The sequence below is a fragment of the Adiantum capillus-veneris genome, chromosome 29, assembly GCF_014529385.1.
Source record: "Adiantum capillus-veneris isolate H3 chromosome 29, ASM1452938v2, whole genome shotgun sequence".
In the NCBI taxonomy this organism is placed as follows: domain Eukaryota; kingdom Viridiplantae; phylum Streptophyta; class Polypodiopsida; order Polypodiales; family Pteridaceae; genus Adiantum; species Adiantum capillus-veneris.
In genome coordinates, this window is record NC_140959.1 from 112,935,172 (window position 1) to 113,079,350 (window position 144,179).

General features: G+C 42.8%; 1 protein-coding gene across 2 annotated transcripts; it reads right to left on the reverse strand.

Annotated features, from left to right (window-relative positions):
* Positions 1-24,857: 24,857 nt before the first annotated feature.
* LOC147419779 (putative sodium/metabolite cotransporter BASS1, chloroplastic) lies at positions 24,858-67,800 on the reverse strand. Of its 2 annotated transcripts, none has more exons than XM_086506193.1 (7): positions 67,249-67,800; positions 28,295-28,435; positions 27,925-28,080; positions 27,722-27,843; positions 27,517-27,630; positions 27,387-27,447; positions 24,858-25,206 (listed from the first exon to the last, which is right to left on the reverse strand). In XM_086506193.1, the coding sequence occupies exons 1-7, from the start codon at positions 67,699-67,701 to the stop codon at positions 25,027-25,029; spliced, it is 1,227 nt and encodes a 408-aa protein (XP_086362319.1). In that variant the 5' UTR covers positions 67,702-67,800; the 3' UTR covers positions 24,858-25,026. The 2 variants fall into 2 exon arrangements, with proteins under 2 accessions (XP_086362319.1, XP_086362320.1); XM_086506194.1 differs by lacking the exon at positions 67,249-67,800 and adding an exon at positions 67,196-67,219.
* Positions 67,801-144,179: the final 76,379 nt, after the last annotated feature.

Consider the following 144,179-nt stretch of genomic DNA (forward strand, 5'->3'; position numbering starts at 1 on the left):
ATTTAAAATGTTCAGGAGCCGTATGTAAGTCAGCAGGCTCTTGTCCTGACGGAGACCTTTCTTTTAGTTCGGCCTCCTTTTGTTGTTGTGCTAACTCTCGGTTTTGACGTCTTCTTATAGTTCGACTCAATTTCGGCTCTATAACCTCCAATTGAGCGAGGTCAATGGGTCGCGGGCTGCACCACATGACACTCTGGAGATGTTCACCCCAATTGTCTACTAGCTTTCGATGAGCATCACATGCCCCTAGATAGCTAAGCCATTCTGCATTAGATCTTTCCTTGTTTATCCTAGCTCTCACATTTGCTCGATATCGTCGTCTCTTATATTACCTTTGTTTCTTGTTAAGGTTTTGATTTTGGTAAATGTTTGAACTCGGTCTTCGCTTGTATCTTCTTCACTCTCATATAAATTACCATAGATGGTCGTACTAGGCCTTGAGTGTTCATTTTCTATACTTGGTTCACTCGATGTTTCTTCAGGTTCTGAATCCATTTCTCCCTGAGATTCCGTTTCTGATGTGTATTGACCTAAAGCCTTTGAGGAATCATCGGTTTCACTCTCAGGTAGGTGTGCCTCTTTCTTATCATCGGATGTTACATGCGCTACACCTAACATGTTTATTGGTGCAATGTGTGGTATCTCTTCCCCATCTGGTGTTACCCAAGTTGTTCCTCTAGCTCCCCATGTATCTATAGTTGCCGCTAGGTGTACCCAATCGACATTGTCTGACTCAGCCATTCCGGGTAGGATATCCATAAAAGGAGAGTTCTCCCCAATATCCGTGTCTTCGTTACACGTGTAACAATACTGTAATGGAGCTGAGTGAATTGTTGTGTCTGATCGATTATCAATGATGAATTTATTTCCTAGAGGATGCGTTCGACCACTTAAAAGATCAACTCGAATGACAGAGTCTTGGAACTGTAAGTAGACGTGGGTTTTGGACCAGTCATGCACCATTTTTGCTTCCCTCATGAATGGACGCCCTAAGATCATCTCAAATGACATAGGATGCTTGGAAAAATCCATAACAATGAAAGTCTGCCTTACCTTGTGTCCCAAGACCTTGATTCTGAGATCCTTTAGCATTCCAATAGGCGTAACAATAGATCCATTAGCCATTTTTACCACTACGCTTGTGGCTTCAAGGTGAGGTCGCCCCATAGACTCCCAAAAACTCTTTGTCACCATGCTGACTCCCGCACCACCGTCAAGGACCCCCTTTACAGTTAATCCTTTAGTAGTGATCGGTAGAGTAGCATTAGATTCATCACCTTCAAAGTATTGCCCCAACTTGTTAACGGGTACTTCAATTACAGATTCATGTCCCGCTAGGTCAGATGGTGGTGCTAAATGTTCCTCATCATTCATTACCGAGTTAGGTTTGTTCATATGTGCAAACTGTGGTAATCCGGCCTGTAATTCTCCATTGAGGAAGGCTCGAAGAGCTTCGGGGTCTTTACATAGTTTGGACATGATGGTGGTTCTAACTTCTGAAGACATGAAATCCATGAATTTGGCAACATTTAATGGCATCTTGTGGGACGTAGGACCCTGACAAGAGAATGGTGAAGATGGAATCTCCACTTCCTCAAGGGGGTCGGGCATTCCCTCACCAAACATTCTCTCTAGTAGGAAAGGTGTGTGTCCACTTTCAGATGTCCTACCCTCACTCTCTTCCCGAATGATACTGGGTATAGCTAACGGCCTGTAGTTCTTGTGAGGTTGAACTTGTGTGGGAAACACTGTGTTCGACATCTGGATATGTTTGGGTTCAAGTTCTAATGTTCGTTGAGTTTCTTCCACCAAACCCCTCAGTTGTTGGACTCGTTCAATTTCCACTGTTGGGTTTGGATAGGTTCCAATTTTTCTCTTGCAATCCTCATTTTTTGTCTCTCGTGGCTTATCTTGGGGGTTCGCAACTAGGTGGTTTAACTTTGAATACTCTTTTGGTGTTCGTCGTAATTCCCTCTCGTGATTCTCCTCACTGGCTTTTTCCTTTGTAGTAACAGTTTTGGTCTCCGTGGTCTCTATCGAATCTGAGTCATCCTCAGGGTCATTCATATACACGGGATCCTCTCTTGTCCCTATGTTAGTGCATTCACCGGTGCTATGTTTATAGTTGGTGGTGTCCCATCAACAATCTCTATTAAGTTCAATGGTGTGATTTTCAGTGCGTTTGGATTGTTAGGACACTGTGCGATCAAATGATCTATGCCACAACGATTACAAGTGAGTATTGGCATTGCCAATGCACTCCCTTGACTTGTTTGCATTAGTGCAGCATTCTTTTGCATTCTAATGGGGCACTCAGCTACTCGATGTGGTCCACCACATTCGTAGCACTGAAGAGGTGGTCTCCTGGCAAAACTATTAATGTTTTGGCCTCTTGCTGCTAGCGCAGTAGGTTGATATACCGGTTTGATTTGTCCCCAATGGTCTTCCATATAGTACATGGGACACTCCTCAAGCATGTCGACTCCATAGGTGATACTAGAGTCTATGTCCTCTTCGCAATCTACATAAGTACTAGATGACTCGCAACCTATTTGGTTCATAGGTGTAACTCTTGGATGAGGGGGTTGCGGTCCTAGCACTGGAGGTGGCAACGGTGTGGTTTGGACCACATTTTGGGTTCTAGGGACCATGTGCTGTAATGGCAACTGTTGCTCCATGGGGGGGGGGGGGTAGGCATCAATGCAGGAACTCGAGGTGAGTCTGCCCAAGCTATAGGCGGTCTATTTTCCATGATGCGTTTAAGCATTTGGCAATCCTTCGCTTGATGGCCATACCTACCACACGTGTTACAAGTCCCGTTAAACTTTACTCTGAAAGTAGGGCATTCACTCGTAGTATGTGGACCCAAGCAGATTGAGCACCATTGCTGCTCCCTTCTTGGATACATATGAGTGTTTTGTGGAGCACGATTACCCCTAAGGCTTTCTTGGATGGCCTTGGTGAGATTTGCCAAAGTCATCTCAGATATCGTTTTCTCTTTCACGATTGGCTTTATCTTCATTGGCTCATGCCTTGATGCTTGCGAGCTACTAGACTTCGGCTCGGCAGACACTCTTTCTCCTGCAATCATTAAATTATCCTCCAATTGGATTGCATTCATGGTGACTGCTTCCCAAGTAGTGATACCTCTAATGACTAGGCCATTATAAATACTTTCATGTCGTAGTCTCCCAATGAATCTATCGAGCAATTGGTTGTTGTTGAATCGCTCGTTTGGATTGCATCGAGAATTCAAATTCTTTAGGCGACTAATGAAGTCTCTCACGGATTCACCTTCTTCTCATTGGGCTTTCTGGAGCTGAGAGGCTACACCCCAAAGTACTCCCTCTCGTATGTATTCTTTTAAGAACAGTCTCCTAAGAGTAGAGTAGATCATTTTCTCTTCTACTCTTAAGGTTCTATACCAATCTCCAGCCTTTCCGCTTAGGGTCAAACTCAAAGCCTTACACTTATGTAGCTCATTGTGCTCTTCCAAGGAATCGCACACATGTTCAAAGACTTCCATATGCTTTCTATCATCTCCGTCTCCACTGAATTTTTGTGTGAGCTTAGCTACTTGAACTGCCTTGCTCCTAGGCTCTCTATCAGGCGCACTACACATGTTTTCCGCAATAGAGCGACCGATAGTTTGAGAAAATGCTGCCAAATCTCCTATTTGAGCAGGTATAATGGGTGGATGTGCTCCTGGAATCACATGTGAGATGGGAGTTGGCCTTGGCCTTGGCATACGTGCGGCTCTTGGGTCCCATATTTCGTATGGTGGTGTACCAGACAGTGGTCCAAAGTTTACAGGCGTGGCCCTAGGCATAGGGGGTGCCTGATATGGCATGTTATTATTAAATGGCACGGCTCCACTTGTATAAGAGCTTGGATAATGCCATTGTGGATTGTAAGCTCTTGGAATAATCGAAGGTGTAGGAGCTACATGAGGCTGAGGTACGACAGGTGCACATGATTGATACATACATGTAGGTATAGTTGGGGGCACTGTGCTACTAGGCATTGGCGCAGTGTTAACAAATGAACTCCATGGTGTACTTCTTGTCATGCTCACCACTGGGATATGCATGGTAGCCGTAGTGTCATTAAGAGAAAGATGAGCTAGATCTGGGAAGGTAAAGCTGCCACTTGTGGGCTCAGATTGTACTGAGGCTCCTGGCGAAACAACATATGGAGGATCAATGGGGCTCACTGAGGGAGTCTCCATTTGTGATAGGGTTGGTTGGTTGGCCTTTCCCGTATCCAAGAATCTCATTAGGACTTTTGAAGGCATGTTGATCCCTGTGTTCTGTCTTTCTAACTCGACAATCCTATGGAGGACATCACAGACTTTCTGTTGTTGCTCATCTATGCTAGTAGCACCCGATGTGGATTGTAGAACATCTAACCAACCCACATGATAGGTGTATCCTGTGTACCGATCAGTTAAAGCTTCTGCTTGTAGGTCATACTCCCAATTTTCGTTTAGGAATATCCCATCTAGGCCTGGCGTGCTGGAGGTTTCCATCGAAGTGGAAGCATTATTGCTCCCCATCGCTTGCCCCTCCGTGACTGCTACCTTGGGAGCACTTGGTTGCTCGGCTGGCATGATTGTTGTCATAGGAGCCTTTGCTTTCAGGGCTCGACTTTGTTCTAGCCTTCGTAGGTTCTCAATTTCTCTCTCCCTTGTTGCTTGCATATAGCGTTCGATCTCTTGTACTTCGGCAAGACTCCTACCATCGGGTAGAAAAACCTCAGAGGGAGATAGTCCTAAAGGATCAGGAGGTGCAGTGGATGGAACATTCACATGCACACTCTCAAGAAGCATAGGGTCTATTTTAGGCATGAATGACGAATTTGCTTCCCCACTCTCTTCATTTATTTCATTAACCGCATGTTCGGAGCGAGTAGCTCTACTAAGGGTCTCTTGTAAGCGGCTAAACACGCTGGACTCGGGCCGTGGGCCCATGGCATGCATTTCTTGACTTGAACTATCAGGGTTTGGTGTAGGATACCCCTCCATGACTTCGTAGTCAGAGGAAGAATCACTAGACGCGATATGAGGATCTTGGGTCGCGCTACCTTGAGTCCCGGCCGAAGGTCCAGAACCTAGGGTGGAGGAATAATGGGTGCCCGCGTAAATGGAGACACTACCAATATGCTTGTGCTCTAACACTCGTCCAGAGCGTAGGTTCATATGACTTGGATCCCCTAGAAGTGTCAATGAGTGCCCGTGAAGACTGCTCACCTAGTAATTTTGGGTGTTTTGCAACCCAAGTCTTTTCTTTTTTTTTTTTTTTTGATTTTTTGGTCCTTTTTTTCTGACCCAGCTATAGAATAGAACGTATGATAGCTCAAAACGAGCGTCTTGGTCAGAGGGACGTGCCGTGCTTTACAGCCCTCCGTTTGGTCACTTTATGCCCTCAGAATCCCTAAAATCGTCAATTTCTAGTAGGGAACTAGGCCCAAATTAGAAAGTCTAAGGGTGCAAGTGGGAAGAGAAGGGAGGAGAGTGGAGGACTTGCCCCACATGCTCTCATTCCCTCTTGAGGGGGTAGGATATATATATAAGAGTGAGTCTAGTATATATCATAAGACTGAGGATTGAGGCTTGGGCTTGGCTTGGGCTTGGGCAAATGATCCCGATCCCGATCAAAATTTTAGTGTGGCCCCCCAGTCACTCACGCTTAAATATTTTCGATGGCTTGGGGAAATGATCCCGATCCCGATCAAAATTTTAGTGTAGCCCCCCAGTCACTCACGCTTAAATATTTTTGGTTTTTTTTTAATTATTATTATTATTATTTTTTTAAAGGCGACGACCGCGCGCGGTTTAGGTGACCCTTTCTTGGCCACACACACTGTCAACACCTACCTAACCTCTCTGTCAACAGCTCACAGACAACTCACTACCTTATCTACTTACTAACAGTGCTGCTAACCACTAACTAATCTGTTAACCACTCTGCTAACTGCTTACTGACAGTGGGCTAACTGTCCACCTACTTTCTCTCTCACTACCTTACTGTGCAAGGACTGTGTGCACGCAAATCTTGACAGAAAACTGTGTACAGACTGTGTGCAAACAAAAATTGCTAACTGTCTACCTACTTATTCATTCACTGCGAACAAGCTAACAACTACTAATTGTGCAAAGACTGTGTGCAAACAGAAAACACAACATTATGCAGAAATCACAGCACTTGCAGACAATACACAAATTAACAACTTGCAGAAAAATAACTCATTCCTCTTCCTCTTCCTCTTCTTTCCTACTACAAACAACTCATAGGAGAAGCACAAAGTGCCTCTTGGGCTTAGTGCAGGGCGGTTCCCTGGCAGCGGCACAAAAAATGTGCGCGTATGTCACAAGTGTCAATGCAAGGAACTTGCCGATACATCGTGTGCGAGCCACAAATGGCTCCAAGCACACAACAAGCCTAAACTAGTAAGCTCAAAGAAGGCGATGGTGTGTCACTCACCGCTCTACGCTTGCTTCGTGGAGGATTCCTCGCCGCGAAGAAGAAGGAGACGCCGTTACGCCACGCTCAACCGCTTCACCGCCGTCGTGCCTTCGTAATGCTCGATCGCCCACACACTCCCTCTCTCTCCCTCTCTCACTCTCTCTCTCTCTCTCACACACAAAGAGATGAAGAAGAAGAAGAAGGAGATGGAGCAAGAGCGCTCTTCAATTGCACAAATGAGAGAATGAGTGAATTTTAGGTTTAGTTGGCTTTTATATGAGCTCACCCCATTCACACTTGGGCGCCCATGCTTAGCCAACTAATCCCTTGAATGTCCCAGTTAGAGTGCGCCTCTCATCGGCGATCACTCTTACCCTTTTCCTATTGGACCGACAAGCCCGGTACCTGACTCTACCAAATAAATAATACAATGTCCACCGTAGGTTACAACGTCCGTCTCATAGGTGATAGGGTGTCCGTGAGCCGTGAGGGTTAACAGAAGTGGATGTGCAAAAGATAGCAACCAAATATGTGGACCATTCAGAAGATGATGGAATACAGTTAATAGCTCAAAAACGAGTGATTACTCACGGAAGTAAGAAATCAACTAACAAGATGGGTAATGAGCAGAATCTAAAGATTGAAAATAAAGAAGAGGAGGAAGCCATTGAGGCAGTGAAGAAAGCAGAGATATTCTTTGAACATCAGATGGCAAGAACTGCTAGGGTGACTCATGATGAAGTGTAGGAACTGAACCTAAACACTTAAGAGGAACCACAAACAGTGAAGGTATCAGTAGATATGGATGAGGAATATAAATTGCAACTAAAGGAATTGTTGTTAGAATCTGAAGATGTTTTTGCATGGAAATACACAAATATGACAGGAGTAGATGCTAGCTTTTGTCAACACAAAATTAATTTGAAAGTAGATGCAGTTCCAATTGTACAACAAAGGTACATGATAACTCCTAATTATGCCAAACATGTTAAATAAGAGATTGACAAACTGTTGGATGTAGGTTTCATTTATCCTTTGGAGGAAGTTACTTGGTTGTCACCTATTGTTGTAGTTCCAAAGAAGAATGGAAAGATCAGGGTGTGTGTGGACTACACACAACTGAATTCAACTACAGTAATTGATCCATCTCCCTTACATTTATGTGATACTATAATAGAGGTAGTACCTGGACATGAGATTTATAGTTTTTTTAATGGATTTAGTGGCTATAACCAAGTTTCAATGGAACGTGAATACTGGGATAAAACAACCTTTGTGACTGAATGTGGAATTTACACTAGTAATGTGATGACATTTGGATTGAAAAATGCTCCACCAACACTTTAGAAAGTGATATAGCATGCGTTTGTTGAATTCGTCACAAAATTCTCATGCACTACATGTTTCTTGTACTTAGTACCTGTAAAGGCTATGAGCCCCTAAAAACATGCAATAATCTTATGCAAGGCAAAGTAGGAACAACCGTTGCAGGAACAAAATACATTTCAAACCAAAGGCACATGGTCAAATAAGGAGAGTGAATGATCGATCCACAATTTACACAAAATCAGATCATATTTCTTATCACCAAGTAAATACGATATGAACATGCACGATAGGAAGAGCGGACATTATGCTGAAAAGTAAAGGCCAAAATATTTGGTTGTGTCATAGTCCACACAGACAATGCATCCATGTCAATGTGACCACATTATTTGAAGTTGGCCTTTCAACACTTAACATATGTGAGTGACTTGATGTATTGTCAATAGATGCAGATGGAGGAGCATTGTTGAAGTCACCACACCATCTCTCTCTCTCTCTCTCTCTCTCTCTCTCTCTCTCTCTCTCTCTCTCTCTCTCTCTCTCTCTCTCTCTCTCTCTCACGGCACACACGCGCGCGCGCACACACACACACACCAATCTCCTAACATCTTGAGAGAACATGCATTCTAATTCTTTGGTTGCTTATTATGAGATGTGTGATGGCTTAAGAATTATACATGTGCTTCATTTGATAAGATTCTAGTGAATCTTGAAATGCAACATTTAAAATGTGTATCCTCAACAAGACAAACAGATATGAAGGCAAGGTACCAACCTCATTTTGGAGTAGGAGATGATGGCTCTAGGTATAACATCACAACATTCTACAATAATTCCCTTTTACAAAAATTAGGCTGCAATACTAAAAATCATATATGGAGATATAACTGTGATTGAATTTATTATGTAGGAGCTATGATTTGTTTTTGGATTGAGAGACATTATGCAAGTTAAGAGACACAATTGTGACCCTACACATTGTGACAATTGTTACAATTTTACACAACTTTATCAAGAGAACCCATTACAAGATTTTTTTGATGATGAGATTACAAAACCTCATTTTGACAACTTCATTAGTTCCAACAATCATATTAAAATGTGAGTTAATTAAATTGAATAGTTTGCAGGGTTCAACAACCAAAATTTCTACTACTTCTATGCAGTGTTTAGCTTCACGTATTTTTGGCTCTTCAATCTTCACCACATCATATACAAATTACTACTGACAAAATTTCTTGATTGATTATAATAATCTTTAAGAAAGAGAGCTTGTGCATGTTAAGTATGGAGCCTGCTTCACCCCTTGTAAAAGATTTTAGTTTAAAAAATGCACATTTGTAAGGCCCCTTTATGAGGAGAAGCCATCATGCATGAGAAAAATCACTCACCGAAAAAACCAAAAATTCACATTCTTTTTCACCAAAATATCTTGGTCGAACGACAATCGAAAAGTGACCACCGGTTGGTGGCCGGTGGTCAATGGCCGGTTGGTCGGTGGTCAATAATCAATGGTTGGTTGGTTGATGGCCAATAGTCAATGGCCGTTGTTCAACTATCAATGGTCGGTGGTCAAAAGTCTATGGCCAATGGCCAACTTCTACTTGGACTTGTCTACACAAAGGTGGCTACACATGGACACATGGGAGAGTTCTACTTGGACTTGTCTACACAAATGTGGCTACACATAGACACATGGGAGGGTTCAACTTGGACTTGTCTACACAAAGACAGCTAACACGATCTACTTCAAGATTGAAGTGCAAAGACATTAAGTGGCTGCTTTCTCGTGGACATAGCCCACATCGCGTAAACCACGTATATCGTATGTGTTCTCTCTCTCTCTCTCATCTCTTGTGTGTGAAATTATCTCTCTCCATTAACTAAAATACTCTAATCTCTACTTAAGAAATTAACAACTAGTGAAGACTATCTCTACCAAAAGGATCTTTCTTTGTGCCACTACGCGGTCTTGCAAAGAAGCCTGCAAGGATGGAAGATGAAGCATGGATTTCCTTGAACGAAAGACATTAGGAACAATTCGGCTATGCTTGGAGCATCAATGGTGGCCTTCAACGTTTTGAAGATGAAGACTGTGGAGGACTTGATGAAGTCGCTTGACGGCCTCTACGAGAGACCGTCAGCATCCAATAAGTGCTTGTTCAATCTAAAAATGGCAAAGAGTGGTTTAGTTGCAAAACACCTAAATGACTTCAACACCAACATAAGTCAACTTCGATCGATGAAGATCAATTTCGACAGCAAAGTGCGAGCTCTCCTTACTATCGTCTTTACCGAATATTTGGGACAGCCTTGTGATGACTATAAGTAATTTTCTCTCTGACACAAAGACTCTTAAGTTTGATGATGTTGTGGGTGTCCTACTAAGAGAGGAAATGCGAAGGAGAAGCACATGTGAATCGTCAAGTGCTGCACTGTGACCAGAAACAAGGGGAAGATCGAAGGAGAGGTTCAAAAACCAAAAGGGCCGTGAGGGCTCAAGGCGAAGCAAGCCACACACAAAGTTAGTTTTTGAATGTTGGAACTGCGACAAAAAGCGCCACATCAAGAAGGATTGTTGGTCCAAGAAGAAGAAGGATTCGGAGTCTCAAGACAACAAGCCAACATTGGAGGCCAATGTGGCATAGATAATAGACTCTGGGGCTTTATTTCATGCGACACCACACAAGCAACATTTCCAAGATTACACTGTAGTGGAGATAATGTGTCGTGCCCTCTATAGTGGGTGCTCCTCAGTGCAATGTGCATGATATCTCACTCCACAGAATGCAAACATAGAAGACAATGAGCAATAGAGCAACAACAATACGACTTAGTAGAACCTGAACATGAACATCGACAAACTCAAAGAAATTGATACAGAATCTGGCATGGAAGCACACTCAGCTCTAGCCCAGATCTCATAGGTGCAGTGGGGGTGTCGAGGCTCAATTGTGCAGGGATGGTGTAGATGTGTTGTGTACAACTCAAGAAGGTAGACTCTAGACACCACACAAAAGTATATAATGTGATAAACCCAAACAGCTAATGGATATATACAACCATAAAGAGCCACCAACATCTCAACAATATCTAATCCAGCTAAGACTATCTCAAATCTGTGGTCGTGGTGGTTTGGCCCCACGAATGCTATACCACTACCCATATGCCTGCCATGTGTCACTACCCCGACAAAAGTTTGTTCAATTTGGACTCAGCCCAACTGCCACTAACTATCTGTGCAGTGCCTGCGACACTGTAGCCGTGCCTGCCACGTGTCACTGCCCAGGATAAAGTATGTCCAATGTGGACTCAACCCAACTACCACTAACTGTCTGTACAGTGCCTTACGACACTCTAGCTCTGCTACAGGTTTCCCGCCACAAAACCACTCGCCGTCTCGGTGAGAGTAACACTATGCTAAAAAGAGACCTGAAAATTCACTATATGTACAAAAGAAAACTGAGCAGAGCCGTGCGGTCTTGTCAACTGAGAGAAAGAGTCATCGCCACTTATGCTCCTAAAGTATCTGCATCTGGGGGAGGAGCCATCAAATCTATAGTGCTGATGAGCTCTGTTGCTCTAGCCAAACTGACTCCTGGTGACTAGAGCTGTCACCTGCTGCACAGTTGATGGGAGCATCTGGCTTGAAGTGTACGCAGGGCATCAACTAACACAACCATGTCAATGTGCACCAGCAAGGCCATCGCAAGGAACACTTTGTATCAACTGCATATGGGATAAGGAAGCCGACGACTGGACATGGTAGGTATAGTGTTGAGGCAGGCCGTATGCAACAGAAGTGTGTGTAGAGGGTCCCATGAAATGGGTAGAGCTACCTCGCTGTACATAGCCAATAGGAGCCTGCACTTGTATCCCCTTCTCTGTCCAGTCATATCCCCTACTCTTTGGAGCCTAAAATCCCATAGCATTGTGAAGTAGTACTTATCGAAGTCCCTGCATCTGAGCTCGGAGGTCGTCAATGACTTTAGACTTTTCTTTCAATGCATGTCGCAAAGCAAAAATAGTGGCATCTCTATCTTCTATCACACTCTCTGCGACACACAGAGAGCCCTCCATAACTGCATATATAGCGGAGTGGCACTGGTGAGTAGCTGCCAACCGATCTGTCCCAAGCTTAATGGTAGCAATGGCCTATCTGGACTCCTACAATATGTCCTCCCATAGTCGAAAAAGTGATGTAGAGTCCAAAATTGTAGCAGATCTTGCAGCACTGTCAGGTGCAAGAGGGGTGGAAAGTGGCACCGTTAGTGGTGGATTCCGAGCATGCCTCTTTGGTGGAGCACATACTGGTGATGGAGTTTCTACGACAGGGATAGGTATAGGAGAAGAGATATCTGCAAGCGGAATGATAGAGCTAGTCATTGTGGTAGGAATGAAAATGGCAAAAGTAGGGAGCGGGACACACACTGTAGAAGCCACAGCTGAAACATGCATAGTGTGATTTGAAACACCCGAGCATACCCCAGAACAAGTAGCGAGAGTATATGAGGGACGCCATATGGGGTGCTTCACCCGAAGCTGCTAGCTTTCAGATACTGGCAGCGACGCTAGAGATTCTAATGTGTCCTTCACCACTCGAGCCCTCTTCTTCTTCTTCCTCTCAGGTAAACTTGTTGTATGAGCAATATATGTCCATTTAAATTTGGAGTGCGTACTCTACAGCTTGACATCCACATCCACAGGGATTACATGTATGTTAATAACCCAAGCCCACATAGGAGCTACAAAGCACTAAAATCTAGACTGTATTGACTGTTGCACCTGGGCTCAAAACCTCTTCTCCCAAGACTGTAAAGACGTGTAAAGAATCTGATGGAGACACGGAATAGTGTGGATGAGACAATAGAGGCCGTTACAGTGAGAGATTAGTGTAGGTACATCGCATCTTTCCTTACTTACTTTGGCATCTCTAACCAAGAATTAATACTTGAATATAGCCAAAAGCTTTTTATTCCTTGCATAGTCTGGGTGATCAATACTTAGTAGATTCTGACAGGCCTGGATAGTCGCATCTTTGGAAGTTGGGAGTAAGTCCTAGTGGCTCGTTTTACGGAGGGAAAGCTTGTCATCCCCAAGGCATGACCAATGCGTGTAGCTGTAAGTGTGTGACCGTGTATCTTAGGGAAAAGCTTCAAAAGTTTATGGACCATATCCATAGGGACATTATCCAATAAATCTGCATTTGCCAACGCTATACGACCTAGTGTATGGATAGAACTTCTCCAAGTGATGGATGATGCGGCTGTAGGTGAAAATTCAAGGTGAATTTGGCATGACTCTTTGGTGTCTCAAGCCTACTGATGTGATGGCTGAGCACTTGAGTGTTAGTCTTCTTTTTATCTTCAGGACGTACATTCTGATCACTAGAAGGATCTAAATCTGGCTCCGACTCTGAGGACTCTGTAGGTGCTTTGTAAATGTCATCATTGGGATCGCTTGAAGATATATCGATGGGGCAGTGGCTGGAATGTTTTGCATCTTCCTCAACAGAAGTTTCAGATCTATCAGACAAAGATCTCTGGCGTACGTTTCTTTTACGCACTTGCTTGCTTTTTCCAGCCATATGGAGTCTCTGTATTCTAAATATCGGTGTGGTGTTTACCAATGAGCACAAGCCTGACATTAGGAGAAAGTTGGACTCATTTTCGGGTCTTTTAGCTCTAGTGAGAGAATGCTCCTTAGCCAATAGGAAGAAGGCTAACGTTACGTTGAAAAAGCCTTTGTTCTTATTTTTGAAAATGTCCATGAAAACCTTTTGGGTGAAATGATATCTATCACTAGAAAAAGAAGGTGCTTGATAGTGACATCTTGCACAAGCGCCGAACGCCTTTTTATGACGCGTTGTTGCTATCCTATAAAGTTTGGTACTTGTACATGTGCAACTCGCACACGCATCAATCACCTTTTCATGAGCTACTTGCAATTTGAATTTGAATGGATCGTACTAGATAACGATTGATAGGTACTATTAAAGACTAAGAAGAAGTCATAACCAAGCGAATAGAGGCCCTTGAGGGGTCTCTGGGGCCTCTACTCGCTTGGTTCTGACCTCATGAGGCCCCGAGGCTTAAAACTGCCATATCTTGAGCTAGAGACGTCGGATTTCAGCATTCTAAAGTGCTATCCTAAGGTTATTTGACGTTTCGAATGCATTCGTGGTATTTTTTTTGTATTTTGAAAACTTCTTTGATGTGTTTTACCTCATTGTACATCACATCACTCATTAAGATTCAGGAACATAGATTTTTGTGCACACTTAAGTTGGGCTCTCAAAAAGCATTATGTATGAGCATACATTCAAGTGATCGAGCAAATGTTTACGTATTTACTATGCAAAATAGAATTCTAAAAAACTACTTTCATATTTTCCAAGATTACCTCTCTCTATACTGAGTTGGCGTTTCTTACGGGGCCCAAAATTGAGTCCAACTTTCTCCTAATGTGATCACAAGCGTACTCTCCAAGAAGATGAATTTTTATAGAAGCATACATTAACATGTTTGATACATCACATCACAGCACTACACTTTATCCGTAAGCATTTTTCCACAGCAGCATATATTGCAAAATTTCCCACAATAGCATACATCAGCAGTATGCTTGTCTACTTATTGCTGTATAGATGCTTGCACGCACGAGGCTAACAGGTGTACAAAAGGTGTACAAAGGGTAACGGGTACGTAGGGTCAACAACCAAAAAGGTAGAAAGGGACGAGGGGGTAGGGCTGGGTTGAAAAGGCAAGAGAGGGGCAAGAGAAGGGTAGGTAGATCGAGGAGGGCTAGGTAGGGGTGATGCTAAGAGGATAGCGTTGAGGGCTAGAGAGGAACAATGGAGGGGTGGTGAGAGGCGAGGAGTGGGTGGTGAGGGGCGAGGGGACTGGGTAGGGACAAGGGTAGGTTAGTTAGGGGGGGCGAGGGAAGGGAGATAGGGGCGAGGGGACTGGGTAGGGACGAGGAAAGGGGAGATAGGGGTGAGGAGACTGGGTAGGGACGAGGGTCCGGTTAGTTAGGGATGAGGGAGGGGTGGTGAGGGGCGAGGGGACTGGGTAGGGGTGAGACTAGGAGATAGGGGTGAGGGATGGGTAGTGAGGGGCGAGGGGTGAGGGATGGGTAGTGAGGGGCGAGGGCGACTGGGTAGGGACGAGGGTCCGGTTAGTTAGGGATGAGGGAGGGGTGGTGAGGGGCGAGGGGACTGGGTAGGGGTGAGACTAGGAGATAAGGGGTGAGGGATGGGTAGTGAGGGGCGAGGGGAGTTAAGAGGGAGCAAAGGGTTAGGGTAGGGGCGAGGCTAGGGGTAGTGAGGGGTGAGGGAAGGTTATTTAGAGGCTAGAGAAACTGGATATGGGGCTAGAGGTTGAGGGTAGGAAGTGGCCAAGGGATTAGGGATTCTGCTTGCAACTTGTTAATATGCTTGCAACTGGTTGCACAATTCGTATGCCTAGAATTGTAAAGTAGAAGGTTGCCTCATAAAAAACGTGAAGGTTGCCTCATCTTATGCTGGAATTTTAAAGTAGAAGATTGCCTCATCAAAAACGTTTCTAGTTCCACTAGCTGTCACAAACTCTGCAAAGGACCCCTCCTATTTCTATCCGTAAGTTCTTGTGAAGAGCATCCAAAAAAGGAAAGGAAAGGTTGCATGCTACACATCATAGCTAGGGGAAAAGATGGTTTTGCACAACCTTGGAAAAGGAAGGATAGATTGCTATGTTGACCATGGTTAATCACACTCTTCCTGTGTCAAACCATAAAATCTTATCATTGACTCTTGGAGCTTCAACAAGTCAACATACACATTGTTGAACTCGTTGTAGCGGAAGGATTTGTTGTCTTATAATGGCACGTCATCCTCCACATACTCAAATCCGCCCAACAAGCTTGCAATGTCATTATTGATACACTTTTTTGCAACACTGACATTGTAATGCGTTTTGTTCAATGACCGAGTGTGACACTTCTATACAAATCTTTATAGACCTTGAAACTTATTCCTGCACTGTCACACACCTCCATCATCTCTTGAGCCAACACGTTGCTCTTTAGCTCAATAAAATACTTCTTTCGCAAAACATTAACAATGCTAGCATTGGATGGGTCATATAGTAGCAAGGGTGTCGTGGATAGCTTGAGCCCAAGATGTCGAATGGAGATGACATGCTTTCCATAGAAGGGCTATCAGAACCTTGTTGGTGCTCTCAGCCTGCCCATTTGCTCTAGGTTAATAACAATAAGACTTACGATGAAAAATCTTGTAGTTGGCGAGCAAGGTTGAAATCCTTTCATTAACAAAGTGACTGCCCTGTCGCTGGCGATCTCCAGGGATATCCAAACCTGCACAAAATATTTTTATAAAGAAACTTGGCTACAGTATTTCCAGTGCATCAGTTGTTGCCAGTACCTCTGCCCACTTGGTTGCATAATTTCTATCAACCAGCAGATATTTTCGGTTACCTGGTTGGGCCAGAGGAGCAATTGGATCCACAAAATCTATGTCCCATCTCTCAAAGGGCAGCCATGCCAAAGAGACCTGTAGAGGACGATTGGACTGCTTGCTTGGTTTAGGTCCACAACGCTGACACACATCACATACTTTCACATAGGCAATTGCATTCCAAAAAACGTAGGGCCACCATAGACCACTCTGTATAATCTTCTGGGCGGTGATGTGACCAGGGTAATGGCCACTTGTGGGACCACTGTGGGCATCTTCCAAAATATTCTCAACTTCATGAAGGGAGACACACCGTCTCAGAACACCATTTGGTCCTGACTTGTAGAGTTGGCCTAGACTTTAAAAGCAATCTTCTCTTCTGCAATGGAGACGCATTCTCAGGGTACAAAACTAGCAAGTAGAAAATGCAAGACATCACCGTACCATTCCGGAGTGGTATCCACCTTAAAGAGACTGCTATATGGAAAGTCATCTGCAACCCCTGTTGCTTCTTCACCTGTGTGAATGCGAGAGAGGTGGTTAGCAAGGGCATGATGTTTGCTGGGTCTGAGTACCACCTTGAAATCAAACTCTTGAAATAAGAGTAGCCACCACCATACTCGACTTGCAACTTGCGGCTTATTAAGCAGATAGCACAGGACATGGTGATCAGTAATAATTGTGAAGTGAATCCCTAATAAATAATGGCAAAATTTTGTAGAGCATACACAATAGCCAAACCTTCCCTTTCTATGGTGCTATAGTTGCACTCTGCTTTGGTGAGCAAGAAACTTGCGTAGTGAACAGGGCAATCCAGGTTGTACTCCTTACTAGGCTGAGTCAGCACAACACCCACAACCAGTTGATTGGCATTAGTATGCACATAAAAAGGAGAGGCCAATCGGGAGCCAATAGAATAGGTGCTTCAGTGAGGCATTTTTTGAGGTATGTAAATGCTTCAGCCTCAGGTTTGGACCATTGGAAGGGTATTGTAGCACTGGTGAGTCGGGTCAATGGTTGAGCCACCTGTGCATACATGCGTATAAACCTACAATGATAGCATGTGTGGCCTACATAGCTCTGAACACTTTTTGGGTTGATGGGAGGAGGTAACTTCAAGATGGCCACTATCTTCTTTGGGTCAGGCACTAAACCTTTAGCAGACACCACTTGGCCTAAAAGTGTGCCTTGAGTGACCGAAAAATGACATTTGTTTGGATTGAGCTTCAAGCATGCCTCTCTGCACCTAAGGAAGACAACAGAGAGCTGAGCGAGGTGCTCCTCTAGATTCTCCACTGGGGTTGAACATTGAGCACCCGAGAAGGATGAAAATTTGTCAATGAAGATGAGAAGATGATCTGTAAACAAGGGACAAAATATGAGATATATTGTGCGATTGAAGGAAGGTGGAGCATTTTTCAACCCAAATGACATTCTATTGTAGATGAAAATACCCTAGGGAGTCACGAAAGCCGTTTTAATCTGATCACATGGATGGATGTCCATTTGATTGTATCTACTGAACCCATCCATGAAATTGTACAATACATGCCCTGCTACATCTTTAAGCACATGCTCAATAAAGGGTGTAGAAAAAACGCTTCAGAGCGCGGTAATCGACACACACAGATTTTATTAGATTGCTTCTTAGGCGCTATCACCATGGGTGATAACCAGTCAGAGTGCTCCACACATACCATGATCCCCGCTTCTTGTATTTTTTCTAACTCTGACTTTGCAGCTTTTTCATACTTTGGGCTGAGCTTGTAAGCTCGGCCTGACCGGTTTAGCCCCTTCAACTAGAGGGATAGTATGGACACCCAATTCTGGTGGGATCCCTTCCAAATCCTTGTAGGACCAAGCAAAAACATCTTTAAAAGAGTGCATGAAAGAGACTACCTTATCGAGTAGCACAGGATGCTCCCATAACCAAGCGGCTAAGAGGATATTCTTAGGGTTGTCAGGGTCACCCAGGTTGACTTCTTTGACCGGGTCAGGAGGTGTAGCTGGAGAGGGCGCCTCAGAAGATGAAGAGTGAGTTGTATCTTGGAGCTTCAAGACATCATGGGCTGGTGTTTGATCGATTGTAAACTCCGCATACTCCTCTTGTAACCATCCTCGTGGAAACTCCTCGAAGGATAAGTCTTCAGACACAGATTAGTGCTTTTGAGTGGGCGGGGCGTGAGACCCAGGGGATGTTAAGGGAAGAGGTGGAACATTCTCAAACTCTTACAGAGGATATTTCTTTCCCCTTTGCTGATGTGTTATAGGTTCACCAAGACCGACGACTTCCATCAGGGGAACACTTGAAGAATGGTCATTAGGGACTAACACACTTGCTTCTGGGACTGGCACACTTTCTTTTGTATGACTTAGGTCACTGGTGTCAGCCTGAGGATCTGGGAGAGAGAGTGTATCCACAGGTAAGGCTTGAATAGATACTACATAGCACATCATTGATATGGTAGCTTCCAACCACTGCAGCAGGTCTTCGTCTTATACCTGTCAGGTGGGGTAGGCTACTCGAGGTTGGGGACTGCACTGACAATGAGTTATGATGAACTACTGGATCCATGCCTCCTTGGAGTCGAATTGGTTGCATAGGGGAGCCATGAGTATGTATCTACATCGCTTCGTATCCCCAATCATGAACCTTAGTATGCCACAACCATGGTCTACCAATAAGCAAAGGAAATTTTCCCTCCACCTGGGGAAGACTGACCACCACAAAATCCAAGCTAAAGGTGCAGTCTTGTACCTTCAGAGGCACCTTGTCTACTATGCCCACTGGATAGATTGTCCTCTGGTCGACCAATGTAACAGTGAATGGAGTAGGGCGGGTAGGCTGCAGACTTAAAGCCAACATAGTGAACTCTCACATCAGATTGATCCCATTACCACCATCGACTATGACGCCGGAGAATTGATGCCCAAGAATACATACAGTGAGACGAGGATTTTTGTAATAGGTGAGAGGAGAAACTAGATAGGAAATCATGTAAGACTCTGAGGGTGGAGGTGCCTGCCACTAGGCCTTGCACCCGGGTATAGAGACTCAATGACTGAGAGGGTGTCACTTCTGAGGTTTGCATCAAGCCGGAGCATATTGTAAAGTGACACTTTCTGAAAGGTGTTCTTCAAGATTGCTTCCGTTGTGGGCTTAGCTCCGTTGATCTGGGCTTCCTCTGGAACTTTGACCTGTTGCAAGTTAGCCACTGCTTCTAAGAAGGCTCCATCAATGTTAGATAGCATAGAGGTTGGCCTACTCTTAGCACCAATGAAGGTCCTGTCAGTTGGGTCAGGTTGTGGAAGTGGAGATAGACGAGATGGACCTGTTGGCAAGATGAGACCAAGAGCTGCTCTTTGTGCCCGAGTGAGGATGCCAACGGGCTCCGCCGCTTGTTGTGGCCGAACCGCATGAGTAGCAGGTGATGGTTGAGGGATGGTGTTCACTGCGATCAGATTGATCTTCGAGAATGTGAATTCTTGTTGGTTCTGAGTTGAGCTTGAAGATGAGGATGCCCTTTGCTTGGGAGAATCCTTACTGTAGTGGTCCTTAGACTTGGTCAATGACGGCAAGGAGGAGACCCTTCACATAAAGGAAATTTGCTCTGGTAATGCCCAAATTCTCCACATATGTAGCATAAGATAGGCCGATTTGATGGACGAAACGGGGGACAAGGTGGTTTCTGCTCTTGTTGCTGCATAGAGATGGAGGCTGAGGTGTAGAAGCTCTGAGGGGCTGATGGAGCATGGGTATAAAAATTTTGAGACGGAAAAGTACTTGATATACCTTGGACAATAGGGGTATTGAGCAAAGGTGGCATGTAATTTGGATGGCCATAGGGGGAAACCATATTGGATGTTGGTGCTAACCCTTGTTGGAGAGAAGGACCGAGACTTTGTTGTATTTGCCGCAATCCCTTGAAGTCTTCATGTCCATACTTTTCACAAAAGTCACAATAAGCACAAAGGGGAAGGTCGACTCTAGACGAATGACCACACAAAAGTAGATGATGTGATAAACCCAAACAACTACGGATATATACAACCATAAAGAGCCACCAATGGCTCACCAATATCTAATCCAGCTAAGACTATCTCAAAACTGTGGTCGTGGGGGTCTGGCCCCGCGACTACTAGATCACCACCCGTATGCCTGCCACGTGTCACTGCCCAGGCAAAAGTCCGTCCGGTGTGGACTCAATCCAACTGCCACTAATCGTCTGTCCAGTGCCTACGACACTGTAGCCTTGCATGCCACGTGTCACTCTCCAGGCAAAAGTTCGTCCACTAACTGTCTGTGCAGTGCGTGCGACACTGTAGCCCTGCTACATACACCAAAGGTAATTTTAGGTATGTATAATTGGGAGATGATGAAGCTTGTGAAATTATTGACAAAGGTACAATTTGTGTCAAAATTGAAAAATGGAAATGAATGGAAGCTTAAAAATGTTAGGCACATCTTCACAAAAAATTGATCTCTACAAGTCAATCAAATGATGAAGGTCACAACATTGCATTCGAAAACAAATGTTTAAAGGGATTTTTGGTGGTTGGCAAAGGAGAAAAGGTTGGTACACTTTACTTGTGTATTGTCAACGCGCAATCCCCAACTTGTGCAACAGCTATAGAAGTCACTGGTGCGATGTGGCACTATCGGCTTGGGCATAAGAGTGCCTAAGGAATGTAAATCCTTCAATCAAAGAGAAGCTTCTACTAAGTTTGAAATGAGTAGGCTTAGAGTTCTACGAAGATTGTGTTTACGATAAACAAAAAGGGGTAAAATTCTTAAAAATAGAAAAATGAAAGAAAAATAAAGAACTTGAATTGGTCATGCAAGTACACCATCCCTTGGTGACTCACTGTACTATGTAACATTCATAGACGATGCAATTAGGAAAACATGGATTTTTACAATGAAGAATAAATCCGATGTGTTTTTCATATTTCAAAGGTGGAAAGCCTTTGTGGAGATTAAAGCAGGTTCCAAGCTTAAATGTCTCGAATCCTATAATGGAGGCGAATATTAAAGCCAAGATTTTAAAAGCTTTTGTGCTAGCAAACAATCATGGAGCGAGCATGAAGCATGAGGCTACATGCATACCTGTCGCTTGAGCTTTGGGCGAAAGTAGTAACTACATTTGTGTACTTTATCAACCAATATCCTCAACGACACTGGATGGGGGAGTTCCAAAAGAGGCATGGACAAGTAAACCGGTGAATTATGTATTTTTCACAGTGTTTGATGCGAGGCATAGATAAAAGCCTAAGGTCAAAGCTAGATGCAAAGTCCAAAAAATGTTTCTTCATTGGTTATGGAGAAGCAGACTTTGTGTATAGCCTATGGAATCCTGAAGATGGTAAAATCTTTAGGAGTAAGGATGTAATTTTCAACGAAAAAAATATATACAAAGATTACTTGGAAAGAAAAAAAAACAAAAGGTATAGGTGATGAGTACAACTTGAGGACGGTTAAAACTCAAGGAGCGCAAGCGATGACAATGTGCAATAATGTCAATTAGATGAGGAGCCTCAACCCATGCCTTGAAGATCTACGAGAGCAAGTTCTTTCAACAATCTCTTGGTTTCAGATTCTAGAGAGCCGGAATCATATAAAGAAGCTATGCAACACAAATCCAAAGAAGAATAGATGAAGAACATGCAAGTGGAGATGGAATCATTACATTGCAACCAAACATGTGAGTTGATTGAGGTGCCTAAGGGTAAGTGGGCACTACAAAGCAAATGGGTGTACAAGATGAAGGAAGAAGAAGGTGGCAAGAAAAGGGACAAGTCTAGGCTTGTTGGTAAAGGTTTTTTCTCAATAAAAAAGTATTGACTTCAATGAAATATTTTCTCATGTTGTAAAAATAAATTCAATTAAGCTTTTGTTAAACTTTGTGGTTGTTCATGACTTAAGTCTTAAGCAAATGGATGTAAGCACAGCTTTCCCTCATGGTGACTTGGAGGAAGAGGTTTACTTGCTTCAACCGAAGGGGTATGAAGAAAAAAGTAAGTAAAGCAAGCATAAAGATAGTGGTCCTTGAAGTTCGACCGATGGATACTGGATCACGAATTCAGAAGATACAACTCAGATCACTGTGTCTACACAAAGAATTTGGGAGATGGAAAGTTCATTATCCTAATGTTGTATGTTGATGACATGCTGATTGCAAGTGGTAACATGCAGGATATCAAAAGAGGAGTTGCCTAAATCTTTTCAATGAAAGTTTTAAGCACTACAAAGTGGATACTTGGTATAAAGATATCAGAGACAGGACGAAAAAGACACTAAAGCTATCTCAAGAGGATTACATCAAGAAAGTACTATAAATGTTTGCAATGCAAGATGCAAAACCGGTTTTTATACCTTTGGCTAGTCACTTTAAACTAACCAAGAATAGGAGATAGTCTATATGTTTAAAGTTTCATATGCTACAACGATAGGTTCTCTAATGTATGCTATAGTCTGGACAAGGTCAGATATTGCACATGAAGCGGAAGTCGTGAGTAGTTCATGGATAATCCAGGTAAAGAGTAATAACATACTGTGAAGTGGATATGTAGGTATCTTAAAGGGACAACAACAAATGCTTTGTATTTTGGAGTCACTGATATTTTCTTGCAAGGGTATGCTAGTGCAGATATGGCCGGTGACAGATACTCAAAGGAGCACAATTGCCTATGCTTTCACAGCTGGAAACACAGTAATAAGTTGGTTTTTAAATCTGTAGAAAGTGGTTTCACTTTTTACCACGGAAGCGGAATATGTAACTCTCATGGAGGAAAGCAAAGAAATTATGTGGCTTTACAGATTCTTGGAGGAGTTTGGATATAAACAAGACAATTGTGTCTTGTACAACGATAGTCAAGTTGCCATTCATCTTGCAAAGAATTCAGCCTTTTGCTCAAGGACAAAGCACATTGAGGTGAGATATCACTTCATACGTATTCTTTTGGAAGAGGGACAACTACAGTTAGGAAAGGTGCACACAAGTGAGAATCGATGGACATGTTAACAAAGGTGGTTAACAAGGAGAAGTTGAGCTTTTTCTCATCTTTTATTCATATTCAAGGATAATAAACTAAAATGAAAATCACTCACAAGTTTGGTATGGAGATCAGTCTCCAAGTTAGAGATTCTTAAGTATGGAATCTGATTCATCTCATGTGATTTGTTTTAGTCAAAAAATGCACATTTGAAAGGCCCCAAGAGAAGCCATCGTACATGAGAAAAAACACTCACCGAAAAATCCAAAAATTCACATTCTTTTTCGTCGGAATATCTTGGCCGGACGGTGGCTAGAAACTGATCAAAAAACAACAAGTCGGTGGCCAAAGGTCAAGGGCCGGTTGGCTGGTGGTCAATGGTCGGTGATCAAAAGTCTATGGCAGGTGGCCGACTGCTACTTGGATTTTATCTACACAAAGGTGGCTACACATGGATACATGGGAGAGTTCAACTTGGACTTGTGTACACAAAGACGGCTACATAGGGCCGTCTTTCATGCGAGAAGACGACCCATTTTCGCCTATAGTAGGAGGCCTCTTCTTCACACAAAAGGGATAAAAAAAGCTACATGTAAGGTGTGTGAGTTGATGAAGTGTGAAGTGGTGGTGAGAGTGAAGCAAGGTGGGAGTTCCATAACTAATCCCTTTGTAATCTACTTCAAGATTGAAGTGTAAAGCCATTAAGTGGCTACTTTCCGGTGGACGTAACCCACATTGGGTGAACCACGTCTCTCTCTCTCTCTCTCTCTCTCTCTCTCTCTCTCTCTCGCATATGTGAAATTCTCTCCCCACTAAGTAGCACTCTAATCTCTACTTAGCTACGCCTCTATTTCTTAACAACACGTGTGTGTGTGTGTGTGTGTGTGTGTGTTGGGGGGGGGGGGTTGAGGGGGCAATAATGTATGTGGGTCGTATGGGTACAAGTGTTTTGGCATGCATATGTGGGTATGTATGCACATGCTTCGATGCACCAATGTGTGCACGTACGAGTGCGTCGAATTCCCTTAGCTCCACTATGGGAAAGTTTAGTGGTTCAGGTTGTTTTGTGTGTTGTCCCACCCTAACATGGATGCTACCATCTTCTTTACCGAGGTTCTTTCACACTCTATGAGAGCTTTCCCATTTTTCTCAGATGTCTCTTCAGTAATCATCACACTTCTAGTGCACCATTTTGGACATCTCTCAACAAACCCTAGAGCTTCTCTTTTTTACTGGTTTTAGTTGTTCACTGCCTTGACCCTTTCCTTCATGGTCTTGAATGCAAGGTTATACTCCATACATTATCTTGGTTGTGGGTTTCCCTCCAATTATTTGAGTTTTACAATATACACGTATGTGTGTGTGTGTGTGTGTGTGTGTGTGTGTGTGTGTGAGAGAGAGAGAGAGAGAGAGAGAGAGAGAGGTGTTCCAAATTGCAAGGACGAACAAAATTGAGCATATGATTTTTGCTTCGAAGTCCACGTAGGCGCTCCAGGAAAATGCCAGCAATTGAGAGTCTATACAGGCTTTTCATTGCATTTAAATCAACCAGTGGTCAATTTAATTGAGATTTAGCTACTTTGAAAAATGGGATACTTACACAAAAGATCGTACTCAAAAAGCGAAGAAATTTGCAATCTCCATAACAAGCCATGGTCTCCGTTCCATTGCATTGTAACCAACTAGTGGTTGATTTAGTTTCTCTATAGAAAAACTCACACAAGCACTAAGAAAAAGAATCACAATTCAATTGAATGATGGGCTCAAAATGCAGAGGATTCTGCAAAGTCTTCAAGACGAGCCTTGGTCTCCATTTGCACTATCGGCTCCAAATCGACTCCAAACCACAGCCAAACTGCTACCCATGATGTTCATGAGTACCGCTGAAATTGCTGCTGGCATTGCGACCATTGGCGAGGTGAAGTGAGTGGTAGCCAAGACTACTCCCAGAGATGAATTTTGCATCCCAACCTGCACATACATTGATTTCACTTTAGATCACGTAATTGCACCGGCGACATTCCCAGTAATATACAGCAATGCCCTACTGGAAATGCCTTGACAATGCATCTCAAAGCCCATTGGTAGACAAACTTCCTTGAGCCTTGTCACCTTACTAGGTTGGGCAACTAGCACACAAACAAGCAAGAAGAGGAGAGGACAAGTGCAAGGGCCCGATAGGAACAGGGCGGCGCTCCAATCACAGTTTTTTTCTTCGCTACTCTTGTTACAAAAGTAACCCAACAGAATGACATGACATGCATTTACAAGGTTATCTAGGCAAGACGCTTTCAAGTTTCAAGGCTTGAGCATGACATGTAGTTTCAAGCTGTGTGATTGCAAGAACTGCGAGGTTCACATCTCCTGGTTTTATAATGATAGCGACTGCCAAGCCCATTTGACCTTCCAAGGAAACACTCATCTTGTCCTACGCTTCCTTTTGTTCCATCCTTCATTGCATTAACCGACGATCTCTTCTATACGAGTGGCAATTATTCTAGGTGATGTCATCACACTGATTGCTCTCTTGGAGCCATTTTTTGGCTGAGATTGAACCTCATCATTGGCACCCCTGCCATGTACTGTTGGCTGACACTCAAGGGGCACTCCAAGGGTCCCCGAAATTAGCACTTTTTTACCACTTGCTTTTTTTTATAAAAGAGCTCATTTATGGTAGCCACCATCATCAGTCCTTAGGTGACTTTAAAGGTGGCCAGAACAGCCCTCTCAGCCTTGACATTTTGTCTTGAAAGTTTCTAATTGTGTTATTTTACTGCAGCCTTAATAGGAATTTTTCAACGGTTAATTTTCAGCCCCTCAAGGGCCTTATTTGTTAGCTAATACCAACCTCTGTCAGGTAACTCCTACAGCAGACACCCCCTCAATCAGAAACTCACAGCTACAGTCTTGCCTACCTAGTGAGACTTGAGTTTCCTCAGCAGATGTAGGCCAATCTGCATGTAGTACTACCCCCCGGACAAGCTGGTTTCCTGTTATGGTGCCATCAGCAGCAATATAAATTTTGGGCCTCAACAAACACAGCACCTTCAGACCGGCCCACTTAGCAGATGAAATTACAAACCATGATATAGCAAAAGCACAATCAGGCACATTGATACCAGTCTGCATTTCCTAAATGCAGCAATTTCTTTTCATCTGCTGAAGTGGGCAGGTATTGTGGTGCCATCAGCAGCAAAGTAAATTTCGGGCCTCAACAAATGCAGCACCTTCAGACCGACCCACATAGCAGATGAAATTACAAAACAGGATATAGCAAATGCAGATCAGGATCTATCAGGCACATTGATATCAATCTGCATTTCCTAAATGCGGCTTGTTCTTTTCATCTGCTGAAGTGGGCTGGTCTGAAGATGCTGTGTTTCAGTGCCAAAGACTATTTGAAAGTTGAGGTACCACTTGAAACTTCTCATTTTTTGCCCCCAACAAATGGCCAAACCGAAGTCATGAATCTCACTCTTCCTGAATATTGAGAGCTTATGTTGGTGAATGTAAGTAATGGTGGGATACATACCTACCTTTACTTTGATATATACACACCCTTCATGAATCTCACTCTTCCTGATATATTGAGAGCTTATGTAAGTGAATGTAAGTTATGGTGGGATACATACCTACCTTTACTTTGATATATACACACCCATCATATACATACCATTATTTTCACCTAATAGTGAAAAATCTTGCACCAGCAGAAGATTCTAACAAAAAGAAGCTTTCTACAATCAGTTCCTGCTTGGCTGCATGCATGTATAAACACCACTGAGATAAAAAAACAAAGCTCTAGTATCACACACTTCTCAGCAGGTAAATGATTGCTCTTAATGCACGCTCACTCGACTTGCATGCGAAGTCAGTTGACTCCCTGATCAGAGCTGCTATATAGAGAAAATTGCTTCAAGTACATGAAAATGCTTAAAGCACAACACTTGGATTGAACCCCTGCCTCAGCTAAAAAGAGCCTCATAAAAAGCGGTCAATTGGAGCAAACCGACCAAACACTAGAGCCTAGCTAATCCGGTGAGAACAACACACAATCATTGTCACCACATTGAAATGCAAAATTGATCAAAAAACAGTGTCAAGTTACTACAAGCTAGTTAAGTTTAGCACACAAAGGAAAGGCTTCTTACTTCAATTGACACAGCTCGTCTTTGCCTCTCTTGAAATCTCACGACTGCAGATGTTAAGTACCTACCAGTAATACAGGGTTTAGTATCTAGACAAACAACAGGCTATTTACTTTTCTTGACAGGCACTCACCCAAGAAGAAACCCGCATGCATGAAGGAGCAGTACAGCTTGTGCAACTTGCACTAATTGGAAAGCTGATGATCCGGCAATGCTACCAAGAAGTCCAACATTTGCCGAAAATACACTGCGACCACCTTAACACTGTTAGGCACAACTTGGATCAAAACTTGAACTGAAAAGTCTCCAGCCACACAAGTTGTTAGTCATAATGTCACCTAGATGCTAATAGTGAGGAAATTAAAACTGCCACCAAAGGTGAAAATGGAATGATCCGGGCTACAAGCTTGGGGAAAGAACTTTGCAGCCAAGCCCCTAGTACAACTGGTGCTAGAACAACCTAGGCATGTACAGCAAATACAATTAGAACAAGATAGTTACATAAATCCAGAGATCTAATATGCTGATTTGAATATCTCACCTGCATTGTACTGATTGCAAGGCCCACTGCATCAACTGGCACATATGCCCCAGCAAGCAGCTGTGTCAATAAAGGAGTTGCAAAAACTGCCGCAAGTGTGGTGCAAACCGTCATGACAACAGACAGCGGCACATCACCACCTGCTATTAAGGTGACCTGCATACGTTTTCATTCCTCTAGCAGCTCAACCTCTGGCAATAATGCAATTACTATTGATTCACATTAGCTAGCCCTTAGGTGACCTAGAGTAGTCCAAGAATTTCTTCTTAGATTGAGACTATGTCGTCATAATTTCATGAGCACCTTCTCGGGTAGCCTCAAAACAAGCAGCCCATGAATTCAACGTGGCTACACCTGCAAGCTTGCTTACCACATTGGACGCAGTACCACCCGGGCAGCAACCTAGCAGAATCAGGCCTGCTGATAGGTTTGTAGACAGTCCCAATCCTTTACTGATGAAAGCTGCAAGGAGAGGCATTATTGTGTATTGAGCTGCACAACCAAAAAATAACTGCAAAACCCACGATCACAAGGTATGAGTGCAACGTCAAAAAATACATGGTACACATTGAGATAGCATTATTGCGTACTGAGCTGTACAACCAAAAAAATAACTGCAAAACCCATGATCACAGAGTATAATAAAAACAGGACCTAGTAGTGCAACGTCAAAAAATACACGGTACACGGTACATGTTATTAAAAATTTGATTCTTCTAAATTTTGCATGACGCTAGGAAATTTTCTGTGAAGGTGGTTATTTTGGACCAATGGTTTTGGACCAAGAGGAGCGGTTCCAAAAGGAGAAGAAGTCAAGCTCTAAAGCCTTGACCAGTTCTTCCAACAACAAGAAGCAGAAGGGTAAGAAGAAAAGCACCAACACCAAAGACAAGAAGGGTGATGCCGAGCGTGACGCCTTGAAGGCGGAGCGGCATTGCAACAATTGTGGTGAGTGTCACAAAACGGGAGCGTACACGAGCACTTAGAAATCTGAAAAATAAAATACTTTGCAAAAGTGAGAGAAGGGAGAAGATCGACACAGTATTGGGGACCAGAAGATGGGCTGGTCCCCCCCCCCCCCCCCCCCCGTCAAGAGTATTCTTTATTCAGGGAGAATTCTTATACAAGCACGAGAACCCGAGGAAACCCCTCCGTTCTGTAATCTTAGACCCGAAGGTCGTGCTTTCTCGTAAAGGGCTTGGGCACAAGGCCGTTCCTTCCCGTAAGGGACTTAGGCGCGAAGCCGTACTCTCCCGTAAGGGACTTAGGCGTGAAGCCGTACTTCCCATGAGGGGCTTTCTCGTAAGACGGGAGATTCCTGCAAAACAAACCACACAAAGCAATAATTCTCAATGCGTATCAACACCTTATACCTGTCGCTCCTTGCTCGAAAAAACGACCTCCGTACTCAGTCGTTACACGAACACTTGCAATTTCCGTCGCCAACCCTTGCTCCAAAATCCCAGCGCTAGCTCCTTCTACTACTTCCGGCGTGTGTATAAAACTGGAACGCTGGCTGCTACTTTATAGGGCTTGGCACCCGGCGGGAATAGAGCCGAAAAGCAAGACCCTGGCGTCCCTAGAGAGAGGAGAGAGAGAGATCGTTGAATCTGCGTTTTCTAGAGAGAGGAGAGAGAAATCGCTGATTTTCAGCCTACGTAGCTTATTAGCACTGGATTTTTAGAGAGCCTTGCTTTATTTTATTAATAAAAGGGCTGGTCACTTAAAAGTGACCGGCCACTTTATAAAATAAAGTGTGAACCTATTCAAACTTTAAAAACTCACTCAGTTAGTGAAAACAATGCTACACGAACACATTCCAGGCGTCCCCGGGTACAGAACACGGCACAGATGCAATGCAGACACAAACTCCTCGCGGGAAAGCATCTGCCCTCCCGCGAATGTTCCTGCTTTTCGTAAAAAGCTTCATTGAACCCATCTTTATTCTTGTGCTTTCATTCTTACGCGTATTTTCTTACTCAGTTCGGATTTCCTCCTTAGCCTACGGAATGCCCCCTTACTGATGCACCCGTCACCCATCATGTGACGCATCAGGGGCACTCGTAACCCGGCCCTTTCCATCGAACTTAGGGAAACTCCTTCGCGATGTTTACCGTCACCCATCAAATGACACATCAGAGTTGTCTGTTCTTGATGGCAGTTCCTGTAGCTACAATCTTTTAACAGTTCTTAGTGTACACAATAAAATATCCTAAAAAAGAGATTAATCATTAAAAATAAGAAAATAGTCCAATTAGCAACATCCCTCTGGCTTCTGAACAGTTGACCTCAACTGTAGTGTTTGGACATATACCTCCAGTATCTCGGGATAAGCTGCTAATTCCTCCTGCGTCATCCACTGAGCATCAAGATTCGAATAGTTCTCAAACTTAGCCAAATACTTCCGTGTTATTTTCCCTGACTTGAGAGGCCGCTCCTGATGACTTACTATCTGCTCCGGTTGGAGTATTTCTTCTGTTTCCTCAACCTCAGGAGGTTCCTCAGCACTATGCTGGCTCGAAGGTGGTCCCACATACGGCCAGAGTAAACTGACATGGAAAGCATTATGGATCCTCCAATTAGGCGGTAGCTCTAATCGGAAGGTGACATCATTCACTCGCTCAGTGATCTTAAACGGCCCATAATAACGGGTAGAAAGTTTTACCACCTTCCCCTTATGAGACGCTTGTTTCTTAAGTCTTGCCTTCTCAAACTTGAGTAAGACTAACTGTCCGACTGTTAAGTCTAGATTCCTCCTGTGCTTGTTTGCAGCTTTCTTATGCTTTTCCTGAGAGCGTAGAATAGCTCTCCTAACTTGCCCGTAGGCGGTGTCCAAATCCCGGACAAACTAATCTGCTGCAAAGATCTTATCCTTAGTTAAAAGGATGGGTGGAAGCAAAGGCTTACCATAGAGAATCTCAAAAGGTGCTTTCCCCGTCGATGAGTGTATGGTATTGTTATACGCATACTCGACAAGAGGCAAATATTTCTCCCAGTCAGATTGCCGGTCTGACACATAAGCTTTTAACATGTCCAATACTGTGGAATTGGCTATCTCACTTTGCCCGTCCGTTTGAGGATGGTAGGCAGATGAAAAATTCAGCTTTGGACCAAGATTATCCATCAAGGCACGCCAAAAATTTCCTGTCATGCGAGGATCTCGATCACTCACAATTGACTTAGGCATTCCATGATGCTTAAAGATCTGTGCCAAGAAGACCCCATATGGTCTGCTTTGATCGTTTTCTTGACTGGTATAAAGTGTGCTTGCTTGCTAAACCGGTCCACAATGGTCCAGATCGCGTCATTTCCAGTCTGAGTTCTAGGGAGGTCCATGATAAAGTCCATGGCAATACTTTTCCAAGGTTCATTAGGCACAGGCAAAGGTTGTAGCAACCCAGGGCCCAGGCGTCTTATGCCGATCATACTTCACTTTTTGGCAAACCAAGCATTCCCTGACATACTTATCAATGTCTGCTTTAAGGCTAGGCCAAAAGAAATATCTTTCCATTGCTAAGGTCGTAGGGAGAATACCCCGATGACCTGCATAAGGCGAAGCGTGTGCTTCATCCATGATCTTCTTTCTTAATGGTTCCGCCACACATATGGCTTGATGGTGGTAGAGATAACTGTCCCGGATGGAATAGGGAAACTCATTCTCTCCACGATGTAGCTTTCCCCAGATGGTGGAGAAGTTTGGATCATTCGGATACAAATCCGGTAGTGCTTCTAATTCTTGGTGATACACCGAAGTGATAGCGTTCACCCTTGGCCGCCTAGACAATGCGTCTGCGACTACATTCTTACTCCCAGCCGTGTGAAGGATCTGGAAGTGAAACATAGACAAAAAGTTTGCCCACCTCATCTGCTTCTCAGATAGTTTCCGTTGCGTAAGAAAATACCGCAAACTCTGGTGATTAGTCTTGATCACAAAATCTGCTCCTAGAAGATAGTGCTTCCAGTTGGATAAGGCGTGAATCGTATCCGAGAGTTCCTTTTCGTAGATTGATGCATGCAACTCTGCATCCTTAAGACGTCTGCTTTCATAAGCCACCGCATGGCCTTCTTGGTTTAACACTGCTCCGATGCAATCACCTGAAGCATCGCAGTGAACCTCAAATGGTTTCCTTAAGTCAGGCACTATCAGAATAGGTCCATGGCTTAGCAAGTACTTGAGCCGATCAAAAGCTCCTTGTTGTCTCGATCCCCATCTGAAAGGAATCTTCTTCTTTGTCAAATCATGAAGTGGTCCTGCTACATGAGCAAATCCTCGGACAAACCTTCGATAATAAGAACATAATCCCAGAAAGCTACGTACATCATGTACCGTAATGGGAATAGGCCAATCTTCTACCATTCGGATCTTGGCAGGATCCATACTCACTTTATTGTGGGAGACTATATGGCCGAGATAGTGTATCTCAGAGAGAAAGAACTCGCTCTTCTTTGCATTCACATGCAACTCATGCTTTCGCAATTCTTGAAACACTAAGTCCAAGTGCTTCCGATGTTCCTCTTCTGACTTAGAGAAGATGAGTATGTCGTCAAAGAATACTCCCGTAAAAGCTCGATACGGGCTGAAAATGCGGTCCATCATGCGATTGAACGTCGTAGGAGCATTGGTCAAGGCGAAAGGCATTACCAAGAATTCATATAGTCCAAAGGTTGTGCGGAAAGCAGTCTTATGGACATCCTCAGGGGCGATCCGTATCTGATGATACCCACTCTTTAAGTCTATGCGACTAAAGACACTTGCACCCTGCAACTTATCAAGTATATCATCAATCCGAGGGATCGGAAAGCGATTCTTGATTGTGATCTTGTTTAAAGACCGGTAGTCTATGCACATTCAAAACGTGCCATCTTTCTTCTGCACCAGTAGAACTGGAGAGCAGTAGGGTGAAGCACTTGGCCGTACTAACCCTTTCTCTAGAAGCTCGTTGACTTGCTTCAAAATTTCCCCAGCCCTTCAGAAGTTGACGCTTCCCTTTCTCTGTTTCTGTGTTTCCTTGAACATTTGGAATTGAGTTCGAGCTTGGTGGTGTGGGTTCCTTCCTTGATTTCTCTTGCCTCGTAGAGGCTTGTTCTTGCCGTTGTTGCTTTAGCGGGCAGTCCGGTTTCATATGTCCTTTCTCGCCACAATAGAAGCATCTTCCTTCCTCTCTGAAAGTTTGAAGTTGAGTAGGAGAAAGATCTTATCCTTAGTTAAAAGGATCGATGGAAGCAAAGGCTTACCATAGAGAATCTCAAAAGGTGCTTTCCCCGTCGATGAGTGTATGGTATTGTTATACGCATACTCGACAAGGGGCAAATATTTCTCCCAGTCAAATTGCCGGTCTGACACATAAGCTTTTAACATATCCAATACTGTGGAATTGGCTATCTCACTTTGCCCGTCCGTTTGAGGATGGTAGGCAGATGAAAAATTCAGCTTCGTACCAAGATTATCCATCAAGGCACGCCAAAAATTTCCTGTCATGCGAGGATCTCGATCACTCACAATAGACTTAGGCATTCCATGATGCTTAAAGATCTGTGCCAGAAAGACCCTAGCCATATGATCTGCTTTGATCGTTTTCTTGACTCGTATAAAGTGTGCTTGCTTGCTAAACCTGTCCACAATGGTCCAGATCGCATCATTTCCAGTCTGAGTTCTAGGGAGGTCCATGATGAAGTCCATGGCAATACTTTCCCAAGGTTCATTAGCCACAGGCAATGGTTGTAGCAACCCAGGCGTCTTATACCGATCATACTTCACTTTTTGGCAAACCAAGCATTCCATGACATACTTATCAATGTCTGCTTTAAGGCTAGGCCAAAAGAAATATCTTTCCATTGCTAAGGTCGTAGGGAGGATACCCCGATGACCCGCATAAGGCGAAGCGTGTGCTTCATCCATGATCTTCTTTCTTAATGGTTCCGCCACACATATGGCCTGATGGTGGTAGAGATAACCGTCCCGAATGGAATAGGGAAACTCATTCTCTCCACAATGTAGCTTTCCCCAAATGGTGGAGAAATCTGGATCTTTCGGATACAAATCTGGTAGTGCTTCTAATTCTTGGTGATACACCGAAGTGATAGCGTTCACCCTTGGCCGCCTAGACAATGCGTCTGCGACCACATTCTTACTCCCAGCCGTGTGAAGGATCTGGAAGTGAAACATACACAAAAAGTTTGCCCATCTCATCTGCTTCTCAGATAGTTTCCTTTGCGTAAGAAAATATCGCAAACTCTGGTGATCAGTCTTGATCGCAAAATCCGCTCCTAGAAGATAGTGCTTCCAGTTGGATAAGGCGTGGATCACAGCTGTGAGTTCCTTTTCGTAGATTGATGCATGCAACTCTGCATCCTTAAGCCGTCTGCTTTCGTAGGCCACTGCATGGCCTTCTTGGTTTAACACTGCTCCAATGCAATCGCCTGAAGCATCGCAGTGAACCTCAAATGGTTTTCTTAAGTCAGGCACTATCAAAATAGGTCCATGGCTTAGCAAGTACTTGAGCCGATCAAAAGCTCCTTGTTGTCTCGATCCCCATCTGAAAGGAATCTTCTTCTTTGTCAAGTCATGAAGTGGTCCTGCTACATGAGCAAATCCTCGGACAAACCTTCGATAATACGAACATAATCCCAGGAAACTACATACATCATGTACCGTAGTGGGAATAGGCCAATCTTCTACCACTCGGATCTTGGCAGGATCCATACTCACTTGATTGTGAGAGACTATATGGCCGAGATAGTGTATTTCTGAGAGAAAGAACTCGCTCTTCTTCGCATTAACATGCAACTCATGCTTTCGCAATTCTTGAAACACTAGGTCCAAGTGCTTCCAATGTTCCTCTTCTGACTTAGAGAAGATGAGTATGTCGTCAAAGAATACTCCCGTAAAAGATCGATACGGGCTGAAAATGCGGTCCATCATGCGATTGAACGTCGCAGGAGCATTGGTCAAGCCGAAAGGCATTACCAAAAATTCACATAGTCCAAAGGTTGTGCGGAAAGCAGTCTTATGGACATCCTCAGGGGCAATCCGTATCTAATGATACCCACTCTTTAAGTCTATGCGACTAAAGACACTTGCACCTTGCAACTTATCAAGTATATCATCAATCCGAGGGATCGGAAAACGATTCTTGATCGTGATCTTGTTTAAAGACCTATAGTCTATGCACATTAGAAACGTGCCATCTTTCTTCTGCACCAGTAGAACTAGAGAGCAGTAGGGTGAAGCACTTGGCCGTACTAACCCTTTCTCTCTAGAAGCTCGTTGACTTGCTTCAAAATTTCCTCTTGCTGAGCAAGACTCACCCGATAAGGGAGTTGATTGGGAGGCGAGCTACCCGGTATGAGATCTATGCGGTGATCTTCTGGGCGTACCGGAGGGAGTTCATCAGGAAGTGTTTCCGTGAAACAATCTTTGTACTTTTCAATAAATTGAAAACGCTTAATTTCCAGACTAGAGAGAGACTCCCCACTAGTTTTATCCTTCTCACGTGCAAAAATCAAGTAAGCAGAAACACACTTCTTCATTTCTTTCTTAATGGAGATATGGCTTACAATTGGGAACTGCCAATCTCCTACATCAGCATGAATCTTTATTTTCTTACCCCCATGATCAAAAGTGAGGGTCTTTTCCACATAATCGGGAATAGGTGTCATGTGGAAGTGCCATGGCATACCCAAGATGATATCACATCCCTCGATGGGTGCCATCAAAAATGATTTGCGGTCCTTGTACTCGCCAATCCGAAGATTGAGCTGTCCTTGCACGGGAGTTGAACAGGCGTCCCCGGGTGCAGAACACGGCACACATGCAATGCAGACACAGACTTCTCGCGGAAAAGCATCTGCCCTCCCGTGAATGTTCCTGCTTTTCGTAAAAAGCTTCATTGAACCCATCTTTATTCTTGTGCTTGCGTTCTTACGCGTATTTTCTTACTCAGTTCGGATTTCCTCCTTAGCCTACGGAATGCCCCCTTACTGATGTACCAGTCACCCATCATGTGACGCATCAGGGGCACTCGTAACCCGACCCTTTCCACCGAACTTACGGAAACTCCTTCGCGATGTTTACCATCACCCATCAAATGACACATCAGAGTTGTCCGTTCTTGATGGCAGTTCCTGTAGCTACAATCTTTTAATAGTTCTTAGTGTACAAAATAAAATATCCTAAAAAAGAGATTAATCATTAAAAATAAGAAAATAGTCCAATTAGCAACAGTGAGAAAGGACATTATTGGAGGAAGTGTCCAAAGCGAGTTGGAGAGGCTTGGACTTCCTCGGTGGCAGTAGTACAATCACCGGCCTTTGTTCATTAGGAGATTCTCCCTTCAACGGACTCTCCGAGGATATCGGAGGCCATGGTGACACTTTGTTTTTTTCCCCGAGGAAAAGATTCTTCCATTAGTTAATAAAACTGCCCACAGGGCTACAAACCACCTCTACTAGAGAGGGTGACATCAAAAGCATGGGAAGACTCTCCCAGTGGGTAAACAAAATATGTACAACGAGGCTAAATCACAAGATGGGCACACAGGTGGCCGATAGTGCCATCTAAAAGCCTAGGAAGACTCTCCCAGTGGGTAAACAAAATATGTACAACGAGGCTAAATCACAAGATGGGAGGAGGGAAAAGCCACACAGGTGGCCGATAGTGCCATCTAGGCACATCCTGGTCCAAGGTGAAGAAGGGCCCTGGGCGCCTGAGACGCAAGAAGGCCTCTTTGCGCTCCCTCATGCGGGCGGAGCTGTCCTGAAGTCTCTCGAATTGACCCTTGAGAGTATGAATCAGCTCCGGCCAAAGTCACAAACAGTCTCTGCCAGTGGGAGAGGGCGAGCCTCGAAGATGCGGAAGCAACGGGCCCGCCAAATGAACCAGAGTGTCAAGCCATAGATGAGCTCCAAACACACCGACGAGCTCCAAACACACCTCTCTCTCACTGCACCACTCCTAGGAGGTAAGCTCTGTAGCAGGCTGAAGTGTAGGTCGACCCCCCTGGATCACTATCATCCTGTTGGTGGAAGATAAATCAAACTGGAGCGCAGGGCCCGTGAGGGTGGACCGGGCAGCAGCACCCCAAGTGTAATGTGGCGATGTGGAAAGAGTTGGTATCAACCAAAAAACCCGAAGCCAAACATGTTGTGCCATGGGGCAGTCCCACAAACAGTGACGCTGACTCTCCAAAGGATGGTCGCAAGTTGCACAGGCTGCTGAAAGGCCACCATGTACCAACCAGCTCCCGACTGTTGTAGCTCTGTGTGCAACTAGCCACCGGAACAAAGTGACTCGCCTCGGCTGTCTAGAGTCCCACAACCGCTCCCAAAAGCTCAACAAGAACTCAGATGTGAGGCCCTCCTCCTGCCAATGAAGTGCTGCAACAGGACAAGCCTCTTCGTGCTGCCAGTATGTGATGCCCAGTCGAACAGTGTACTGAAAGAAAGGGATCCAAGGGTGGTCGGCCAAAGAGAAGGGGTCTCTCCAAAACCACTCTCTTGGGTCCACTCCACTCGTGCAAGAGGACAGCTCTCCCAAGCCCAAAGCCTCCATTGGCTTGTCTCAAGGTCTGCTGGATCACAATCTGTGACACAGGTCTCCCACACATGCCCACTACTCGTATCCTCTGAAAACAACACTCTGCAACCTATGGAGCCTCTATTGAGAGACTGTGTTGTCGACCCTCGCCCTGGATCTCAAAGAACATGGGGGTACTGTAAGGTGCAGCAGAATGAATGTTGAACTTTGCTCAAGATGAGTGCTCTGAACTATGCTCAAGGGTTCCTTTTACTTACGGAAGGGAGAGCCTTCCGTTCCTTTAGTGAGAGAGTGCAACGGACACAAACAAAGTGATGAACACTGTGAATGAAGGTGCTAAAACTGAGAGATAGAGAGAGAAGAATACGACACCAGAATGTTGTCAAACCCTCCTCCGAATGCCCCACTCTCTATGGCGAGAGCGGTCTACTATTGATTGCACAAATCTCTACAATGCTTGGACTTGCCGACGATGTCGACGACGAAGAGGACGACGACGAGACAGGGCTGAAATCTGTGTTTTTCGGGCTGAAACTGCAAACTGCACTGGATCTGACCGTGCGGCGAGGATCTGCTGCGGGAAGATGAAATCTACGAGGTTCGGGGATCCTATTGTGGAGTCTGACTGCTGGAAACTGAAAACGTTGGTGCTACTGTGGATTCCGACGCGAAGGAACTGCAATTTTCTGTTGTGGGGGAATTTGCTAACGCTGGGAGTCTTCTGCTTCTTGCTGTTGCCAATGCAAAAACACTGGCTGATATGGTCTAGAAACACTAGCCTTCTGCTGTGATGCAAAAACACTAGGGCATCTGGGGGTTCTGCTAAGAAGTTGCCTGTTGAGCGAGTGCTGCTGCTGCCTCTTCTACCAGAAAGTGCTAGCTTTGGTTTGCTTATATATTATCTTAGCAAAATTGCCCTACCTAGTTCCCAACAAAAGTCACTTAAAAATAATAAGTGAAAAATGTCAAAAATAGGGAAAATAGGTCTATGCACTGTAAAAATGCTACTGATGGGATCTGACTAGAATCTGATGGTCATGTTGTGTGCAACCAGAGGATATGCATCTAATCTAAATGTTTAGACATGCACGGTTTGCGAACAGACTCACAAAAGTGCCAGATCACTTCCTATTCTAGACTGACTTGACTGAACTGAACCCTGGTCATGTTGTAGCTTGTCCACGGACACATAGGGTTGGATGTGTCACGTGACATGTACTGACTCCGAGCAGGCCCGAACTGCAATGAGGAACTCCAGTCGCATGAAGGCCCCCATCCATCTGGGAGCTGCTGACTCTAGAGGGGTGAGCGACTCAACTGGTAAATCCTTGGTAATGTCCTCTCACGTGCTCTGCACCCCCCTCTCAGGCCCTGTAGCTGGATGCTCGGTACCTCCTTTGGCAAACCTAGAAACTGAAGCCAGTTGCCTAGAGTGCGGGCTAGGCCCTCATGGGACCCCAAGAAACATGAGGCGCACTACCAACCAAGTGGCCTCTCTGTGTGCAAACCATGGGGTTCCAAACAAGGGGCTGTCTCAAGCGCACTTCCGTGCAAGTCGGCTGGTGTTGCTCCAGGCCACTCGCGGTTTAACATGAAAAGCTTGAACTCAAAAGCAACTGGCCCAAAAGCTGGCGCTAAAAATTGCCCAGTGTAAATCACGGAAATCCATACAGGCTTCCACATCAGCATAGTCAACGTGAAACACGAAAATTCGTAGAGGATGCCACGTCAGCAAGTCAGCGCAAAATCCGGATGTCCGCACAGCTTGCTGCCACGTCATCAGCTGAATACGCAAGTCTTGTGTGTGTGGGTCCTACTTTATTTTTTCACTCTAGGTCACTTGGGCCCCATCGGACGGGTCCCATAAGTTGGTGGGAACTTCTTTAAAAATAAACCCACTCGACAAGGATCTATCAATTGGTTCCGTTGTTCAGTGGCTTGACATGTCAACAGTTTGTGACAGGCTAACTGAATGTCGCGCTTGACCAAAGAAAATTCATGATCAGCCTCTAACTGGCTGATATAGGAGCTCGAGAAGATCAGCAAGATGTAATGTACCACAGAGTAGCCAACAACACCTGGTTGGCCACTACAACTCTACTTGCCAAAGACAGCTGTGCCGAACTCCAATGTAGCAGCTTCCTCTTGATGGACAAGAGGAGGGGGGCAGTCTCTTGCTCAAGAGACAAGTCAAGGCCAACCTGGCAACCCAGGTAGCGAATTGCAGTCCCTGGGGGAATCCATCCGAAACCCTCACCTGGCGACCAATCAGGCGTAGGAGCACTCCCAACCCAGAAAGCAATTCTCTTCTTCCAGATGATCGGTGCACTTGATGCACAACAGAACACCTCAAGAGCCTCCTCACATCTGTGCAAATTGGCCTCAACCCTCCAAGTACAAGGCTGAGTCGTTGGCAAACTCAGCGTCTAGAAACTCATCTGCCCTAATAGGGAGCTCAAGACCACGCAAGCCAACCTCCTGAGAAGTCAAGAATCTACTCATTGCCTCAGCATAGAACAGAAAGAGGAAGGGGGTAATAGGGCAACCCTATTTGACCGAATGCGTGAGCAAGAAGCGCCACCTCCGCAACGCTCCTATAATTACCCACTAATAGGACATCATCCAATGGTGGTCTGGGCATTCTATGGGTGACTGTTGCGGCTTGCAGTACAATTGACATCGACTTGATCATCTCTTTTGGGTATGAGATCTACGAGGAACCTTTCATTCCAATTCAAATCAACGGAAGTGACTCTAGAGGGGGTACTACGACTTGTCATTTGATCGGTACATACCATACCACTGAATTTACAAGATAGATGGTCGTGCTTACGACACATGGGAACATCAACTTCCCAGAGAGAAGACATCACCATTCGCTAGTGGACAAAGGCATCCTTTGGACCTTGGTACCACACGAACATTGCCGTAGATGACCATTCTTGTGGCCTTATGGAGAGGATCCTGGATCTCTTCGTGGTCATTGACTAGACCTCAACCTATAGACTGGAGTGGATCTTCAATTCTTTGGAGTTCCATCGGAGGATCGTACAAGTCTCTATTGCTCAGCAATATAGTTGCTCCCCTGATCATTTGGATTCTTACCTTCAGAGTTGTCTACACTCACCACCCTCAATAACCTTACAGCATACACATTCGTTGATTTGGGCAGATGTGATCTCCGAGCTTAGTAGGAGGATCGTCAATTTGACTTGTGGTCTCGTGGCTTGTCGGCGTGGATAGTGCTTTGGTAAACATCGGAGGACTGGAGGCAAGAGATACCGGCTTGACAATCCAAACATCTTCGTCTGACCTACCCCACTGCTACAAGGATGGTTGCAGCCAAGACTTCTCGGTCTAGACACCTTGGTCTAGCCATCCCTCTTCTCAGAGGACGACTATGGCAGAGACTACTTCGCCTCGCTTGGATGATTCTTTTGAGTTGACTCCTTAGTCGAGCTCTTTCTTTCGACTTGGAGGACACTACCTACTAAAAGGACACCATCCGATGGTGGTCCGTGTGGTCTAGCAGACCTTGCTTGGGATAATTCTTTTGAGCTGACTGCTTAGTCGGGCTCTCTCCCTCGGCTTGGAGAACACTCCACCTACTGAGAGGACACCATCCAATGGTGGCCCATGGGGTCTATCTATGATTGCTACATCAAACGGTCGAGTTTTGCGGTGCAGTCTTCTCAATCTAACCTTCCTAGAGTTTTTGTGGATCCGCTGCTTGGCCATGATGGATTGTGGCTGCTTCCTCTTTCTTCAGATGTGTGACCACAGATAGTCTTTGGCAGGATTGAACATTGTAAGCGTTCCAACACTCCTATGACTGTTGAGTCTATGTCACAGGTTGTTCTACACATGGTTTGGGACATCTTTCTTGAAGCGATACACTTCCCCTATATCGACAGAGTTTTGGAATGCCCTACAATGTTGGTGACGGCATTTGTTTTATTTTCTTGTGGAAGTTATCATATTGGCAAGTCAATATTACAAGAGATGATTCATATAGATAACAAAATTTATTGCGGTCATTTGTTAAATACTATGCAAATTGTTCCCAGTGTGCATAATCAAGAACTTTTTATTGGCATTAGAAAGTGAAGTTTTTGGCAAAAGAAAGAGAAAGAACCCAATCTTGTCAAGGACTCTTCACAATTAAATCTCTTGATGACTGTACACAAAATTGTCTTGTATTTACTATCTTGATCCCCCATGTGTGCAATGGGTCATCGTACCCAGACTCGAAGCTCAAAACAAGTATTTGTGTCTTCCTAAGATGCATTGAGGGGGAGTGTTGCGACGAGCAATGCCTCATGCTTGCGTGATTTGTGAGTGACAACACCTTGATTAGGGGGGAGTGTTGAGTGTCTATTATCGACAATGCTGTGTGTACATGGGAAAGCACACCAAGTGTGCATAAAGATAGGTGTTGACTAGACATGTGACATAAGTGGGACACAAAGGTGCACACGTGGAAAGTGTATTGTATACCTCTAGATAAAGAGAGCCTATCTCAATGTAACATGAGCATATGCAAAAGAGAAAAGTTGCATGTGAAGTTAGTCTCTCTCTCTACCCTCTCTAATCAGTGCGGCTTTATCTATTACAGGCTTGGACACTCCAAGCGAGAAAGCAATACCAACACATGAAAAGAAACTACAAAATCGTTGAACTTTGAGAGAGAGAGAGAGAGAGAGAGTCGGCACGGCACAGCAGAGTTCTGCGCCCAAACACACTGGCCCCAAAGACTGGTGCCCCTTCCGGTATTTCTTTATTACAAGTCGCAACAGTGCAACTCTCAAAGGTTGTCTGCAAAGTGAGGCCCAAGGGTGCTTATAAAGCGTACAAGGATGCCTAAAAGCAGAGCCCAAAAGCACTTTACTCAAAAGCACTAAACCCCAAAAGCCAGCGTTGGAACCTACCAAAAGCTGCTAACGAAATTTGCGGGAATCTGTAAAGTCTACCATGTGGCACAGCCAAAGCATTTCGTGAAAATTCCGTATAACCCTGCCATGTTAGCATCTGTACAAGTTGCCACGTCAACATATCAGCACGTTTTACAGAAATCAGCTCTAGGGGTCAAGCTTTGGGATTTTTAGGGTTTTAGGCTCCTTGGTCAGTGCTTCATCAGTTATTTAAGTTGGTAGGCCCCTCGGCCCATCTTGTCCACTCGGCCGTTTCTCTTCCAATTGGGCATGCCACGGTGCGACATCTTGAAAGAATTGTAATCGCCCTCAATTACGTCTACAAAAACAGCCAAAGGACGGAAACCTTCTTCAGTAGACGCTGATTTTATGTACTTATGCAGCAGCCTTCACCAATCCAGCACTTCTACAAAGACACAAGTCACTGATCAATCGCATTTCTGTCAAGGGTCTCAGATTCATATGTTAGGTGCAGCGGAATGATTGTTTGCGCTTTGCTCAAGATGAGTGCTCCGAACTGTGCTCAAGGTTTCCTTTTAGTTCTTATGGAAGGGAGAGCCTTCCGTTCTTAATTGAAAGTGCTATGATCACGAACAAAGTGAATGGACAATGTGAGAGCAAGTGTATGAGACTAAGAGATAGAGAGAGAAGAGAGATACGACACCAGAGACGTTGTAAAACCCTCCTCCGAAGGCCCCACTCTCGTCGGCGAGAGTGGTCTACTTATGATTGCACAAAGTGGTACAATGACGATCCAATGGACTGATGCAATCTGGGACTATGCCGATGACAACGACGGTGATGACGACGACGACTTTAGGGCTGAAATCTGTGGTCTTCTATCTGCTGAATTTCGGGACTGTTTCGGTGGCTGAAAATTACTGTTTTGGCTGCGTTTTCGAGGGCTGAAAATGGGGGTATTTGCAATGCTTCTAGGGCTGAATGCTCTGCTGTCCAATAGGGCTGAAAACGCTGCTGTTCTGATGCATCAATGCTGAAAATCAAAAACACTGGCAGATCTGGGGGCTTGGTCAAAAACGCTATGCCAATCTGCAACTTGCTGCTGGCGTTAGTGAAAACGCTGGCTGTTCTGGTATGCTGGCGATGGTGCAACTGCAAACGCCAGGCTTGGGGGATAGTTGGCGAGGATCCGGGCTGAAATCGCCAACGCTAGATAAGGATGCAGAGGGAATCCAAAAACGCTAGGGGTTCTTCTATGGCGAGAATGGAGGGACCAAAAACGCCAGGAGTCCTGTTGGGGTTCTGCTGAGAAGGTGCCTGTTCAGCATGTGCTCCTGCTGCCTCTTTTGCCATTTAGTGCTAACTTGGGTTTGCTTATATACAAACTTAGCAAAATTGCCCTACCTACTTTTATTGGGAAGTCGCTTAAAAATAATAAGTGAAAAATGCCAAAATTAGGTAAAATAGGCTAAATGCACTGGAAAATTCCCTTGATGGATTCTGGTGGGAATACTGATGATCGTACTGTGTGCAACCAGAGGATATACATCTATGCTAAGTGACTGGGCATGCACGGTCTACGAATAGACTCACAAAAGTGCAAGATCACTTCTAATCTAGATTGAATGGACTTGACTGAACCCTGTTATGCTGTAGCTTGTCCACGGACACATAGGGCTGGATGTGTCACGTGACATCCCCTCCTTTTCAAAGTGAGGTACTGGTACCTAACTGTATGCCGTTGAGGGAGATCGCCAACAACATCCGGAATCCTCGAAAGGACTCTTCGCCGACCCACTCTGATGTGTGGGTCGTGCGATACTTTAACTTCATAAAGGTCTGCAACGCTTGCTTCTTTGGGCCGCGCCGAAAGCGACTCAAAGTCTTCTGTGGCTCCTTCAATGCTTCCACTTCCTCTAGAGTCATGATACTTTCTTCTTCAAGAATCTCCATGGCTGAAAATTCATGAAACCATTTCCAACACAAAAACATGAGCATACCTATTCCATGTAAAGTGAATGGAAAAAATCTTGTCTTCCTCAAAGACTATGCAAGCAATGTAGATGAACCAATGGACGGAGTGATAACCTGTTCATCACCCACATGCAAACAATGAGATCTAATCTTTCTCTTATGATCTAGAGCAATCAACTGTGACAATTCACAACGGAAATGCCCATGCTTGGTGCTCAAACTTTCATGTGCTCTTTCGGAAACTGTGTCATGTCAAGGAAGACATAGAATGTGACTTCCTGACATACATACTTTTCAACTTTTCATGAAAAGTCCTTATACATTCGTGCTCATCCATGAGAGAAACGTGCTCAACATACAATATGTCATGCCTAGGAAAATAAATCACATAAAGATGCCGACTAAAATACAAAAAACGATCACGAATGAAACATTCGAACAATGCGTGCGTATCAATCATGCGAACACATAATACTTCCTGTGAGGGTTCTTTGGACCTAGGCTCGAGAGCCAAGATCGGTTCTTGCTGAATGATCGAATCGTCCTGTGGGGGTTCTTTGGACCTCGACTCGAAAGCCAAGATCGGTTCTTCGTGATTGATCGAATCTACAACGAGGTTAGCTTCGCTAGAAAAAGCCTCCACTAACACATCATCCTTGTGAACAATCACATCATCTTCATGCAACTCATCATGCTTGTGAGAAATCACATCTTGATCATGCAAATCATCATGCTTGTCTTTATCATCCAAATCATCATGCCGATCATTGTCAATCAAATCATCATTATGCAAATCATGGTCATTCAAATCATCATGCTGCTCACAATCATGCAAATCCTCTGTGTCATGCTTTGGAGAAAAAGAGATTGAGAGTCTCCTTCTCCTGAATCCTTTCAATCTTGTCCTGCATATTAGCAATGAGAGATGGAGAATGAGCAATGTCCTCTCCATAAATGACAATAGGAGAATCACTGTCGGCATTGAGAGTTATAGTGTTAGCCGAAAAATCCATGAGAGCGTCATTATCACGAAACCATCGAATGCCCAAAATCATATCACATCCTGAGAGAGGAGAAACAACAAATCTTCTAGTGAAGGCAGATTGTTGAATTGCAAACAACACATCAAGGCACTCCTCCGTGATGAGAGCGTCCATACCGGGACGAAAGCCAGAGACCTCGATAGGAGATCTCGGACTAACTTCGAGGCAGACTCTCTCAACAAGAGAGGAACTGATCACATCATGCATACTACCTGGGTCAAATAATATGACAAAATGGTGCCCCGACGTACGACCATAACATTTAATGAGAGAAACATCAATGGGAGGGTCCTGAGAAACTTGGGGCACACTCGTGTTATCATTAATTGCATTGACAGAGGAAGTGGGTTCTGTGGATTCTTTAGATTCATTCGATTCAAGCTTAGGACACGTTCTTTTTATGTGACCCGTAATGTGACAATGAAAATAACGACCTTCCTTAGAATAAGTGCTTTGCTCTTCCGACGTGATGTATCCTCCTACAATTCCTTGTGCTACCTTTTCATCTGGAGTAAGCTTAGGTTTAGCAATTGTGTTAGCCTTACCCTCAGATTCATTGGAAGAATTCTTTGATGAGAGACTGTTGGAAGATTGGTTAGAAGAGTTATCATTCTTACCATTCTTACCGTTTTGAGGGTTCTGAGAAGTCTGCGAGGTACTTGTGGAAGTCTTGTTCTCCTTAAGCTTTCCCTTGTTGTGCTTCATCTCTTGGGAGAGAGCAATTGCTACCGCCTTGTTGAGATCCGCGGGGTCAAAGACTTCGACATCAAACTTGATGTATTCGTTTAACCCAAAGAGAAAAGCCTCTTTGCGCTCATCATCCGATTTGCGTAATTGAGTGCCTAGCTGCAAAACACGGTTAGAAAAAGACATGACTGGCATACCATGTTGCTGAGATTGCGCCAATCCTCTTTCAATCATGCAAGGTACTGAGGTGGCATAAACCGTGCCTTGAGCTTGTCTTGGAAATCAGCCCAACTAAAAGAGAGGGGCGTGAATTCGTCGGCTTCCTCTAGGTGCGCGGCTAGCTGTGCCTCTTGCCATGCGTGGTACCAATTGATGGCATCACCGGCAAGGTACATAGCTGCCGTCAAAACTTTGCTATTTCCTGTTTTCTTAGTTGTCGCAAAATAAGCATTAAATTGATGCAACCAAGAATGAATCACCGTAGCATCCATCTTACCATCATACTTACTGAAAGTCAACTTTTCGGTGACTGGGTTGTTGGAATCCGCATCGTGGCTTGCACCACTTGAGGAACTCCCACGATCTTTGGGTGGTTCGGTCTTCGAGGCTAGCACTTGGGAAAGCAATTCTTGAGTGCGTAGCTCCCTTTGAGCTTCACGCTCAGCCGCCCTTTCTACTTTTCGTTCATTTCGTTCATCGCGCTCGCGCTCGCGTTCGCAAGCAAGGCGATTGGTTTCTTTGTTGTGCCAACGCAACTCGATTCGCTTCTAAAGTAAGGCGAGTCGCTTCTTGTTGTTGTAGTGCGTTTCTTTCATTTCATTCCATCGTAAGGTGAGTCGCTTCTTGTTGTTGTAGTGCGTTTCTTTCATTTCGTTCCATCGTAATGCAAGTCGCCTCTTGTTGTGCCAGCATCATGTCCATCATTGACTTGACCATCATCTCCATAGGAGTTAGAACAACTCGTGGCGTAGATGGCGAAGGGGGAGGGTCAAAAAAGTCTCCTGGTGGGGAAAAATCTTTGCCGCCTCTCTCATGCTCATCACCTGTATGCAAAGTATCTATTCCGCTTCGGGGGGCGACCATGCACTATGATCTTCGGTTCTTAAGTTCACGAGGAACTTGGTTCTTGAGGGTCTTGAGGTTCTTGAGGTTTTCTTTTGCTTGCAAATCGCGTTGGAGAAGGATCTTCTCTTCACCCGAGTTCTACTCTTTTCCGCGGGCGCACCCCTTGGTGGCCTTGCGCTCACACCAAGGTTGCTTTTTCCCACCTCACGTCGATTGGTCGGCTGCTAAGTGCACGATCCGCTCTCAATGAGTGAAAAGAGACACAAGGGGAGGCTGAACAAGCCCTTCTTTCTTGGGATTCCTGTCACTCTTCAACACAACACGATTCGGAATCGACACGCCCAAGTAAACTTGGGTTCGTGCGACCGCAACAAGCAAAAAAAATTATTGTGGTTCTTGTGGTTCTTTCCTTGAGTAATACAGAATACTGCCAAAGCTCCGATACCAATGTTAGGTGCAACGGAATGATTGTTTGCGCTTTGCTCAAGATGAGTGCTCCGAACTGTGCTCAAGGTTTCCTTTTAGTTCTTATGGAAGGGAGAGCCTTCCGTTCTTAATGGAAAGTGCTATGATCACGAACAAAGTGAATGGACAATGTGCGTGCAAGTGTATGAGACTGACAGATAGAGAGAGAAGAGAGATACGACACCAGAGACGTTGTAAAACCCTCCTCCGAAGGCCCCACTCTCGTCGGTGAGAGTGGTCTACTTATGATTGCACAAAGTGGTACAATGACGATGCAATGGACTGATGCAATCTGGGACTATGCCGATGATGACGACGGTGATGACGACGACGACTTTAGGGCTGAAATCTGTGGTCTTCTATATGCTGAATTTCGGGACTGTTTCGGTGGCTGAAAATGACTGTTTTGGCTGCGTTTTCGAGGGCTGAAAATGGGGGTATTTGCAATGCTTCTAGGGCTGAATGCTCTGCTGTCCAATAGGGCTGAAAACGCTGCCGTTCTGATGCATCAATGCTGAAAATCAAAAACATTGGCAGATCCGGGGGCTTGGTCAAAAACGCTATGCCAATCTGCAACTTGCTGCTGGCGTTAGTGAAAACGCTGGCTGTTCTGGTATGCTGGCGATGGTGCAACTGCAAACGCCAGGCTTGGGGGATAGTTGGCGAGGATCCGGGCTGAAATCGCCAAGGCTAGATGAGGATGCTAAGGGAATCCAAAAACGCTAGGGGTTCTTCTATGGCGAGGATGGAGGGACCAAAAACGCCAGAAGTCCTGTTGGGGTTCTGCTGAGAAGGTGCCTGTTCAGCATGTGCTCGTGCTGCCTCTTCTACCATTTAGTGCTAACTTGGGTTTGCTTATATACAAACTTAGCAAAATTGCCCTACCTACTTTTGTTGGGAAGTCACTTAAAAATAATAAGTGAAAAATGCCAAAATTAGGTAAAATAGGCTAAATGCACTGGAAAATTCCCTTGATGGAATCTGATGGATTCTAGTGGGAATACTGATGATCATGCTGTGTGCAACCAGAGGATATGCATCTATGCTAAGTGACTGGGCATGCACGGTCTACGAATAGACTCACAAAAGTGCCAGATCACTTCTAATCTAGACTAACTGGACTTGATTGAACCCTGTTATGCTGTAGCTTGTCCACTGACACATAGGGCTGGATGTGTCACGTGACATCATATCCTCTCATTTCAATCAAGCAAACCATGCCCATGACCATCTCCACAAGACAGTATATCCACATAGCATACAGCTCACAAAATCACACACTTAGTTCACACTGAACACTTGTGTTTCAATCATTCAATCTAGCCATCTCATTCCATCCAGAACTCTTGATGCACCTAGATCACTGTGCAACCATCTCATCCTTTGGAACTCTTGATGCACTCACAGCAGTATCCAGTCGCCTCATCCAGATAGACATCTTGATGTACTAGAATCTCATTCAGTTCTCATTCACTTAGCCATCACATCCAGATCTCGTTGATCTCTAACAGATGTCTAGATGCACTAAGTTTAAATCGTTTATCAGACAAAATATTACAAACATTTCATCTTTCTCTACATGTCTCTAACAATACACATAAAGAGCACACATTGTCAGTTCAATTAAGAAAATTTTCAATTCAATGCACATATATGTTGATAAAGTCATTCCGCAAAACACTGTCAGCCTGTCAGTATCCCTAAAATTTCAAAGAGAAATTAGTGACTTTATTCAATCCAGGCAATCTGTGACAAAGAAGTGGAGTGGCTCCCCTCTTGTGCATTCCACACCGCACCAGATTCAACCTGCTCATTCATCAGTAACTTTTGGTAAGACATTGCTAATAGCCCAAAAGCTTCAAGGTACAACTCTCTTTGAAGAGAATGTGCGAGGTTCTCCTCTCCATCCACTTTGCATCGAGGGCCAAAAGTACCCTTGACCAAATTATCCGATAAAACTAGCTTACCTTTCTATTCTTATATTGTGCCTTGTGACCTGTTGATAGCTCTATTGACCTCCTATCCTTGGCACCTCAATTTGAATCTGTGGAATTCTATGATCTACCAGTTGATTCCCTTTATTTTCTTTCCTTGTACCCTGGGACATATGGATAGCCTCACTGACCTCCCCTGTTTGTTGGCACGTCAATCTCAATCGTCGAAAACCCCTTTCTTCTCTGGAATCCTCAATCTGGTTCTCTTAGTTCGTCAAACCCCTCGGATGCACTACCATGTGATTCTCTTACTGCTCCGGAATCCTGTGATGAGCTATCATTCGGTTCCCCTGATTGATTCTTTGCAGCGGAAGACTCTTGCCCTATTGAGGTGGATACTGTCCTATTCGTAGGATAAGTGAATGAGCTGGTATGCATTCCAAATCCTTGCTTAGCATGTCCCATATGTCTCTGAATAGAGTTCTAGACAATACTGACGAATCTCTTTTGGCAAACCACAACAAAACTGCTCAACCTGGTCCCTCAGAGTAATCTTTCGATACAAGGGCACTAGCAAATAAGTATCCCAAAATCTATGGGCAATAGTCATCCAACGTGTCTTTCTTAGTCGTCCTCAGATGATGCCAAGCCCTGATGACATCTTCTTCATATTCGTCTAATATCCAGTTGACGTGAAAATTCTCTTGAATTTTACCCACGTCGTAGGTGCTTCTTTGCTCAGCACAACAGAGTAGACCACCGTGTCTATACATTTCCTTTCAAGTAAGATGCCGCTCTTCGCATCTTGGAGTATTCCAACAACCGACCTCCCGAGAAGGCGACGTCAAACTGGCTACCTGGTAGCCTGAAAACGTGTCAAACCTAACGGCTTGGACCCCTTCCTATCCTTGGTTATCTTGCTCATCTGTTCACTGTTAGAATTAGAAGAGGACGAGCTCTCCTCCTCTGAATTGCTAGATAGTCTCCCATGCCTTCTAGGCTTGTTCAAAAATCTGCTTCTCTTGCTTTTTCTCCGCTTCTTCCGCCTTTTCTCATCCTCACTGGAACTAGAGAACGACGAATTGTCGGAACTCTCTAAAGATGAAGAAAAATCGAGGTCATCCTCAAAACGAGGACACTACTTGGATCTGCTTGCCACCTCAAAAGTCAACTTCCGATCCAAATAACCAGGGCTATCTGCCGATTTCCTCTTCTTCCAAGAGTGCTTCAAGCCTTTCATTATCTGCTTCATCTTCTTGGTAAGAGCTCTGTCAAGCTCTTTCTGTGAGTACAATTTCCGCTTTCAGTACTCTATCCTTTCTACTTTCTTCCCAACCTGAGAGGAGAATCAATGGCTTCTCGCCATCTTGAGTGAATCTCATCCATCGGGTAAGTCTTTAGACGCTTCACAGATTTCAAGTTCTAGGAGTACTTCATCAATCCTTGTCAACCTGCAATTGACGTTTGTACTCCGCTTTGGTAAAGTTCCCCACCGGAAATTTGCCTAAATCTTCATTGATTTCTTCAGTTCTCACGCTAGGTTTCGACTTTTCTTCACCACCCCGCTGAGAGCCCCACTAAGCGAGAAATCAATAGCAACACACGAACAGAAACTGCAAAGTCACTAAACTCTACGCGCGTGCGAGAGAGAGAGAGAGAGAGAGAGAGTCGAATGGCACGGCGGAGTTCCGCGCCCAGACATACTGGCCCCAAAAACTAGCACCCCTTCCGGTATTTCTTTATTGTTACAAGTCGCAATAGTACAACTCCCGAGGGCATAGTTACCCGGAACGGGCCGTAACGGGAAATCGGAACGGGGAACGGGAACGGCAACATGCATGAAATGCCATTCCTTGTTTCGGATACTCACGTCTAGACCACGAAACGAGAATCCGAAACAGGAAAATGAGATGGGAACGGGGAACGGAGACATGAAGATGGCCATTCCTTGTAACTATGCCCGAGGGTCCTCTGCTCTCAGACTCCACGTCTAGAGGCTCTATAGAGTGAGGCCCCAAGGGCGCTTATAAACAATACCAGGCATGCCTTAAAGTAGAGCCCAAAAGAACTTTACTCATAAGCACTAAACCCCAAAAGCATATGCTCCAAAAAGCTAGAAAGTGCCAAAAGCTGCCAGCGAAATTTGCGGAAATCCATTCAGTCTACCACATGGCAGAGCCAGTGCAATTCGCAGAAATTCCGTACAGCCCTACCACGTCACCTTCTGTACAAATTGCAACCTCATCATATCAACACGTTTTACGAAAATCAGCTCCAAGGGTCAAACTTTGAAATTTTTAGGTTTTAGGACCCTCGGCCCATCTTCTAGGTTCAGTTCCTCTTGTCCACTCCGCCATTTCTCTTCCAGTTGGACATGCCACATCATCACTTTGTCCACCCTAACCCTATGCTTTATCACTATGAGTAGCATCGAGGTAGAAGTATTCCTAGCCCCACTAAGCAATCTTTAGCATGCACTAACATTATTTCCTAATGGATGGCGCTCTAGCCTCTAATTCATAGGTTGCTGGCCCCAAAAGTGACTTTGAATCACCTTCTAATTATAACTATTCGAAAAAAACACTCAAAACATCTATTATTAACAATAACTGGCCAAAAAGCAAGACCCTTAATAATCCACGTAAAGGCTACCACATTAGCAATTGCCGTGTCATCAAGCCATACCGATGGCACATGAGCAGTACAAACAACTAGAGTAACACAAATAATATACTCCAAGAGACGAGCTGAACACTGATGAGAAATGACAATTCAGTTTATTTGCTTTCACTATTACTCTTACATATCCCTGCTTGTTAGCAATCTTTGATGTTTCTGGTGAAGAAGTTCTCCAACCTAGTGATGCTCAATGTCCCGAGTATATTAGCTGCTTATTACATAGATGATGGTAATTGCAGTTTAGGGAGGAGAGAGAGAGAGAGAAAACACAAGTGCTCTGCAAATGATGCTCTCAATACACAATCTCAATCTGAATGACTACAAGACCCTAAGCATTCTATTTATAGAATCTTAGGTTGAGGTAGGGCAAAATGTGTAACTGGTGCAAAAAACATAAAATCCAAAAATGGCTAAAAAATGTGTGCACCTAGCCAAGCTCAAAAAATGACCGGCCGGACACGTGCTAAAGTGTCCACCCATGCAATCTACATGATGTGCGATGGGTGGCCAACCCGGGATAATCATTAGCCGTACAAAATGGCGAAGCAACGGTGGTGTAACTCTAATACCCCCTCTCAGCACCGAATGCTGAGACAACACAGATGAGTCAAAGGTGAGAAGCCAAGGTCCGCTGAGGTACAGCTTTTGTGAAGATGTCTACTGTATTGTCCATTGTAGGAACATACTCCAAATGAAGATCTCCGGCCAAAACCCGCGGTTCTTGGCAATAGCAATGCAACTCTAATTGTCGCACAAAAGACTGTGTTAGGTGCAGCGGAATGAATGTTTGAACTTTGCTCAAGATGAGTGCTCCGAATTGTGCTCAAGGTTCCTTTTATTCTTATGGAAGGGAGAGCCTTCCGTTCCTTTAGTGAGAGAGTGCAATGGACACAAACAAAGTGAATGGACACTGTGACTCGAAGTGCATGAGACTGAGAGATAGAGAAGAGAATACGACACCAGAGACGTTGTAAAACCCTCCTCCGAAGGCCCCATCCTCTATGGCGAGAGCGGCCTACGTATGATTGCACAAATCTCTACAATGCTTGGACTTGCCGACGATGTCGACGATGATGAGACGGACTGAAATCTGGAAACCCTAAGGGCTGAAATCTACAAATCTTTATCTGCTGAATTCTGACTCTATGTCGATGACGACGATGCGACGACGACGCGCTGAAAACGCAGATGCTGAAATCTGCATTTTCTGGGCTGAAACTGTAAACCTTGCGGAAACTAACCGTGCGACGAGGAACTGCTGCAGGAAGGTGAGATCTGCGAGGTTCGGGACTTGATTTGCGGTGTCTAAGGGCTGAAAACTGAAAACGCTGATGCTTCTTGAGTTTCCGTCGCGGAGAATCTGCAAAACGCTAGGGTGTGAAGCAGATGCAAAAACGCTAGGGCTGAAAATCTGCAAATCTGTCGCCGATTGTCTTGCTAGGTAAAACGCTAGGCTGATCTGCTGTTCTATTGCAAAATCGCTAAGGCTCTTGCTGTCTTGTGGTAGCCGAGGCTGATCTGCTGAGCAAAAACGCCAGGCTAGTCTTGACGAAAAAAGCTAGGGCTAGGGGAGTCTGCTTGGAGGAGAAAATTCCACCAAGGGAGGTTCTTGCTGAGAAGTTGCCTGTTGAGCATTGGTGCTCCTGTTGCCTCTTCTGCCAATAAGTGCTAGTCTAGGTTAGCTTATATACAAACTTACTCAATTTGTCCTAGGGCTAGGGGAGTCTGCTTGGAGGAGAAAACGCCACCAAGGGAGGTTCTTGCTGAGAAGTTGCATGTTAAGCACTGGTGCTCCTGCTGCCTCTTCTGCCAATTAGTGCTAGTCTAGGTTTGCTTATATACAAACTTACTCAATTTGCCCTACCTACTTCCCAACAAAAGTCACTTAAAAATAATAAGTGAAAAATGTCAAAAATAGGTTAAATAGGCTAAATGCACTGGAAAATTCCCTTGAAGGATCTGATGGGAATGCTTATGATCATGTTGTGTACAACCAGAGGATATGCATCTACACTAAGTGTCTGGACATGCACGGTCTGCGAACAAACTCACAAAGGTGCCAGATCACTTCCTATTCTAGACTGACTTGACTGAACTGAACCCTGGTCATGTTGTAGCTTGTCCACGGACACATAGGGTTGGATGCGCCACGTGACATCCCCTCCTTTTCAAAGTGAGGTATTGGTACCGAACTGTATGGCGTCGAGGGAGATCACCAATAGCATCCGGAATCCTGGAAGGGACTCTTCGCTGGTCCACTCTGATGTGTGGGTCGTGCGGTACTTGAACTTCATAAAGATCTGCAACGCTTGCTTCTTTGGGCCGCGCCGAAAGCGACACAAAGTCTTCTGTGGCTCCTTCAATGCTTCAACTTCGTTGAGAGTCATGCTTCTTTTTTCTTCAAGAATCTCCATGGCTGAAAATTCCTGAAACCATTTCCAACACAAAACCATGAACATACCTATTCCATGTAAAGTGAGTGGAAAAAATCTTACCTTCCTCAAAAACTGTGCATGCAATGTAGATGAACAAATAGACGGAGTGCCAAACCGTTCACCACACACACGCAAACAATGAGATCGAATCTTCCTCTTTTGATCTAATTCAATCAATTGTGGCAATTCACAACGGAAATGCCCATGCTTAGTGCTCATACTTTCATGTGCTCATTCTACAAATGTGTCATGCCAAGGAAGAGACATGGAATGTGACTTCCTGAAATGCATACTTTTCAGGTTTTCATGAACAACTCGCATACATTCGTGCTCATTCATGAGTGAAATGTGCTCAACGTACAATATGTCATGCCTAGGAAAAGGGATCACATAGAGACGATGATGAAAACACAGGAAACGATCACGAATGAAACACTCGTACAATGCGTGTTAACTAATCATTCGAACACATAATACTTCCTGTGAGGGTTCTTGAGACCTAGGCTCGAGAGCCAAGATCGGTTCTTCTTGAAGAGGTTCATTGGACCTAGGCTCGAGAGCCAAGATCGGTTCTTCGTGACTGATCGAATCTGCAATGAGGTTAGCTTCACTAGAGAAAGTATCAACTAACACATCATCCTTGTGAACAATCACATCATCTTCATGCCAATCATCATGCTTGTGAGAAATCACATCTTGATCATGCAAATCATCATGCTTGTGAGAAATCACATATTGATCATGCACATTATAATGCTCATCATTATCATCCAAATCATCATGCTTATCATTGTCATTCAAATCATCATCATGCAAATCATGTGTATCATGCTTTGGAGAAGAAGGGAGTGAGAGAGGCTCCTTTTCCTGATTCTGTGCAAAGTACGCCTGCACTTGAGAAAAAAGTCGCCACAACTCTTTCATGTGTTGGTCGCCCTTCTCTTGTCTTGCTTTGTTCTCGCGATCATATTCTACTTGTCTTTCGTTGTTCTTGCGATCAAATTTGGCTTGTCTTTCTTTGGCTTCCAAGCGTGCTTGCTCGTGCTCACGCTCTATGGCTGCCATACCTTCTTTGTATTCACTATCTGTTAGGTGCAGCGGAATGATTGTTTGCGCTTTGCTCAAGATGAGTGCTCCAAACTGTGCTCAATGTTCCTTTTACTTCTTATGGAAGGGAGAGCCTTCCGTTCTTAATGGAAAGTGCTATGATCACAAACAAAGTGAAGGGACATGTGCGTGCAAGTGTATGAGATTGAGAGATAGAGAGAGAAGAGAGATATGACGCCAGAGACGTTGTAAAACCCTCCTCCGAAGGCCCCACTCTCGTCGGCGAGAGTGGTCTATTCTTTGATTGCACAAGGTGTACAATGCGTATGCAATGGACAGATGCAAGTTGGACTATGCCGATGACGACGACGGTGATGACGACGACGACTCGATAGCTGAAATCTGTAGGCTTCTAATCGCTGAATTCGGGGACTGTTTTGGTGGCTGAAAATGACTGTTTTGGCTGCGTTTTCTTAGGCTAAACTTGGGGGGACTTCTACAACCAACTGGGGGCTGATCTGCTATTCTTCCATAGGCTGAAGATCTCTGTTTTCAAAGCTGAATTTGCTGATCAAAAACGTTGGGGCTGCTGATCCAAAACGTTGAATGTTTGCAGATCTGCTGGCGTTAGTACCTGGCTGAAAACGCTGGAAAAGCTGAGGCCTAGGCTAGCGTTTGTGCATGAAAAATGCTTCTGCAGAGGTAGCGTTTTTGCAATGAAAAACGCTGGGCTGAATGGTACTGTGGGCGATCATGCAAGGGGGAGGTGCTGGGAATCTGATGCTACCAGCGGTAACTGCAAAGAGGGAACACGCCAGAGATGGGGACTTGCCCGGCGAGGATGGCAAGAAAGTGCTACTTGGGTTTGCTTATATATTAACTTAGCAAAATTGCCCTACCTACTTTTGTTGGAAAGTCACTTAAAAATAATAAGTGAAAATAACCAATAAATAGGAAAATAGGCTAAATGCACTAGAAAATTCCCCTAACTGATGCTAATGGATTCTGATGGGAATTCCGATGATCATGCTGTGTGCAACCAGAGGATATGCATCTATGCTAAGCGACTGGGCATGCACGGTCTACGAATAGACTCACAAAAGTGCCATATCACTGCTAATCTAAACTTGACTTGACTGACTGAACCCTGCTGTGGTGTAGCTTGTTCAGGGACACATATGGTTGGGATGTGTCACGTGACATCCCCTCCTTTTCAAAGTGAGGTACTGATACTGAACTGTATGGCGTCGAGGGAGATCGCCAACAGCATCCGGAATCCTGGAAGGGACTCTTCGCCGGCTCACTCTGCTGTGTGGGTCGAGCAGTACTTGAACTTCATAAAGGTCTACAACGCTTGCTTCTTTGGGCCGCACCGAAAGCGACATAAAGTCTTCTGAATCTCCTTTCTTGCTTCAACTTCGTCGAGTATCCTGCTTCTTTCGTCTTCAAGAATCTCCATGGCTAAAAATTCCTGAAACCATCTCCAACACAAAACCATGAACATACCCATTCCATGTAAAGTGAAGGAGAAAAATCTTGTCTTCTCTAAAGACTGTGTATGCAATGTAGACGAACATAGAGACGGAGTGACAAACCATTCATCCAACACATGCAAACAATGCGATCGAATCTTTTCTGTGTGATCGAAAACAATCAACTGTGGCAAATCACAATGGAAATGCCCATGCTTGGTGCTCACACTATCATGTGCTCGTTCCGAAACTGTGTCATGCCAAGGAAGAGACATGAAACGTGACTTCCTGTCATAAAAACTTTTCAACTTTTCATGAACAATCCGCATACATTCGTGCTCATCCATGAGAGAAACGTGCTCAACATACAATATGTCATGCCTAGGAAAAGGGATCACATAACGATGCTGACTAAAATATAGGAAACTTTCACGAATGAAACACTCGAACAATGCATGCGTATCAATCATGCGAACACACAATACTTCCTGTGATGGTTCTTTGGACCAAGGCTCAAGAGCCAAGATCGCTTCTTCCGAATCTATCGAATCTTCTTGTGGGGGATCTGTGGACCTTGACTCGAAAGCCAAGATTGATTCTTGGTGATTGATCGAATCTACAACGAGGTTAGCTTCGCTAGAAAAAGCATCCACTAACACATCATCCTGGTGAACAATCACATCTTCATGCAACTCATCATGCTTGTGAGAAATCACATCTTGATCATGCAAATCATCATGCTTGTGAGAAATCACATCCTGATCATGCAAATCATCATGCTTGTCATTGTCATCCAAATCATTATGCAAATCATTGGCATCCAAATCATCATGCTTATCATTGTGCTTCAAATCATCATGCAAGTCATTGTCAATCAAATCATCATCATGCTTCACACAATCATGCAAATCCTGTGTGTCATGATGTGGAGAAGAAGAGACTGAGAGAGTCTCCGTCTCCTGAATCTCTTGCATCTGTGTCGGCACGGGATACAAGAGTCGCAAGAACTCTTGCATGTGTCGGTCACGCCGTTCTTGGCTTGCCTTTCTTTCGGCTTCTCTTTCTGCTTTTTCTTCTACGTGTCTGCGTTTCATTTCTGCCATTCTTTCCTTGAACATCTGCTTTAACTCCTCCATAGGAGTTAGTGCAATCTTTGTCATAGATGGAGAAGGGTCGGAAAAACCTCCTGGTGGGGAAAATTCTTCTTCGCCTCTCTCATGCTCATCACCTCCAAGCGAAGTATCCATTCCGCTTCGAGTGATGATCATTCTGAAGTCGTGGGTTCTTGTGGGTGCTTGGGGTCTTGGGTTCTTAAGTCCACAAGGAACTTGGGTTCTTGGGTTCTTAAGTTCACGAGGAACTTTCTTGAGTCTTGAGGGTCTTGGGTTCTTGAGGTGCTTGAGGTTTTCTTTCACTTGCAAATCCAGTTGAGAAGGATCTTCTCTTCACCCGAGTTCTACTCTTTTCTGCGGGCGCACCCCTTGGCGGCCTTGCGTTCACACCAAGGTTGCTTTTTCCCACCTCACGTAAATTGGCCGGCCGCTAAGTGCACGGTCCGCTCTCAATGAGTGAAAAGAGACACAAGGGGAGGCTGGACAAGCCCTTCTTTCTTGGGATTCCTGTCACTCTTCAACAAAACACGATTAGGAATCGCCACGCCCAAGTACACTTGGGTTCGTGCGATCGCAACAAGCCAAAAAAATTCTTGTGGTTCTTTCCTTGAGTAATGCAGAACACTTCCAAAGCTTTGATACCAATGTTAGGTGCAGCGGAATGATTGTTTGCGCTTTGCTCAAGATGAGTGCTCCGAACTGTGCTCAAGGTTCCTTTTACTTCTTATGGAAGGGAGAGCCTTCCGTTCTTAATGGAAAGTGCTATGATCACAAACAAAGTGAAGGGACACTGTGCGTGCAAGTGTATGAGATTGAGAGATAGAGAGAGAAGAGAGATACGACACCAGAGACGTTGTAAAACCCTCCTCCGAAGGCCCCACTCTCATTGGCAAGAGTGGTCTATTCTTTGATTGCACAAGGTGTACAATGCGTATGCAATGGACGGATGCAAGTTGGACTATGCCAATGACGACGACGGTGATGACGACGACGACTCGATGGCTGAAATCTGTAGGCTTCTAATCGCTGAATTCGGGGACTGTTTTGGTGGCTGAAAATAACTGTTTTGGCTGCGTTTTCTTGGGCTAAACTTGGGGGGACTTCTGCAACCAACTGGGGCTGATCTGCTATTCTTCCATAGGCTGAAGATCTCTGTTTTCAATGCTGAATTTGCTGATCAAAAACGCTGGGGCTGCTGATCCAAAACGCTGAATGTTTTGCAGATCTGCTGGCGTTAGTACTTGGCTGAAAACGCTGGAAAAGCTGAGGCCTAGGCTGGCATTTTTGCATGAAAAACGCTTCTGCAGAGGTAGCGTTTTTGCAATGAAAAACGCTGGGCTGAATGGTACTGTGGGCGATCATGCAAGGGGGAGGTGTTGGGAATCTGATGTTGCCGGCGGTAACTGCAAAGAGGGAACACGCCAGAGATGGGGACTTGCCCGGCGAGGATGGGGATCCAAACGTTGGGGGTGCTGGGGGGTACTGCTGAGAAGTTGCCTATTGAGCGGGAAGCTCCTGCTGCCTTTTCTGCCAGAAAGTGCTAACTTGGCTTTGCTTATATATTAACTTAGCAAAATTGCCCTACCTACTTTTGTTGGAAAGTCACTTAAAAATAATAAGTGAAAATAACCAATAAATAGGAAAATAGGCTAAATGCACTAGAAAATTCCCCTAACTGATGCTAATGGATTCTGATGGGAATTTCGATGATCATGTTGTGTGCAACCGGAGGATATGCATCTATGCTAAGTGACTGGGCATGCACGGTCTACGAATAGACTCACAAAAGTGCCAGATCACTGCTAATCTAAACTTGACTTGACTGACTGAACCCTGCTGTGGTGTAGCTTGTCCACGGACACATAGGGTTGGGATGTGTCACGTGACACGATCTATGGCTGCCCTTCATTCTTCGTAGGCCTTTCTTTCTGCTTCTCTTTCTGCTTTTCTTTCTTCGCGTTCTAATTGTCTTTCCATAAACAATTTCTCCAACTCCTCCATAAGAGTTAGTGCAATCCTTGGCGTAGATGGGGAAGGGGGAGGGTCGGAAAAACCTCCTGGTGGGGGAAAGTCTTCTTCGCCTCTCTCGTGCGCATCACCTCCAAGCGAAGTATCCATTCCGCTTTGAGTGATGACCATCCACTGATGTCTTAAGTTCTTGTGGTCTTGGGTTCTTAAGTTCACGAGGAACTTGGGTTCTTAGGGGTCTTGAGGTTCTTGAGGGTCTTGAGTTCTTGAGGTTCTTGAAGTTCTCGAGGGTCTTCTTTTGCTTGCAATCTGTGTTCGAGAAGGATCTTCTCTTCACCCGAGTTCTGCTCTTTTCCGCGGGCGCACCCCTTGGCGGCCTTGCGCTAACACCAAGGTTGCTTTTTCCCAACTCACGTTGATTGGCCGGCCACTAAGTGCACGGTCCACTCTCAATGAGTGAAAAGAGGCACAAGGGGAGGCTGGATAAGCCCTTCTTTCTTGGGATTCCTGTCACTCTTCAAAAACACGATTAGGAATCAACACGCCCAGGTGAACTTTGGGTTCGTGCGACCACAAGGAAAAAAAATTATGTGGTTCTTGTGGTTCTTTCCTTGAGTGATACAGAACACTGCCAAAGCTCTGATACCAATGTAAGGTGCAGTGGAATGAATGTTTGAACTTTGCTCAAGATGAGTGCTCCGAACTGTGCTCAAGGTTCCTTTTATTCTTATGGAAGGGAGAGCCTTCCGTTCCTTTAGTGAGAGAGTGCAATGGACACAAACAAAGTGAATGGACACTATGAATGGAAGTGCATGAGACTGAGAGATAGAGAAGAGAATATGACACCAGAGACGTAAAACCCTCCTCCAAAGGCCCCACTCTCTATGGCAAGAGCGGTCTACTTATGATTGCACAAATCTCTACAATGCTTGGACTTGCCGACGATGTCGACGACGATGAGGACGACGACGAGACGGGCTGAAATCTAGAAACTCTAAGTGCTGAAATCTGCAAATCTTTATCTGCTGAATTCTGACTCTATGTCGATGACGACGATGCGATGACGACGCGCTGAAAACGCAGATGCTGAAATCTGCGTTTTCCGGGCTGAAACTGTAAACCTTGCGGAATCTGACCATGCGGTGAGGAACTGCTGCGGGAAGGTGAGATCTACGAGGTTCGGGACTTAATCTGCGGTGTCTAAGGGCTGAAAACTGAAAACGCTGATGCTTCTTGAGTTTCCGTCACGGAGAATTTGCAAAACGCTAGGGTGTGAAGCAGATGCAAAAACGCTAGGGCTGAAAATCTGTTCTATTGCAAAAACACTAAGGCTCTTGGTGTCTTGTGGTAGCCGAGGCTGATCTGCTGAGCAAAAACGCCAGGCTAGTCTTGATGAAAAACGCTAGGGCTAGGGGAGTCTGCTTGGAGGAGAAAACGCCACCAAGGGAGGTTCTTGCTAAGAAGTTGCCTGTTGAGCACTGGTGGTCCTGTTGTCTCTTCTGCCAATTAGTGCTAGTCTAGGTTTGCTTATATACAAACTTACTCAATTTGCCCTACCTACTTCCCAACAAAAGTCACTTAAAAATAATATGTGAAAAATGTCAAAAATAGGTAAAATAGGCTAAATGCACTGGAAAATTCCCTTGAAGGATTCTGATGGGAATGCTTATGATCATGCTGTGTGCAACCAGAGGATATGCATCTACACTAAGTGTCTGGACATGCACGGTCTGCGAACAAACTCACAAAGGTGCCAGATCACTTCCTATTCTAGACTGACTTGACTGAACTGAACCCTGGTCATGTTGTAGCTTGTCCACGGACACATAGGGTTGGATGTGTCACGTGACAGACTGAGTCGTAGCAGTATGGGGAAAACACAACTCTCCCAATAACCTCCGTAGCCATATGGCCTCACAAGCAGCATAGCAAGCTGCTTTGTACTCCACCTCTATGGCAGATAGCGCAACGGAGGGTTGCCGCTTACTGCTCCATGAAATGGGTCCCGAGCCGAGTGTGAAAACTACTAATGTAGTAGAGCGCCGAGTATCTAGATTTCCTGCCCAATCTAAATCGCACCAACCAAGTAAGGTGCAACCCTTGGAGCGACCATAGAACACACCATGGTCCAAGGTGCCACTGATGAACCGCAAAGTATGTTGAACACACTGCCAATGTCGCTGATGAGGTCGGGTGTTGAAGGAAATGAAAACAGAAACTGTGTAACAAATGTATGGTCAGGAATAAGTCAGCCATACGAGGCAGCCAACAACATTCCTGCACTTCTCCAAGTCAATCCGTGGGGATGGATCCTGAAGCGATATGTTCTCTCCGGGCTCAAGAGGAGTGCCAATCGGTCTGCAGCTTGTCAGCTAGAATCTCTCCAAGATAGCCATCGCATACTTCCGCTAAGAAAAGCAAATGCGGCTTGGTGTCTGAAAAAATTCAAATCCAAGAAAATAGTGAAGAAGCCCAAGATCAGTCATCTCGAAACGCGTCTCCATAGCTTTCGTGATCGACTTGATCCTGCTGGTCCATGAGCCTGTGAAAATGAGATCGTCCACATAGACAATCACTATTGCAACCAACGAGCCATCAGAGACAACATAACACTTGAAATCTGATGAGGTACGCCGTAACCCCAGCTTCACGAGAAACTGGTCAAGTGTGAGGTACCACTGTCGTCCACCCTACTTCAATCCATACAATGCTTTCCACAACTGATAGACCCAATCCTCCTTGCCTAGAATACGAAAACCAGGAGGTTGCTACACATAAAGATCCAAACCTCCATTCAGAAATGCACTTTTGACATTCATATAGAAGATAGGCCAACCAAAGTTGGCTGCGAGAGAAAACACTGTGCGTATGGTATTCATGCGAGCAGTGGGAGCAAAGGTCTCGTCACAGTCCATGTCTGGTCGCTGTGTGACACCCCGAGCAATAAGTCTCGCCTTGTGTTTGTCGAGGGAACCATTGGCCTTGTACTTTGTATTGAGAATCCATTTCGTAGAAACCACCTTCTGCTTGTTGGGCCAAGGAACAAAAGTCCAGGTTTTATTCCACTCGATAGCGTCCATCTGTGTCTGCATGGCACACTTCCAGCAATCATGCTGGAGTGCTTCCTCCACCGAAAAAGGCTCAACTGGTGAAGCCTGAATCTGGGACACGAGTGCAAAGTTCACGAACTCTGCGTCATCATAAGCTTGCATGTCCTTGAGGCGTGCAGAACGTCGAGGCTGTCCAGGGTTTGGCGAGTCTAGTAACTTCGTGACTCCAAAGGAAGAAACCTAGAGTAGAGCCAACCAGGTACTAACTTCTCCTTGCGATGTGGGACCTCCTCCATTGAAGGAAAACCATCATCCACATCAGAATCGAAATCTGACATGGCATGATCGGGTGAAGTAACTGGCTGCGGTGTAGAGGGTACAGGAACAGGAATAGGGGTAGGATCAGGTGTAGGAGGTGGATGAGGAGGAGGTAGGGAAGATAAAGGCTTGGATGCTGCCCCTCTGCAAGTGTGCTAAAAAGCTCCATGAAAGTCACATCATGGCTAACTGCGATGGTCTTGGCGTCCGGATCACAAAGTCGGTATCCATCACACTCTCGTAAATAGCCCAAGAAGATGAGCTTCTTCGCCTTGAAGTCTAACTTCTATCACTTCTCCTTTGGCACATGGATAAAGGCCGAACACCCAAAAACTCGAAAGTGTGAGACCAAGGGCTTGCGCCCGAAGTAGTAAGCCTAATAAGGATCATGTCTTGCAAAGCATGGGTAGGAGAACGGTTCTCGATGTAAACCGCCGTGTTGCACGCCTCTGCCCAGTAAACCTGGGGCAAAGAAGCATGCGCCGGCATCGCACGAGCCATCTCCATGATACTCTGATTCTTCCTCTCAACAACTCCGTTCTAGGAAGAAATGTAAGGAGTAGTCAGCTGGCATTGAATGCCCTCTGACTTGCACCACTGTGCAAAGTCCTTCGAGGTGAACTCACCCCCTCTGAGCGAATACATTTGACGTGCAAGTCCTCTTTTTCAACCATCGTCTTCCAATTTCGAATGAAATTGAAAGCCTCCGACTTGAGCTTTAAGAACGAAGCCCAAGTGTACCTGCTGAAATCATCCACAAGCACAAGCAAAAACTGTGAGCCAGAAAATGAAGGAATGCTCATTGGACCACGTAGATCAATGTGAACCAGTGCAAATGGTGCCGAAGCTCTGTTGGATGCCTGCGTCGGAAAGGCAACCTTGTGTTGCTTGCCCATCGGGCAAGCTCGCATACGCCTGATGAGGAGCGTATCGCTCGTAAACCCTCCACCATAGAGGTCCTAGCAACCTGCTGAAGCTGCTGAAAGCATAGATGTCCAAATTGTGCATGCCATAGAGAAGAAGACTCCATGGTCCGAGACAGAAGAGCAGTGAGGCGGTATAGGGAACCATCACGCTCACCGCGTGCAAGGATAGTACTTGTAGTAGAATCAGAAATGGTGACTATGCCACTCCCAAAGTGTATGTCAACTCCCTGAGAGTCAAAACTCGACACAGAGAGGAGGTTGAAGGCCATGTCCGGGACGTAAAGCGCCTCCACAGAACTGAACTTCGGGTCTGAGGTAGAACGGAAAAGGGTAATCTGGCCTGCTCCAGACACTGAAATCTCATGGTTGTCGCCCATAGTGACGGTCTACCCATGAGTCTCTTTGAGAGAGCTAAACCAAGACTGTTGGGGAGTCATGTGAGTAGTAGCTCCATTGTCAACAACCCAAGTACCTGACTGCAATGTAGCAAGAGCGTGGTCCGTTGTCGTGACAAGAGCGGTCCCCGTCGTCTCGTGAGGCTACAATTGCAGTCGAGGCTGTATATTTCTCCCTGTTGGCCTCGTCTCGATTCTTCTTTTTGCATTCTGATTCTTTGTGCCCTTTCTTGTGGCAGTGGTAACATTCGATGTCCTTTTTCTTCTTTTTCTTCTTACCTTTAACTTTCTTGTGACCTCCTTGAGCTATCAAAGCTCCTTCTGTATCAATAGCACCTCCGGCTCTGAATGCGGAGTGTCCCTTAATCTGTCTAAGGGAAGAAAGAATCTCGTCTCAGGTGGGAAAAGAGGTACATCGAGATGTGAGCAAACTCTGAAAGTAGGGATCAAAGCGTAGGGGAAGCTTGAATAGTAAGAGGCCAGCAATGCGTTCCGAGGTGATATCTCCTCCGACAGAGACAAGGTTGTCGCAGAGTTCCCACATGCGGCGGGTCAACCCATTGAGTGAGTTGAAATCCTTGAACTGGAGGTTGTACAACTCCCGTTCAAAAGTGATATGTCTAGCAAACGAGGTCTCCTCAAACTGGTCAAGAATCCGTCCCCACAATGCATGTGCATGCTCCTCTTTGGAAACTTCCTTCGTGATGCGGTCCGAGAGGTTCATCATAAGAAAGGTGAAGAATCGTATGTCCCGATCCACCCACTCGGGAAGGAAAGGATGTGTAGCCGAATGGGTGAAATCATTCTACCATTCCTAAAGTAGATGGTAGGCAATGATTGTGTGGACTCGTGTCCTCCACACAGAATAGCTGTGTAAATCCAACTTCTTCTCCTCAGCAAATTAGGTAGGGCATAATTGTTGGATGTAGCGTTGGCAGATGCCGACGTAAGCGCAAAAGTGGAAGTGGTCGTAGTAGCCGAAGACATAGTGGCCCCCTTCAAGGACTACGGTTGTTGTCCCTTCTGCTTCGGAGTCGACATGTCGCGTGCTCAACGAGTAGTCCCAGAGGTAGATCGATAAGATCGCCAGTTGCCGACGAAGCTACCGTCTCCAATGCTGTAGCAATCCAAAATACCCGCACAGACCACCACCATATGGTGTCCTGACGAGCAAGGGGTGATCAACCGCACAAATGGTAAAAATTCAGCATGTTGTCCGCCGATCAAGTGCATGGCAGTAGGAGGCTCTCCAGGCGAATGTAGGCCGCTTCCTTAGGTGCACAAGGGCAGCTTTTTGCAGAAAATGTAGCAAGTCTCCAAAAACACAAATCTGCCAACCAAAAACGCAAGGCTGATCTGGGGTTGATTTGGTGCGATCTGCTGCTTAGAAGGAAGCGCCAACAAAGGGGAATGCAGATCAAGATAGGTTGATCCAGGAATGCTAGTCTAAATCTGCAGTTGCTTCGCGATGGAATGGTGCAGATCTGCTAGCGCTAGGCCTTGGATACAAGTTCTTGCAAAAAACGCTAGGGCTGAAAAACGTTGATCAACGTTTTTGACTTTTGACGCGATGGAAACCAGCAGAAGTGCTAGCGCTAGCTCTGGAGGAGGGATCGATACAGATTCTCCGCGTCTTGGCGACTGATACCATGTGAGAGTGGGCAGTGGATAGGGTGTAAGCCACGCGCGCAGAAAATGCTGGAGAGAGAGAGAGAGAGAGAGAGAGAGAGAGAGAGAGAGAGAGAGAGAGAGAACACAAGTGCTCTGCAAATGATGTTCTCAATACACAATCTCAATCTGAATGACTACAAGACCCTAAGCATTCTATTTAGAGAGAGAGAGAGAGAGAGAGAGAGAGAGAGAGAGAGAGAAAACACAAGTGCTCTGCAAATGATGCTCTCAATACACAATCTCAATCTGAATGACTACAAGACCCTAAGCATTCTATTCTAGGTTGAGGTAGGGTAAAATGTGTAACTTGTGTAAAAAACATTAAAGCCCAAAAATGGCTAAAAAATGTGTGCACCCAGCCAGGCTCAGAAAATGACCGGTCGGACACGTGCTAAAGTGTCCGCCCATGCAGTCTACATGATGTGCGATGGGTGGCCAACCCGGGACAATCACTAGCCATACAAATTGGCGAAGCAACGGTGGTGTAACTCTAACAGGCACTATGACAAGAGATAAAACCCCTTAGGTAAACACAAAACCATGGTCCCGTGTTAGTGCACACACCAACTCAATTTAAAAGCAATCAGACAAGGAGTGACTCACAAGCATGAAAGCCGTCCTTCTGTCCAAATGCTGCAGAAAAGAAGATCGAGTACCTGAAAGGGGTGCTTTGTGATGACACGGAGAAGGTCCTCAAGACTTAAGGAGAGACCCATGGCGAGCATGATGGTCGCCAAGGAGAAGCTGTACGAGGAAGGGCCTTTGGAAACAAACCAAGTAAAAGCTAAGGGATTGGTGTAGGCGAGGAAGCCACCTACGGTGACGTAGACAGGGTACAAGCTGGTGGCGATGGCTAGAGCATCCTCCCAATCGTTTTTTTGAGGGTGTGGTGGAGAATTCGTTGGAGGGGGAAGCCGGTTAGAGCACGCATAGATAGAGTGAAGCCTCCTGAGATGTGGGTGGGCACCATGCAATGCTCTCCTGCTGTTCAAGGACAACCGTCTGAGAAGAAAAGGGGAGGCGAAGGAGAGAAAGACCTGTGCATGGACCTGGCTCCACTTCTGTACAGCACCAGGCGTTGCCGAGACAGACACGACAGTGAGCTTCATGGTGGAAATTGGTACGTGTGGTAAGCATGGGGTGGCGGTGTATTTCCTTAGAGCCTCACACTCCACTGAAAGTGAACTCAATATGACGGATGCCTAAGTGTGCCGTGTAACTTGTGATTCAACTCTGCGGTGCCCACCCACATCTGAGGAGGCTTCTCTCTACCTCTCTCTATGGCACGAATGAAATGAAATTCCATTAGTGTCAAGATTCTTTTATTCCTCCTCGTGGCCACAGCGCTTGGTCCTTGTCCTTACCTTGGTTGTGCTGCCTCAGCCATCGTCCACAGTGCGCATGCCTGCATTTGCACCCAAAGTCCACCTGTACGCCATTTAGCCTCAACTTGCTGCTATGTTCTTCTCGTCATCCCCTCCTCCCATTGGCAAATGGACGTGCTCGCACACGACTCTGCTCCATCTCTTGTTCTTCCAGCCCACCCTACATATCTACCACCATAGCCATTTGGCTTGTGCTTGCAGAGATGAGGTATCAATCCCCCCCCCCCCCCCTCTTCTCTCTCTCTCTCTCTCTCTCTCTCTCTCTCTCTCTCTCTCTCTCCACCAGATTCTACCCCAAGGCTCCTGTGCATGCTCTAAGCAGAGAGAGCTTTGGTGTGTGTGTGTGTGTGTGTGTGTGTGAGAGAGAGAGAGAGAGAGAGAGAGAGAGAGAGAGAGAATGAGCCACATGTGGTCGCTGGCATGCAAATGGAGAGAGAGAGAGAGCCTTTGCTTCCAAGTCGCTCCGTGGAATTCCAGTGGAACAGCATCTTCAGAGGATGCTGATTAATCTTTTCTTTTTCAAAATGTGTAGCACATACTGGCTCGCTGCATTGTTTATTCATTGCTTTAGGAGATTCCCCAAATCTCATCCTTGAGTTCAAATACCTTGGAACTTCCCACCCACCTCACCCTCTAAAGGGGATAGAGGAGTCGAACTCGCGTGGACCTAGAAGCCAACGCTCTACAATGATCCCCATAACCAACACACCGTCCGCGCGACGCTGTTGTGAGTGGCAAGCATAACAATATTAAAAAAATGCTTAAACAACGGATCCACTGTATGTCCGAATGTTAACTGGCGCAACTCAGCAATCAGCTCCCCTGCGGGCATGGTGTCCCTCCTCGTCTATCGTCTGAAGCCTACGCCTCCTCGTGCCCCGCCTCACTTGAGGGTGCCTCGTCTTGCCTCCCTGTCTGTCGTGGGCTGCTTGCGAGCGAATCTTTGCCGATTCCCATTAATAACATATTAAACAAGTTTGGGTATCCCCTACTACTATGTCCAAAAAGTAAATTTGCCGTTGTTTTGAAGGTGTCAGCATAACAACGCACGCCCTTTCACCATCTCGAGGGAGATGAGAACCATAAGAAGAACTCGCACTTTAACTGCATCAATCATGTGCACCAGTTAGTGACAAGGCTAGCCCTTGTCACTAATTGACACCTCCCTAGGGAGGTGGGATCAATGGCTCACATTAGGCGTCGCGAGGTGGGTGCAATCCAAGCTGTCTGATCACCGTTTGAACTAGGTATGAACTTGGGAGGTATGTGCACCACAACGACTTTGGTGCGAACTCGACATGAACTAAGTGTGATCTTAGTGTGTGAACTTGGGAGGGTATGTACACCACAGCAAATTAGGTGTGAACTCGGTGTGAAGTAGGTGTGAACTAGATGTAAACTTGTCCGCGACACCGTGATCTATAAACTTACCACACACATACCTTTCAACGGACACGCGATAGCTTAGCGGTTAGAGTCAATTCCAAGGGGGAGAGGGTAGCGGGTTCAAGGCCCGGATTTAAAAAAGTGAGAATCTCCCTAGGCAATCATACGATCACAATCAACTGGTGCTTGTGAGCCCTTGTGGTGTGCAAGTCAAAAAGGATCCCTACAATGGAGGGAGTGAGTCCTAAAGCTAGGGGCATGAGAGAGAAGACACACAAACACACACACACACACACACACACACACATACACACACTCAAGCCAAGCCTAAGACTCAAGAGGCAATAAGGACACATGTCAAGCCCCTACCCATGATTCCCTCATGGTATGTGTGAATCCTATTGGATGGCCTTTAGGGAGGTCCAATGAGAATTTAGATGCATGTAATTAATTAATTAAGCTCTCTCTCTCTCTCTCTCTCTCTCTCTCTCTCTCTCTCTCTCTCTCAAAGGGGGGAAAGAAGGACACTTGTTCAAATGCTACCCTTATTGCTTGAAATGACCATAGCCTGTGATTGACCAAGCTTGGCAAGGGCCAATAGGGATCAAACTAGAGTAAAGAGAGAGAGGGGTCGACCTAAGCAAAGAAGAGACTCACATTTTTGTTCATTCTCTCACTCTCACACATTCTCTCATTGTGTTGAGCAAGAACTCCATCTCCTTCTCCAAGCTTGAGAAGTAGAGAGCCTACACCTCTTGGCTATGGAATGAAAATCCAACCAAGAGTCAAGCTTCAATAGCATGCTCATCTTCTCTACCATCTATATTACTATGCTAAACTAAGCTCCAAGAGTAATCTATGGTGAGGAAAGTACTTCTTTCTCGTATTCTACTCTTCTTCCTCTTCCCTTCCCTCACTCCCTGCTAGCTCTCTCCACCTTTGAAGGTGTTTGAGGTCTTGGGATTGAGACCGGGGATAAGTTAATGATTTTGCAAGTTAGTTATAGGCATAATATTGGTGCATGAAGCTTACCATCTTCATGGCATCAACAAGGTCTCAAGGAACACAAAGTATGTATTGTACCAAGTCTCTCTTCATGGGAGAATCTATTAGACAAAAGCCTTTTGGAGGGGGGACCGGCTCCAAGTAAATCCGGTCCTCGACTGTTGTCAATTTCTCTAATTCTCTCTCTCTCTCTTGCAAGTATTGTTCATGCCAAGCTAACTAGGTATAGTGTTCATTTTGCTACCTTTAATTAAGTACTCTCCTTATGCTCTTTAAGAATTCTCTTAAGGAAATGCTCACTATTGTTACTTTAATCCCGCTACAATCAATGTTATAGCCATATTCCTTTACATTGGTATCATAGCTATTGGTTTCTTTTTTCTTGCTTAAGAAGAGAGGTCGTTAAGTTGTTCATGAAAGGTTGGACATGTTCATTCCAAGAGGGTAAGTGGGACAGGGATTTATTATCCCGGTTGGGATGAACTAAGTTCGAGGTACATTGTTGGGAACTATAGACTTAGGGGGTCGGTTAAGGAGCGAGCTCAAGGAGCGAGCTCAACAAAGCGAGCTTTTTTTTTTTTCATCCAACCACCACTACCTCCCATTGCCAGCCCTTGGCTACCATCACCACCCACCATCCTAGCCCACCACTAGTGGTTAGTGGTGCTAACTTACTACCACCATGTGCCGCCCCTACTCTTACCACCACCGCCCATTGCCGCCCCACCCTCCAGTGGAGTAGCCAAGGACCTCCTCTCTCTCTCTCTCTCTCTCTCTCTCTCTCTCTCTCTCTCTCTCTCTCCCCACCCCTCGCTCGTGATGTCTTCCCTCTGTGCATGTGTGTCTCTCTCACCCACCACCTTTCTCTCTCTCTCTCTCTCTCTCTCTCTCTCTCTCTCTCTCTCTCTCTCTCTCACAGCCGTTTTTTGACCTAGTAGACAGCAGTTCACTCTTTTGACCATAACTTGCTCATCCGAACTCCGATTTAGGTGATCTATAGCCTCAATCGAAGAGCACGAAGCCCTCTACGCATTGATGTAAAGACAGAATTTTTCTGTGTAATGGAAAGCTTTGCTGTAACAGCATCTCAGAACTGAAAAAATTGTCAAAACTTTGCGTTTTTGTTGCCGACTTGAAGGCAATGTCAAACAAAACTCGCAAGGGTAGAAAAGCCACACTCGCCATGGAGAATGATGCAAAATCTCCAAGGAATTTGGATGCTAATCCAACCACATCATCTACAACAACGGAAGGAATGATCATGGCTTACTTGATCTCGTTACAAGAAACCGTCAACAAACAAGGTGAAGAGTTGTGCACACTTGCAATGGAGAATGGTACTTTAAGAGTTCTCGTTGTGGAGAATGAGCACCTCAAGAAGGTTCAAGAGGAAACAATAAATACAATACGACATGATGTATGTGAGATGAGAAATGCATCCAAATCATGGGCTGATATATGTAAGGATAATGTGGTTTCTACATCTCCTATCACGCAAGCCGTTGTCCAAGCAAAGAATGTAGAGAATGTGGACACTCAAGAATTGCCGAACGACAAAAACGCTCAAAGAACATCGTCATTCGTGGAATCAAGGAGGAAAGCATGGAAACACCCCAATCTCTTGCAGTTGCTATTGAAGAGTTTTTTGCTACACACTTTGGCATGTCAGGAATCATGGCTTATGGTGCACATCGAGTTGGAAAACAAGGAGTCCCTCGCTCGGGAGAAAGACCTATTGTATGTACCATGGCTGATGAGGTAAAGAGAAAGATCATCCTTGACAATGGTTGGATCTACCTCAAAGGAACAGGTTGTAATGTATATGAGGATCGCACTATTATGCAACAAAATGTACGTCGCGAAGCATATGAGGAAAGAAGCAAGAAGGTTAAGGTATCACCTCAAGAAGAAAAGCCACTTAAGGAGGATGCAAGTCCACCCAACAAATAGGGACACATGATCTATGAGACCAACTCACGCTTGCGAATAAGCTTTTGGAATTGTAACGGGTATCCATGGAATGCGGGAATTGGCATTGATGAACTTACCAATGACTCCGATGTGATACTTCTTGTTGAAACATGGGAGCATGATGTGCAACGAATTCTTGGATTTGACAAATACGATGTGCATTCTTTGATGTGGGCCAAAAATGCAAAGCAACGAAGAGGCCAAGGAGGCGTAGCATATATGACCAAAAAGGGTTTGAAAGATGTTTCCATTGTCAAAGAAGATAAGTATAAATGCTACTTATGGTTGAAAATCAGCCCACCAAATGGTCAAGTCATGTTTGTGGCCGGTTGCTACATTCCTCACTATGACTCTAACTTTTATGCTTGCTTGAATATGGATAGAGATCAGCCCTTTGTTGAACTAGAGGAAGACATTGCTCATTACAAGGATCAAGGTATAATCATTGTTTTTGGAGACATGAATGCTCGCACAAATATGCTACAACACGACACACAACAAGTAGACATGCTGCATGTCTCAAGAAGAATGGATGACTCATACATGTATAATCGAAGTTCTAATGATGCAAAAGAAGTGGATCACTATGGAAAGTCGCTTCTACATATGTGCAATAGTACCGGAATGCTCATTGCAAATGGTGTATCTCTATGGCAAGGCACCAATGACTTTACATGTAGAAAGCACAACGGTGCTAGCGTGATTGACTATATGTTGTTCTTGGAAGCCACTCTAGAGTGCATACAAAGCTTTACACTTGGTGAATGGAATCCGGAATCGGATCATAGGATGTTATGTATTGATCTCAAGTGTGGTAAATGGCCCGAGCATGTAGCCTCCAATCATGATGTGAATCATTTGTACCTACGTTTAGACTTCAAACGAGCACTTATATATGCTGATATGGTGGACCAAATGTTAAGCATGATAGAGCATCAAGAGAGCCCAACATTAGAATGCAAGTGGAAAGTTTTCAAAGAAGTAATTTTCTCTTGTGCGAAGGAATGCTTTTCGGTGAAACACATGTCTTGCAAAAAGTCTAAGAAGGGTAGCACCAAGAAGAAATGGTTTGACATGGAATGTAATCAAGCCCGAAAACACTTGCTAAAATTGGATGCAATCAAAGACAAGGAAGTTTACTTGGAATGTTCACACACATACAAAGCACTTGTTCAAAAGAAGAGGAGAAGGTGGGAAGTCGAAAAACAACTTCTTTTAGCACAAGAGAAAGCACATGTATGTGGCAAGTTTTGGCAAAATCTAAAAGGCAAGCGCGTTGAGAGCTTTGGTGACTTGACTCTTGAGGATATGTATATGCATTGTAAGAATCTCTATGAGCAACCCATGTTGATAAGATGGAGTGTTGTAGCTCCCTTCTGTTTATGTCTCCCTTCTTTACCATTGAAGATGTATACCGCGCGCTTGAGAAACTTGCTACTCGCAAGGCAGGTGACCTTCAAGGTGTCAAGGCTGAAATGATTAAATAGACAAGCAAGAAAACACGATATTGGATATGCGATATGTTTAACCTTGCACTTCAGTATGGCATGCCTCATGATTGGAGTGCAAATTGGATCAAACCTTTGCACAAAGGAGGAGATGTAAACAATGTGAACAACTATCGCACTATAATGGTTGGTTCTTTAATGGCAAAGTTATTTGGATGTATCATGGAGATAAAGATAAGTGAATGGGCTGAAAAGAATGGCAAACGTGCACTTGGCCAAGCAGGTTTTCGAAAGCATCATAGCACTATTGATCACCTTGTCACTCTTCGAGTTCTTATGGAAGCGTCTCGATTGAAAGGAAAAAAGTTGTATTGTTGCTTTGTGGATTTCAAGAAAGCTTTTGACATGGTACCGCGAGGAAATCTTTGGAGACGTATGCAAAGCCTTCAAGTGCTGAGAGAATTTATGCATGCAGTCTTTCGCATCTACCAAAAAGTGATATGTCGATTACGTATGGGAGATGGAATTTCAGAATTTTTTGCAAGCACTATTGGTGTCAAACAAGGATGCCCACTTTCCCCAACCCTCTTTGGGCTACTCATTGATGAATTGGAATGCATGGTTCTTGACTTTATGCAGCAAGAAGGCATAAAAGAGGTTAAGATTGGAAATGCGGTGATCATGCTTTTGCTTTATGCCGATGATGTAGTGCTCTTGGCACATACCTTAGAAGATGCACAAAAGCTTATGAGTGTCTTGGAACGCTTTTGCCTACATAGCGGGCTGATCGTGAATGGATCCAAAACCAAGGTTATGCTTGTAAAGACCCTCAATGATGAAAATCCATGCATTGTATATAACAATGAGAAACTTGAAGTGGTAGATCACTTCAAGTACCTTGGCCTTGAGGTTCCATCCAATCATAAATGGAAGGATTGTGCAATGCGTCGCTTGGAAGCCGGAAAGAGGGCCTATTATGCATTTGAGAACATGTGCAATGCAGGAGAGATCAAGTGTTGGGCTCTCAAAAAGTACCTCTTTGACACATTGGTGACACCGGTGCTTCTTTATGGAGTGGAGGTGTGGGGTGGAAGCATCGGGAAGTCTACTTGGAAAGAGTTTGAGAATGTCCAAAAGCGTTTTCTCACCAACTTTCTCCAAGTCAAGACACAAACACCCTACATGCTCTTACTTCTTGAGTCCGGATTGCTTCCCATTGAGGTCTTGGGCATGCAAAGGGTTGTGGAGTACATACGTAAGACACAACGTAGCCCTTTGCATCGACTTCCTAGAATCACATATGAAGCAAGTCAAATGGTTCAAAAGACATGCAAGAGCAAAATACTAAGTTCGGGGTGGATGCTTGATATCAAGAAATGGTTTGGAAGATGGGATGCATGTCACTTGGCCAAGGATGCGTCGATCGACTCCCAAGTTAATGAGGCCTTCTTACAACGCCAATGTATCACGGCTTGGGAGAAATCCGGAGGTTCTCGCTTCAGCCATTACACCACACACGTTGCCCCAAACTACAAATCTCTCTTCTTCTCGGAACGAGGTAACCGAACCCATTCCTACATCCTTGAGCCCATCCTGTTGAGTGCGATCCACACCATTGCCTCCATTCGTCTTAGCTCCCATTCTCTATGCTGCGAGACAGGACGTTGGGGCACTGGCGAGGAGTGTCATCGACTTTGCACCTTATGCTCTCATCAAGTGCGAGAGAGTGAGTACCACACACTACTTGAGTGCTCAGCTTTTGACCACATTAGGTCCTCTTTTCCCCATATATTCAGCCATGATCTCTCCCTACATACCTTCCTCTCCCAACCACGATGTGGACTCTCTATTGCGACACTCATTTCAACCATTTTTGAGCATCGAGAGTCACTTATGAACTCCACTCACACCACGTGACATGTTCATTTGGTCCCATAGGTCATATTTGACCTACCAGGACGATAATAGAACTATCTATCTATCTATCTATCTCTCTCTCTCTCTCTCTCTCTCTCTCTCTCTCTCTCTCTCTCTCTCTCTCTCTCTCTTTCTTTCTCTCTCTCTCTCTCTCTCTCTCTCTCTCTCTCTCTCTCTCGCTCCTTCCCTTCCCTCCCTTCATGGAGTGAGCTCCACCCCTCTCTCCCCCCTGTCTTCTCTCTCTCTCTCTCTCTCTCTCTCTCTCTCTCTCTCTCTCTCTCTCTCTCTCTCTCTCTCTCTCTCTCTCTATACTTCTCTCTCTCTCTCTCTCTCTCTCTCTATACTTTTCAATAACGTTAAAATTCTCCTCTCTTTCTCTCACTCTCTAAAAAAACCTAAAACATTAGCGATTTTGCTATTGCCTTTTGTTCTTTTTTTAATCAGACCCTCTCACCGCTCCCCTTCTCTCCCTCTCATGATCCCTCCAACCCATTCCCTCTCTTGCCCCCTGTTCTCTCTCTCTCTCTCTCTCTCTCTCTCTCTCTCTCTCTCTCTATATATATATATATATATATATATATATATATATATATATATATATATATATATATATGTATATATAATATATATATGTATATATATATTTACGTCCTCCTATCTTGCTCTCCCTATCTCTCTCTCTCTCTCTCTCTCTCTCTCTCTCTCTCTCTCTCTCTCTCTCTCTCTGCCCCCCTCCACTTGCCACCCCTCTCCCCACCCCCTATTCCCTTTCTCTCTCTTTACTCCCACCACATCACCTCGAGTCCCTCCAACCCTAGAGAGAAATGAAACAAAATGGAATGAATTGTCGTATTAGCTAAAATGGAATGAAATGCTATATTAAGAATTTTCATAAGGTAAAAATGACATATGAGACCAAACTGATACAGTCTTGGTGGATATAATATAATGCATGGGTACAAAGGAAAATGAGAGAGAAAGAGGGGGGGAGGGGGGAGAGAGAGAGAGAGAGGGAAGGGAGGGGCCAGCAGGGAGGGAGAGGTAGATAGATAGATTTTATTATCGTCCTCGGACATCAAATATGACATATGGGACCAAAGTTATATGTGATGTAGTATTTGTGTCGCTGATGAGTGATTCTTCATAGTTCCAAATTGTGGTAATGAGAGTCGCAATGGAGAGCCCACACTATGGTTAGGAGAGAAAGTGTGTAAGTCTAGGTCATGGCTGAAAATGTGAAGGAAGTAAGTTTGCATGTGACCAAAAGTTGAGCACTCTAGAAGTGTGTGGTACTCAGACTCTCGAACTTGAAGTGAAAGAGAGAGAGAGAGAGAGAGAGAGAGAGAGAGAGAGAGAGAGGCGGGGGGAGGGGGGGAGAGAGAGATTGTGAGAGTGGAGTGTAGTTTTTTTTATTAAAAAAAGGAAAGAAAGGGAGTGCAAGGGGTGTCTAAGCAAAAAAAAGCCATCCAAAGCAATAGCGATGAGTTTTTTTTTTTTTTTGGCCTAAGCTCTTGCACTCCCTTTCTTTCCCTTTATTAAAAAAAACAAACTACATTCCACTCTCCCCCTCTCACAATCCCCCCCCCCCCCCTCGGGGTGCCCAACCCTGCCCTTCCCTTGCAGACCCCTCTCCCCCCTTCTCTCTCTCTCTCTCTCTCTCTCTCTCTCTCTCTCTCTCTCTCTCTCTCTCTCCCTCCCTCTCTCTCATTTTATTTTGTACCCGGACATTGTATTAGATCCACCAAGAATGTATCAGTTTGGTCGCATGGGTCATTTTGGCCTTTTGAAGACATTTAACATAGCATTTCATTTCATTTCTCATTGGAATTAGAGGGTGAGTACTCAATCAACAGTGTGACAGGAGGCAAAGAAAGAAAAAAGGAAGATGCAGTGGGAGAGAGATCAATAAGGAGAGAGAGAGAGAGAGAGAGAGAGAGAGAGAGAGAGAAGGGGGTGACAAAATTATGAGGGAGAGAGGTGAAGTGTATTTTTTTTAAAAAAGAAAGAGGGCTCACCCTGTACACCCCCCCCCCCCGACGCTCCCTCTCTTTCTCTCTCCCAATCTCCTACTCTCTCTCCACCTGCCACCCCTCTTCTCTTTATCTCTCTATCCCTCCAATTCCCTTCCTCTCTCTTCCCCTCCCGCTATCACTCTCTCTTTCTCTCCCCCTCTCTCCCTCTTTTACAAGAAAAGGGAGGCACTAGAGATACTCCTAGTGCTTTGTTTTTTTAAAATATCTCTCTCCACCCCCCCCCCCCTCTCTCTCTCTACCCTTCCCTCTCGTCCTAGTGTGTGTGTGTGTGTGTGTGTGTGTGTGTGTGTGTGTGTGTGTGTGAGAGAGAGAGAGAGAGAGAGAGAGAGAGAGAGAGAGAGAGAGTACCCTTCCCTCTCGTCCTAGTTAGTGTGTGTGTGTGTGTGTGTGTGTGTGTGTGTGTGTGTGTGTGAGAGAGAGAGAGAGAGAGAGAGAGAGAGAGAATACATGGGGGAGAGAGGGGTGGAGCTCACTCCAGGAAGGGAGGGAAGGCGAGAGAGAGAGAGAGAGAGAGAGAGAGAGAGAGAGAGAGAGAGAGAGAGAGAGAGAGAGAAATGCACAGAGGGAAGACAACACGAGAGAGGGGTGGAGAGAGAGAGAGAGAGAGAGAGAGAGAGAGAGAGAGAGGGGGGGGGGGGGGGGGGGGGGGGGGGGATAGGGAGGGGTTAGAGAGTGACTAAGAAAAGAGAGAGGAAGAAGGGAGTAGGAGATAGGAGGACTTTAGGGAAGGGATGGTGATTTCTAGAGGAGGAGCTGGAGGAAAGGAAGGTGGTTAGAGGAGTAGGTGGAGAGAGGAGGTGGAGGAGAGGAAGGATTATGGAGGAGGAGGCTAAGAAGGAGGAGGAAGCACATGGGCGGCAAGAGGAGGAAGGGGAGGTAGGGAGGGCGGCACTCCAAAAAAAAAACAAAAAAGCTCGCTCCAAAGCTCGCTCCGTTGAGCTCGCTCGAAGACCTAACTCGACTTAATAATGGAGTCTTTCGGGGCTTGCCTTTGGCTTAACCATTATTGAGCTACTAGCAAGCTCAATAGAAACCATAATCAACCGAGCACTGCTAGACCCTCTCCACTACTCTTTGCAATCAACAGCCTCTAAACCATGGGTGTGGCTGCTTGAGAGCTAATTTTCAAAATTAAAGAAGAGTAGCAACTAAAGTTTTGAAGTTTCCAAAGCACAAAGTAGCATATATATAAATTTAGTTAGCATGGCTAACACTAATAAAGAGAGTAGAATGAATATGGACAACTTTGATTTTGCACATGAAGGTGCTACTAATGATACCCCCATGTTTGTGAACTATCTTGTTACTAGGTTGCAACGAGCTACGGGCAACCCTGCCTTGCAAAGCGAAGTTAACCAACAACTTTGCACTCATGGGACTCTCCAAACTTTCCAAGAAGAGAGAGAGCTTAGGAAGCCTCTTGTAGAGACTTCCAAAAGAAGACTCTCTCCAGTGAGAGAAGAGGAGGAACCCTATGAAAGAGAAACAAATCTCCAAACTCCATCCCAAGAGGAAGAGATCATCATATATTTCTTCTCCTCATTATTCTGAGAAGGAAGAGAGGAATCAAAAGAAGAAAAAGGCAAGAAAGAGGTCACCCTCTTCTCCATCTTCATCATCTTCCTCCTCTTCCGATGAAAGCAATGGTTTTTCTGCTAAAGAGTACAAGAGGAGAGGACATTGCAAATCCTACGTTGCTTGGAAAAGGTCCTATAAGCTTAAGAAGTTCAAAGAGGGAGGAAAGAGCATCTCTTTTCTCACCTATGATGGCACCTTTGGTGCTACCGACAAAGTTTGGCCTTCATCCAACAATTTGATGCGGACTTTGGAGATGAGGGCTTTATGGAGTCCTCCAAGCTACGTCATGTAGCTATGCATTCTCAAAAGTCTGCCCGACAATGGTGGGCTAGTCTACGAGGTAATGATAAAGCTCCAAAGAAATGGAAAACTCTTTGAGTTTCCATAGTGAAGTAGTTTCTTGCAAGCGATGCCAAAGACAAAGTGCTTACCGAATGGTGAAGTTTAAAGCTATCTCCCAATGAGTCTATCCACAAGTATGTGGCAAGTTTTCAGATTTACATCTCAAAGCTACAATCTACCAAAAGATACACTTCGCCAAACAAAAGCAACAATTTTGTGCAGGACTATGGCCGAGTATGTCAACTCTCAAAGGCCTAGGACCATCACTGAAGTGATTCACTATACTATGGTCGCTTCACAAATCAGTTTCCAACAAGGGGCTAAAAGGAATTTTAAGCCCATAGAAATCAAAGACCAACATGAACCTAGAGGGAAGAACAATGCTCAAAATTCTTCCCAAGGAAATCCTAGCAACAACAACAAGACCAGGGAGAAAGGAGTTTACAAAGGTAAAACTAAACTCTCTCTTGAAGAGTTAGATGCTTTTCGCAAAGACCATAAATGTTTTAAGTGTGGGGAGCAAGGACATGGCTATCGTTCTTGCCCCAAAAGAAATTCATTCAATGAGACTCCTAGAGCTTCCATGGTCAAAGCTCCAAAAGAGGATACTCATTGCAAAGGATCATCCCTTTTCTATGCTTGGGGAAAGGTGAGAGAGCATGGTGCCTTTTTCCTTTTTGACCCCGGCTCTACTCACAACTTCATATCAACGGATTTGGCCACTAGGTTGGGCATACAAGCTTTCGAGATGGGAGACATTGTGAATGCCGATGGGTCCTTCAAGGGACAACAAGCCGCCGTTACTCTCTTAATTGGAAAATTTTGGCTTCATGTCGAAAGCTACATGGATAAAGAGGACTTTTCCATCTCCCCTCTCCAACATGAAGATGTTATCCTAGGGGCACCATGGTTCTCAACCGCATGGTTGTCAATATGGAGTTCCCTAAAAGGAGAATTTATTTCACCTACAAGGAAAAGAACATCTACATACATGGTAATGAGTCGAGTCTTACTATACCTTCTGTAAATTCACCTGCTTTTGATAAGTCAATGAAAAGCTTAGTTTCTACGTATATGATTTTTGTCAAAGAGTCCATAAATGATCATAATGTCTTATCTAATGAAAATGATAGGAATCAAGAGGACTTAGAGTTGTCTAATTTTCTAAATGGATTTCAAGATGTTTTTATCGATGACATCCCTGGAGAGTTACCTCCAAAACGAGGGGATGATGACTATAAGATAAAGCTTCTACCTGGGAGCTCACCGCCTAATAAGCCTCCTTATAGAGTTTCTCAAGCTCAACAAGAGGAGATTATGAGGCAAGTACATGAAGTGGTGGATAAGGGGATGGTGAGGCCTAGTTCCTCTCCCTTTTGTTCACCAATCCTTTTAGTGCAAAAGAAAGACGGCACATATCATATGTGTGTTGACTATAGAGCACTAAATAAGATCACTATCAAAAATAGATTTTTCATACCGCGGGTAGAAGATCTGTTTGATAAGCTAGAAGGCTCTACCTACTTCAGTAGGATTGACCTTAAAAGTGGCTACCATCAAATAAGGATAGTCAATGAAGATATTGTAAAGACCGCATTTCGTATAACATTTAGTCTTTATGAAAATTTTGTCATGCCTTTTGGCTTGACAAATGCTCTGGCCACATTCAACCGCTTAATGAAGAAAATTTTAAGGCCTATCGCAAGTTCACTAGAGTATTCTTTGATGATATCATCATCTACTCCAATTCTCTCAAGGAGCATAAGCAACATTCCCAGGTAATTTTTCAAGCTTTGAGGGAAAATAAGCTTTTCATTAATCAAAAGAAGAGTGATTTTTTTCTTTAAGAGATTCCATACTTAGGTCACATTATCTCTCAAAATGGTATTCGTATGGATCCAACAAAGTTAGAGGTAAAATAAAAGGATGGCCTAATCCAAGGAATCTACATGAACTACAAAGCTTTATTGGTATGTATGCATACTATAGATGCTTCATATAAAAATTCTCACAAATAGCAGGACCATTACATGACTTAACAAAGAAGAACGTTAAGTATACATGGATTGCAAAAGAGCAAAATTCTTTTGAGAAGCTCAAAGAAAAACTTACCTCTCAATATATGATTACAATACTGGATCTCTCAAAACCATTTGAGGTCCAATGTGATGCTTGTGTAGATTGCCTTGGAACAATCTTGCTTCAAGAAGGGCATGCTATAGCATACGAGAGTCGAAGACTCAATTCCAATGAACGAGTATTGGGCATATATGAAAAGGACATACTAGCTATTCTACATGCCCTAGATACGTGGAAGCATTACCTTCTGGGGACTCCATTCATCTTAACGGATCACCAAAGTCTTAAGTATCTCACGACACAAACCAAGATTTTTGACAAACAAATGAGGTGGGCAAATTTTCTTTTCCAATTTAATTTTCATATTGCTCATATTCCTAGCAAGCACAATCAAGTGGCCGATGCACTATCACAATGACCAAAAGTAAATGTAGTGTCTATACCAACTCACAATGATCTATCTTCTATAATAGATGAGTATGCTACTGACCCTGATTTCAAGGATATAATTTCAACCCTTGCCTTAGGGAAGAAAGAAGAACCGTTCACCTTTGCAAGATGGTTATCTTCTCCGTGGCAATAGGCTATGTGTTACTAACTCCCTTCGTGAGAAAGTAATATATGAATCCATTGCTCCTCCCTATGCATGGCATCGAGAGATTTAACCTACTCTTTGAGGAGTAGAGACTTATTTCTATTGGCCTACCATGAAAGTAGACATACAAGAGTATGTTTCAAAATGCATGGTATGCCAAAAGACCAAGTATGATAGAGGGAAGCAACCTGAATTACTCCTGCCATTTTCAATTCCTAATTCACCATGGGAGAGTATATCCATGGATTTAATTTTTGGACTACCCAAGTCTATTCATGGGAATATGAAAATATGGACAATAGTCGACAGGTTTAGTAAACAAGCACACTTGAAAAAGACTAGTGGAGCACATCAAATGGCAACCCTCTTCATATCATAGATTTTTGAACACCATGGCTTTCCAACATCCATAGTGTTAGATAGAGATCCTCAAATGACCAATAATTTCAGGAAGGGTCTCTTTGAGAATCTAGGTATAAGTCTAAAATTTCTCTTCGGCCTCTCATCCACAAACGGATGGCCAAAGTGAAATAACTAACCTTACAATTCTATATATACTCAAGACATATGTTACGGAAGTAGATCAACACTCACAATGGAAGAAGTACTAACCTCTTGTAGAGTATGCGTACAATAACATTGTCCATACTACTAAGGGAAGGCACCTTTCGAGATCATTGAGGGAAGATCTAAAAGTCCCTTGCTACTTAAGGTACATGGGAAGATCTTCGTTGGTGAGTATAGCCGAGACATACAAGAATATCTTCAAAAGATTAAGGAGGCTATATCCATCTCACAACAAAGGAAAAAAGTTGTTGCTAACAAGCACATAAGGGCCTTAACTTTCAAGGAAAAGGGTTCTACTCAAATTTCCCAAGGCTCAATTGAGGCAAACTACAAGCAAACATCCTATGGGACACCAAAAGTATTATGCTAAGCTAGCAAAAAGATACTATGATCCTTTTCAAATTCCAAAAATACTTAATAAGATGGCCTATCAACTAAAGTTACCAATCATTGGCTCATACACAATGCTTTTCATGCGAGCCTACTTAAGCCTTACAAAGGAGAGCCACCAAGAGAACCAATAAGTGAGGACCCACCCAAGATCGAGGATCAAGAAGAGGTGCTTTAGCCCAAATCCATCCTTTGACATGAAGACAAGGTACTAAGACATGGTAAGATTATCTGACCATATCTTATTAAGTTCAAAAATCATCCTTTTGAAGATGCTAGATGGATGCAAAGAACACAGCTTAAGGATAGTATGAACCTTGTCAATGCTTACAATGCTACACTAGAGTAAGCAAATGTAAACGTTTTCTTTTAATGAACAATGTTTTTGTCTTATAAGACTAGTTCTCTTTTTATTGTTCACAAATTTAATTAGTATGCATGCTTAGAATCATGTTTGTGATGACGATGCCTCCCAAACTCCTAGTAGAATTTGTCACTCTACTTTGGGAGTATGGTATGGATTAAAGACCAGACATGCTTGCGACAACTAAGCCTCCCAAGCACCAAATGGATTAGTCATCCATTCTATAATGATGTCGTAGGCACTACAACAGAATCAGGTGCCTTCGACGCAGTTTTCGATGGCCACCTTCGATGTAGATTTCGACGCCGGCCGTCAAAAACTGCGTCGAAATGCACGTCCCTATGAAACAATCGATATATGCGTCGATATATACATCGATACAGCCAGTTTTCAACGCATATTTTGACGCCTATATCCACGCCTATATTGATGACCATAACCAGAAATTTTTTTTCTTGGGCAGAGGACGGGCAGCCTGGCCTGTGGCTGTGCCCAGTGAAAAGATGGACACAGCCACAGCCAGACTACTTGTCCTCTGTCCAAGAAAGCGGCAGCACCAAAATCAACCGTGCTCTCGCAAAAGTTTCGGCAGAGTTCCCTTCGTTTTAACATAAACTTTTAAAAAAAAACCATATATACGCCTCCTACATGATATCCATGTAGGATCTCACATGAGATTTAAGGCACAACTTGAGGGAAGAAATGAAAGTAAAAACGAATTGAACTTCATAACGAACTTTGTGCATAGCCATAACCAAAACCATAACCATAACCATAACCATAACCATAACCATAACCATAACCATAACCATGATCAAAACCATAACGATAACCATAACATTTAACCAAAACCAAAACCAAAACCAAAACCATAACCATAAAGTTCGTTAAACTCCTGCATAATTCCATAACCAAAACCATGATCAACACCTATCCAAAACAAACCTGTCCAAAACAATATATAACCATGTCCAAAACCATGATCAAAACCAACCATAACCATAACCATAACCATAACTATAACCAAAACCATAACCAAAACCATGATCAACACCTATATGTGCATGTATATACAAGAAAGAAACACAGAGATGTGTCTGTGTCTCACAAAACATATATAGAAAAACCACTGATGACTCGCGCGTCACAACCTGCATATAAAGAGACAAGTCACAAAATTAGTATGATATTAATTCACATATACTTAATTAATTAAGTTAACTCACACATATTATTTTTCTCGATCAAACGTCTCACCTCAATCGATTAGCGAGACTCTAAGGCCTCCCAATCTACAGTGTCTCTTGCGGCAGGAAGATCATTCAATACATCATAAATGCCTTTCCGATATCCATCTGTCTCCTCCTGGCGTGTCGGGGCTCGAGGCATTGCAAGATTCTACGTTTATTCAAAAACCAAAGTAATTAAGAATACATGATTCATCGCTCTTGAAAAAAACGCCATAGCTAGGATTGGATTGGAAACTCATAAACTCATAGCGAAAGGTGTCGAAGCCTCCATTGCCAAGATGAGATGTGTCCCTCGTCTCCTTATGGCTCGCCGCGGCCATACATTGCTGTCTGAACCTCGTGTCTGCTGTCTCCTCCTCCTCCCTGATCTATTGCCACGACTTGTGTGAGATGCCCGTAGGCTTCAGCGAGCCCTGCATGAAAGCCCGACGAGCTGCATCTCGACGATGTTTCATGGTGTCCTGTGCAACATTCATGATCCACCTCCTCGGAACCTTTGCTGAACCCGGAGCATGCCGATGCTCTCTCAGGATGGTCTCCACTATATAATTGATTTTGCCGTGGTCCTGATGAGTCCAAGACGTCATGATGGTGCTAGAAAACTGCACCTCCTCGAGCTCGCGAACCCGCTGTGTCATCTCAGTCCTGACACTATCCATGTCAACCTGTCCATCTGGCCGTACAGTATAGACCTTGGAGGCACTAGGATCGTGTGCCCCCCAAGGTGTCCGAGGTGTGCTAAGAGGTGTGTCGAGAGGTGTGGCTGCGTCAGATCGGGGTCGTGAGCGAGGAGGGATCAAAGCATCCGTGGACCCTCCTCCATAGCAACCACCACCTCCACCTGACGATCGTTGAGATCGGCGAGTGTGTCTGTGAATCGGAGATGCTGACGTACCCGCCTCTTCCGTACCCCTAGGTGTCGAAGCGGCCGTGATGGGAGACCTCGTAGGGATCGTACCCATAGGCGTCCCCCCCATAGACGTCAGACCCTCGGGTGTGAAGCCCGGAGGCGTGGTACCTGTACCTCTAGCTATCCAATACTGAGACGCCTGTGCCATCTGAGAGGGCGTCATCCATGTGACGAAGCCCATAAATGCATCCGCACTCATAGAACCGGGATCTCGCGACTGGTCTGCCATACTTAAGTGTGAGTGTGCGGATGCGGTGCACGTGTGCAGAGAGTGCGAAGGGGAGAGAGGAAGAGAGAGAGAACGACACAGGATATGGGTGGAGCTCCCAAATCTCACTGTATGAGCCCCATGTGAGAATGTGAGTGAGAGCTCCTTATCTTTGTATGTATAAAGAATAAGGAGATAAATGTGGGCAGTCGGGACACGGGCAAAGCATGGTGAGGCACACCGCCTTTACCTAACATTCTCCTACTAAAGGCTGTGTGCCGATAAGTGGCGAGAAGACTAGCCTACAACTAGTATATACAAGTGGTGAGAGAAGACGACTCTCAACCTATGTCCACTGGCTCACTCTGTAACCGCTCTAGTGTAGATGCAACATGCATACCACTACGGCTAGAGCTACGATGACACTCCTGATGTAGGTATCGAGTGACAACCTGCATGGCTCCACAATGCACAATGCCAATGTCAGTCATTGCATGACTGACAACTCCCACTGCAAATGCACCAACCGCATAAGCAAGATCAGGTCTCAAGACCAAAAGGTCAGCCATGAGAGACCCAAAAGCCGACAAACATGCACTATGTGTGCCAACCTATCCCTGTCAGCAACCTCAGTGCCATATGCATCCTCATCAGGAACCACCTGACTATGAATCACCATGTCAGCATCATCTGGCAAAGGCATATCTGCTGAGAATGACTGCAAAACCAAAAAATCAGCACCACTGTAATCACACACAGCTGTGTGAAGGACACTGTCGCCCTCAAACGTATCAGACGCATCATAGAACAATGCATCGGTCTCTGGCTCAACTGATGACTGACAAAGTTGTGCATCCCCAGAGATACCACTGTCTGTGTGAACATCACCACAAGACAAATGCACAACTTGCTCTCCATGCAGCACATCCGCAAAAGAGACACGCCTCGTCTCTCGCTCCAAACATGGCTGCAAATACACAGAGACAACACCGCCTCGTGTGTCAGAAATATGCAAAGAGTATACCAGACCACTCCTAGCACCTCTGGCTATCACCAATGATCCCCTATGCATCTGAAATGACCGCTCTCCAAGTAGTACAGAATGTCCACTACTCTACAAACTGACGCACTGAAATGAGACTCTGACCGAGTCCTGGTACATAACGTACATCTCGTAGCGTAAGCAATGCACCGCTAGGTAAAGACATGCATACATCTCCAGTACCCTCTATGTCATATGCTGAACCATCAGCAAACTGCACACAACCAAGTCTCCCACTAGAGAAAGAGCAAAACAAATCACGACGTGGCATCACGTGAAAAACTACATGCTTGTCTAGTAGAAAACGCGTAGACAATGTGCTATCCCAAGACACAAAGTAGTCTGAAGGCAAGCTAGACTCAAAAGTGACATGTCCGTCACATGCATACTCTCTAGCATCTATCCTCATAGTAACACCATGCATCTGCCTCTTTCGTTGCCTCATACGCCTGAAGCAACGACGCCTAATATGCCCCTTATGGTCGTAGTGCCAACATGTCAGTCGCGATCGTGAACGAGAACCGCCTCTAACCTGAAGCGTCTCCATGCCAGAACTATGGCAAACAATGCTCGCGATCACAAGACTCTCCCACCCGAGAGCAAACCACTGTCTCAAGCAAAGAAGGATACACAACTCCTCACTCTTGCGAGAGTGGATACAAAAACACAAAACTGTGTCCAAACTGACTAAACCTGTCAAAGTGAGAGTAAACACTCGATCACAAACTATGGCGAGAATTTGGAAAAAATCGGGCAGAGTTTCCCATGAAAACTGAGCAAAAACTCAAGTACAATCTCTACCATAAACATAACAATACTCAATGCCAATGAGTAGAAATGACAAAACGGCTCCACATTTTCACATACAATGGCAATCCGCACTCAACGTACATCAACGGAGTGACCGCGCATAAGGAAGCGCCAAAAGAGTTGCAATCCAAAACTTGATCAATGCGAAAACAATGCTCTTAAGAGAGCTCACCGGCACTTGAAAGTGCTCGCGAAAATGCATGTATAATGGGCATCAACCATGCGCCATAACCATATGAAAACCCATTCACAAAGACCATGAATCCAAGCACAAAATCACTACCAAAGTATCCTGTGAAAACCAGTGAAAGAAGCTCCACCTGTGTGCTCCAAAAAACGTGTCTCTCAAGAGACCGCTTCGGTGGTGTGTAAACGCCTCCGCCCAAATCTACCAAAAAACCCTCAAACCATAAGCTCTATACAAGCTGGAATTGCATCTTCAGCTCAAAATTGATGCACCTAACTTCGAGCACCTGCCGTTCTTCCAAAAGTGCATCAACTCTCACACTATGCGAAAACAGAAAACCTGCAATTTCTGTATACAGTCAGTCTGAGCTGAATATCAGCAAAATGGTGAGGAATTTGCAAAACATTTGTTCTGCAAAGTTGTAGACCACGTCGAAACGGATGGTTTCTCATATCTACATTCTATAAGGAGAAAAACGAATCTGAAAACAGTGCTACTATGCACACAGTTTTTAGGGCAGCACCTTCACTTACACACAATCTTCCACACTCCTTTCTGAGCTTCCACAAGAGCATACATCACTCTCAACTGAGCTCACAAGCTTCCATTGCATTCTCACAAAGCTTCCAAGCTTTCTTAATCTCTCCACCATCAAGAGCGAGCGAGCTATCGCCTCAAAGCTCTCGAAGCCGTCGTGCTCACCATGGCTCAGATACCAATTGTGAGTGTGCGGATGCGGTGCGCGTGCGCAGAGAGTGCGAAGGGGAGAGAGGAAGAGAGAGAGAATGACACAGGATGTGGGTGGAGCTCCCAAATCTCACTGTATGAGCACCATGTGAGAATGTGAGTGAGAGCTCCTTATTCTTTGTATGTATAAAGAATAAGGAGATAAATGTGGGCAGTCGGACACTGACCGATCCTGGAACAGGTTGCCCCTCATGTTGCTCCCATCGACGACGCCACTCTTGTACATGCATAGGACGACATTCGACGCTACCAAGCTGACCTTCGCGCAAGTGATGGCCATCTGGAAGATAACGATGGTGGCCTTGATAAATTGTCTTTCGAAGCGAGGCAGAATAGCCCACATCCAAAGACAGCCCGCAAATTAGACATGCATTGTATCCTGAAGTTGTAAGCCCTGCATATATTAAAGCATGATTCCGTACTACACAAAGTGCTTGCGAATAGCAAGAACTTTGTAAATCATCCATCATTACCAGAAGCTTCACCTTATCCTGGCCAATCATGCATAGTCCACATAAGAAGTCCATGGATCCTTGCATGTTGTTGTCCTGCTGGTTCAATCGCATCTGCTATGTCGATCCCATGCCATAACTCCTGGAGCTCGTCCACTAGTGGTGCGAGATAAACATCCATGTTTTTTGCCTTGAACTTACTAGGCACAATCAAACCTAATATCAAATGACCCTTTTTGATGGCAAGCCACGGTGGGAGGTTGTAATTGACAAGGCACACAGGCCAAGTGCTCCATGACGAGCTTCTTAAGCCAAATGGATTGACTCCATCCATTGCCATGCCCAAACGCAAATTGCATGGTTCACTCTTAAAATGAGGCTATGTATCTTTAATGTGCCTCCAAGCCTTTGAATCAACGGGCACCCTAAATGTTGCATCACTGGATCTATTCGTAGCATGCCACCGCATCAACTTTTCAATGGAACCACAACGAAACATGCTTTTTATCCTCGGAATAATAGGGAAATGCCGCAACACTTTAGCTGGCACTGACTCGCCAACCATATCTTGTTTGTAGCGCATTGCTCCGCACTTAGGACATGACAGACAATCTGCGAATTCATTGCAAAAAAGATTGCAATCATTTGGAATGCATGAATCTTGTTGTAGTCCAAGCCAACTGAGGTCAATAGTCGCTTTGCGTCTGGCCTGGAGGGGGGCATTTCATTGCTATCCGGGAGTAGTTGCTCCCGCAACAACCTGTTTAAGCCACATTAAATTAAAACCTCCCCAAGCACGTCACCGTTGCAATCGAAAAATATCTTTTGTAAGTTACGTACCTAAACAAAGCAGTGACGCTTGCATCTGACCACCCGTACACTGAATTGTAGATTCAAAAACGACAGACAAGTACGAAGCACAGATATTCTCGCGCCTTCATAGATTGGTTGACGTGCCAACTTTCTCAACATGTCTTCAGGAGATAGGTGCACCTCTTCTGGTGCTGCTTTGTTAGTATTCTCCTCGCTTGGCTGAAAGAAGGCATCCAACATCTCCTCCATGCCATCGTCTTGTGTCTGTAAGCCCTCCTCTGCTTCCATCCTTGGCTCTGGATTGGTCGGACCTTCACACATAATCCTTTTTCTTTCTCTCTTAGATGTAGGTGTTATGTCGCAAAAATCAATGCCTGTTCTGTAGGAGTCGTATCGTAGATTCTGTACAATTTCTCTAGCAAACTCTCTGTACTTGTGCATGTGCTCATTACATATCCTACGCTTGCACTGGATTTGATACTTGCAGAGCGTGCACGAGTATGCAATATTTTTCTCCATGTTAGTTGATGACGTTGCCATCTACAATGATTATGAATGTTGTCTCAATATATATACTCCTCACAATGTAAACTACCTCACATTCTTTAGGCTTGCCCGATCTCCACACACCTCGGTCCAGAGGTGTACGGAGATCAGGACCACCGGGTCAACATCTCGTCTTTATTGGTCAAATCCTATGGGTGACACATATGTGCACACCTACGTGTACATGACAATGCATGTAGCGGGCAAAACCCCTTTGCCTCTTTTAGTTCCATAGTTTCTTCTAGAGGGAGACAGAGAGAGATAAAGAGATAGTTTTTGTCATTTTCACACAATTGGTCAGCATCCAAGATAACTCTTTCACCACTACTTTCTCTATCTACTACTATCTCTCTCTCTCTCTATCCATCTCCGTAGCTATCTCTAGTCAGATCTCTCTCTCTCTACCTCTATCTCTGGCTCTCTCTCTCTATATCTCTATTTCTCTCTCTATCTCCTTATCTCTATCTTTCTCTCTCTCTCTCTCTCTCTCTCTCTCTCTATCCCTACTATCCACCTATTTATCTCTCTCTCTCTCTCTCTCTCCCTACTATCCATCTATTTCTCTCATTCTCTATTTATCTCTCTTTCTCTCCCTATTTCTCTCTCTCTCTCTCTCTCTCTCTCTCTCTCTCTCTCTCTCTATATATATATATATATATATATATCGATATATATATATATATATCACTCTCTACTTCCCTATCTCTCTCTCTCTCTCTCTCTCTCTCTCTCTCTCTCTCTATTTCCCTCTCTCTCTCTCTCTCTCTCTCTCTCTCTCTATTTCCCTATCTCTCTATCTCTCTCTCTCCCTCTCTCTCTCTCTCTATTTCCCTATCTCTCCATCTCTCTCTCTCTATTTCTCTATTTCCCTCTCTCTCTTTCTATCTCTCTCTATTTCTCTATTTCCCTCTCTCTCTCTCTCTCTCTTTATCTCTCTATTTCTCTATCTCTCTCTCTACTTCCCTCTCTCTCTCTCTCTCTCTCTCTCTCTAATTTTCTACACACACACACGCATCTCTCTCTCTCTCTCTCTCTCTCTCTCTCTCTCTCTCTTTCTCTTTAATTTCCTACACACACACATCTCCTATTTTACATACAATGTCTTCCGGCACTCGCAAGGGTTCTTCTTCTTCAACAAGGTCCACAACCATTGTGGAAAATGATCCAAAATCTCCTAAGTGTGGAGATAGCAACACAACCACCCAACCAACGACATCGGAAACCATGATCATGGCGTACTTGGTATCATTGCAAGAGACCGTAAACAAACAAGGCGAAGACTTACGAGCACTTGCAATGGAGAATGGCACACTAAGGGTACTTGTGGTTGAGAATGAGAATCTCAAGAGGACACTTGAGATGCAAACAATACGTTTGATGCAACTTGAAGAGGAAGTCAAGGAATGTAAACGCTCTCTTGTGGACTTGAATGCTTTGAAGGAGTGGATGAGCAAAGTAGAGCATGACCATGTATTGAAAGAGGAGAAATTTGACACTATGAGCCGGGATGTATGCGACATGAAAAATGTATGCACAAACAAGTCTTGGGCTGATGTATGTGGTAGCAATGTGGTTTCTAATTCCTCACTCATGCAAGCTATGGTTCAAACAAAGAATGTTGAGAATGTGGATGTGGAGGAGTTGAAGGAATGGGAGCGACGTTCCAAGAACATTGTTATTCGTGGAATTCCCGAAGAGAAGTTAGAGACACCTCCTTCTCTTGCCATTGTTATTGAAGATTTCTTCAAAACCCACTTTGGCATGTCCGGAGTTATGGTCTATGGAGCACATAGAGTGGGGAAGCAAGGAGCTCCTCGCTCGGGAGAACGGCCAATTGTATGCACCATGCCGGATGAGACCAAGCGAAAGATTATCCTTGATAATAGTTGGATCTATTTGAGGGATACAAAATGTTTTGTATGTGAAGATCGCACTATTAAGCAACAAAATATGCGTCGCAAGGCATATGAGGAAAAGAATAATAAAAACAAGGAGATCTCTCATGAAGAAAATGTGCCCAAGGAGGAGGAAAGTCTCTCAAGCAAATAGGGATGCGTGACCTATGAGACCGAGTTACAATTGAAAATATGCTTTTGGAATTGTAATGGATACCCATGGAATGCGGGGGTTGGCATTGATGAACTAACAAGCAAAGCCGATGTTGTACTTCTTGTTGAAACTTGGGAGCATGATACACAAAGGATTAACGGCTTGGAGGATTACAATGTACATTCATTGATGTGGTCAAAGAATCTCAAGCAACGAAGAGGACAAGGAGGGTTAGCATGTATGGTTAAGAAAGGATTGGAAGATTTTGTATCAATTGTGAAAGATGACAAGTAAAAACGTTATGTATGGCTGAAAATTATGACACCAAAAAGAGCACCCATTTTTGTAGCCGGTTGCTACATTCCTCATCATGATTCTCCCTTTTATGCTTGCATGGATAGAGATCAACCATTTTCTGATTTGGAAGAGGACATTGCTTATTTCAAAGGTGAAGGTGGTGTTATTGTATTTGTGGATATGAATGCTCGCACAAAAACATTGCAACATGATACTCAACAATTTGATATGCCATACATTTCAAGGGAGTTGGAGGAAGTTCACTTGTATGATCGTACTTCAATGGATGAGAAAGAGCCGGATCACTATGGAAAGTTACTTTTACACATGTGTAATAGCACGGGTATGCTCATTGCCAATGGTGTATCTTTGTGGAGTGGAACCAATGGATTTACATGTAGGAGACATAATGGGGATAGTGTGATTGACTATATGCTACTCTCTGAAGCCATCATGTATCGCATAAAGAGTTTTATGTTTGGTCAATGGACCCCGGAATCCGACCATCGCACCTTATGTATTGACCTTTCATGTGGAGAAGCAACTAAGCATGATAATCTCATCCAAAGGAAAGAGAAGTTATCACTATGTATGGATTTCAAACGGGCACCAATGTACATTGAAATGGTTGAGCAAAAATTATGGATGACAAAGCTTCAATGTGATGCACCATTGGAAACTAAATGGGAAGATTTCAAGAAAGCTATTTGTTCTTGTGCGGAAGAATGCTTTGCCATAAAGCATCTCCATGGTATCAACAAAGATAGATCACGCAAAAGGTGGTTTGATAAAGAATGTCAAGATGCTCGAAAGTCCTTGATAAAGCTTGATGCAACTATGGACAAAGACAACTATCAAAGTCATTTGCATACATACAAGGCATTGATTCAAAAGAAGAGAAGAAGATGGGAAGTAAAGCAACAAGAATTTCAAGTCCAAGAAAAGGCACATGCATGTGGAAGATTTTGGAGAAACTTGAGAGGCAAGCGGGTTGAGAATTTTGGTAACTTGAGTCTAGTGGATATGTACATACATTGTAGGCAATTATATGAGCAAGCCAATACTGAAAAAATGCCATTTTATGGTTCATTCCCATGTATGCCGTCTTTTTTTACTATTGAGGATATATGCGGTGGGCTTGAAAAGTTGGCCACTCGCAAAGCGGGAGATCTTCAAGGTATCAAGCCGGAGATGATCAAATGGACGGGAGATTTTACCCATGAGTGGATGTGTGATATGTTCAACCTTGCACTTCAACATGGTATATGCCTTATGATTGGAGTACTAATTGGGTTAAGCCTTTGCATAAAGGAGGGGATGTAAAGAATGTAAGCAACTACCGGACTATAATGATTGGGTCTCTTATGGCAAAGTTGTTTGGGTGCATAATGGAGATGAAATTGAGTGATTGGGCTGAAGAGAATGAAAAGCGTGCAAAGGGACAAGCGGGTTTTCGTCGATGCCATAGCACCATTGATCATCTTGTCACTCTTCGTGTTCTCATGGAGGAAAGTCGGTTGAAAGGCAAGCGATTGTATTGTTGTTTTGTGGACTTTAAGAAAGCCTTTGATATGATTCCACGTAACAATTTGTGGAGAAGGATGGAAGAACTCCAAGTGCCAAGTGAGTTTATGGTTGCGGTTTCTCGAATCTATGAGAAGGTGATTTGTCAATTGCGCATAGGAAGAGAAATTTCAGAAATTTTTGTAAGCACTATTGGGGTTAAACAAGGATGTCCATTGTCACCAACTCTCTTTGGTCTATGCATCGATCAATTGGAACAAATGGTACTTGAATTTATGCAAGAAGAAGGCATTGAAGAGGTCACTATTTGCAATGCGGTAATCATGCTTTTGTTGTATGCGGATGATGTAGTGCTTCTAGCACACGCTTTAGAAGATACACAACAGCTTATGGTTGTCCTTGAGAACTTTTGCTTGCATAGTGGGCTGATTGTAAATGAATCCAAAACAAAGGTTATGCTTGTGAAAACCAACCATAAGGAGAAGCCATGCATTGTGTACAACAACGAGACACTTGACGTTGTTGAGAGCTTTAAGTACCTTGGCCTTGAGGTTCCATCCAATCACAAGTGGCATGAATGTGCTATGCGTCGTTTGGAAGCGGGAAAGAGAGCATATTATGCATTTGAGAACATGTGTAATGCGGGAAACATCAAGTGTTGGGTTCTCAAGAAGTATCTTTTTGATGCATTGGTGACACCGGTTCTTCTTTATGGAGTTGAAGTGTGGGGCGGGAGCATCTCAAAGTCTACTTGGAAAGAGTTTGAGAATGTCCAAAAGCGTTTTCTTACAAACTTTCTCCAAGTTAAGACACAAACACCATATATGCTCCTACTTCTTGAGTCGGGATCTCTTCCAATTGAGGTTATGGGCATGGAAAGGGTTGTGGAGTACATGATAAAGATGCGTCAAAACCCCTCACATCGACTTCCTACAATTGCATGGGAAGCAAGCAAAAAAGTTCAAAAGACGCATAAAAGCAAGATCTTGAGAACGGGATGGATGCAAGACATAAAGAAGTGGTTTGGGAGATGGGATGCATTACACTTGCTACATGATGCTTCAATTGACTCTCAAGTGAATGAAGCTTTTCTACAACGCCAATGTATTACGGCTTGGGAGAAATCCGGTGGGTCACGCTTCATACATTACACCACCTATATTGCCCCCAACTACAAAACCATGTTCTTCGCTGAGAGAGGAAACCGTACTCACACTTACATGCTTGAGCCTATTCCCTTGTCCGCGATATGCACTATCGCAGCAATTCGGCTTAGCTCCCATTTCCTTCGATGCGAGATAGGGCGTTGGGGCAATGGAGAAGAGTCAAATCGATTGTGCACATTATGCTCACTGCAAGTTCGAGAGTCTGAGTACCACACACTACTAGAGTGCTCAGCTTTTGATCACGTCCGAACTTGCTTCTCTCACATTTTCAGCCATAACTTAGACCTACACACTTTCCTCTCCCAGCCAAAGTGTGGGATCTCCATTGCGACTCTCATCACTACAATTTTGGAGCATCGAGAGTCACTCATCAGCCATACACATACTACATCACATGTAACTTTGGTCCCATAGGTCATATTTGACCTCCGAGGATGATAATAAAATCTATCTATCTATCTATCTCTCTCTAACTCTCTCTCTCTCTCTTTCCTACACACACACACACACACACACACACACACACACACACACACACACACACAACAATGTAGCTTGAGGGGGAGAGAGAGAGAGAGAGAGAGAGAGAGAGAGAGAGAGAGAGAGAGAGAGAGAGAGATGGGGACGGGGGGGAGGGGAGAGGGGGAAAAATACATGCACTGCAAGTTTCCAAGAAGCAAGGGCTAGATTTGTGCACGTAGGCGAAAGTGACCGCCTGCGCCGCGCGGGTGGGGTTTTTCCCCCAATTTTTAAAGCATCGATATATGCATTGATATATGCGTCAATATGCACGTGGAAATACGCGTGGCCACTATGCAATTTCGACGGACATTGGCACGTGTGTTGCCACGTACATATCGACGCCCGCTATGCGTGTTGAAAGGTACGCCGCGTCGAAATACTACGAGTCGAAAAGCACGTAGAGTGTTGTAGTGAGGGTAAAAAGGGATCCTCTACCCACTAAGAAACATAGCGTAATGACTAAGGATTTATCTTCTCCACCTCATTGTCGTCCTCATAGTCGAGGACGACTATGGTTTCAAGAGAGAGGTAATGTCATAAAATCTAATATCTAACTATCCCAAATGATGTTCTCATATTGAAGTTATCATTTAATGTGGGAATATGAATTCACTTGCAAAAAGTACAACTCAATGAAGTGAAATTCAAGTTGTTCATGTACTCTACAACATCTTGCACTATAACATCATCTATTTAATTGAACCATGACTAATAGTTATTTTTCAAACCATAATTAATATCAAGCAAGGAGTTTGTTTGTAGAGAGGGAGAGGGAGAGAGAAATACATTCTAAGATGTGTGTCAAGCTACATAAATTCCAACACTCAATGTATGTCGAGCTACATAAATGACCATCACCATCAATAAAATAAGGTCCTCGAAGAATCACTTGGTGTCTGCACTATCCAAGTTCCAATATGAGACGCACACTTCCAAGGCATCGAGAAGGATAACCCAACACATACATCTTTAGCCTCCAGCCAGGACAACTATCACCATATGAATAACATGTATTGAATGGGAGTTGATCCCCCACCTCTTGAATCCTCACATAGGCATTATCATTATCATCATCATTATCATGGTCAATATTAACTTTAATGTGATTATATCCTACAAGCCATCAATATGATGGTAAACACCCAACAAAATATGTACCTTCGATAATAATGGTTCCTGTCTACAAAAATGTACTCAATGTTAAATCATAAACCACATAATAAAAAAATATAAACCATTTTCAATAAGTCTCATTTTGCCGTACCGAACAACTATAAAGTCTTCAATGATGCGAACATGATTATCAGCATGTAAAGGCCCTCCCCGCTGAAACAAAATTGTGTAACTCATTTGTTGTGAAAGAGTTGATTATCATAAAGAAAATAGTTAATTACCATAGACAAATGTTGGTGACTGCATGTGCATCCATATCACTGTAGAGTGGTAGGTCATCTCTAACCAAACAAAGACAAATAAAATAAGATATTCAAACTCTCTTTAAAAAAAAACTTATATTCTTCATAGAATAATAAAGTGAAAAGCAATTAGCCATTAAACTTACCATACACTTCTTGACACACCACAACTCTTTCAAATTCCCATTTTATTTTGATGTGCAAAGGGTAAACTCAAGCAAAAAGAGAGTTAAAAGGGCTAGGGATCATATTCTTAGTATTACAAATCCATGTTATCTTGAAACCACACTTATTTACCAAAAACCAATCGCATTTAACAAAAAGATTGTTTTAATACAAATAAAGGTAAGAGAGAGTCATTTCACCCAACCTATATACAATTACCTTGCCTTTGATCATAATGTTGAAGTCAAATGCAATATATATATATATATATATATATATATATATATATATAATCTATTTGACAACAACAGTAGCTCATGTTTAATCCCATTAAACATTTAATTAAAATTTGGAGCTCGTTCCAACAACAAGGGCACTTGCAAGAAACCAACAAAGAGCTGGATGCACTATAGACTCCCCCTTTAGCAGCTTGCCTTGCTCTTTTGCCTCACCATAAGAGGACTCCCATAGTGATGAGGATTCATCTTCCTCTCCCACTGCTTCACATTTTGTTGCGCTTTCTCATTGTTGGTCTATGCGGATTCATGCTAAGAGGGGAGAAATAAGAGAGAAACTCTGTAAGAATGAGGGAGAGAAATATCTTGAGAGTGAAGCTAGACAGAGTGACCAATTAGGTGTGTATTGTTAAGTATGGAGCTTGATTTACCCCTTGTAATTTTTTGTGTATAACGCACATTTGTAAGGCCCCGTTATGAGGAGAAGCCATCCCGCGTGAAGAAAAATCACTTGTCAAAAACCAAAATTTTCAATCGTCGAAATATTCATTTTTTGCCGGAATATTATGGCCAGGCAGCGGTGGGAAAATGGTCGGAAAACGGCCGGTCGGTTGGCTAGTTGGCCGGTGGGCGGTGGGCGGAAGTCTTTGGTGATGGCCTAATTCAATGGCTGGTGGCCGATTTCAAATTGGACTTGTCTTCTCAAAGGCGCCCACACATGGGCGCATTGGAGAGTCCAACTCGGACTTGTCTACACAAGGGTGGCTACACACGGTTGCCTCTCATGCAAGAGGGCAGCTCTTTTGGCCTATAAAAGGAGGACTTTTCTACTCACAAAAACGAATTAAAGAGGTGAAGCATTGCGAAGTTGATGCAACAAGGTGGGTGTGAGGTGGTGAGAGTGAAGCAAGGCGGGAGCTCCAAAAGGGTATAATCACTACAACATGCCGCACAAAAATTGGCGCAGATACCGACGAGACAAAGTTTGTTTTAAAACTAAAATGCACTGAAATAGGCATCGTAACAGTCGTCGGTTTTGCATCGTCGGTATATGCACTGGTAATACCCCGTCGGAATAGACTGTGAAATAAACGTTGAGAGAGGTGCTCCTAGAGGCACCGACATCTATTTTAAACATTCCAATGCTTGTTTCGAGGTACCTACCGACGCCTATAGTGAATTCTGTACCGACGACCAAACCTGCAAATTTGGCTGGCCTGTGAATGGCCTCGATGATGTAACTCTTTCTTTCATCGTCGAGATTATTTCAGTTCTCCATCACAGAGTGACCAAACTAAACTGTACAGGGCTGCCGAATCCTCTATCACATGGCCTTTCCGACCCTATCCGTCACAACAGACCCATCCTTGCTCTTGTACACCTTGCTAGGATCATGCTCGTGTGATCCCCAAGGTATACGTGGTGTGCCAATCGGTGAACTATCTACTGAAGAGAGTGGGGGACACTCTCTTGGTGGTGTGGATGCATTGGTAGAACCGCTACCACAACAACCACCACCTCTAGAACAATGCCTACCTCGTCTCGAGGATGAACCACCCGTCGGTGTAGGGGGCACACTAGTCCTAAGCGTAGGGGGCAAACTCAACTGAGGTGTGGGTCCTGTCGGTGTAGGGACCACACTAGTCATAGGCACCTAGGCGTAGGGGGCAAACTCAACTGAGGTGTGGGTCCTGTCGGTGTAGGGATCACACTAGTCGTAGGGATCCACTAGTGTGGGTCCTGTCGGTGTAGGGATCACACTAGTCGTAGACGTAGGGTCGGTCGTAGTAGGTCTAGAGGAACCTGCTGCCCAAAGGTTCCATCACGATCTGCTCTGGTGTGAACTCTGTCAAAAAGAGACCCATCTTCTCGAGTGACATGCCGGCTGGAGTGACAAGAAAACTAAAACTAGGAGAGTATGGCTCATCTTCATCGGCCATGGCTACAGATACACAAATAACACCGTCAAAATACGTTAATTTACAGAGGAAATGTTTAATCAATACAAATAACAAATAAACGAATCGCCAACACAAATGAATGAATCTTAAGTGTATTGTAGACTAATAAAAAGAGTTTTACAAAAGAGTTCCTAGCAAAAATCATTAGGTAATCTCTCATTTTCTATGAAATCTGATGCAGCAAAGATGTCTATCTCAATCTGTAATTTTGCATCTTCGTCATCAAACCCTACTTCGTCGCTCTCCACATAGGCTTCAGTATTTGACACTTCATCTCTAGGTTCATGCATATGCTCATCAATGACCTCTAGCTCAAAATCCAAACTTATATCATCTGTCGGCCCTGCACTTTGTTCATGAATCACCTCTTCGACCTCAACGTCCAATCCTTCACACACTTGCTTGCTCCGTGGAGCAACTTGAACAACATAGAGCCATCGCGGTTTAGACATATCATTTTCTCTCCATAGTGGATCTAGTGTGAACACAACTTGTTCATAATACTGGAGAAGTATGAATGTATCCCGCGCATGTGTCCACACCCGCCTAGAGTTCACTTGAATCAATCCACTCTTGTCTTTGCGCACAGTTGCATTAGGGCCGTTGGTAATTACTTTGAACCACTTGACATCAAAGATAAAAATATCAAACTTTCTAAAGCTAACCTTCAAGATGTCTTGGACGTAGCCAAAGTATTCAAGCTAGATGATCTCTGTGTTCTCATCCCTGGCACTACTCCTACTTTCTTGGACAAAGCTTGCCCTAACACCACTGTCGAAAGTGACACTTTGTTCTTCGATCCGTTGCACTCTGAAGTGTTTTACATGTGACCACAAAGCTCTATATTTGTGATATTGCAACCACAAAATTGAAACAAACTTAAAGTTATTAAAGTAATGTTATCATGTGGAGCTCGAAAGGAAGTTCTGAAAATATGCCCCGTTGGAATGTCAGGCAATCTCTGAAGATGATCTGGAAAAGGAATGGTTCTAGTGGCACGGTTGCGCTTAAATTGCAGGCTTTTCCCCTTCGTACCTCTCTAGCCACTTTTGCATGATATCTGAGTTGAGAAGGCAAAATATCATAACCTTTTCTCGCATTGTGATGTCCATCTTCCTAATGATGCCTTGTCCCTGTGGCTCATCCCCTATCACCTTGACATTGACCTCAGTAGTCCACATTCGAGGCATCTTTGGATCAATTGAGACCGATAATTCACTAATGAGGACAAGAGACTCTTGTACAAGCCATCCTTCGGCCATGCTACCCTCGGGGTGAGCCCTTTGACAAACGAACCCCTTTAAAGTCTCTCTCCAAGAAGAACATCCACTTGCTATGGACTACCCCAGTAACTGCAACTTCATCGACCACATGCACAAGTACACGCATTTGGATGGTAAGAATGTTTGCTGAAAAGTACTTCTCCACCATGTACACTGCTTCAATAGCATTTAAGCGTACTCCATCGATGCTGTCTTCTCTTATCTCTTTTGAAATGATCCAGCGTACCAACTCACTAATTTTGTAGATTGTTCTTCTAATGTCATCTGTCAAACAATCCTTTATGGCAATTGGTAAGATGAACTGTAAAAATTTGTGCCAATCGTGGGACTTAAGACCACTAAGATTTTCATCTCTCTTAAAAGTCGTTTTCAAACATCGCATGCACCCAGTGGGAGTCTTGAATGAAGATATAATCTTTTTCACTTATTGCTCTTCTGCACGACTCAAAACCCATGGTCCTTTTGATATAGCAAACTTTCCATTGGGTTTAAGTCAAGGCCACATCTCTGGCATTCCACCCACAGCCTGCAAGCCTGCAGGTCATCTCTTTGGGCCTTTCTCTCCTTTTTCCAGTGATGGTTTTCCATATGATCTCCCCCACATTCTTGAAGATGTGCATTGGGTCGAGCAGATGATTAATCAGCAGGTCACTCCAGTACGGGAGTTCATGGAAAATAGAAAGTCTTTTCATTGCAGGTGGCATGAAATCTCCCCTCTCCAGCAACATGTTTTCTCAATCGCTCGCTTTCAGTGGATGCATGGCATGTTTGCATATGTTTGGTACGTAGCTCATGTCCTTCAAGAAAAAATCTACCATGCTCCTCGTCAATTGTCTTGCTCAAATGCTCAGAGAGATGGAAGCCAAGTTGAGGACCACATTTCGGACATGCATGATTGCCAGAGTAACTCAAGCCTGAAAAAGCACAAATTTAAAATATAAAAGCGTTGGCATATCTAGGAATAACATGTGTGTGGGGTTTTTAAAGGTACTTATCTGAACACTCACCGAAGCCTAGCCAATCATGCATGGTCCACATGAGAATGCCTTGCACATGTACATTCCGTCGTCCGATTGGTTGGGACATATCAACCACATCAATTCTTGTCCACAAGATTTGGAGCTCTTCTATAAGCGGTGCTAGATAGACGTCCATGTTCTTTGCTTTGTACTTTCTTGGGACGATCAGTGACAACAAAAAATGGCCCTTCTTGATAGCTAGCCATGGTGGAAGATTATAATTAATAGATAAATAGGCCACGTGCTCCATGATGAACTCCGTAATCCAAATGGTTTTACTCCATCCATTTCCAGACCAAAGTGGATACATCGGGGCTCATTCTTAAATGTATCAAGAAAGGCAAAGTGTGTGTGCCCGTGGATGAGGATATCCTCAAGCAAATTTTGTTTGAGTGTCATGATGCACGTAGTGCATAACACTTTGGCATACACCATACTTTGGCCTTGGATGGCTGGTATTTTTATTGGTAGTACATGAAAAGTTTTCTTGAAAAGTATGTACGGGAATGCGTGAAATGTCAGCTCAACAAAGTTGAACGACAAAAATGCACCGGGTTGTTACATCCTTTGCAAACTCTGGATAGAAAAATGGACCAGAATTTCTATGGATTTTGTAGCTAGATTACCCCAAACCAACCCTCGGCATGATGCCATTTGGGTCGTGGTTGATTGACTCAGGAAAATGGCATAATTTATTCCTACATATTCCATTATAAAGAGCCATGAGTTAGCTCATATTTTTGTGGAACACTTATATAAACTATATGTGGTTTCATTCTCGAGACTCAGTAGGTACCCGCATCACATCATCTGTTGATCTAGTATTTGAGTGCCATGTCATCAAAGCGGCTATCGACTTGCACCTGAACATGCTATTTATTCTTGGAATGATAGGAAAGTGTTGAAGGACCTTTGCAGGGATAAATTTTCCTTGTGTGTCCTCTCTATACCTGTTTGATCCACAATTGGGACACTATTCCAAATTTGCATACTCATTGCAAGAAAGTATACAATCATTAGGACATGCATGTATTTTGTCATAATCCAAGCCCAAATTAGTAAGAAGCTTTTTAGCAGCTGGACAGTTAGGGGGCATGTGATTCCCTTCTAGAAACATTTGCTCATTGAGAAACCTATCCTTACATGAACACATCAGCCGCTTGATCAAATTATTGAACTGTAGGATGCACTTTATCATGCTTAGGATACAATGTATTTACTTGAAAAGCTCTGTGACAGAGGTGTCAGACCATCCATAGACAGACTGCAAATTAAGCATTGCCAAAGTGGTACGGAGAATCGAGATTTTTGCACCATTGTAAAGCAGTATGCGTGCAAGAGTTTGCATCATCTCGCCCTCTTTATCGTTGCTATCATGCCGTCGAGATGGACAGGATGGTTGAGGTCAGTTGGCAGTATTTCCTTGAATGATGTCATCTTCTATGTTTTCAATGATGGGATCCATGTCAAAGAATGCGTCTAATATCTGCTCCATCTCTACTTCTTGAAATGCCACATCAGGTATTGGTTGGGAGGACTCAATCGATGGCTATTTGTTTGAAAATCGTCTTCTCTGGGATGAAGTTGGAGCAATATCTACTTGCGGAGTTTGATCTATTGTCTCTGGACCATGAGATCAATGATGCAGGTCTTGTAGTTGCCCTATCGGAAAAAGACCGTGATTGCATATGTGCTAGTTGCAAATTTTTTGTTTTCAAAAGATCTTATGCTTGCAATGCGCACAAGGACATGCCATCCTATCCCCCATACTTTATCTACCAATGATGCAACAAATAATTAAAACACTCTTGTTATAACTACACACTACTAACTACATGACAATACATGACAACCTCACATTCTCTAGCCAGGTCCGATCCTCGCACACCTCAGTCTAGAGGTGCACGGAGATTAGGACCACAGGGTAATAATCTCGTCTTTATTGGTCAATGACTATATATTAGGGGTTTTGAAGTCTGTGTGTGCTTTTGAAGTCCGATGTGTTATTTTACTTCGTTTATCAATGTCCGTTTGCGTTTTAAAGTACACAAGTCATTTCCGAAGTCCGTTTGTGTTTTGTCAACTATTTGCCACTAGCTCTAACAACCTCACATTCTCTAGTCATGCCCGATCCCCGCACACCTCGGTCTAGAGGTGCACGGAGATTAGGACCACGAGGTAATAATCTCGTCTTTATTGGTCAATGACTATATATTATTGTTTTTGAAGTTTGTGTGCGATTTTGAAGTCCAATTGCGCTTTGAAACCTATAGCCTAAACCTAACCTATAACCTAACTTGACCTTTTACGTATATATAACCTAACTTAACCTAAACTTTTACGTACAACCTAACCTAACTTAACCTAACCTATAACCTAAATATAACTTAACATAACCTATAACCTAACCTAACGTAACCTATAACTTACCCTAACCGAAGTCCCAATGCGTTTTTTGAAATACACGAGTCTTTTTTGAAATCCGTTTGCGTTTTTTCTATTATTTATCGCTAGGTCTAACCCAAGCTCTAACCCTAAACTCTCTCTATTGCAAAATTATTGTTCATGCCAAGTTAATTAATTATTATGGTTATGTTGCTACCACTAATTAAATTCACCCTCTATGTTCTCAAAGTAATTTCACAAAAATGCTCACTCTAATTCTCTTAATTTTGTTATTCTCAAAGTTCATAGGCCATTTTCATTACATCGTGCTTGAGGTGCTAGGACTGAGCTTGAGGGGCTTAAGGTGTTCGAAAAAAGTCAATAAGATCCCTTTGTCAAGCCTTGCCTAATGAAGCAACATGGACACATGTAAAGTTCCTCTCCATGCTGCCCTCATGAGGTGCCAAAAGCATATTGGTTGGTCTCTCAAGGGGTCCAATGATAATTTAGCTAATTTAATTAATTGTCTATGCATTTATCAAGTCCTCTCTCTCAAAGGGGAAAGGAGGACACTTGTCCCAAGGCTAGCATGGTTGCTTGATATGCACTCTGCATGGGATTGACTAGGCTTGAAGGGGTCTAATGAGTTTCTGTTATAGCAGTAAGCTAACACGGACACCATTTTTCGGAGTTCTCTGTGTAAAAAAATTATTATTTTGATAAATCAGGAATATTGTAACTCCTATTTTCTCGGATAAACTCTGTAATTAATGAGCTGGGGCTAGAAGCTTCCAGATTGTATCAACCAGTCATCACCCAACTTTGGTAGAACTCCAGATTATTAGTTTTGACCACCCAAAAACCTTGGCTAAGGTATAAAAGCCAATTTTTGTAAGTTTTTTAGAAGTTTTTGGATAAGAAATACACAACGTGAGCTAACGGTGCTCACTTCTCTCCTTCTTGCGCTTCTTACTCCCTCTCCGGTTGTCACATTGCGATTGCGTTTGTTGCATTGCAACCCGCAGGTAAGAGCTCTACGCATTGACGTAAGCCATTCACAGTATTTCGTAGCTTTTGGTGTCGCCGACCCGCGGTCTAATTTCATCATAACTAGGAATTTACACTTTTAAATCGAAAACTAAGTATAGGCGGAATATTGGGGTATCATTGCTAAGCATTTAGATGCATTTTGGGTCGAAACGATTAGGTCAAAAATCCATTGCTGTTAATAATCACGATTTTGGAGCTTGACCTAAAGTGGGGTATGAGACCATATGCATGTGTGCTTAGGTCTTATAAACTTGTCCTAGAAGTTTCGTTACGTTTGGATATCATTTGATGCTATAACGGATGTGATTTGCTTGCCGATGAGCGATTGGTTTTTAGTAATTTCAGTCACTTGAGTGTAGCTTGAGTTAGATGCGAGTTGTTAGTTGTTTTTCGAGAGATTGACAACCTCTTGTAGCCTCTATGCACTAGTTGGGTCAGCTTCGTCCCATGGTTTGACAACTTAATCGTGGGTCTCACTAATACTGCAATAAGATAGGATGGTGAGGTTAGACATGCGTCCCACATTTGGTGCCATTTTCGGGGATATAAGAGACCTAAACTAGAGAAAAACACGAGAGTCTTGTGTAGTTGTCCTTTAACTTCCTTTAGGTTCGCCTACAGTTCAAAACTTTCTTTTAGAAACCGTATAGCTTAAGATTGTTGTTTATTGCTGTGTAGAGGTAGCTTGGAAGTAATTGTACTTGCTGAGTACCTTTAGGACTGTAGGATTGTAGATTTAGATTAGGATTTGTAGAATGATTGGTAGACGAAACAAGTCTTAAGATCAAGGCTCTGAAAAACATAAAAAACACAAGAAAAAGAGTGTTTGTGGACACTTTCCACAATCCCATTGCATAAGGATCTAGGAGTAGGGTAAGTAGGATCCGAGGTGGATTTTAGAACATTGCTCTCTCTGAAAGAATCAAGTGTGAGTTGTTATTGGAAGTTGCAAAATTTCAGGTCTATGGCTATAAATAGCTCGAAAAGACTCGAATCCATTCAATTCGACTAGAGAGTAAGCAGAAGAGAGTTGTCTGAACCAGTGGGTAAGCTCAAAGACACTTCGAGGTAAAAATTTCAAGAGTTGGACAAAACTCAGATTTTTTACCTTTTCTTGACATTTTAGGCCAAATTAAGTTTTGACTTGATTCATAGGCTTAAAATACATCATTAAAGACTGTCTTTGAGAAAATTACAAAAAAGTGCTCATTTCAAGCCTAAAGTTAATAATCATGATTATTAACTTTCTGCTCTAAATTGGCCAAGGTTCATTCCATTGACTCATTGCATATGTACAAACAACTTTTGTAAAAGCCCAAGAGATTTGGATCACTAAATTGGCAAAAAACTGGGTAAAAACTAAAGTTTGTACTGACTTTTTGAATCTTGAGTATAAATTGGAAAAAAATTTATCCAAACTTGTTGAAATTTGATTCATAGGCTTATGTTGATGTGATAAACATGTGTATATGCTCAATTGACCAAAAATCTACAAAAATTTGTCAGAAGTAAATAATCACGATTATTTACATTTGCCAAATTTTTCAATTTTTTTGACCAAGTCTGCATACCACTAGCTTCACCATGTTGTAATAAGCCCAAAAACCAAATTGGGTAAGATTTGGACCACTAGAGTGAACTTTGTGACTAAAATTACAAAGTTAGTCTGTGGACAGATAATTGATGACCATTTGACAAAAAATTGTCCAAACTTGATGAAACTTGGCCAGGGACCTTAACTTAAGGTGCTTAACAGATCTGCGTCAAAGTTGGGGCAAAAACTTGCAAAAATATAGTTGGAGTAAATAATCGCGATTATTTACATCTGCTTCAAAACTTGATGATTTTGCAAACTTGAGTATACCACAAGGTCAAGCACATCAAGTAGACCTCACAAATCAATTTTGGTGAAATTTGGATCACAAAAGTGAGACTTAAGCCAGATTCTCAAAATCAGAGTCTGTGAATACCAAAAACAGTTGATAAACTTGATCAGATTTTGTCCGAACTTGTTGAAACTTGCCCAAACACTTTGACAAGTTGTACACTTGCCAAACCAATCAAAAAAGTGCAAAAAACCGACAAAAGTAAATAATCGTGATTATTTACTTTTGCTATCCAGAGACATCAAATTTGACTTTTGAACTCATAGAGTGATAGACCAACATAAAATAAAGCCACATGGAAATTTTGGGTTCAGTCAGATCAAAATTGATACATGTACACTTAGTTTTCAGGTTGCAGATCAAACCTTTGATTTTTGCTAAAGTCGAATTTGAAAGTCAAAATTTTGACTCTCATAGCTCGATTTGAAGTGATACACAGAGACCAATCACGAGAATATCAAAAACTCTATTGTCTTTCTAGAAGAATAGCTAACTTCATAAAATTTGTACAAGAATCAGGTTGTAGACGAGGAATCCGTGGCTTGACAGAAAGTTACAATTGAATCGAGTGTAAATTGACGACAAGTCAATCCAAAGGTGAGTACTCTATCTAGGGCTTTATAAGTCTATATGAACCTTAGATCTGGTCATGTACTAGGAAATCAGGGCATACTCGGGGAAACCTCCAGTAGAGTATCCACCAAAGAAAGCGTGAATCAAGGCAATTTCTTGCACACAATTCTTGAAGAAGTCTCATACACTTTTTCCTATTCAACATTCGAAATGTCTTCTTACTCGACTCACTCGAAAACCGGAACGACAGTGCGCTATAAGCATATACTATCTTTTTACAAGACTAACCGTTATGGAACCCAGGTTTACTTGGACCCTAATGAGGAGTATGCTATTCACATTGATGACCATGGTATTGAGTTCGAAGAAGAGGTTGGGGCAAACAAACAAGGAAAAATGTACATGGATCGAAACGGAACTCAGTATCTACGGTCGAAAACCTTGACGTGATAGACAAATGGGGGTTAGAAGTAAACACCATAATCCCAGATATGTCAGCAAAAGAAGAACCACCAACTTTAGAATTCGAGGGATACGATCAAGTAGACTTGAAGCCTTTGAAACGGCTTAGTATGGATAATCCTAAGATCGGAGTCTATTGTTGGAAAGATAGAAACATAAAAGATCTTTTGTGGACTTCTCATGCCAAACCAAGACAACTAACGGCCATGAAGATCATCTATATCTTCAAGATCAAAGATAAGGGATCAACAGACCTACCCACCTAACTTTATGATGACTCCTGAGGAGGTAGAACAAACCAAATACCAAGGGTATTCCATACGGGATTGGATATTGGGGCAAGGACCAGAAACAATTCCAAGAGATGAACACCGTGAGAGATCATCTGAGAGTAATGTGAAGAAACCAGAAACCACCTCATCACGTAGAAAACCGGGTGACACTAAGGCCAGTCCAGGGCTACATGAGTCACTATTTCCAACAGACTGGTTTGAAGGACTCGGAATAGGACCAACTCCTAGAAGACCTGGAGTTGAACCAAACAGACGCGTCAGACCAGTTGATTTTCAGAAATGGGTCAGAAAATACACCTCATCACGTAGAAAACCGGGTGACACTAAGGCCAGTCCAGGGCTACATGAGTCACTATTTCTAACAGACTGGTTTGAAGGACTCGGAATAGGACCAAATCCTAGAAGACCTGGAGTTGAACCAAACAGACGCGTCATACCAGTTGATTTTCAGAAATGGGTCAAAAAATACAGTGGATCAGGGAATCCGTACGACCACTTAGCAAGATTTAAGCAAGTGCTAATAGCAGAGCGTGTATTCTATTTCCATAATCAATTCGAGGAGTTTGAAATGACATTAGAAGGAAAATCTTTGACATGGTTCCAAAACATTCCACCAAGGTCAATCATAGACTTGAACACATTAGCTCAAGGATTTGTAGCTGCTTGTTTCAAAACGGGGATTAAACATAATACTGTAGCTCAAATCTACAACTTTAAACAGAAACATGGTGAGTCTGTTAGGGATTGTGCAACTCGAATGAAACGATACATTGCCAGATGGCCAGAGATGGAGATACCTGCAGAAGAACGACTTCGTCTTTGTTTCTGGAAGGACTACTAAACAAAGAACTTCATGCTATACTCTATAGTAAAAAGCATACAACCCTAGAAGCGTGTGTCTCCGATGCTATTGACATAGGAGACAATTGCGAGATCTTCAACGAAGAGGATGTCCCTAAGGATAACCAAAGCGAGAAGACATCGTCCACAAAACCAGCACAAGTGGGAACGGCTGTTGCGGCAGCCATAGAAGATATGCTAAAAAGGATGAACGACATGATGAACAATATGCAAAAAGCACCTATGAGAGGACCAGGACAAGGGACACCTCCACAGGGACAACCAATTAGGCCACAAAAATGGTGTGCAATCGAGGGCAAATGGACCAACCATGAGACCCACGAGTGCCACTTCAGACCAAAGTATTATGGGAATGTTCAGTACATGCCCATGAGGCCACAAGGACAACCTATGTACAGATATCAGCCTAATATGGCCCAAACTCAAAGACCACCAAGGGTATGAAAAGACCTCAACCTGTGTTGGGACAACAACCTCCGTATCCAGGACATAATGTAGTGCCTGTAAAGTACATGCACTTTGAAGGAGTCATAGATAAACAAGCATTAGTGCCTGGGTACACCCTATGCAGAGCCTAATCCATCTACAGTAATGGAGATTGGTATAATCCACATCCACCACCAATACAAGAAACTGTGACTTATGATCCACTAGAGCTACCACTGATGTATTATGTAGCTAATCAAGGTGTCAGACCTCCCATGGGAAGACCCATGATGAAGCCTAAAACAGGAAACTGTCATAACTGTGGTGCTGATGACCACTGGAAAAATGAATGTCTAGAGCCTGACAAAAACCTCAAACCAATTGAAGCCTATTGCATACAATGTTGCAAAAAGGGAGGACACTTTTTGAAAGATTGTCCTAAGAATCCTTTGAATAAGGGTAAAACCGTCGTAAACGTCGTCCAAGTGATGCCTAGTAGCTCATTAGAGAGTGAACCGATTGTTCCAATCAAGGTAATCACTAGAGCCCAGGAAAAGAAAAAGAGACAAAACTCCTCTGATGATTCAGAGAACACGAAAGTTTCTTCTCAAAGAATCAAAAGGAGCAGAAGCAAAAGATATGAGATGAGAAAACAAAACAAAGGGTTGAAATCGAAGAGAAAGCAAAAATGCTACCCCAAGACAAGTTGAAAGAAATTGGCAATAAATTCAAGGAAACAACCGTGAAATCGGGAGGATCCATTCTGGTTGATAAAATTTTTGAGTCTATTAATGCTGCCTTGGAAGCCTACCAAGCAGGACTTAAAGCAGGCCAAAACATGGAAAACAAGTGGAAAAACTATCCATCTCCAGACATGGAAGCAGCTAAGCTGCACTAAGCTAGAAGCTTATCAAAATTTGGTAAGAATCACACAAGAAATGCTAGAAAAACAAAAACCCAAGCTTGAAAGTATTGCAAAACCTGAAGAGCTTGCGGTAGAAGAAACGAAAGAAAAATCTAATGTGGTGGCATAACCCCACCTTGAAACAAATGAACCAGATCTTATAGTGCCTGACAATGAAGATACCTTAGACGGAATTCCATTCGTAGAGGAAGACTGGCGAGGACACTTGTGAAAAAAAGTGAGAGATCAATGATGGGAGCCTAACTTTAAAGTCAACTCCTATAGAGGAAGTCTGGTTGGATAACCTACCTTCTGATATGAACATGGATTTACAATCCTTGTACGGGGATTGCGGATCAGAAGCTTCAGGAATGTCGAAACCATTGACATTAAAAACATTACCTTCTTACTTGGGAGATAACGAAGATGAATCCATCGTATGCAAGACCACTCAAGTAAAAAGAGCGGAACAGCCCTAGAAGTAGACAACATTCATTCAATCATGTCTACACCCATCCAATGCACTCTTACCTTGGGAGAACTGTTAAAACTCAGACCATACTTATGGAATGATTTACAAAAAACCCTAGAGAAGGTGGGGATAACGGGGGTAATATCGAAGAATTTGGAAAAATTGAAAAATGAAATGGAAAAGAAAGATTTTCGATCAGTTCCTATGAACAAGGTCGGAGAATATTATGAAGGGGAAGAAGAAAACACCACCCTCCCAATGAAATATAATGACATTGAAACCATGGCGATACTGGATAGTGGAGCTAGCATAGCCATAGCCACTAAACCATGGCGATACTGGATAGTGGATCTGGCATAGCCATAGCCACTAAAGCAGTATGGGAATCCTAGGGACAGGCAGCCATCAGACAAACTCGAATGAAATCGCAGTTGGCTGACGGACACATTGAGAGACCATTGGGGCTGCTTGAAAAAGTGATAGTCAATTCCTGTGGAATTGAATATCAACACACCTTTGCCATAGTAGACTTTGGGAAAAAACTCAACTATGAAATCATACTGGGAAGACCTTTCATGCGACAGGTACAACTTATCCAAGATTGGGGAAACAACTATCTGTACTTGAAACAAATGGAATCTATAACAAGAGTCAATCTAAAAGATCAAACTTATAAAGATGTCTTGAAAACACCCATCCAAGAGTTTGATTCAGTCTCTTCGGCTGAAACTAAACTCCCATCCTAGTTAAACAAAGACACTCCTATTTGGATGTGCGGAGCATCAGAAAACGGAAGCTTAAGACGAGAAGAATGTATCCTAGAAAGGGACTGCACTGATGAAGCCTACGTACCTGAACCCTTTCCAGAGCATTTATTTGAGCCATTCGAGTGGACTCAAATTTTAGCGACAATGGATGTATGTGTGAATACGTCTATGCCTACTCAATTTTGCAATGAGGATGGCTACGACATAATTCCCGTCCAAATGATTTTAATCCTCAACATTGAAAATGAAGATGAGGAACCCAAGGACTTAATGAAAGCTCAACAAGTCTTTTCAGACCTCTATTACGATGCAACTGATGAGTTAGATGAACACTCAGCTACCTCAAAAAATTCGGGGTTAGAAAAAGAGCGTACGAGAGCTAAGTTACTCTTACAAGAAGGGGAAGAAAAGTTTTTTGACTTTCCAAACCAGAAATCAAGAAGACAAAAGTGGTATAGATGAAAGAGAGACACCGGAATTGTGAAAACACGACCTATGCCATCAGTCTCCAGTAAAACACAATTTCTGATGCAGATAGATGCTAATGATTGTGTCAAGTACAAAATAACTGGCAGATATCCTTCAAACAAAACTCAGAAATGTCTTAGATGTCGAGAAAAACAAGGAAGGCTACCCAAGAAAAATCTAAGGATAAGAAACCATTCATGATCAGAGTTGAGCGAGAAAAGAAGCATCAAGAGTTGAAAAAGGCTCTAAAGGAGGTATACACAACCGAAATGGAAACCACGGAAGAGGATGGTAAGGATGTAATGCATGTTCCATCCCATTACAAAAAGTATACTCTCCAAGATCAAAAAATCATAATTGAACAACCTATTAGGGAACTACGGAAACAAGGTGAATCTTACGAAGGGCCCGAAAACACTAAAAGGGTAGACTTGGTTGAACCAGGAGAAGAGCCTAGACCTGCTTACATTGCGAATGTCCTAACAGAAGAAGAAGAAAAGCTTTTACTAAGCTTGTTAAAGGAATATCGAGATATCTTCGCTTGGTCTTACAAGGATCTCAAGGGTGTTGATCCAAAAATCTGTCAACATACCATACCCATGAGAGATGACGCAAAACCAAGTAGACAGAGACCATACACGTATAACGAAACATTTGCAAGAAAGATCAAAGAAGAGATTGAAAAACTAAAGAAAGACGAATTCATTTACGAAATTGAACACACAGATTGGGTGTCCCCAATTGTGGTAGTACCCAAGAAGAATGGAAAAATACGAGTGTGTGTTAATCTCAAAAAGGTGAATGCAGCCACCATTAGAGACAACTTTCCTCTTTCGATAACTGAGTATGTTTTAGAACGAGTTACAAGAAAATAAGCTTACAGATTCTTAGACGGCTTTTCGGGATACAATCAACTTTTGGTTGGCCCAAAAGATCAGCACAAAACTGCTTTTGCAACAGAATGGGATATATTTGCCTATCGGGTTATGCCGTTTGGGTTAACTAATGCTCCAACCACGTTTCAAAGGTTGATGAGCCATGCTTTCAAAGAGTATCTTAGGAAATTTTTAGAAGTATATATGGATGATCTATGCGTTCATTTATCAATCCGGGTTGATCATTTTGAATACCTCAAAAAGGTATTCGAAAAATGTAGACTTCATAGGATTTGCTTAAATCCTGAAAAGTGCACATTCATGGGAAGACAAGGAAAAATTCTTGGATATATAGTGTCTAAAAATGGCATAGCTACTGATATTGAGAAGATTCATTTCATTGCTGATCTGCCTAGACCAACAACAGTCAAGGGGGTACAAGCCTTCATGGGACATTGTGGATATTACTGACGGTTCATTTACATGTACGCTATAATTGCAAAACCCATGTATAGCTTGATTACGCACTTTGAATGGACTGTGGCATGTGAAGAATCCTTCATGAAGCTTAAGCAAGCTCTGACCTTAGCTCCAATATTGAAAGCACCAGATTGGGATAAGGTATTCCACGTACATGTAGATGCTTCTAATTTTGCTATCGGTTGTATACTAGCTCAACCAGGAGATAAGAAAATTGACTTTCCTATTTCTTATGCTAGCCGACAATTGAACATGGCAAAAAAAAATTACACCACCACCGAAAGAGAAGGACTGGAAATGATCTATGCCGTTAAAAAGTATACACATTATCTATTAGCCAACAAGTTTGTGTTCTTTGTGGACCACCAAGCTTTGTTGTATTTGGTCAACAAGCCATGCAGCACAGGGAGAATAGTGAGATGGTTCATCATTCTTCTCGAATTTGATTTCACTATGGTTGTAAAAAAAGGCACTACACATCAACGAGCAGATCATTTGTCAAGGATTGTTTCAGGGGAATCACCTAAAGGGGTAGACGATGATCTACTAGATGCCTATTTGTTCTCCGCGGAAATGATGCCTAGATGGTCGGAAAACATTATGTCATTAATGACTATAGCTCAAGTGGATTCACAAATACCACTTTTTATCACAATTAGATTAATCGAGCAATTGGCTATGTATCAATTACTAGCTGGAAGGCTATACAAAAGAAATTGGGACGGGATATTGCTTTTATGCATTAACCCTGAAGAAAAAGACCAGTACCTAAGTCAAGCACACGTTACCATAGTAGGACTTCACTTTGTGGAAGACCAAATTATGCAACGAATCTTAAGACTTGGAGTATTTTGGCCGATTATGAGGAGAGATGTCGATCCTTTGTAAAGGATTGCCCTCAATTTCAAAAACAAACACCCATACCTCACGTAACATTGTTTCAAATGTCACCTGTTCCTAAGTGGAGTAATTATATAGTTACTTACTTATCGAGTGAACATTTCCTGAGGATATGAGTAAACATTGACAAAGAGCAATTGAAACTGAAGCAAGCGATTATGCTCTTATTGGGAACCAATTGTATCAGAGAGGTAAAATCAACATTTGTGTCTTTGTGCAAATGAAAACAAGTATATTCCGATTATAGAACAAGCACATGCTAGATTAGTTGGAGGTCACATTTCTAGTGAGACCACCGCAAGAGCAATCTTGATGGCAGGTATATGGTAGCCAACACTTTTTGCAGATGCCAAAGAATATGTTCGAGGTGTGATGCTTGTCAACGAGCAAAAATGCCAACCCGAGTAGACAGCATATCCTTAAGACCAATGATGGGGGCTAGAGCCTTCGCAAAATGGGGTATAGATTTTGTTGGACCAATACAACCACCTGCTTATAGAACCCAAGCCCAATATATCATTGGCTATGGACTATTTGACCAAGAGGACCGAGGCTAAAGCAACTCAAAATAATGATGCCAGAACCACTATTGCATTCTTATATGAGTATGTATTCACGAGATATGGACTACCAATAGAGATTGTCAGTGATCGGGGAACTCATTTCCTCAATGAGGTAATAGAGTATTTGCTTAATGAGTTTATGGTCATCCATAACAAATCAGCTCCTTATCACCCACAAGCAAACGAACAAGCTGAGCATACGAATAAAATTCTTAGCTCGGTGCTGACTAAAGTGGTTAGTTCAAGAAGGACAGATTGGGAAATGAATCTCCATGCTGCTCTATGGGCTTATCGAGTTTCATTCAAAACAGCTCTAAATGCTACACCCTTTAACCTTGTTTATGGTCTTGATGCCATACTGCCAATAGAATTTCTATTGCCGACATTAAGTGTACCATAGAATCTTGATTGGATTGGACGTGAATTGTCAGAAATACATGAATTTTCAGAAATATATCTACGCACAAAAGCGAAAACAAAAACAATTTTTTGATTCCCACTTAATCACAAAAATCTTCAAGAAAGGGGAATTAGTTCTAGTCTATTCCCTTAAGCAACACATTCCCAAGTTTAAGAAAAAGAAAAACGGACCATTATCATTGAAGATGTATCTCCAAGTGGAGCAGTAAAATTGTCCACCCTAGATGGTGAATCAATGGCTAATTGGATTAGTGGATGTCGTTTAAAGAAATACAATTTGCCACTAACCAATGAATTGCTAGAGAGAATGCATGCAGCCAAACAAAGGAAGATCAAACAACAGCAGGTTATTGATGAAGCCCAAGAGGAAGCTAGGCTTCGAGTACTCAAGAGGAAAGCTGCTCTCAAGAATCAACAGATACCGATTCCCATCAACACTTTGGAAATAGACTATCGACAATGGGAATTACCTAGAGACGTAGTTTCAACAGATGATGACTGGTTAGATGGAATGGATCTGCGCATCAAAGTACAACTCAACAATCATAGCACCAATGCTTTGGTCGACACAGGAGCTAGAGTAAATGCAGTCAGTTATTCCACATAGAAGAAGGCAACAAGTCAAGCATTGACAGCAGGAATAGTGACAATCAAAGGATGCAACAAGAACCCAACTCCAACATTGGGAGTAGTCAACTTGAACGTGATAGTACATGGATGGTCATGTCCTCATCAATTTGTATGCTTACCAAATGAACACATGAATGAGACGATGATTCTTGGAATTCCCTAGATGCATTCATACAAAGCAATACCAGATTGGGATACGAATCAACTAAAGCTATCACCTGAAGGAGAGCAACTCATTGTTCCAATCGCACCAAGAAAGGAGGAATGGAAAAGAAACAATCAGTAGACCAATCCACAAGTCAAACTTCTCCATCCCCTCGACAATCAAATGCTACATATAGCATGCAAGGACTCAGGCAAATTTGGGTACCAAAAGCACAGCTTAAGGATAAACCGATTTAGATCTGGGTGCCTAAAACTTCACTGACGAAACAAACGGAGGTTCCAAGGGTTCGAACACAGAGACGAGCATCTCCGAGCAAGGAACCTAACATGAAAATGGTTTGGAAGGAAAAGGAGCACTTATCTTCTCCACAACCCACGAAACCAATCAAGCAATGGCGAGTTAAGTCTCAACAGACTCCACCACACCATGCAGCACCAAGCCGACCGAGTTACCAATGGAGAGAAAAAGCTCGACAATAGTTGAAAGTGCTAGCAACAGCTCAAGCAATCAGAGTGCTACAGCACCCTGATGGTACAATCAAACAGAGAGAACAAAAGCTATAAAATTTGCTCTTTGGAAGACATCACCAGCAAACCTCGACATCGGAAACCCTTGAGTTAATTAAAGACCCAGCTCTTGCACATCATATTGGTTTGAATTGCATTGATCTTCATATCATGGTAGAGCCAATCACAGCTATGCATAGACAAAATTGTTCAACCCATGCACACAGTCGTCCCAAAATATGCCATCTAGGAGGGGTGGAAGGGCACTAAGTACTAAGTAATTAAGGGCATTGTTTGAAGAGGGAGGAAAAAGTTTGATGTTAACGTGTAATTTTTTGCAAAATTACCTAATAATGCCCTTATAATTCATCATCATGGAAAATTCACTAATAATATATTCCCAATGAGTGTAAATAGTGTATACACTATCAGAAAATCATAAGAAATAGTCCTTTTTTGGGTATTTTTCATCATTTTTGTTGATAAAGAGGCTTAAAAATGGAGAAATCCAACAAAAAACAATAAAGCTATTTTTTCAAGGAATTTTATTAATTATTGAATGTTTACTTTACTTTTTTAGAGCATTTTGCTATTTTCTTTGATTTTTTCAAATAAACAGGTCAAAAATTAATAATTAATAGCAGGGAAGCTCATATGGAAAGATGGAAGACACTATAGTGATCAGAAAGACAAGACGGACAAGCACAAAAATTTTCAATGAAATCAGAAGATGGACGTGAGAAGCCTAAATTAGGCGGCCAAGCCTACTTCTGTAAAATTCTTGCAGAATGAGTTACAGGAATCCGATCAGGGAAATTTTTGGGTCTAATATAGATTTCACGGCCTAGTAGGACTAACGGGGGAATCTGGGGAAATTTGGTTCGGGAAGTTCGGGTATAGATATCCATGGTAGGCTAAAACCACCTCAATTCCACTTGGAGCCTTTGCAGCGAGAGATTTCGGCCTCTTTCGCGCGACTTTTCCGGAGCCCACACTTGACCATTTTCAGCACTGTCTCACACGAGAGATGAGGAGTAAGTTCTTTACTCAACAATGATCCATTTTGTACGGCCGGTAACTAGTCTAAAGCCCTAGAAAAAACCCTAGAAATCGAGCAGTGCACGAAGACCTACGACCTAAAACTGACCATAGCAGCCTGCCAGCTTGACCAAATCGGATGGGATTTGAACCATAGCATGCCCCAACATAATAGAACCTTTCTATACCATCAGATGACCATTCGGATAGGGTCAAGGGGTCCCCAATAGAAAAGTTAGGTTTTTGGCAAATGCCATAATTCCGACCTGACTTCACAAATGGCTTGCTAATGAGGTCCATATACAATGTATATGATTGGTTTGGTGGAATCCATCAAGCAAAGCCCAGAAAATGGCGAAGGTTACAAAGCGTCAAATTTGACATAAGAGGTCAAACTGACTCGAAATGAGCGAGAATTGGACAGGTTGCTTCACGACTATGTTACGGACAAGTCCAAAGTCTTAAAGTTGACCGACCAACCCAACAGACAGAGTAGTCACAAAAGAACGGTGATTTTAGAGTCGACAGAGCACAAAGTGATGCCGCATGACCTAACTTGACCAAATTCAATTTAGGACTTGTATTAGGTGTATGAAACATGTCTAGGACAAAATTTGTAGGTTTTGCAAAGTTTTTGTCACTGTTGTAAAAATCGTGATTATTTACTTTTGCATCAGTTTTGCTTGGAAATTGTCAAATCATCTCACCTATCATGTGTACACACCTATTACATGCCAAAAATCAAGCATGAGCCAAAATGACCACCCATTACTTGTAAAAGTGCCAAAAAACGCAAAGAAGTATTTGCAAGCCAAAATTTGGGTTATGGACCATATTTCTTGATCCAAATCACTTCATATCTTTTACCCAAGGTCCATACAATGCCTAGAACCAATTTGTACCAAAAAATGTCAATTTTGGAAGAAAAGTTAATAATCACGATTATCTACTAAAATTGGAGAATTTGGATATTTTGTCATCATACATCCAAAGTACATGATGTATTAAGCCCACTAGCCAATTTTGAATCAATTTGGAGTTCAAAATCTCAAAATTCCTTTATATCTTCTGTTTCAGAGACCTAAAGACAAAATCTAGTACCATTTTCACCCTATGCATCCAAATGAGCCCATATTTCCCTCAGAGCATGTATTTGGTATATACTTCAAGTCTATAAAGCCAAGTTTGTAAAAAGTTGGAAATTTCCTCAGCTGTAAATAATCACGATTATTTACTTTGGTTGCAAATTTTTGTTTTGACCATACAGTTTTGTTGCTTGCATGTTTTTTTGCATCTTTGCTTGTTCAAAAATTGATTTGAAGCAAATTGGACCAAATTGTCAGCATTTCAGTCTAAAAGGACATTTCAGAGAAAATTCTGACAAATCTGCTAGCTTTGCACTCTACTCACTGAACAGGAGCCATGCAAGCAGCAGAGAGGGTCAAGAAGAACCTAAACTAGAAAGAGAACTACAAGAACTGCTCGCGTATCAACTAGACCCCGAGTCAGTTAAAGCGGCAAAGGCATCCTACCTTTCTAGAGAATAGCTGGAAGAGCACCACACTACGGTCTTCACTGGCAGGTTCAAGAGTGAAGAGGGGCATCAAGTGGAGTTGCAACTCCTGCCCAAAGAGGTCTATGATGTAGCTGCCAAGCCAAAGACAAAAGAGGCTAACCGCAGGTTGGGGCTCAGGCATTTCTACGAACAAGAGCCTTGCGGAGTGGACTTTCAGAAAGCTTATGAGCTTCTATCCACCATCAAAGAAGACGGAACCGCACAGATATCAGACACCCAAGGGAACAAGGTTGAGGTAGTGATCACGAAAGAGATAGTGGCAGAGGCACTCAGACTGCCCACTGAAGGAATGACCATGCGGCCAAGAAATAGAAAAACTGCAGGCATATTTACCAAAGAGACAGTCACGCGGCTACATTCACCGATCTTATCCACAAACATGTGGAAGAGCCAGCCCGTTTATACCATCAACACTTCCATTTTCTGGCAAAAAGGCCACCAAGGTACACTACACCAAATCACGCCCTGGCCACCACCTTCACTCAGGTTCTCAAGTGGACGACAAGGCAACTAGTGGACCATGCGCAGTATGTCTTGACAACCTTGAAGGGCACCAAGAAGGAAGGCAAAATCACGTACTTGGGTGCACCAAAGGTGTTGACTAGAAGAGCGTATCATGCTATCGACATGGCCGAAAACCTACCGCCTGCCCCTGATCAAAATACATGGATCTTGGCAGCACAACCCTCTCCACGAGCTACAAGGTCATGTAAAAGATCACATAAATCTGATGATGAGTCAGCTGACAGCTCGTCGAAACGGCACAGCAACGAGAGCTCTGACAACGAAGAAAAGAGAGTTCGGAGAGAAGAGATGAAAAGGAAAGTTGTGGCCGCACACCAAGAGAAGCCAGCTCAAAAACAAGCGCGATTTGAAAGAGAAAAATAGGCGTACCAGCACAACAGGCAAGCACAAGGCAAGGACCCAAAAAAGTGGGTACCTGTAGGACTTAAAGGCCCTCGAACAAAGCATCATACCAGAAAAGAGGTGGATGATCCAACAGAGTAGTTAGAAATAATGTACCAAGAGGCTGAAGCGTTAAAGTTGAAGAAAGCAGAAGAAGCTGCAAAGAAAGCCGAGGAAGCAGAAGACCAAAGGCAAGCCGAGGAGATGGCTAGACAAGAACAAAGTCATGGATCTCCCCGAGTAAACTATTAAGGCCATGGAAAAGCTTCTGATTCTCTATGGTCAATTAATTTATTTAATCACGAGAGCATAGTGTTTCATATCCTAGGGCTGACGAGAGGCAATACCTAGAAGACAACAATTAAGATACGATAAAGGAAATTGCACATGAAATCATTGCCTGGACGGTTCCCTTTGTTAGACCCCCCAAAGTGTTTATGATAGCTTTTTGTTTCCACGTAAAGCCTTAATTGATCTTTTGGGCTCTTTCGGTTCACATTGATTCAAAGTCATTTGATGTGTGTGCTTATTTTGTATACCTGGGGATTTTTACTTCTCAAGGAAAAGTGCCCACAATGGGAACCTCTAGGGCTCTAGTACCATAGGCAATACATGTGAGTGAAGTACCAAATCAAACCAGGATTTCTCTTTCAGCTTAAGGTTTTACATTGTTGACACTTTCTCTTTTTGTTTTTGGTCATTTTCCTTTCATTGCATTTCTATTTTGTAACTTTGGGGGTCATTTTGACATTCTCACCCTTCCCATGCTCATCACAATATGTAAACTCCCATTATAGTACTTAAGCTAAAGGTCAAGAGGAATTAAGTCCACTAGAAAGTGTTACAAGACAAAGTGCGAGCACCCACCTGGCCACACACGTAGTCGGACACCACATTTGTAGTCTATTATTTTGCCGAGCTAGTGTAGTGATGCTCTATGTAAATCCTAATTCTAGAGTAGCAAGTCAATTCCGTGAGTTGTAATTCTGTCATGACAATTGTAAAGGTCCATGTGAACCGGCCACTGGCCATTTAGAATGCTCTAGGTATAAAGGTCAATAACTTTAATGTGAAAGGAGGCTTATCTTGAGAGAAGAAAGAGCTCTGCAGTACGCTCGCTCAATATACGAAGTTTCTCCAACTTATAACCATTGCAACTAATGATTGGGTAATCAATTTTGATTGGGTAATCAATTTTCAATTTTGAAACTTGCGTTGTGTTCCTCTCTCTTTGGTCTTTAATTCAAGTGTAAGCATTGTCAGTTTTGCTGTGGTTTGCGACTACACGTTTGTGAGCTATAATTGTAGATTTGCATGGTTAAATAATTGTTTTTAGTCGTTTTGACCATCGGAGAGTGTTCCTAGACCATAGGGCGACCTTTTTGGATAGTTAGGTTAGAGTTTTTAGGACCTTTTTTTTATGATGGATTGTGATTTTGGTACCTTGTTGGATTGCAACCAGATTTGGTAGGATAGTGCCCCTAGGTGTCCTAAACCTCCTCCTAAAGTTTCGTTGCATTTCAAGTCCGTTCGAGTGTCAAAATGGCGTGATGACCTAGAGCTGTGAGAAAGGACATAAGAAGATTTCCCTGATCATTGAGTGTTGGTTTTCTTGTCAAGTTGATGGGGTTTTTTTTGTTAAGGTTTACTTCTTGAGATTGACGATCTCAAAGAGTCTCCGTGCCCCATTCAAATCACTTTCTTGAGTATTGACATTATGTTAGTACCAAAAAGCTATGCTGCAGACGTCTGTCGGCGGGCGACTCGCTAACATTGGCGTCGTTGCCGGGGATATGATCCTTAGATGGTGAGTGACCTAGTGTGTATTTAGAGTGTTCTTTTCAAACATATGTGTTCCATTCCATTTACACCTTAGTAGTGAAGCAGCTAGACATGGGGTTTAGTGCTTGATAGACTCTAGAAGTCGAGGACTTGCTAGATCTATTCTCGAGAGCTAAAGAGGGTTGTGAGTGAGATAGCCAAAAGCATTTCATTCTCTAATTTTCTCTATGCTTTCAGACTACTGTTGCATTTTCTGTTTCGACTTTATTTTGTACCACTTTGTTTATTTTTATTTCATGTTTCATTTAAGTGCTTAGGAGTAGGGTACTAAGTAAAAGCTACCACCATCAAATTTGGGCTAAAAGATTGAGGAAAAAAGGGTAATAACCATATTTTGGTCGAAATGACCATAACTCAAAAATTGTGAAAATGTGATGGTAGAGACCTCAAAAGTGATCCAAATTAAAAAATTTGTGGATCAAAGGCATCAACATACTCTCTAGAAGCAATCTAGAAAGTTTGGCCAGATTTTGTGCAGGAACATGGATCGCGATCAATGTACCCCAGAGAGCATTTTTGGTGAAAAGTTATTAGTGACATTGAGCATCATTGAATATTTCTATGATCACGCTTTCTTGAAAGAAAAACTCAAAAATCACATCAGAATTGGCTGTTAGGGCAAAAATAGCAAAACAGGCTTTGCAGACATAAAATTTAGGTTTTTTCAACTTTATGGGATCCAAATTCAATAAGGGGTGAGATTTGACTTGTACAAGGAATAGAGAACTAGCAGAACAAATTTCATGAAAAAATGCTGTCAAACATGGATCGTGATCCATGTACCTTTTGACATTTGTGGGGTGTATTTGACAAGTACATCCTTGATAACTAGTGGAACAACTTTTCCAAAACGGACCATAGCAAAAAATTGAAAAACGTTGATCAAAACACCAAAATTTTTTCAGATAGCCAAAAACCGTAGGGCAGATAGAAAAACTCATTTTTGACTGGGAGAAAGTTGTCCAAATTTAAAAGAAGTGGTAGAATAGACTACTGACACTACAGGTAATCATCAGGCCAACTTTGGTGTTCAGATGTGATGGAATATGGATCGCGATCCATGTACCTCATGAAAAACATTTTAAAATTTTTTTAGCTGAGATTTGAGCAATAGGTAGCTGAGACATATACAAACAACTTTCCCAAAAGGACCATATGAAAAAAGTTGTAAAAAGTGGTCAAAAGAGCAAAAAACAAAACATTGTCAAAACTGTCACAGCAGACTGTAGAAGTCAATTTTGGTTGGTTAAAAGTGATCCAAATCCAAAAATTCTTTGTGGAGCAAGCTACAAACATCACAAGCTATTAACACAACAAAGATCAAGTCCAAAAGTGGTGGAACATGGATCGCGATCCATGTACCTCTGACGAATTTTTGGACATAAACTTTTTTAGCCTGTAGCAGAGACCATTGTGAACAAAAGTCCCCAAAGAATTTTTGTCAAAAAAGTCCAAAAAACTCATCAAAAGTGCCAAAAATAGTTCAAAGGTGAAAACCCCAAAATAGACCTGTGAATTGACTTTTGCCTGGCCTAAACAAGTCAAAATCACATAAAAACCATATAGCTAGCATCAAGAGACCAAGGGCAAGCTGTGAGTCAAGTTTCATTACCATCTGACATAGAGGTACATGGATCGCGATCCATTTTCCTATGTCACAGAGTGATACCAAATTTAAACTATAGCTAGAGCACATTACAAGGAGTCTAGTGGTCTTTTCAAAACTGAATTTGGATATCAAAAACCAAACCAAAAGCCTTAAACTGTCAAGTACTCTGAAAAAGTTTCAAAATTGACCTAACTTTCAATACAAAGGTCCATTTTCAAAAATATTGATACCATAGGACCTACTAATCATGCTCAATTTGATGGTACCAAGGGAAGTCAATTTGGGCTCCAAACATGGATCGCGATCCATGCACCCATAGTAACAACTTAACCTGAAACTTTTCGGATCAGTAGTGCATACACAAGGAACATATCCACAAGTCTAGTTTTGAAAAGAATTGAGCAAATTTGGGTGAAAAAGAAGCAAAACAAGTGAGAGACAGAAAACCATAGTGTAGACCTAGTGTTGGCAATTTGACCTATCAAACCAAGTCCAAATCCAAAAATATTTGAGACTTAGCTTGTGGATATAGAGTGCAACAAGCTGCCAATAGATCAAGTCCAAATGTGGTTGAACATGGATCACGATCCATGTATCTCAACCTCAAAATTTGATGAAAATTGGTATAGAGCCTGCATATGACCTTGTCTACACATAGTCAAAACTTGGAAAAATTTGATAGAGGAACATAGATCGCGATCCATCTACCTCAGCATAATGGGGGTATCTGACTTGATGATCTTGTAGACATACTTGACTACATCCCAAATCTTAAGTTTGAGCTAAAAATACCTTCAAGAAACCAATATACAAGCCAAAGTTCCTGGTTGCTGGTCCTGAAACTATTTGAGTGCCGATTCAAGTGAAATTCACTAAATTTGCTCTAACTTTTGATAGACAAATCCAAATTGAGTCAGGTATAGCCAAGAAGAAAGCTTGCAGGCAATAGGACACACCTAGACCTAAATCATCAAGGTTTTAAAGCTGAATTTTTCCACGTTTCCTAAATCCAAACTTTTAGAGTACCCCAAGAATAATTTCTAGAGAGCAAAAGGTCACAAATTTCTGACTTTTGAGTGACCTTACCAGAGGCAAAAAGGGATAAGTTGCACTAAGCCAAAGTGGGTTTGTAAGAGACTATCTTGAGAATCTTGAGTAATCCTTTTATTATGACAAATCATCCACCACCACGGTTTTCTGCTCCACTTAGAAACATGAAAAACACTGCAATGCCGACAACAGGGGGATTGGGAGAATATCTAGATGAGATGCATCCTCTGATCAACGAACCGAACGTGAGATTCATTAGAGCCAATGAATCCATGAGAGTGCTTTCAAATTATAATCATGAGGGCTTATATAGATTCACAAATGGGGATCCATATATCTTCTACAAGTGTGTAGAGCCCTATGCTAGAGAGTTGACCACCGATAAGAATCTCTATGCATTTACGTATACAAATGCCAACGGAGTGCAAATTTTGATGGTAGATAAGTATGGACATGAGTACAAACTTGTCGATCCAATTGAAATAGAACAATACACATACAAGGGTACTCCAGTATCTACTTACTTCTAGCCAAAAACGATACCAAAGTACACATCAGAGAGGATTCCACTACGGTTTTCTTCAAGACGAGAGGAGAGAGTGAGAGACATCTTTCCAAAAGGTCACAAATTGGTTAGATTAATGACTAAAACACAATGTTTAAGACCATACCAAGTGGCCCAATGTGTCAAGACAAAATATAATGGGTCAGGGGATCCATATGCTCACGTCTCACTCTTCAAACAAGTTTTGAGAGCTGAACAGATTGCTGATTTCCATACTTAGTGAGGGATTTGCAATGACATTAGAAGGGATATCTTTGAGGTGGTTCCAACCTCTAAACAGAGATGATTTCCCAAACATAGCACAACTCTTACAAGAGTTTGTAGAATAGTTCTAAAAAAGGGGGATCGAACACAACACAGTGTCACAGATCTATGCTTTTAAACAAAAAAAGGACGAAAGAGTGAAGGAAGCTCTGCTTTGCTTCAAACAATACATCGAGAGATGTCCTGTGAGAGAGCTAACGCAAGATGAGAGATTATCAGTTCTCCTCATAGAGGGCTTGAGAAACAAGACTCTAAAAAACGACCTACATTTCAAAGGATGCATGACGTTTGATCAAGTCACTAGAGAAGCTCTATATCTAGTTGACAATTGCAAGGCCTACGGAGAGGTAACGTACGACATAGAAAGCGTGACTAGTAGTACGTCTTCTCCAAAGAGTGAAACCACAAAAAAGCAAGATGTTCAAACTTCTACGATGTAAAGCTTTGACTAAGTGGTCAAAGAGGTGATTAGAAGAATAAACGAAGGCTACAAACAAAACCTGAATGATGTATGACAACATTAACCTCAATTGAGGAGATGTAATACTTGTGGAGGGGATCACACCACTCTGTGGTGTAGCACTCAATCAAAGCTGCAACATATAATAGGGCAAGAACCGCATCTTCTGAATGATGATAGAGTGATATCACCTACACTTATCCAACACATGTACCAAAACCCTTGAAAAACCAATACTCCATGGATGCAAATACGCTCATGTTCATAGCCAATCAAGAGTATGGTTCGAAGAACATTCCTACCAGACAAGAGAAACCATTAGCTGAATCACCAGCTATGAAACAAGAAGGTCTATGCTATGAGTGTGGAGGTGATCATTGGGCATGAAATTGTCCAAACAAGGGTCCATTTATAGAATTGTTTGTATTCTATAAACATTGTGGAAGAGACCATCTACGCCAACATTCTGTTAAAAATTTGAACTACAAAGGGCAAGAAATAATGAATGTTGTAGGTGTGATGCCTTCTTCAAGCGGATCCGAGGTAGAACCCGCCATTCCTTTAAACGTGATGACTTGAGCTCAAGCTCAAGAAGCTGCAAAAATGCACCCACTGAGGAGAAGCCCACATTGCCACCCCAAAAAGAAATTGAGAACATATCGATGAGAACAGGAAGAAAATCCTGGAAATCCAAACGAGACAAAATGAAATAAAAAAAGACTACATGAGAAAGTTTCTTTGGAAACTAAATTGCATCAAACAAGAGAACAACTGAAACAAGAGCAAGAAAGGAAGAAAAATACAAAGGGACCTAATGAGTCAAAGACTAACTCGGGAGGTCAGTCTTGGTCGACAAAGTCTTTGAACCTTTAGATACAATTTTGAAGGCCTATGAAGCTAGGCTAAAACCCAATCAAACCCAAGAGGGTAGATGGCTGATATATCCTCATCCAGGGTATGAAAAAGAGAGGTTGCAAATGTGCAAGGAGATCATCGGGATGGCCCAAGCTCTTATGGAACCACATGTTCCAGATGCTCCAAAAACGAAGGTGCTAATCCGCAAAAAAATCCAGGAATTGGAAAGTCATGGTATTGTAAACAAAGACCCGGGAGAGCCAAGAGTTGAGGCTCCTTTAGATACAAGGGAAGTAGCCAATACCACAGATGGGGTGGGCTCACAAGTAGTAATGCCAATTCTGGAGGTAGAAGAACCATGGCCACAATCATTATGGGAATCGATTAGAAACCAAAAACATGGTAGTGCTACTTTACAGTCAGCACCTATCCCTGAGATAAACATGGTTCATGAATTTTTCCCAGGGAATATAAGATCTTTATATGGGGATGTCGGGTTTTTCGCATCTGAAGAGAGCAAACCACGCTCTCTAAGGACTTTTCCATCTTTCATAGGATAACTCAAAAAAAAATCAGAGGTTAAAATGGTACCTTCTCAGTGGAAAGCCACAACAAAAATGATGGATACCAAGAGCTTGCACAAATTGACGCTTCTCCTATACAATGCACACTTTATCTCTCAGAGCCACTAAAAATTAGACAGCATCTATGGGGCCAAATGGGCAAAAACCTGGAAAACATGGGGTTGAAAATACCTTCACATGAACAACTTGCATACCAAAACATGGATGACACCTCGCCTAAGAAATCACAGACAAAGCCAGTACCAGTAAATAAGGTGGGTGACTATTGTGAAGAAGAACAAGGAAACACCACCTTACCACTTGAGTACAAAGGAGTAAAGACGATTGCTATATTAGATAGTGGGGTAGGAATTACCATTGCAAACAAAGAAATGTGGGAAAAAATGGGGAAAGCCTGCTTTAAGGAAAACTTGAGTGAAATTGCAATTAGCAGATGGATACATAGAGAAACCAATTGTAATATTAGAAAAAAATCATTGTATCCTTGTGTGGCATTGAGTATGAGCACACCTTTGCCATAATGAATTTTGACAAGAGAAGCATCTTTGACATCATATTGGGCAGACCATTCATGTGTCAGCTCAATATGGTAAAAGACTGGGGCTATGACTATATCTACTTGAGACACAAAGAGGTCACTACAAAAATTAGTGTCAAAGATCATAGTTATAGAGATGTAGAGCGAACCCCAAGAGAAGAATTAAACTCCAGAACTGACCAAGAAGGAGAAATACTTTCTTGGCTGCAAAACAAAGCTCACAATCGGATGTGTGAAGCTTCTGAGGGTGGTAGTTTCAAAGAAGAGGATTGTATTCATGATAGATTAGTACACGGTGAGGCGTATGCACCAAATCATTTTTTGGAAGAGTTGTTTGAACCCTTTGGATGGGATCAAATACTGAGGACTCTTGATGTCTGCGTAAATGAGGTGACCAACACCAAATTTTGCGATGAAGATGGCTATGCTATAACTCCCTTATTTATGATAAAGGTTTTTTAAGGAAGCTAATGAAGTTTGTGAGTGTGAAAGCAGAAAAGGTGAGACAAATAGCTACGTCTTGGAGCATGGTACCAAAGTGCAAACAAAGGAAGCAGAGAAACCATGAGAATATGTCATCACTGACGTACCACAAGAATCAACAAAAGCTGTTTCAAAGAATCCGACTCTAGAAAAAGTGCAAATGAATGCAAATGAAGGAGCAAATTTTCCAAATTCAACGTCAAATGTTAAGCAGATGCAATATCAAAAGAAGAACAGAGACAAGGAAGAAGATCGATTGTCTTCTACGACCATCAAATTCAGCATATGTGGAGAAACAGGACTCAAAATCACATGTTCAATTGTGATAGATCCAAAAGAAACAAAGAATCCGATGACTTATGGAACATGGATCATGATGGGAAAGCCGCCAATCATCAAGCTAGAGGAGATGATGTACACAAGTTCCAAAATGATGATTCCTAGCTTTGGCATGGCAAAAGACGTACTCAAGTTGAATACTAGGGAGTACAAGGATACTTTCCGCATAATTGAATCCCATCACATCAAGGAGAGTCTAGTCCTGACAGAAAGTTGGAGGAACATCTTCTTTCAACAACAACCAAAAGCTTCAACAACAACATCATCAAAAGCCCCAAAAGCACCTCAAGTCAATGCAAAAAAGGAGCAACCAAGCATAGCAAAAAAAGGTAAAGCTAAGGTAAAGTTTAAAGTATACCAACCTCTCAAGTCAACTTTACCTTCAATGAGCCTCCATCAAACTTCTTGTGAAGCCTCTATATCAAGAGCCAAACCATCAACAATGCTATGGAAACCGAAGCAAAAATTTTATCAACCAAAGTTTCCATCACATCAAAGCATTAGGAAGAAGCCAAAGAGAATCAGCCAAGTGTTAGTATCCAAAGAGCACATCCATGTCAAAGACCTAGTTTGGATACAATAAATACCAGTTCAACCTCAACAATATAAAGTGACAAGGTGGGTAGCATCAAATGAGTCAATCACTACTCAAGGCTACTTTCAAGGAAACGCTAATGTTTGGGCAAAAACGCCAAAAGTAATAGCCTGGACCTACTCACCTCAACCAACGCATTCTACAAACAACAAGATGTGCTATCAACGAAACATAAACTACTCTAGCAGGAGAAAGAACAACCATAATGGGCAAAAGAAAAGATCAAAGAAACAAGCAATGCGACAAGTATGGGTGCCGAAGTCAGACTTCAATGAAGCTATCCAACACAAACAAGTGAAGCAGAGGATGATTCCAGTTGTAAGGTCCCTGCCCCTTGTCGAGAGGAGTGGAGTACCTTTGATAGGTCTCTAATCCTGAAAAAGAAAAACCAACAGACATTGCCTTAGCTACTACGTAGCCACGGGCATGAACCATTAGTGAAGGATTGGTCCTATCTCGCTATGGCGGAGCGTGACCACCATAACCCTATCTAAAAACTATCTATAATCAATTATACTTAAAAGTATAAATCTTAGAGTGACCAACCTGTGCGCTTTTTCACCCATGTTTCAGAAGCACAGCCGCCAAGATTTGTCTCTTTTAAGATTTATGACTTAAAAAAAAACAATTTCTAGCGTTGGAAAGTTACCAGACTCATCGGGTCCACCCGTCCATAGAATGATACCGTCAGGGTATCATTCTCCCACTTTCCACACCACACTCACCCTTCTTTTGCTATCTAATTATTACCACACTGTTTAAACATACATGTTTCTTTACTTTATTTATGATACTGGTTCGTTAAAACAGCCCTTCAAATAGTATTATAAACAATAGTCAAGCAAGAAGTTGTCCAATTTTAAACAAACAACCCTTGGATTAGGTTCACTCAAGAATCTCTACTGGTGCTATTATGTCCGATCGGTATATACATTATTTATGAAAACCCTTGTCCTCATGAGCGTCCCATACCGCTCGACAAGTACTTGTTGTGCTAATCTGGACGTACTCCCGTCACACAGCAACAACGGTGCCAATCTGAGCGTCATCCTCACGCCACGACAAAACAAAACTGCAGTATCCAGCTAGGCTAATCTGGGTGTACTCCCACCACAACATCAGCGGTGCCATCCTGGGTGTCATCTCACGCCTCGGCAACTGCCACATAATACCAGCACTAATAAGTAGAGAGACTTGAGAGAAACCATACCGAAGGTTTTGGACAAACATTCTTTCCTATAGCAACCAGTTTAACCAGACATTCTTTCCTACTTGTCAAACATATGCCGAATTTCTTGGGGTTAAGCCCCTTGGTTTCGGTCCGTGTTTTCTTTTCATAAGGTAAATAATATATTCCTATGGTCTCGCATATGCAATGATGCATAACTTGAACTGCAATACTAACCTGTATCATAGCTCCGATTGGTCCGATTGGTGGAGACATAACATGTTCCGTAGGAGTTCCACCATTACTTGTACCAGCTTCATGATCATTAGCGCCTTGGGTTCGAGCACGCTTTGGAGCCATTTTTTTGTACTACACTTATATTATACACTTAGAACTTTAAATTGGTCAATTTCCCTAGTAATCTCCTTGTTTCCAAAGAGAGTCTGTAATTTGAACCCTCGCCAACTCGGATTCACACTTAGTGTTGTTGTTCTACATCTAATTTCTATACATCAAATATTTGCTAATCGTAATTAATAAAAAATTAAGTGTGTAAACTGTGAATGAAAGTTTAGGAATGCATTACTTTTATGCTTCACATTTCTAATCCAATTCTAACTTCAATTTCTATACTTCAACTAAATCAATTTTTAGTATTATTCAAAATTCTACTTAATCTAATTGACAATAAAATTGTTGAATGAGAATTTCATCATGTATAATAAGAATATGATGAGTTGTCTTATGTATTAACTTTCAATTAACTATACATAAGTTAATAGTGAAGATGTACTAACTAGAGAGAGTAGGTATACTTAGAGAGATTAGAGTAAGAGAAAACATACACTCACATCTTTTCTAAAGTTAATTGAATCTTACTAATCTATTAGGGAAATTAGAGTAAGAGATAGCACGCACACACACATATCCTTCTTAAAGCTAATTGAATCTTACTAATCTATTAGAGAAATTAGAGTAAGAGATAGCGCACATATCCTTCTTAAAACTAATTGAATGTTACTATCTATTAGAGAGATTAGAGTAAAAGATAGCACACACACACACACACATATCCTTCTTAAAACTACTTGAATCTTACTAATCTATTAGAGAGATTAGAGTAAGAGATAGCACACACACACACATAGCTAATTGAATGTTACTAATCTATTAGAGAAATTAGAGTAAGAGATAGCACACACACACACATAGCTAATTGAATCTTACTAATCTATTAGAGAGATTAGAGTAAGAGATAACACACACACACACACACACACACACTTATCCTTCTTAAAACTAATTGAATCTTACTAATCTAGTAGAGAGATTAGAGTAAGAGATAGCACACACACACACATAGCTAATTGAATCTTACTAATCTATTAGAAAGATTAGAGTAAGAGATAGCACACATACATCATTCCTAAAGTTAATTGAATGCTTAATTAATACGTACCTTATTAGTCCACTAGAGTTTTTGCTCTCTTAGTGGTTTGTGGACGCCTTCTCTCTAAGAGAAGTGGCGGCACTTCGTGAGCGCTATAGAGACAATCTCTATGTCTAAAGTGTGAGCATGGATGCTCTATTTATAGCAGAAAAGAAAATGTCCAAAATTTTTTTCTCAAAATTTTTTTTAATAAAAATAATAATATTATTTTTTTTCCCCAAAAATCATACCCGCGTTTTTGGTACCCTTGTGGTACCCATCAGCTTGACCACTTTGTCATTATCATCAAAAGATAAGGCCACACAGCCCCCGCCTCATTAAGATTAGTCAAGACTAGCCTCTGCTTTTCATGTGACAGTGTGTCCCACTTTGTCCCCTCCTATGTGAGTCCAGGTGAGTCCATGTGCCTTCATTTGTCATCCCTGTGTATTCTTTTGTCTTTATAATTATTTTATTTATTTTCTTAATGATAATTTACTTTACATTTTTAAGTTAAACTTTACAATAGTAAAAGAAAATTCTACAATCAGTAAATAAGTCTTGCAATAAGTTAATTAGTGATTCATATAGCTAAACATGTCAGAATTTTGTAGCGTAAATTTTAAATTCTAGGTTTTCTCAGCCTACGATTCATAATTTGAACTCGAATATCTTAAATAATGAGTGATGGTTTAAAAAATTTCAAATGCGTAATAGAACTTGTGTGAAATTCGAAAGTAGAGACCTTACAATCTCCCCAACTTAGAATTTGACATGTCCTCATCTCAAGAACAATGAAGGGTAATCCTTAAGAAGGGATGTCTCATCTTCCCAAGTAGCATCTTCTATAGGGAAATCCTTCCATAAGATAAGATGTTCTTTGATGGATCAATTCCTAAGCTTTCTCTCCCGAGTTTCTAGGATAGTATCAGGTTGGAGTTGTAGAACATCTTGAGCAGGTAAAATGATTTGCTCATCAAGGACATGGTCAGGGTTATATACATAAAGTTTTAACAGACTTACATAAAATACATCATGCAGTTTGAGATGAGAAGGGAGTTTTAGTCTATAAGCTTGATCACTTACAACCTTGATTATTTAGTAAGGTCCACAATATCGGTAGCTAAGCTTCTTATACCTTCTGAGAGACAGATTGCTCTTTTTGGGCTTTACTCGTAAGAAAACTTTGTCACCTTCTTTGAAAATCCGATCAGATCTTTTTAAGTCGGCGTACTTATTTTGTCGATCTTGAGCCGCTTGAATATTCCTTCGAATAGCTTTGGTTTGAGCTTCCATTTCTTCAAGCATTTTCTTTGAGGTTTCTATCCTTACAGTGGGGTCAGAAAAGTTAAGAGGTGATAAACATTCTTGACCATAAAGAGCATTAAAAGGTGTCATTCCAATACTTCTATGAGTAGAGGAATTGTATGCATACTCTACAAAGGGTAGGTATTGAATCCACCTGCGAGGTTCTCTATTGCAGTAGGCTCTAAGGATGTCTTCAATTACTTGATTAACTCTTTCAGTTTGGCCATCAATTTGAGGATGATAAGCATTACTAAACATAATTGGGTTCCAATAGCTTGAAACAATGATACCCAAAACTTTGAAGTAAAGTTGGCATCATGATCGCTGACAATCCTCTTGGGTAAACCATGAATTCTGAAAACCTCCTTCACAAACAGACGAGCAATATCTGAAGCTGTAAAGGTTATCTTGACTGGGATTAAGTGAGCCACTTTAGTAAGCAAGTCGACTATGACCATGATTGAATCATAGCCAGCTTGAACAGAAGGAAACCCGGTGATAAAGTCCATGCTAATACATTCCCATTTCATTTGGGGAATATCTAAAGGATGTAATTTACCTGGCTTCTTTAGTCTCTCTGCCTTAATCCTTTGACAAGATAAACACTGCTTGACATAGCGAAGGACATCACCCTTCCTACCTTGCCAATAGTAACTTCTGCAAATTGCATTGATGGCTTTGGCATAACCTGGATGTCTTGAAGTTGGGCCATCATGTGCTTCATATAGGATAGCATTCCTTAGGGTAGAATCCTTAGGTATGCATAGTCGATTCCTATAGTAAATTTTCCCATCTTCTAAGGAGTAATGTAGAGGTTTAGGCTGATTTGATGATACACTCTCTTCACATAGGATACTAGCAAGCATCTTGTAATCTGCATCTCTGACAGCAGCATCTGAGACCTTGTCTAAAATAGGGTTGTTAGCCATGGAAATTGCCCCCAGAAAAGCTTTACGGCTTAGGGCATCTGCCACAACATTATCCTTACCTGGTCTAAATTTAATATCAAAATCATATTCGTGCATGATCTCTATCCATCTCCTCTGTCTCATGTTAAGGTTAGGTTGGGTAAAAATCCACTTAAGGCTCTTGTGATTTGTTACCAATTGGAATTTGCATCCCAATAGATAATGTCTCCATAGCTTGAGAGCATGAATAACTGCTAGAAATTCTAAATCATGTGTAGCATAATTCACTTCATGAATCCGAAGCTTCCAAGAAGTATAAGCTACAGGCCTTCCTTCTTGAGTAAGGACTCCTCCTAATGCAAGGTTACTAGCATTTGTGATCACCTCGAATTCTTGGGTGAGATCTGGAAGTTTTAAGAGAGGTTCTGAAGCAAGATACTCCTTAAGCTGTTTGAATCAAGATTCATGTTTTTCTTCCCAAAGTATCGTAGATCCTTTCTTTAGCAAGTCGGTTAGTGGTGCAGCTTTAAGAGCATAGTCCTTTACAAAGATCCTGTACCACCCTGTGATACCTAAGAACCCTCTGACTTCGGTTTGTGAAGTGGGTTGAGGCCATTCCACAATATCCTTGACTTTGTCACGGTCAATAGAGACTCCTTCCGGTGAAATGATAAACCCTAAGTAATAGACATTAGGGGTAAAGAAGGTACATTTGCTTTTCTTTGCATACAGCTTATTTCGGTGTAAAAGCTCTAACACTTTCCTAACATGTCCTTCATGCTCTTCTTCTGATTTGGAATAAATTAAGATATCGTCAAAGAATACTAGGACAAAATTGTCCAAGAATTCTCTAAAGATATCGTGCCTCAGACGATTGAAAGTTTGCAGGAGCATTCGTAAGTCTGAAAGCCATCACTGTAAATTCGTAATGACCATAACGAGTGTTGAAAGCTGTTTTGGAGATATCAGCCTCCTGAATTCGAATTAGATGATAGACAAATCGAAGATCGATCTTTGTGAATATTTTGGCTCCATGTAATCTGTCCATCATCTCATCAATACGAGGAATTGGATATTTATTCTTGATGGTAACCTGATTTAAGCCCCTATAATCTATGCAAAGTCGAAGAGAGCCATCCTTTTTCTTTTGGAAGAGAACAGGTGCACCCCATGGAGATGTACTAGGTCAGATAAACCCTTGCTCAATCAACTGCTTGAGCTGCTCCTTGAGTTCTATAGCCTCTGGAAGTGAAATCTTGTATGGCGCTCTTGAGACTGGTTCACTACCTGGAAAAATTTTGATTTCATGGTCTACCTCCCTAGGTGGTGGTAGTTCAGAAAGTTCAGCAGGGAAAACATCCGAAAATTCTTCCAGCCACATTGGTTCAAGGTTGGAAGAAGATTTTTCTATTTTGTTTAGCTTGACTACAAAAATTTGTTGACGCTTGCGTAACCCTTTCAAAAGACGATTAGCTTTGACCAAGTAAGCTTTTGGTCATCCATTCTGGCCTTGAATAGTGACTTCTTGACCTTGGTTTTCCACAAAAGTAACACTTCCTTGGGCACAATGGATATTGGCATTATGACTTGCTAACCAATCCATTCCAAGAATTCCATCATAGATTCCTATGGGTAAGGTTCGAAAAGTAGCAGAAGTAGAGTATTCTCCCAACTTGAAATCTATTTTTCCCACAGTGTACTGAAAGAACACCTCCTTTCCATTTGCTAATTCAACTCTCATCTTTCTTGAAGGGTGTTGATTAAGTCCTAACCTCGTTAAACATTTTGGTGACAAGAAAGAATGAGTACTGCTGAGGCGGTCCGGGGCGGGCAACAAGAAAGGCGACCTCTAAACACCCCTCAAGGCTCCCGTGCTGCTCAATTGGGGCTGGGGCAACCACAAGCACAACAAAACAACAAACCCACAACCAAACCCAAACAAGATAGGGGCACCACCTAGTTATGGTATGCGAACTAGGACGCAAGAGAGATTTTGGTACAACCAAGAAGATGCACCACACAACACACACAAGCAACCTCACACCAAGACACACACAAAATGGACCAGAGAGAGCTAGAGCAAAGGGAAGAGAGAGAGAAAAGGATCTTGCGTAATACCTTATTTGTGACTTGCAAATGGAGATGGTTCTTTATGATGCTATCGTAGAACTTGTACAAAAAATCACTCTATGCTTAGTGATTGCTAAACATTGCCAAAACACACACACACACTGTTTTAGGGTGTGGGAGACCTCTCACCACAATACCCTCTTACAATGGACACAAAACTGGCAATGAAAAACACACTAAAACACTTTCTAAAATCAAGATCAACCGATAAAAACTCAAAATACACAAGTCACCTTGAATTCACCAAACCGTATTGCACAAATGGAAGGACGAAGATTTGAACGTAGAATCACGCCTTTGATGCACCAAACGCAAAGGATGCAAGCAATATGAAGATGATTGGGGCTTCAAAAGCTTGGATTTCCTTGCTAAGAGATTGTCCCATGAATGAAGAGCCACCCACTAAAACACCATTGGAGAGAATGATACCCTTCTGATAGTTTCCTTTTATGATTTTATCTTTTACTACTCTCCCATGTTCTTTATCCCCTTCTAAGCCCCCCCTTTGGCAAGGTTGTAACTCCTCACATTGTACCACCTCAAAGGTTGATGGAATACTGTTTGATTTTGTGAAACATTTGGCTTCTTGCATGATAGGTTCCTCTATGCTTAACATACATGGGTCATACCAATGCTTTTCAACATCCTCAAACACTTCTTCATGATTATCCTCACCTGGATTCAACTCACACTCTTCTACTTTGTTTTGGAGTTGGCATTCCATGTACACAATCATCTCTTTATGATCAATGTGGTCTATGATCTCTTGACATATGATTTCATCTTCTTCTTCACTCTCTTCTTTTAGACAAGATACACTCTCAGAACATTCCATAAGATCAAGGTTACCTTCAAGGTCTTCATTCTCCATAGAGTCATGTTGCACAAAAGCTTCGTATGCTCGGACTAGAAATTGATCCTCTGCCAAAAGGTTGGATGTATCCATTATTGAATCATCAATTCCATTTGAGATATCTTGTGTCGATTTTTGCATGCTTGTGATAAAGGTAGAAGAAAGAGATTCCACATTTGAATCTTGGCCACACACTTTAGCACTTGAATAATCAGTTGGCATGTAAGTAACTTCTTCAACATTTGTCGGAGTAGAAGGAGACAAGTATGGCAAAGGAGATGACTCCTTGATAGAAACACTTTCAAGATGGTTGGTTCTTCCAGCATGATGGAAACCATTTTTGATGTAGAAGTACTTGTGAAAGTTCCTTCGGGCAATAGTGACTGCTTCTTCAAAGGTAGAGGGTCCACTACAAGTAACCTTAGTCTTTAGGAAAGGAGACAAACCCGAAATAAATTGATCCATTTTTACATAATCTGGAAATGTAGAACTAAATCCACATCCTTCCCATTGACGAGAAAAAATATCCTCATAAGCATAGTAGTCCTCACCATTTTGTTGAAGTCTCCCTAGTGAAGCCCATGCTTTCTCCGTTGTTGGAACTTTAGAGAATCTGGCCTTCAAAGCTTTGGAAATTTGGGTATATCCATCTTCAATCTGAGAAGACATACTCCAAAACCATTGCTCAACGTTGCCTCTAAGGCATAGCAATAGAAAATCCCCTTTTTCAATGTCATCCCTTTTACCAAGGATATGACAAACCATTCTAAAATCAGCAAGAAAATCATCAACATCTTCTTCTGGATTTCCGAAGAAGATTGGGATATCATCAAAGATATAGCGTGTCATAGTCTCTCAATGCTAGAACCACACAAAGATTAGTTCCAAACAATCATCAACTAACTACACAAAGTTTTGAAAGGTCTTTCAGCATGAATTCTAGATTCTTATGTGAAAATGTTTTTTTTCCTTTCTTATGTTATGCATAATCCGAACCATATTCTAGATCAATTTTTGTTGCCTTGAAATTAAACTCGGTCATACAAGTTTTCATGATTCATATAATCTACTTGATTATCCTGAAATTCAAGCATTCATGCAATACAACAACAATAAGCACAAAGTCAGTCCTCCGTGGGGGCACCAAAATTGAGGCGGTCCGGGGCGGGCAACAAGAAAGGCGACCTCTAAACACCCCTCAAGGCTCCCGTGCTGCTCAATTGGGGCTGGGGCAACCACAAGCACAACAAAACAACAAACCCACAGCCAAACCCAAACAAGATAGGGGCACCACTTAGTTATGGTATGTGAACTAGGACGCAAGAGAGATTTTGGTACAACCAAGAAGATGCACCACACAACACACACAAGCAACCTCACACCAAGACACACACAAAATGGACCAGAGAGAGCTAGAGCAAAGGGAAGAGAGAGAGAAAAGGATCTTGCGTAATACCTTATTTGTGACTTGCAAATGGAGATGGTTCGTTATGATGCTATCGTAGAACTTGTACAAAAAATCACTCTATGCTTAGTGATTGCTAAACATTGCCAAAATACACACACACTGTCTTAGAGTGTGGGAGACCTCTCACCACAATACCCTCTTACAATGGACACAAAACTGGCAATGAAAAACACACTAAAACACTTTCTAAAATCAAGATCAACCGATAAAAACTCAAAATACACAAGTCACCTTGAATTCACCAAACTGTATTGTACAAATGGAAGGACGAAGATTTGAACGTCGAATCACGCTTTTGATGCACCAAACCTCAATTTATTGATGATGAAGGAGCATATACAATAGTGGTTTTGAGATTTGTGGAACTCACGCTCTCTCACTTGCAATGTGTATCTTGAAGGCTTCTCTCACACCAAGAGTGAAGCTCACAAGTGGTTGCTACACCTAAGTTTCTCCTCACGCATAGAGTGTTGGGGTGCTATGTGAGATATTGGAGGCTGTTTTACAAGAAGGAGAGGGGCCTATTTATAGGTTGGAGACCCCTCATTAAGATTATTGGAAATCCTAATTTACAAGCTAACAAATCAGGATTATGATTTTTTTGAATATCAAAACATTGCGGACCTTCTTTGTCTGCTTGAGTCATGGGTGTGGGCTCAAAAGAGAGCATTATTGATGGTAGATAAGGTGAAAGTAAGTAAAGAGGGAGAGAGAGAGAGAGAGAGAGAGAGAGAGAGAGAGAGAGAGAGAGTTACTATACACATGTCTTGAGGTGAGGTGTCTTTTATGGTTAGGTCAATGCTATTTTGTGTTAGTATGTTAGTGGTTAGTGTTAGTAATCACTAGAAAGTTAATGATATATTTACAATGGGTAGAATGGAGTGGATGGTTGAAGTAAAATGGTTGAATGAAGTGAGAAAATCCTTGTGATGGTGAAGCTTGAAGAAGTTTTGGACTTACTTGTGTAGGTTCTCAAAATGACTATCGATCTTCTTCTTCGTCTTCTCTTCTTTACGCCACCGTCGCCAAGGTTGATTATCACAATGAAAATGGTAATTCCATTGATGAGATCTCTTGATTTGAAGAGGTTAAGCATGGTACACATGCTGAATTTATGTATATATATAAGGAGTAAGATGGAATTGTACTTTGGAGATAATAGAGAGAGGCATAGAGATGGTGTATGTACATGGAGAGCTCATATGAGAGCTATGGGAGTAAGTGGGGAGGTTAATGGTGAAGAAGGTGAGAGAAACCATTGAAGGTGCAGGTTTGAATGAGGGTTTGAGAGGAATGTGTGTGTGTGTGTGTAGAAGTGTGGAAAGAGGTGAGAGAAGACTATGGGATACTTGTGAGAAAAGTGGGTAGACTGGGGTCCACTCAAAAAATCATAGTTCACCGCTGGTAGCTTCAAAAATCATGAAAAAATTTGAGGTGATTATTCAGAGCGTGGGATACATTTTCTCTTTTGACCACTGCTTCAAATTCAGAGTGGAGATGGATATTAAAAATCCCACCAAAAGACCTGTTTTTTCTTCACAAAAAGTCTTCAGTGGCCCCCTCCTTTGTTGAATTTGTACAATGCATCCAAGAGTGAGCCCCTCCTTTGTCATATCATAATACAAAGCATCCAAGTTGCCCTTGACACATGCATGGAGGAGGATTATTGGTGAATAAAGAAATATATACATGGTGGGACTAGTGTGTGGACTATTCATGGACTTTAGCTCAATGAGCACATGGTGTTAGAATAATGAGTAAAAATAATAATAAAAATATGGAGGAGTTATGGATATGGAAAGATATTGGAATCATATGATATGGTCTATCTTTGAATTATTTTGGGTGAAAGAGGAAAAGGTATGCAACTAAATAATATAATAAACGTGACCAATGAGTAGAAATCAATTTTTTTGTTTTCACGAGGGTGAGGGTTAAAATGTGGAGGTGATTCGTATAAAAGAAAAATATGAGGTTAGAGTATGTACACATAGGCAAAATATACTTATGGTGTAAGAGGATGAAAGAAGGCATACACAGGTTTAATAAAGCACACACCTAAGTATAAATATTAAAATAAAATACCAGAATAATTATAAAAATCCCTATATTTAGGTCATATATATAATGCAATATTTATACACAAATGGGCCATAATATATTTTGTTTTTTTGATTTTATTTATTTTTTTGACTCAACTAGCCCAGTGACTAGCTAATTGAGGGTTTTTTAAGAAAATATGGAAAAAGTCTCCTAACTCACACACGCCTATTTACAGTGAAATGGTAGGGATAGCCATAGCGTTTGGGTGAATTTGGTAGGGTGGAGTAACTTACTATGGCAATTACGGAGAGCCGAAAAATGGCTATCACTGCCATAATCAATAAGAAGCTCAAATTTTTCACCTTGGTGATTTGCAAGTGTTTGCATGATAGCATATTGTTGTCTTGCTCTTGGGTTATCAATTGCAGCATGTAGAGTTGCTCTTTCCTCTTGTTCTTCTCCCAATGTTGGTTCTCCTATGATAGCATTGACTCTGGCAGCCATTCCGCGCCCTCGACCTCGTCCTCCATTTCTTCCTCCATGATTTCTTATTTGGCCTCGTCCTCTAGCTCGATTAGGTGTATTTGTTATAGAGACTCACCAAGGACATACATTCCTGAAATGTCCTAGCTCGTTGCATTCATAGCATCTAAGATCTGCATTTTGAGCTCCATTTGCTGAAACTGCAACTATTGGATAAGTTTGGTGAACTGGGTGAACTTGCCTTTGGTTCCATATCATAGGCCGTCCTCTTCTTCCAACATTCCTTGTATTTCCATTTCATACCCTTTGAGAGTTTGACATCTCTTTAGCTAAGGGTTTAGCTCTTAAAAGAGCATCTTGCAAATTTACAGGTCTCATGGCTTCTAGACGTGTATTTAAAGGAGCATTTAGCCCTTAGCAAAAACGGGCAACTTGTTGATCTGCGGTCATTGGCGGAGCATAGCGCCTAAGAGTTACAAATGTGGAGTAGTATTCTTCCATTGTAAGATGAAACTGACGTAAGTTGAATAATTCATTCATCTTAAGGGATTCGGGTATAGGTGGAAGATAACGTCCTTTGACAGCATACTTAATGTCTTCCCAAGTTTGAGTGTTTTGAGCTACTTGATTATCTTTACGGTGTTGTTTCCACCAAAGCTTGGCATCCCCCGTGAGACGAAACATAGCCAACATTGCTTGGTTATCGGAAGTAGTACCAACAGAAGCAGAAAAATAATCCTCCATCTCTTCCAGCCACACTTTTGCATCACACTCAACTAGGGCTCCTTCTCCTTTGAAAGAGGGAAGTTTAGCTTGCTTGAGAAGTAGCTTTTTCTCTTGAAGAGATGTGTACACCACACTCTGTGCAATATAGATTAAGTGAAACTTTATTGGATACTCTAACTTTAATCCACTTTAAGGCAAGACTTGATCAGACAATAATACAAACAAAAGGTAATATTAATCCAAACTTTATTTATATACACATTATTTGCTACCAAGGTTGGTAGTCTTTAGGTACAAGGATTGTAATGTCTCTATATTTTAAGTTTAGTGACTACAAAAGGATAGGTTAAAGGATCAAAATAATAAGTTTCCTTTGACCCTTGAAAGCTACGAGATACACATATGGGTCGAATCCTACCACCATGGATAACTTTTGTAACTTGGTTATAGACCCATTGAGTCTGAGATATCTTTTCTCCTCCCAAGGTAATGGTAGCATCTGGATTCTTAGTACCAATGAAAAGATAAAATTCGATGACTTTTAACTCCTCTGCCCATCGAAGTTTCTTGAGATTGGTATCCATGCATCATATCTTGTCAGCATCGATGGTATAGATTCCTCCAGATGGACTCCAGTTGATGCCCCATCCTCTATGCACCCTTGGGATAGGTGCTGCAAACACCCTATCCAAAATCATCATCACCCTTTTTCGAAACTGATAATTTGGTGATTGGCATGCATTTTCAAACATGATGGTGAACACCTGGAATTTTTGGTAGGCTGAATGAACATTTTCCTGTACCAGGAAAGTTCAGTCTTCAATATCATATAAAAACTCAAAACAATTTTTCTAGGTTCTTCTATCATTTCAAACATTCGTATCCTTCAACATCCCAACATCAATCTAAAAATCTCCCCAAGCTTTAACCTACGCTGTGATACCAGTGTGAGGTCCCTGTCCCTTGTCGAGAGAAGCGGAGTACCTTTGATAGGTCTCCAATCCTGAAAAAGAAAAACCAACGGACATTGCCTTAGCTACTATGTAGCCACGGACATGAACCGTTAGTGAAGGATTGGTCCTATCTCGCTATGGCGGAGCGTGACCACCATAACCCTATCTAAAAACTATCTATAATCAATTATATCTAAAAGTATAAATCTTAGAGTGACCAACCTGTGCGCTTTTTTCACCATGTTTCAGAAGCACAGCCGCCAAGGTTTGTCTCTTTTAAGATTTATGACTTAAAAAAAAACAATTTCTAGCATTGGAAAATAACCCGACTCATCGGGTCCACCCGTCCATAGAATGATATCGTCGGGGTATCATTCTCCCACTTTCCACACCACACTCACCCTTCTTTTGTTATCTAATTACTACCACACTGTTTAAACATGCATGTTCCTTTACTTTATTTATGATACTGGTTCGTTAAAATAGCCCTTCAAACAGTATTACAAACAAGAAGTCGTCCAATTTTAAACCAACAACCCTTGGATTAGGTTCACTTAAGAATCTCTACTGACGCTATTATGTCCGATCGGTATATACATTATTTATAAAAACCCTTGTCCTCATGAGCGTCCCATACCGCTCGACAAGTACTCGTTGTGCTAATC

Coding starts and splice junctions, on each gene's coding strand:
- LOC147419779 (XM_086506193.1), bottom strand. CDS start 67,701: ATGAAGCTCACTGTCGTGTCTGTCTCGGCAACGCCTGGTGCTGTACAG. Junction 28,436..67,248: donor TCACAAAGCACCCCTTTCAG/GTACTCGATCTT, acceptor TGGGTTTTGCAG/TTATTTTTTGGTTGTGCAGC. Junction 25,207..27,386: donor GACGAGCTGTGTCAATTGAA/GTAAGAAGCCTT, acceptor ATGTATGTGCAG/GTTGGGATGCAAAATTCATC.